Below are 144,179 nucleotides of genomic sequence, written 5' to 3'. Positions count from 1 at the left end.
CAAATATTTCAAAGGCATGGGAGTCCACTGCTTCTTTGCCAAAATTGAGCAAGAGGTTTTTTGTGAAATCTCAGGTCCAGCATCCCTAGATGTACAATGCAGGCTCCTTCCGCCCAGTTCCTTCACCTTCTTGTGGAAGGTAAAATGCTAAATAGGCCTCTTGCCAGTCTCACTCAGAGTTTAGGGATGTTTCTTCAAGGACCTGAAAGCCGTCTTCCTGAAATGTAATTATCAAAGAAGGTTACAACCTATCTCCCAGTCTCCTGGGAGATTATGAACCTAACTTCAGCTGTCACTTGACTCCAGATTGCAAACTCTACTTCTAGTCATAGAGATAGAAGCAAGTTAGCAATTTTGTCTTGAAAACATGAAGGTCATGGGTGGCATCCACTTAGCTATATGAAAGACTAAGATTGTTTTCTATCTCTGTAACCTTTTTAATGGATTGCCTGTGATGAGCATCACATGTAGGTTAAAGCTTATTTAATAATAAAATTATTTTCTTTCTTTTCTATCCTTGTGGAAAGGTTTTCTGGGTTGGGAAGAGATTTTGTTTTTAATTATATTTCTCCAACACTTGGAGCACTCTGTGGCTTCTGGTTCCAACTACATGTCTCTGAGTAAATGAGTATATTATCCTCTCCCTATTGGCAGCTGCCAACTGCTGAGCTTTGCCAGGCAGCATAAAGACCCCAAGGCCAACAAACGTTGCAAAGATTTGAATGGGAAGTGATGAAGACATGTGACTTTAGAACAAAATTTAGATTTATATGACAGTAAGAAGACACTGGAAAAAATTGGAGTGTTGAGAATTACTCTTTTAAGGACAAATAAAATAAAAAATAATAAGCATAATTCTATTGAAAATAGGGAAAGAAACATCTCCTTCCTATTTTTTCTTAGAGCACTTACTTTAAAAAATTGTAATTGTACAATAAGCTAGGACGTTTAAATCCTTTTTCCTCTCTTTGAAATGTATGTATATCCTTTGAAGACTATATAGGCCTTTTCTCAGCTATGACCCAAGAATGATTTTGTCAGGGCTCTAAGAGTCATCTCTCTTTAAAATGTAAACATCAAGGGAGATAGCTCCTCCCCAGCCTCTGTGAGAGGGTAGGAGTCCAACTTCAATGGGCATCTTGCTTCAAGTTGCAAAACTATCTCCTGATATAAAGATATGAGAAGCTTGTTTCTTTTCCAGATAGTGTTTTCTTTCTCTACTACCTTTGTAGAGAGGACTTCTGGGTTGGAGATTTGCTTTTTATTATATTTCCCCAACACTCTCAAACATAGCCTAGTAACTCACATATGATGGACCTTGAGTAAATATTTTGGTTTTTATTTTTGTAATTGTCAACTATATTCAACCTTCTAAACATCCTCACTGGTCATTTCTACATGTTTTGGACATCTGAGTCACCTGCTTTCTAAAAAATTATTTGTCTTATTCTGTAAAGTAATTATGTTACTGCTAATAATCAACCCAAGACCAGATGGTGATAGAAAATTCTTCTATTATTGAAGCCATTAAAAAAAAAAATCAATGGTTTTATTTACTCCAGAGATGTTGTAGATGTGTGAATTCAAATGGAATTTTGAGAAGTAGGACAGTGGCAATAGTGAGAATTTAAATGACTCTTTATTGCTTAGAAATTATGTCAGTTGCAGGGTTAAAAATGGATCTTGGCTTGTTTACATCTATTTAAAAAAACAAATTAACTGAGTACACTTTACAGATCTTATTGGCTTTATTCAATCATTCATGAATTGAGCAGCATCCCATCTAGCATATAGAAAGGAGCTCTGAGGTGCTGTAGTAAGTGAAAGACTTTTATAGGCAGAAGAACGGGAACAAGGAAATTATACTAGCAAAAAGTGGATCAGTTGTGGCAAGACCACCTTCCTTTAAAGGATGGCGGGGGTCTATTAGGCAGATTATCTCAGTAGTACTGGTCAGGTAATTCCTGATTGGTTTAAGTTTCCATTTGTAGAAGAGGGCAAAAGTATAATTAAGTCTGGGTTTAGTCACATGGGCTTAGCATAAGTGACTCCATTTTGGGTTTGGTGTCTTGCTTTTAACACATCTAATTAAGACTAGTACCCAGCATACTGTTTGCTATCAGAATGAAATTCAAATATTTTATAAGTAGTTGAGCATTAAAAATACAATAGGAGTTAATTAGCACAATTAATTACATCATTCAACTCCCCTCTCCCCAATTCAAGATATATTATTGAGAAACTGAGTTTGTTGCAGGAGAAGGGAGGATCCCTGTGATGATAATGCTAGTTAATATTGATGCCTAATTCATTATCTTCCCTAGTTAGTAGCAGTGGTCAGAAGCGGCAGCAACCTTTTTCTAGAAGCTCTTCTATTTGTTTTTAGAAAGCCAACTTTGACTAAGCATAGTTCATATGTCATCTATGCTTTTCCTAAGCTTTCTAAGATATAGAAAGCTGCTGCTGATACTGGGAAAATGTGGAAACAAAGAAGAAATATCTGAGTAAATCAGAGATTCACTTAACAACTTTTTCCTTTCCTCATGTGAGACTCAGTGGTTTCAGAATGCCTCAGTAGCGCCCCGCCGGTGTGGCTCAGCTTGTTGAGCGTCACCCTGTGCACCAAAGGGTCGCCAGTTCGACTCCTGGTCAGGGCACATGCCTGGGTTGGGGTTTGAACCCTGGGGCGCGTAGCGAAAGCAACTGATCAATGTTTCCCTCCCCCCTCCCCCGCTCCCTTCCTCTCTAAGCATGTCCTTGGGTGAGGATTTTTTAAAAAGGCCTCAGAAGCTTTCAAAGATCAGCAGGAAGACACTAAGTCTTATTAATTCACAGCACAGAATGAGAGCACACTAGAGCCTGGTGTGTGCACACTCCTTCCTGTTTCGTGTTATTTCGATTCCAAATCATGTACTTTTCTGTTTTGTGTTATTTTGATTCCTAATTATGTTTAGCTTTGAAAGGATATTGAAAGAGATTGTATTTTCCTCTTTTGGATGACGGAAATGTTGCCACACCCTCTGCCACAAACCCTAACTGACTGTTCTCATTTGAGGACCTGTGTGACCTGAGACATTTTATGTATAAGTGGGCTCTAAGACACCTTTATTATTGTTGCCATCAAACACTCTAAGCTTCCAAGTGAATAACAGTCACTAGAACAGTAAGTAACCACTAAGGAAATGTACGAGTTTGAACCTAGAATGAACTGTGTTCCTGCTATAAGGTTCAGAATGTAATAAGGTGATGGCCAATAGAATTCCAATTATCTCAGAATATTTCATCCATATTTCTTACTCATAGAAAAGCATCACTGCACTTTTTAGACAAATGAGGAGGGAACAGAAGGCAGAAATAAAAACAAAGTCTGGTCTGATAGATGAGGGTTATAAGGGGAATGTATTTATGATTTCTATCTTTTCTCCCCTCCAGGACCTTGAATAATAGAGTCACTGTCATTTTAAACTGATTTAGGTTGTTGCTAATATTAGTTTTGTAAAACTACAACCATTTCCCATTGTTTTCATTAAGATTGGAACTAAAGATGGACTTTGATTAGGGCTTCCTGACAGGAGTCAACATAATATTTGAACATATTCTGTTATAAAAGAGGTGTGTTGTAAATGTCTTCAAATAAAGCTTACAGGAATGGCTCTTCATCACTTTATTCACAGAATCCATCTGAGGAGCTCATGTCTTGGCCTGCTGATATTGTGCACGGTTGTGCACATGAAATGCAACCAGGCAACCAAGAGCACAGGTTCTTAGAAAGCTGCTTAGCTTTAGTCACCTCTTTCTTTACAGGTGCTTTTATTTCTGAACACAACTCTGAAGAAATAAGTCCAGGAAAATTTGAAATGTCTACCAGCCTTATTTAAATCATAATCCACTGATTAATGCCTGTGACCATCATTTAAAATCAAAGACACCGAGCTCTTGTATTTCTAATAAAAGCAAAATGTTCCATCAATGACTCAGACTGAATGAGTAAAATATTTTTCAACTGTATAAAAGGAGGAGTATGATTAAGAAATAATAATAGTAATAATAATAACAGTTGTCACTGTTGGAAATAGTGTTTTTCCAGGCAGGTCATCAGAATTTTGCTATTTTACCCATCAGTGAAGGGATGGGCACTTCTTCTTGGCCCAAGGTTCCTCATTATTAAAATTGGCTTCTAGAGCCTCCTGATTATCCCATTTTTCCTAAAATATCTTTGTTTCATTTTTATTCACCTTTATTTGCCTTCTCCCATCCCTCCATGTTTGTTTTTTTTAACATAAATAACACCTCTTCTAATAATTCAGTTCCCTTTTCTCATCATTAAAATAAAACAAAACAGCAAAATAAATAAAGTAAACACAAGCAAAAAACCTTCATTGCAATTTCTGCTTTGTCTCTCATTCATTTAAGTTCAGCTCCTCAGAGGAAGGGTTCTCTGCTCTGAAAGTTAACTAATGTAAGGAGCAGGACGTATTCATAACACTTTGATTCTCAGTGGTTTGGGGGACACTTCTGGTCAAAAGGAGTCTTCACAGAAATATGTTTTACTTCCCATCTATTAGTGGCGATATGAAGCATTTTTTCACTTTTAACATAAATGAAGAGATTTTTTTTATGGCAGTTTCAGTAGGAGCTACACCATTCTCTCTCCCTAATCTCAGTGAGGATTTTTGTTTGGCTGGTTTGATGTTTTTGATGCGGATGAGGTAGAAAAATGGTGTAGGTATTAGCTGAGGTATCAAATGAAAAGACATGGGACCCTCAAAAAATATTAAGAGAAGCTGGTGGTCTGGCTGCTATTGTAAGTCCCTTTTCATGAGTATATCTTTGCTGAACTTATCAGAAAGTGGCCTTCAGCCTTGAAGGATTAGAAACCTGATTTGTCAGTACCCCTAGAACAGGTCAGTTTTTCAGGTTTGAGTGTGTAAGTAACCAAGCCCAGAAGAGTGATATATAACCAATAATTCTTATTCACTGAGTTGTAAAATTAATTCTAAGGGTCACATATTCTAGAATATTTTTGCCAGCATGGCTTCTCCCACGCAGTCAAGGCACCTGACAGGCAGGTACTAAGTGTCCAACAGGAATATGGTCAACAGGAGAGAGCTGTTCTGTCCTTTGTTTTTGAACTCACCATGGCCTATCTTTAGCTCTCGGGAGTAGGTGGAAGGTGCGTTAGTAGGGGAAAGTGGGAGCCTTAGCTAGTCCCTGCAGCAGGACGGGATTGGGAGCAGGGAAGGAAGATGAGGACATCGTCAGTACACGCTCATGCCAAACTGGATAAAAGTCAGGGCTAGGCTCCCCTTTACATTCTATCTCAGGTTTAAAAGATTCAGTAGTGAGGATTTGGCGATTTCAGCTCTTGTTTATTTCTTGAGTCACACCGTGGCAACTGGTCACAGCTGAAATCCTAGGGTCTTCCTTTACTTTCTCCTGTGTTATATCTCCTGCTTCTCACATCCCATGTCTTCTTCTCTCTTGGCTTTCCTCTCCATTGTGGTAAATTCTTAAGGGACTTCTTAAGATAGGGTCATGGGTGAGAAATTTTTGATACCAAACATGCACTGAAAATGTTTAAATTCTGCCCCCATATTTGATTGAGAGCTTGATTTGATAGAATATTCTAGGTTGGAAATTATTTGCCTTCAAAAATTTGAAGGCGGTGATCTGTCGCTCCTGGTGTTGCTGTTGAGAGCTTCAAAGCCACTCGATTCCTCATCTTTTGTAGGCAATGCTTTGTTTCCCACACTTTGTCCCTGAAAGCTTCTAGAATCTTCTTTTTCTTCATTCCGAATTCAGAAATTTTACATTAATATTTCTTAGTGTGACTTTATTTCCACATCTTGGTGGTCCTTTGAGTGTGATAAGTTATATTATTTAATTATGAGAAGATAAATTATATCCTACCATTTTTTCTCACCTTTTTTTCCTTCATGGAAAGACTAGTGCTTCATTTTTCTTATCTTGTTCTTTCTGATTTTTCATTATTTTGTCTTTTTGCCATTTTGCCTTGCTTTTGCCATCTCTTCCACAAGAAAGCCTACATTAAAACTAGAGTGACAGCATTTAATTATAACATTTAAAGAGAATCATGGTTATTTGGTACAACATCCTAATTTTACAGATCAGGTAACTGAAGTGCAGAAACCTTATGATCTGGGTAAGGAGTAACCCAGACTCAGAGAGAATTCTAGGATACGTTTTATCTTATTGAATGGCAAATAGGGATGTGGCAAAGAGGGAATATGAAGTGCAGAAATAAAATGATAAATAATATGAGTATAAAGAACACTGAACTCCAGGTAAAAAGTTATCTTACTTCATAGGTCCATGCTATTGAGTTGATTTTGTGTTTCTGGGTTTATACTCAGAAGAAAAAGTGTGGCAATAAAAAGGAGTGTAAGGAAAATTGGCAACGTACAGCTTTTGTGGGTTGTTGTATTTTAAAACAGATGGAAAACTAAATATTTAAAATCATCCAATGGTAAATAAATTTAAGAATAAGCCAATTACATTTTGAAAATTATGATAAAAACATTCTAAAGATTTGAATGGCTCCTCAGATAAGTCTGGTTTTTGAAAACGCTATGAAAAAAATGTTCTGCAACACAGGACATTTTGTCATTTTGGTATTTCAATTATAGCCTCCCTGAAAGACAGCTCTTTGTGCTTTTCTAAATATATAAACATTTTGCTGACACACACATCAGGTTCAAGGCTATGGACATCATCCACAATAAATAAATATTGTCTGACTGACAGAGAAAATGAGAGAGGTGATGTAAAGTTTGAAAGGAATTTTTTAAATAGCAAGCTATTGACAGAGAAATTAACATACAGAGTTCCCAAGTAAAAGTAGAAATCATAATATAGTTATGCAAAGATATTTTTTGTTTTGCTGCTTTTCTATGTTAATTGTATCACATCTATGGGCACACCTACACCAAACATATTTAGGGAGTTTTTCCTCTCAATTCTAAGATAGCTTAAAGCCTGCCGTCACAGCTCAGCAATTATAGTAAGAAGACATTTATTCACAATATGTCTGTGCAAATTACTGCCAGCAGTCTCAGTGACCGAGGGTACATGTGCTCAGAATGGACTAAGCAAGGAAATGGGTTCTCTGTGGGTAAATTTGAGCCTTAGCCAAGTTCACTTAAAACCTTTTACTATTACCAGGTTGCAGGCCGACAGTGCTATTTTCTGTTTCATCTAGCATTCATTTAAAAAATGTCTGACTTATTATGGCACAAAAATGGAAGCCTTCTTAAAACTCTCTAGATATACATGAAAGGATTTCAGAGCTGGCACAGAGCAGAGTCAGAGGTGCTTATATCTGTAGGAGGACATTCAACACAATTCGTGACCCTTCAGCTGGATGTGGGCTTTCATTCACCCTGTTCCAAGCTTTCCTTTGGTCTTCCTGACACCTCATCTGGCTTTCCCAGTGTGTGATTTCTCTGAAAAGGAATATCTAACTCTAATAATAATTTCTCTACTTTGTTCCAAGCTGTTTTCCATGGATAGTACATGTGTCCAGAAAGATGTTAATAGGTATTCTGGGAAGGAAGGAGTCTTAGCTAAAACTCCATCAGTTTGGGTATGCCACTGGCTGAGTTCCAGCTTGGAGGGTCATGATATGAGGACCTCTTGGCCCTGCTGCAGCAGCTTTGCACAGGCATCACCCTCTCTCCTGACACTTTCACATGCAATAGGAAAAGCCAGGGGCTTAGCCCCTTACAGGGCCACACGGGGCCAACGGGCCACAGGACCCAGAGGACAAAGGCTTCCCTCTTCTACCTCACAGGGGGGGTGGGCACTGCTGAGGCACAGTCTATGTGGCCCATCCGAGGCTTCCAGGGAGGCTTCCCAGTTTCCCCTGTGATTGCCGGCCTGGTAACACATCCTTGTACTGAGTTCCTCCATTTCTGTGTTACTATTCCCATCCCCATCTCAGGCTCTCTGGGATCATTTCCCCAAATCAAAACCCTTGTCTCCCAGATTCTGATTTTGAAGGAGGGAGAGGCAGGCTAAAGCGGTGACAATGAACGTTAGCTTACTGAAGTCTCTCGAGAGTTCCTGCATTTAAAAAAATAAACAAACAAACACACAAAAAGCAAAACCAAAGACTTGTTCAGCACTGTTTCCCAATTTATCTCTGTGAAGTTTTTGTAAAAATATTGTTTTTACTAACATATTGACCTTGAATACAGAATATCTTCAAAATCCAGGCCAGGGCCAGCTTCATGGTTGTGTGTTCTGTACAGTAACATCAGACCTTGCACTTAGAAGGGCCCTGGGCTTGATTTAAATTTTGATGCCAACTTATCAAAGTTCTTAGTAATTTATGAAAAGGAGGCTTCACATTTTTATTTTGCACTGGACCCTGCAAAGCACATGACCCAAACTGAATGGAAAGAAATGCTTTGCAATCCTATAGTCCTTGTACTTGAAAGAACCCTGCACTAAAAAAATCCTTTCTTTGCTGCTTTTCACTTTACACAGTTGGGTTAGGGATTGAACCTATCTGAGCTTCAATTTAACTGCGAATGACTGGTGGATGCAATCAGCAGCTCTCAACACTGGCTGCACATTGAAATGATCTGAGGAGCTTGAGAAGTACCAAGTTGTGATGGGACTATGTTGGCAGTATTTTAAAGCTCAGTCCAGCGGCTGGGATGTTGAACTAGGGCTGAGGACCCAGGATAAGATGAAGCTTCCATCCAGCTCTGATTCTGTGTGTAATGACATGAGTTAGAGGCTTTGACAACACAAGCTTCCACAGGTCTCATTTTATAACTCAGAATAAATTATCAAGAGAACATTGAAAACCATTTGTAGCACAGTAATGTTTAGGGAGAAAAATTTAAACTTCCATAGGATGTTATTGTTGGAAAGTAACCTGGAAGTTTATAGCCCATTCTCACACCTAATATAAGCAGTATTTATAGTACTTCAACTGTACACACAGAGACACAAGAGAGACTTGCAGGAACAGGAAGCAGAGGTCAGAAGAAAGGGGAAATCTAGACGGCTTTACTATGAAGAATTATTCCCTCATGTTATAAACACAAACAAACAAGCAAGCTGACAAAACCAATTGTTGGACCTCTCTTTATTTCAAGGGCAAAACATAGTTTCACATACAAGCATCATTGGACCCATCTGGGGGTTTGCAGAGCTTTGGGATACTAGAATGTTCTTATTTGGGAGAGAATAACTCTGAAGAGAAATGGAAAACAATCTCGTAAAAATATTAATCAACTAGCTGCCTCCATCCAGAATGTGGTAGAGCTGTAACTGATACGCAAAGTAGACTCATGAATATGGTTTGATGGATAGAAAACGTGCATCTGAATTCTTTCCCAGAGTTTTGGCTGATAATACAGAAGGAAATCATTCATAATTTGCTGTCTAATGGAAGTTGGAGTCTTTTGAAAACCTAGCTTTTACATCATTAATATGTGATTTCTTGTGTTTTCCCCACATACCAGTTATATTTTGGGGAAGGAGAAAGTTAGTTGCCCGCTATTTTTCTAACAAAATATGTTGCTGATTTCTCCCCTGGACACTTGATGAAAGGAAAACCACTTTTATTTATTATCAACCATGAATGTTTATTTACTCAAGTTCTGAGGACATCAGTTTGAAGTCAATAAAAATAAATTTCTATTTTCTTTTCTTTTAAAGAATCGTAATGTGATATCAAAACTGTGGCTTCACTTGATAGTTCCTGCGCGAAGTGTTGCAGTGCAGGACGTGTGTGTCACTATGCAGAAGACATTTACTCAGAGCCCTCATCAGCTGTCATGGGCGCCTGCCTGTCTTGTTGAATATATTTTTATGATAAAATCGTTAACTGAAAAAGTACAATTATTAGTGAATCCAATTCCTTGAGTATCTACTAAAATGAGTTTTAGATACCTGTGGTAAATAATCTACCTTCTCATTAGTTCACTTTGAGGTTGATACAATGGTTTTTTATAGCATAGGTCTTCATTTGAACTCCAAAATGGACATCTGTTCCTTACTTAAAACTTAGCAGTTCTTGAGACAACAAAAAGGTGGTTTTTTATATTTATCAGGCTCACTAAAACAATAAACTCTTCTAGCTGGAATTTTATAGTAGTGACTAAGACAATCATCTTCTCAGATCAGTAATTTTGCTGTGTTTTAAATGAAGAATTATGTAACTAACATGCACAGAAAACAGTGAGAATGAATTTTACACACATGAAAAGAAAATACTTTAGGAGGGTTGCCATATACCAGTTTGGATATTAGGGATAAATATAAAATTAATAATGACTAATATATATGTATATAAGAATAACAAAAATAAATATCATATATGTATATATATCCCCTCCCAAGTATCCATTCTGGTTTGTTCAGATTTTTGTCACAAAAATAGATTAAGAAAGCAATAGTCTACTGTGAAGTCCTTAATAGGATGACCTGTGTAGCCTAATCCAAATTCTACCCCTAACCCACTCCTGTCAAATGTTAATAGTTACCTTGCATTTACCAGACCCTAGAGCCCCATTTGGGTATCCATTTAGGTAACCTGAGAGAACCTACATGACTCTCAGAGAAGTCCAAATGGAAAATCACTGTGCCCATCATGATGTAGGAGAGGTTGACTAACAAAGGTAAAGGCAGGTGACACAGGCAGTTAGGCTTGATGATAACTTCATTGGATTTAGCACACAGAATGATTCTTGGAAACAGTGAAGACATCCAACATCTCTAAGAGGTGGGGAACATAGAAGTTCTGGGAGGAATATAAGAGGCCTTTGTTAGAGATGAGATGGCTGTACCACTTAACAGCTGGAGGCCCTGGCACCTGCAACAGTGCCAGAGTGATGCTCAAATGGCCACATGGGACAGTCAATTCAGCAAAGACCAGTAAGTGTAGGACACCCAGGGACCCGGTGGGCCAAGGCATAGTTCAGAAGACATAGCAAGACCCAGAGGATGGTGTAAAGACTGGGCAATCTTCCCCATCAAATCCACAAGGATATATGTGCTTTCTGGAATCGAGATGCAAAATTGGAAAGAGGAAGAAGGGAGATCATGAGAGAGAGAGACAGAGAGAGAGAGAGAGAAATCTGCTGTACAAGTAAATACTTGTCCCAAAGAGGCTGCTTTAAAGTGTCTACAATACATTTCATTGGCAAGATCAGATATTTTCCCCATCAACAGTGTGCTGTGTTTGGATCCTTGGGTAATGATAAAAGGACTGTATTCCTACTGTCATGTAGTTCACAATTACTTGGCAATATTTCCAAGCCATCTTTCTCTCTATAATGGTGCACCTTCTACTGACTAATGGATATGACCTCAGTATGCTAAACTCATTGCATGCAACACTTAACTCATCATTTTCCTTAGCACTTACTTTTCTACCCAAATTCTATATTCTCTCAATCATACCTCTCACACTCATATCCCCTTTGAATTTTCCTTCCTTTTTCTGAGTTTCTCAGAGACAACATCCAAGCATTTCCCTTTGGTTCCTTTCTCATTGCTACCACAATAGTTCAGAAAGCCTTGAATAAATGTAACAATTAATCTTTATAATATGAATTTATTTTCATTCCAAGTCCAGAAATATTCAATGCATTTAGGGAAGATTCCTAATTATTTAGTGTGACCCTTAAGTTTCCTGGTGCACTGATACCCTATCAAGGTAACAAATTACCACAACGCTTGTGGCATAAGACAACACAAATTTAATCTCTTGCAGTTCTGGATGTCGGAAGTCTAAAATCAAGGTGTTGGTAGGGCTGTGGTTCTTCCAGGGGGAATCCATTTCCTTGTTTTTACAGCTCCTACAGGCCACCTGCATTCCTTGGCTCATGGCCTCTTCCTCATACCATTCCAACCTCTTGCTTCTGTATAACAGCTTCTTCTTTTTTGTTTTAATATATCTTTTTATTGATTTCAGAGAGAGGAAGGGAGAGGGGGAGAGAGGGAAACATCAATGGTGAGAGAGTCGTCATTGATTGGCTGCCTCCTGCACACCCCCAACTGGGGATTGAGCCTACAACCCAGGCATGTGCCCTGACCAGGAATTGAACCTCGATCTCCTGTATCCTAGGTTGATGCTCAACCACTGAGCCTTGCCTGGCTGGCCTAACAGCTTCTTCTTATACTCATTTAGATCTGACATCCTTTTATTAGAACCCCTTGTGATTACATTGTGCTCACCTGGATAATCCAGGATAATCTCCTCCTTCCAAAACCTTTAACTTAATCACCTTTGCAAAGTCCCTTTTGCCATACAAGGTAACACTCAGAGGTTTCAGGAATTGGACATGGATGTGGGAGACCATTATTGTCTATTGCACTATAGTCTGGACTATCTTCCACTATATCAATCTCTGCTGTAGTTGGACTCTTCTGATTGCTGCCTCATGAATGGACCTGGTACATTCTCATCTCAATGCCTTTGCTCTTGACTTTTTCCATATTTGGGAAGCTTTTATCTATGGACACCACAACTTAAATTTTACTTACAGTTTAGTTTTCAGCTTCCTTTCCTCACTACAATATCCCACTATGATTTTCTTCTTTGTGACCTCTTCTAATTTTTATTTTATATACCATGTGAGAAGGGAGGTATTTACTGTATTTCATCTTGTATTATCATAATTGCCATGAAAAAAATTTTAATTAGCCTTTTATGGGAAAAACATTAATTTTAGATGTTAAGGGAAATACACACATATATAAAGATGGTTCTTGACTTAACAGAATTCATAGTGTAATGAGAAATTTTAAAACTTATTAGGTCAATGTGATAAGTTTGAAAGAAAATAGATTTTAAAATTATAATGTCCTGAATTGAATTATATTTCTAACTTGGGGTAGCTTATTTATCTCCACTGAAATTCAAGCCTTCTCATCTATAAAATGGAAATATTTTCATTATAAATTATTTCAAAATGCAAAATAAATTATAGTTTATAAGGTACCTGGTTCATAATGTAAACTCAGTCATGTTTCTTACATGATTTTTTACCTTAAAAAAGTCTACGGGTGTTCAGAGGACTGAGAGAACATCCAGTCATGGAAGACTTAATCAAGAATGTGGGATTGAATCAGGCCTTGAAATCTGGAAAAAATGTATGTATTAGATATAGAAAACAGGATCTTGGCCATAGGAATCTGGTCCCTAATGATGTATACAGACAACCAATTTGGGGTAAGCATGATAGATTACCACAAGGAAGGCTTAAAACACAGGCTGAAGAATTTGAAGGCCAGGCTAAAGGTTCATCCTGTTGTCAAAAGAGAGTGATTCATTCACAAGCCTTTGTCTAGGCTTTCACCATTTCTTTGCTGTGCTGTGGAAAGCTCTGTAAAGATCGGAACTGTGTCTCTTTTGTTCTTTTCTGTCCCCTAGCATCAGAGCAGGGCTTGGCACATATTAAGAAGTCAGGAAATGTTCATTGAATAAACAAACAGAAGCGCAGGAAGATAAATATTACCACATAATTCCATTTTGTTTTTTCTTTCTCATACAGAATAAAATATCTGAAGATGCAGGTATCTTGTACACAGTTCCCAAGGTTTATGTTTTTTCAAAAAGCCTTCAGTGAGGACTATAAATGCGTGAATATAATTATCTCCTGTGTTGGAATCTGGAGACACCTACAAACATTTGAGTGCTTTTAAAATACAATCATCAAAAGGATCTTGCATTAGAGGCCTCGAAGTCATTTCTGTGAAAAACTGTTACCTCTCAGTCTTATTGCTCTGACTCGAACACTTGGATTGCCTTTGTAATTTGTGGTGATATTTTTGTGTGTACACTCAGAAGGATAGGTCTATTAAACAACTGAAATGAATAAACATTCAATTTGCTGGTACTTTGGGGGTTTTAAACAAATTTATATTTTTGCATAATTCATACTATCTCTCACCAAGTTTCTCTCTCCCCAGGAAGTTATAATGACCCTGTGATGCATAAAGTGCTTGTCCCTTTGAGGGCTGATTGCTGTAGTTAATGAAGAAAAATATAAACAAAAACAACCAAATGAAAAACCATTCTATGAACACAAGAGAAGAACCTGTTAAACATCAGAATCTGAAATGATTTTTAATATCCAAACTTTTGTTTGAGAACTTGGCCCTACAATCTGCTAATAAACTGAAACCTCTTTCTATTTTCGAAATATACATTCTAATGAGCATAAGGAAGCAAGTTTAATCACTAACAGGTAGATAACCATGGCAACACCATAGTTACCCTGCTATAACCAGCCTCCTTTCTATCTGAGCTAAGAATAGCGTATGGTGTTGGGAGTTTTACTTTAAATATGATTTCTAAGACTGGAGGTGGGTAGATAAGAAGAATTAAATGCAAGTTTTTTTCATTAATAATTTTTCTACTAGTTTTTAGGGAAATAGCCACTCCGAAAATGGCAAAGAAATGAAAAAAGGTCACAGAATTGGGGGAAAATAAAAACCTATTTTTTGATGTATGTGGCAGAGCCTGTATCTAGGTGGGACCATGAGAGACTAATTCTAGACCAGTGGAATATGATAAATGATAAGTGCTGAAATGGTCCAACCAGGTGTCCCCTTCTTTCTCTTATCACTTGCCAGCTGTGAGGATGGAGAGGATCTAACAAAAGAAAGATCGGGAGCCACTAGATAGAAGGAAGGATCTGCAGTCCTGGGACCACTGCATAAAGCAGAGCCCACCACCCACCCTCATTGCACTATTACATGAGCAAGAAATACTGGGTTCAGCTGCTGCAATTTAGGTGTTGTTTGTTTCAGGGATCATCCTGCTTAATATGGATGAGAACTTTGAAAGTCAAGGACATCTCACCTTTTGCTTACTCATGGTCAGGACATGATGTGCCAATGATGTGAGTTTGCAGGAACTCACTACTTTTTCCTTTGTCCAGTGAGCCTTGGCACAGCTGTGGATGACATGCCCCTCCCTGCCTCTTCACCTCTGCTTCTGAGGTGCCTGTCCTCAACAAGTAGAGGCCACCCCACACGCCCTGCCTTGAACGCATACCCCAGAGCTGACCTTGGTTGAAGTGCGTTTTCAAAACCATTACATGATGACAAAGTAATTAAGTTTAGTTAAGCTGCTATTTAAAAAAACATTAGCTCTGTATTTTTTGCTAGTAAATAAAATGCCAGTAGCTTTAGTTCTTATTTATGACTGTTTAGGTCCCTGTATTTACTTTCTTTTTTATATGGTGCAGAAATGTTAACTCCTTTATGAAACATGGATTATTTTTATGTAACTTCTTGAATAGTACACCTAATATTCAAGAAGGAAAGCAATCAACAACTTTTAATTTAGAGTGCAAATTTTTCGACATCTGGTAGTTCTAAGTAAATCTTAGGAATATTTATCCTCAGTGTTTTATTAGCCAAATGATCTTTGTTTTACTTTTAAATGATATTTTAAGAAATATAATGTGGAAAAGGAAAGTCATATAATCATCTTAGTTCTGGATCACTTATTTTGGGTTTAGATTTAAAAAGAAAAGATGCTTTCAGCTTTCTCTTAAAAATTCATCGATGAACATGTTAGTGAGAATGTTTGTAAGAAAGTGACCCACAGGAGGAGGACATATAGGATGATTTAAAGTAACCTTTCTACAGAAAAGCTATTTCCCATCTAGTTTTTGGATTTGTTTCCACCATCTGCTTGGTTCATAGTAAGAAGGATCTGCATCAGGCATCAGACGTGGGCACATCTTGCCTCTTGCAGAGCTAAGAGTGACATGATCTTTGGCCAGGCCACTGAAGGCCAGAGAAGAGCAGGGCAAAGGTGACAGAGTGTGCGGGTGCCCTCCCCCAGTTAAAGTTGTCCCCATAGATTTAGTTATGGACATTAGGACAAAAAGGATCTCTCCCCCTTTTGAACCATGAGCTATGAAGGGTGTAGGTTCCCAAAGGCGCTCTTACCTGTCATGTGTTGAGAGGTTGCTTGTGGTAGAACAATGAGGCCAAACACAAAAAGAAACAGAGACCAAGCAAAGCTGAGACAGAGCCCGCATAACACTGTTTGGAGCTCTTAGATCCAACTCACATTTACACAACCTTACCCTCTAATTGGGCTATTTTAGGAGAACCTTTTCTTTGCAACTAAATCATCCTTACTAGGATACTTTGTGCTCCTTTAATTCAATTTTCTCCTTTCACAGATGAGAAAGTAAAGGCTCAGAGAGGTTAGGTGACTTTCCCATGACACTCTGGCACTATGAGTAATGGCCTCCCAGCCACAAGATGCTAGTATTGGGAAGAAGGGGCTTTGGGAGATGATAAGGTCATAAGGGTGGAGACCTCATGGTTGAAATTAGTGCCCTTATGAATGAGATGCCATGGTGCCCCCGAGATCCTTCTACCAAGTGAGGATGGATACAAGGAAAAGTCTGAGACCCAAAAGAGGGCTCTCCTTCAACCATGCTGGCACCCTAACCTTGGACTTCCAGCCTCCAGAAGTTCGGGCAACAAACTCCTGTTGTTGATAAGCCATGCAGTGTGTGGTATTTGGTTATGGCAGTCTAAATGGGCTAAGACAGAGGGACAAGAGTGGGAAGGTTCATTCCTCTACTTATAATTCAAACAGGAAAACATTAACAATAGTACCAATTAGGCAAACAACAACAGAAAATAGAAAATTCTGTATAGGAAATTAGCCAAAAGACATAGACAACAGAATAAATTCAAAGTATAAGTAAATAGCTTAAAAATGGTTCAATTACACTTGTAGTAAAATAATTCAAATTTAAAATAGTGAGAGAAAAAAAAGATACAGAATTTCCAAAAAGTATTTCAATCAAGATCTTAATGTGTTTTGATACAAAAATGTCAGATCTCAAAATATAGCCTAAGTAAATAATAATATGAACAAATACATAAGCACAAAAATGTTTCTTACAGTATAATTTATACAAGCCCCAAACGGGGTCATAATCTCAATAATCAGCTGTGGAGATTGGTGAATTAATTAAGCATGATAGAATATTATGTAGCCATTAACCTTAATTTTGAATAAAAGTTTAACACTTGGAGAAATGTTCACGATTAAAGTTCATACCACCCATTTTGTTTCTGATGTGACCAACAACAGCTGTGGAGGCTTTGCTCTGCCTCCCACAGCAGGAGTGTGACTTTCTGCTGGAGAACTTCAAAACTGATGTTGGGGAAGCCATCAAAACTGATCAAATGTGAGTGTGGGTGGGGTAGCGAGAAAAGTGGAGAAGGTAGGGAAACCAGTGTGTGACTCTGTTCTACCTGGATGACCCGAGGCGATTACTTAACCTACCAGCTTCCTTCCTATGGCATAATATTATCTACTTCATGCTTGAGGATTAAATTAGATGATGTAGGTAGGACATCTAGCACAGCACTAGGCACATAGAGCTCAAGCAAATATTTACTGATTTCATTATTTAGAGGAACATCCCCCCAGGAATATTTGCCTGAGGAACTGGTGTGGTAGGCAAAACAATTCTCCCATCCCACTCGAGAGTCCATGTCCCCAGAACCTATGAATATGTTCCCTTACATGGCACTAAAGTGTGTATCTGCAATCTGAACTCTGCACTCACCAAAGCACATTTTGGCACTAATGGCCTCAGAGGATTCATTCTAAGCTCTCCTATAAATGACTCACTGCATATGGGCACTTTGCAGAAACAGAACAGGAAAACACTGACTTGACTATTTCTCTGAAACAGCCTTGCACATAAGCTTTAGTCCATTTTTCTTTATGTATCCCTTACCCCAAATGTCCCCAAAGTTCTTACTTTCAAGGATACACTTGAAAACCAATCAAAATTAAAGATCTCCTTTCTTTGCCCCTTGTCTGACACATATTTTCCTCACGTCAGATTCTGCTTACCTGATAGCTTCCCAGGGCAGTGCCACCAAATGGGGATGAGAGGACAGCTTCCCAGGGCAGTGCCACCAAATGGGGATGAGAGGACAGTTGCAAGCCCTGCAGAGTGAGAGGATGTGGAGTGTGGCAAGCCCATCCCCAGAGGAGTCTTTTGGCACCTACTGCAGTGTCCTGTGAGATCCAGGCTCACATTTAGGCAACTCAGACATTTCTATTTTCATTCTTTTGCCATTCCCTAGTGAAACTTGCAGAGCCACAGTTACACGCACACTAGAGATACAGGCCCAGTAAATGAGCTTCCAGACTAAAGGCAGAAAGCGTGAAACAATCTTGTGTTGAAACAGCTGTGATGGACCTCATATTTGAGATATCCTGAGCTCTTCTCTAGAGCAAGAGTGCTATTCTGCTCTGGCCCAGTCTATGAAAGCTATAAATATAGATACCAGTCACTAGAAATATTTGGAAAGAAGAACTTAGTTAATTAATAGTGCTTGGGGTGTAAATTTGCAGAGCCTGCAGCAACCGGGCATTCTCCAACCAAGCCTGTGAAATTCTTCATCCAGTCTTTCCCTGGATCTCACATCCTCATAACCAACACCTCTTTCTGGAGACACACCTTCAATGCACAGCAAGGTGTGACAGCACAGGAAGGTTGAGGGGAGGTACGTGGCAGGGAATAAGCAAGAGGGTCTGATGAAAACAGAAAAAATTCAAGACCCCATCCTGGTCATATTCTGACATCTGTGACTTCAAGCATTTAGATTCTGCTATGGGTATTTCTGAAATGAATGCTCTTCACTGTAGCACAGATTATAGTTACCACAATTTTGATTCCTCTCACTCCTAGAGAGAAATTTTTTAGGAGCTGAGGATAGAGAGGGTGGGATGAAGGCTGCAGTTCATTAAAAACTATTATATTTCTATCAGGTCAAATTTAGGATATAGCTGATGGATTGCATGTGTTGTGTATAATTTAGGGGCTATCAGGATTCTCTGCATATATACAGTACATTAATACCCACTTTATTCATTACGCATCGGTTCAGTACTTATCCAATTTTAAATAATAGGTGTTCAATAATTTAGTGAATGCATGCTCTTTGTTAGGTTTGTCATTTATGTGATGCTGAGTGGTTGATCATGAATATAACCTCAGTTATGTTGCTGAAAAAGATGGTGTGATGTTGTTAACCTGAAAACAGAAGGTCTTTCAAAGTGAGAGGCAACAAGCATTTACTGAGATCAGTAAGAATAGCTATTCGGGATCCTTAACTGATGCCGAAGCCAGATAATGTTCTGACTAGAAGACAAAAGCAGTGGATATATATGAGGAAGGGAAGGGAAACAATAACATCAACAGAAGGAAGGCATTTCTATTGGCACATATAACATAACAGTGATTTTAATTCTAAACAATGCTTTTAATTTTTCGTCCAGTAGTTATCAGTCCAGTAGTCATAATAACTGCTTTCTTGTTACCTTTGCAAACAGTTCTTTTGAGGCACAGTGCCATCCTAGGCCCAGCCCAAAGGTTATTTTGCCCTGATTTAATCCTTCAAAGATTTGAGACATAAGATGTGCAGGCAGTTCCTCTGGCATGGCAGCTTCGGCTCCATTTAAAATTTGCTCCGTTTATATTATTGTTTACAGTATAATGGAACTTGGTTATCTATGAAAGTTATCTATAAAAACTTTGTAGATAGAGGATTGTAGTTAAGATGAAACAAGAGAGCCTTTGTATCTATCTAGCACAGTGCTGGGTGCATAATCAGTGGAAAATAAAGTTTGGGTTCCTTTAGCCTAGTCAAGAAAAATCATGATTCCCATTATAACGTATGTTTCTAAAAAGCATCTCATAGAAAGCAGAGAGTTTAGACAGACTGTGAGGAGTCAGTTACAACTTCTAAGGATAATAAGACTGTGCTACTGGATGTAGAGGCTCACGAGGCACAAGGCCTTTATCAACAAGTGCAAAAGGAAGTCAGACCACCCCAAAGAGCACTTTCCACCTCTCTTGAGTACACAGCGATAAGAAAAAGAATGAACCACATAAATATCATGCAAAGGATTTGCATTTTAGAAACTGTCAATGTAGATAACTTTCCTTTTAACTGTTCACTTTGGATAGCCTTTTTCCACTGATTCTTGGAAAAAACCCAAAGTGTAAAAACCTAGGAGCAAAGTTATACAGGCAAACTGATAACTAGCACCTAAAAATAACCTCAAAGTAAAAACAATTTAGTAAGAGAAAGAGAAATATTTCCCTTCTGTCTGACCCTAGATAATTTACTCAGCTTCCTTTTAAGCCTTAGTTTACACATGTGTAAAAATGAGAATAATAGTACCCAATGGGATTATGTAACCATTAAGTAAAAAAAGTATGTAAAGTGCTTAACAGAAAATGAATGCTCAATAAAGAGGAGTTATTTATGTTAAAAGGAATAATATGGAATGACTAATAGTAATCAGAAAAGTTATTAAAATATGGCCCTGAAAATAAGAATTGGAGGATGGGCTGTTGAGTGTAAAACTGAATTTATTTTGACAACACTCTTGTGTAGATATTTGTACTCCAGTATGTGCTGCTGTCAATCACCCTTTCCTCTTGCTGACACACAATATTTTAAATGCTGAAGTAGATTTTAAAAATGGTTCAAGGATGGCTGCTTAGGCATCTTTCTGAAGTTACTACAATAATGTCCATGAACCCCTCAAGCCAGCAATGTTCTTTTATCTGAGGAAATTGCTTTAGTGAGTCATGTGCAAATTCTCAGCAGTAAGGTGCACAGAAATTTTGATCCATATAGTTTATATAATTTATAGTTTATATGGAAAAAATTACATTTTTGGATAATGAATTTTTCCCCTCATAGGTACACAATTTGCAATCAAATTTCAGATCATGGTTAGAATTATACAATTGCTGTGGATCAATTAAACTAACAGAGTTGGAGAAATAAGCAGGGATTTTTTTCTTTTTTTGTTGTTTCCTTGTTTTCTTTCATTTCCTTTTCTTAAAATCTTGTTGCTTTTTCAAATAAATTCATAAGTGAAATATGGGAGTTAGAAAAAATATTTTAAGGTTTTAGAAATTATTATATATTCTTTTATATTATGGTTTGGAAAGGCTTACTGTGATTAAATGAGCCAGTGTGTTTGCTGCATTGGTTAAGATAAGAATAAAACCTAACTCCAACTCTCAAGGAGCTTATATAAAGAAATGGAAGTGATACAATTAATATTTTTATTAAAAAGAAAATGAGATGCACAAGGTGCTATGTTAAAGTACACAGGTATATCTGACCTGAGCTTTGGCTGCTCAGAGGGGTTTGTATTCTAGAAATTGGCATCCCACTACTCAGAAAAGGCATAGGCAAAGTCAAGAGAGAAAAAAATACATGGTAGATTAAGGGAACAAAAAAGTAGCCCATTTTGGATAGAGCAAGGGATATGGGGAATTATATGTAATAAGTGATAACAGGAGGCTAAGGTCACATATGAGCATCATAACTTCAGAAGTTATAAGCAAAAGCATCATTGTATTGAGAGGTAATCCTGATGGAAAATTTGTTCATCTGAATAGTGGAACAGAGAAAACAAAAAACTTATTGAATATTTAAAATGTGATAGAAGAAATGAAAGGAAAAACCCTCTAAGAATGATTGGAAGTAAAAGTTAAAATCTCCCAGAATACAGTGGAAAAGAGGACCATTCCAGGCAGTTCAAAATCCAAATATTAGGAAATTCAGAAAGGGAAAACAGGGAACATAGAGGGGAATGATTTTCAATTATTTTCAATGATATATATATATATATGTGTGTGTGTGTGTGTGTGTGTGTGTATAATTGAATATATAGACTATATTCCAATTATAGTTTAATATATATATAATCTATATAATATATACACATGTTATATATAATACATAGTATGCACATATATACACACATATATATGAATCTCACTATTAAAAGATGTAAGTTTCCACACAGAAAGTGCTCACTGAGTTGAGTGCTCAGAAAAATGGATAGAACTAGATCCACACTAAAGCACATCACTGAAATTTTAGAATGCTGGTGACAAAGGAAACATCCTGCAAGCTTCCAGAGAGAGAGAAAAATAAATAAAACGAAGAAGAAGAGAAGAAAGTTCATTAAAAAGTTAAAGAACAAAAATGTTACAGGCAATAGCAACACTGGAGATTAAACGATATTGTTGTTGGTTTTTTATCCTAGAATTCTACACTCCTGCAAACTCTCAATCAAATGTGAGGGTAGAATTTTAAAAGTCTCAAAAATTTACCTAATATGCACCTTTTCTCATGACGTTATGTCAGGAAAATGAGAAGTTATACCTGGAAAGAAGACATGGGGTCCAGAAAACAGAGAACCAACCCAGGGGTTGGAAGAAAGAACTTTCCAGAATGATGGTGAATGGCTTCTAAACATGGCAGCAATGCAGCTGGCTTGGGTGGGGCTGGGAGGTGGTACTACAGTCTTCATGGAACAGGTCCAAAGTTCTGGTGAGAGATGTCACTGAGATAAAGTTGAAAGGACAGCTGAGCTCTTTGAACGTATTGAAAAGATACTGACACAATAGGGGAGAATTTATGGTTGAATTTGTGACAGAAAAATTAAGCAAATGAAACTTCCAAGGAAACAAACTGTTCAGCAGAAAAGGGAAAGACATCATATTACACTACATAAATCAATAAAAACATTTACTTGGTCATAACAATGTAATCACTGATCCAATCAGAATTCCAATATATTTATAGTTGAAGGTAAAGATCGCAAAGTGTGTGGTGAAAGCTGGGAAGAAAGAGCTAAATTTTCACCATCTACTATAAGAAATCAATAGTCAGTGCCTAACATTAAAAACTCAAGCAGCAGTGATATGCACATGTTATTTAAAAGTAAGGATGTACATATGCCAAAAAAATCATTTAGAAGATCTGAAAATAGTTAGCTCTGGGGATCAGGAAAAGGAAGTGGGAGGGAGCCTAAAATTAGCTGAGAATGTGAGTTGAGGCAGGAGCAGTGAAGAAAGGAGATTTAGGACTAAGATGAGAGAGTTGTCAAGTTAAATCTATAGGACTGGGCAACTAGTTGCATAAGGAAAGAGGAGGAAAAAGATGACAGGGGTTTCAGCCAGGGTAACTGAGAGCACAACAAAGTCACTAACAGAACCAGGAAATCCAGAGGAGATGGGTTATAATGGAATACAGCAGAAATATAATGACTTGAAAGTGTACAGATCCCGATTCAACCCTTTGTATATGTGGCCTTGAGCAGGCCACCTAACCTTCATGAGTCGCAGTGTCCTTACCTCTAAAGTGGGAGAAGCAGAAGAGCACAGTGGTGCAAAACCCAGACTCTGGAGCTGTGTTACCCAGGTGCAAATACCAGCAAACTCCATTCTCCCAACCCATTTACTAGCCCTGCAGAGAGTGGCTGCCCAAAAGGAGGAAAAGCAAGAGTTCAAAGCATGTTTTGCTTTGTAGAACACCCAGTCTCTCTGCAATCCAAAGCATCTGTCTGTGTGCTTAAGGAAAGCAGAAAAAAAATGTTTGGTTTTTTTAAATGCCAAAAAAGAAAACAAATACAACAGAGTCCTTGGGATAGACTGACACAGTGATAACAAACAAGAAGTTAGAATCTGACAGTATAGACTTACATTAGTTTTATGGCATATTCATGGGCCCATCCTAATCAGCATCTTAGCCATTCCTTCCTTTTGGAGCGTTTCATGCTTTTTTGAAATGTTATATATACTATTCCATCATTAAAAAATTTATATGCAAAAAATTGAGTACAACTCACAACATATCTATTGCACCCTCCAAAATGTCTAGGAAATCATAATTCTGGGCTTTGACATTGTGCCTTTGCAGAAGTAGAAAGAAAAGAACAGAAAATCCTTCATGTGCTACAAATGTGTCACATTAAATGGGCCAATCTTAGAGCAAGAGAGAGGTGCAGACAAAGAGAAGCATTTAAAGTTTCATTGCCCACCAAAAAAGTATGTTCTGCACATTTCTGTTTCCAGTGAACCATGGTGTAATACCAAGGTGTGGAATTTATGCTCTACTTATGCTCTAGATTTACTGCTCCTGGCAAGGATTCATCTGGTTCTAGGTAAACTTTTGAACCAAGACTCTGCACTAATGATTCCTAATCATTAAATGTGCCATAGAGATATAGCCCACTCTAAGCTGGTCAATAGGATCAGAGTGGCCTCCAGTGATAGAAAATACTTTGGTTATCATGCAAAGTTTTTTTATAGCAGATAATGAGTCTTAGGTCCAGTAAGACACATGCAGCATGGTGGGGTGGGGGGTGGGGTGTTGGCTTTGCAGGTAGAGAATTTCTGTGATTCCTGTGTAATATGTGTCTTCGGCCAATACTTAAATCATTGGTTCTTTCATCTGTAAAATTAAGATAATAATACTTTTCAGGATTATTGTGAAGGCTAAATGATTACACACAAGAAAATGGGCCCAATTTAGGGTCTGTCATATATTTAGAACATGATAATTTTTAGTTATTTTGTTTATTTCTCTGGGAATGAAAAAGAGAAATGACGATCCAGAGACATAGAAGCATGGAACAGACTGACAAATCTCAGAGGGAAGGTGGGTGTGGAGGAGTAGGTGGGGAGAGATTAACCCAAGAACGAATATGCATATATGCATAGCCCATGGACACGGACAATAGTGTGGTGAAGGCTTGGGGGGTGCAGAGTGGAGGGGGTCAATGGGGGAAAAATAGGGGACATCTGTAATACTTTCAACAATAAAGATAAATTAAAAGAGAGAGAGAGAGAGAGAGAGAAATGGTCCTGGATAAATAACTACAAAATTGATCTTTTGTCTCCTGAAAGTGGAGAGGAGCTCACCCTTGTAATCACATCAGCTCTTTTTCATTATATTATGCCAGAGAGGTGATGGTCTATTGGCCCTGCTAACTTTAATCTCCATAATCATTTTCAGTGGGGCAGGACTGAGAAACGCAGTCTTGGTAAAATGCCAGACACTCTTGGCTGTTCAATTGATATTAATTAATCCTCAGTAGCAGCATTTTGGCAACAGACTGACTCGTGTGACCTTTCCTGCTGGATTAGGAATTATTCTCTGATGATTCCTTTTCTCAGCCAAGCCCTTTAAAACCTTCTTAGGCTGTTGGCAGAATTCCATGAGCACTACAGTTTCCTGAGAAGTCTGAAGTTGGCACCTTAAATGTGTTATTGCTAAATAAGTGAAATGTGAGACATTACTTATCCAATTCTGGTGATGGAAGATACCCAAATAATCATTGTAAATATGCAAAAATTCCCACTCTGAGCTCTTCGTGCCTGCGGAGGCTCAGGAGGAGGGATTCAGGAAATAGGCTCCTACCTGCTGCCTCCAATCGTTCAGAAGGCCTGTGGTTGCTCAGCATGGTCACTCACCATGATAAGGGTTATTGCTGGCAAAACAACTGTTTCTCTCAGAGGATAAGCAGCTTAAATTTAGTGCCTTGGGTAGCATTGGCTTTACATTAGTTTTTAGTCCCCCCCTCATTTTTTCTCCTGCTGCTTATGAAAGGTTTCTTATTATGTGATTTTATTCTGTATTTGAAATGAAGACAGCAGGAGTCACAAAGCTGAAACAAAGAGATGGCACATCTGACCTTACCTGGGCCTATTTCTGTCTGAGATGATAGTGCCCATGCACCAACAAGGGCACAGAATGTACTAATCATCTTTTGTATCCCTGCGACTGCATTTTCTCATATAAGATGTTTAATGCAACTTAAAAATCTACTGTGAGGATGATTCTCAAGAACTTGATAATAATAGTTATTGTTATGTAATTGGAGATGCTGTTGCTACTATTGATTCCATTCTTTTCCTGGAATTATGCAGCACTTATTACAATGTGTTGAAATGGTCAGTTTACTTTTCTGTCTCCTTCACCATATTTTAAGGTTTTCATTTTATCCCTAGCACCTGGAACTATGACCCTGTCACTGCCACATCACTGATTCTCCGAGCTGGAGAAGAGTGGGATTGAGGTGTGAGTTTTGGAAGTGAGTGGGAGTATGGGGGGGTGGGGGGGTGGGGGGGGTGGATAGGTAGGTAATGGCAGATAAGGGTAAATTCTGCTTGGGAGGAGCAGCGATTGGCTGCTGGAATGAGGGGGCAGTGCTTGGTGAGACTATCCAGCCATCGCAGAAAGAAATCAGAGGTCTATCCTTGAAGTCGTGGGAATTCTCTCAGCCAGGCTATCTTGCTAGAAATCGAATGTGCTCAAAATCTGAGATGACGTTCATGGCCTATAAACTTTTTTGCTCTTTTGAGTACGGTAGCTTACCTTCCAAACACCAGCTACTGTTTCTTGAGACTTTAAGATGGGGAAGTGCACATTTCATTCACTGGGAACTATAAGTGTACTGTTGGCTTACAAAATCAACTATCCAGATAGTTTTTTCTTCTCAGAGAAAATTATGAAATTAATAGAATTTATTAACTTTATGATGAATATAAAAGATATAATATTGAACCATGAAAAACTCCAAGTAACTGTTTACTAGTGTAGCTACCATTAATGAGAAAAATTTCAATATTATGATGTTTTTAATTACCAAATATTTAAAAATCTATGGAGTAGATTCAACAAAATGTATAACCAATGTATATAACAGATCAAATTATTTTTGTGTTTTTTTATTGATAGTCTCTGAAAAGTTGTTTATTAATGAACTTGGGTTTAATGGATTATTGATATTAGACATATGTAGGAGTGCGTCGGAAATATGACACACACCCCATTATACAGCTAAGGTTCTTGTGGTATATGGCATTATTTTTTCCATTTTTCACCCCTTTTTATTTCCAGGCCCTTTGCCATGTTGATATTGGATGGGAGGTGATGAAGAATGTGGCAGACTTTTGACTATGAAAATCAGGATCTCTTTATAGATCAAGCAATAATCTGACTGGCTGCCAATATATTTCATTATTGGGGACACACTGATCTGGACATCACCAAACATCCCTATGGGTCAAAATATTCTTACCATCACTAGGTTTCTGAGCTTTTTAGATTTAAAGCATCTACCGTGTCATTGGAAGTAAAATGCTGACATTTGATCTCTGCTATTTTGGAGTCTCCCACATCACGAGGGAACCCATCTCAATGGCATTATTCCAAAATCATTACTGGCCTAGAAATGAGAGCAAACACAGATGTTTTCAATGATATCCTCACTAATATATGTCTAAGCCTTGGTGAAGGGAGTTTCTCCTGGGCCCCTCATGGAATATAATTGGTATGTGTGGGTATGAAGCTTATACAGGATAGATCCATTTCCACACTCCTGTATTCTTATCTTTGTATTCCTTTCTCTATGTTATGCAGGGAAAACACTGGCATCTCAACTTCATTAAACACAGGCAGTCACTGAGTCCCAAGTTTCAGTCAACTAATTAAACTGTTAGAGCACAATCTAGCACATTGAATCCAATATCTCTAGTAAGTGTACTCTGGTCAAGGAATTCAGCCTGATCTAGCATTATAATTTTTTCTCCTTGGTATAACAACCAAAAAATTGTCCACAGACATATTCTCCAGTATTCTCCAATATACACTAACAAAATATTGCAGTTATTTTGGTGTAAAACTATTTTCTCTTTGGTCATACTTATATCTGACCCCCTGGAGTCTGTAAGTTCATACTTGACCCTAGGATCTTGTGGCAAAGGGGTGGTTTGGGTGCATCTTGAGCGAATGGGCATCCCTAGTAAAACACCTCTCTCAGGTGAGGTTATCATAGGGTTCAAAGTAAAGGAAGGTATTCTCCTTCCATGGGAGAGCAAGCTCCTTCTCCTGCTAAGGGAGGATGATTGACTCAGGATTTGAAGATTCTCAGTTTTGTCTGAATTGAGCCAGATATTCCCATTAACAGGTTCAAGGACCTATTCCTCACCAAACAGTGCCCTAAATTTTACATGAGGAAGTTGGCAAGGCTTCAAATTCCACTGTCCTTATAATTTTGCAACCCACATATTAAATTTTGTATTTAATTTTAATTATTTAAATTAAATTTTTCCAGTTCAAATGATTACTGGTGTGTTCTCTGTCTCCTGACCAGGTTCTGACTAATACAGAACATAAATAACAAAACCATTTACTAAAACACTGACTGAAAGTTAATGTCAGAGTGCTGGTAGAAGGACGTGGTGGTGGTAATGACGACAACATTGACTGAGGTGTGTGACAGATTCTATTGAGTCCACTTGAGGTTTTGCATAAAGAAAATGATAAGCTCAATTCTAGTCACAGTCTGAGGACCAAGAGTGCCATAGCATTCCTAAAATAACCTTTAATTTCTTGAAGCTATGTGGCAGATATTCCTGGGGGCAAAAAGTTTCCTTCTCCTTCTAGTCTTATCTCTTCCCTCTAACACCCGCTATTGGCAGAGCCTAACATGAAGTTAACTGGCAAAAAAGAAAAGAAGTTTGCAGAGTTCACATCCAGCATTATAAAGTAGGGAAGAGACAGGTGGGTTTGTCTCTGAGAGGCAACAAGATAAGGGCTTCTAAGGCAAACCTATAACGGGCACAGATAAGCAGCTTGAAATGGAAATAAGTAAATCCATTTCTAACTGAGAAAAGCAGAGATTGCTCTGTGATTCATAAAGAGAGCTTGAACACTTGTGTGGAAAGAGATAAAAAAGAAATTCATGATTTAACCACTCATTTTATAATCATTTTTCCTAGTATAAAATTGTACCCTTAAAGTAGCAACACAGATAGGTCGCCTCTCTGGGATTTCAGAAACGGAAACTATTTTTTAGTTTTCTAGTCCATCTTCTTGTCTTTGGCATGTCTGGATTGCAGAGTATTGCTATTAGTCCACTGCATTCAAGCCCCATCAATTTGGTGTTTTGAGACAATATGCCCACGTGAAAGTGGAATAAAGACACCTAATAAGCGGTTAATGACATCGAGTCAGTTTTTGTTAATGGTTAGCCACCTGCTTTGTATTGGGCAAGTATGTTGGCTCCTTTGGGGCTTGGTTTCTCTCTCTGTGAGATGAAATGTTTGCGGTCTGGTGCCTTTATGACTCCACACCGATGAAAGCATCGCAGGGCGGTCCTCACTTCCCATTGGGCCTAGAGGAGGCGTCTGTAACCATGGTAAACCAGCACCCCACTTCCAGTGGCCTGGTGTACCGGTGAGGTGTAAAGGGGGCGAGCGAGGTGATTGGGCAGGTGCTGAGCGAGGATGTGCAGGGCCACCGGCGCTGCTGGCTTTATGGGAACAAGTCAGGCTCCACGGGCTGGGGATTTTCAGCTGTCATTTTTTAAATGTTACTATAGTGGAATTGGAGAGTATTTAGCTCGTTAAAAGAAAGAAGCAGCAAAATACTGAAGTTCGTTTTTTAGGTCTGAGGTTTAACTGTAACACTCGTGGAACTCTAGGGTTTCAAACTTGAGTGCCCGTACGTCCGTGTTCATGACACTGCTTTACCTGTAAGTGCGACCCGCTAGGTTTATTTCGATGACCTTGTGAACACCCTGACAACCAGGGAACCGCTCGTCTTTAGGACTCAGAAATGTGGAAGGAAAGATTTGGCGAGGGAGGAGGGGCGAGAAAAGGGGGGAGCGGGATAGAAGGCCTTCTATTAATGTTCAAACACTAACATGAAAAGATTTCAGTGGTCAGAAACGAGTGAAATTTGGGGAGAAAAATGTAAAAAATGCTATAGCAATTGGAGTATAGAATATTTGATTCATTGTATTAAATTATTTAGTTATTTTAGAGTGGCAAATATTTTTTCAATTACATTAGAGATGTGTTTCTCAAAGATTGTTTAGGTATCTTAAGAGCTGCATTGACCATTTCAAAAGCAATAAATCTGAGATCACTGAAGGAACAATTATTACCCTTTTGACCAAGGACTTTACTTTTGGTTAGGTTATTTTCCACTGTTCTTGTAAAAAGAAAAATATTTTAATATGATGATGAAAAGATAATAACAGAAACTAGGTTTTGGTGACTTTTAAGGTAATCTCTTCAGAAATTCGCAATAATACCAAGAGGACTTGCAGCAAAGTTACTACACTTATTAATTTAATTGCCATTTCTGATGTCTTGTCATCTTTCTTTCTTTTTCCTTTCAAAATGCTGGAGTTGCCCTGGCAGGTGTGGCTCAGTTGGTTGGGCATCGTTCTGTGCCCAAAGGGTTGCAGGTTCGATTCCCGGTTAGGGCACTTTCCCTGGTGGGGGATGTATGGGAGGCAGACGATTAATGTTTGGCTCTCACATCAGTGTTTCTCTCTCTCCCTCCCTCTGCTTTCCTCTTTCTTTAAAAATCAATTACAAAAATGCTGGAGTCTGGGGTAGATGTGTGTGTTGGTGTAAGGAAGAGGTGAAAAAGAAAACCCATTTTAAAATATGATCGTATCTATAAAATAATTAGTTTCTTTTTGCAATTCAGTAATATTAGTAACATGCTTTTAAAAAAATACATTAAAATGTATCTAATAATAAAAAGCCAGTTAAGGATAATGTCATCCCATTGCTCATTACATTGAGAAATAAGGAGTTTGGATCACTCTTCCACTCTACATCATGTTTGACAGAATGGGTGGCATGTGGACATTGTCTCTCTATGTTCAGTTTGAAGAGTGTTCAGGACCTGCTTGGCTGGACATACTACTGAGCACTTCTGGTTTCATTTTGAGAGTGAAATTGTAGAGCTCTTGAGGCAATAAATGAGTCAAAACTTGGTGTAGAGACTTCTCCTTTCAATATTTGTCATTCAAAGCATCCCTCATTATTCTTACCAATGTAAAATAAGAAAACCGTACCCCCATTTATTTGGCTAATTATTGTCTCCACTGAGCCAAAAGAACCTCTCAGAAATGAAAGTTTTATGGTAGCCTCCAGACATACGGAAGTGACAATGACATCTGTATCCTAAATAAGGACGTCTGTTACTGGCAAAAGGAATCACTCTGACGAAACCTCAAATGGATCTTATTTCTACCTCCTCACTACCTTCAGAGAACTTACCTCATTTCCAGGGAAGGGTCTATGTACACAGGAGAGAGTGGGAGGTGGAGGAGAGGCAGGACCACGCGTGGTGAAGACCTGTCTCTGGGGCTGCCCTCCGAGGCTGTCACTCCATGGTTGACTCTGGAGAGTTCTGTAATGATGCTGTTCTTCCCATTCCCCATTTGTAAAACAGGTGTAATAATAGTACTTCTTTTTAAGAGTTGTATTGAACATTACAAGCAAGAGAATATAATGGAAAACTTAGCCATCTTCCTAGCGCTGACTAAGTAATGAAGGGACAGAAGCTTTGATGATCGCTCTAGGTTGATCACTCCTTGATGATCACATTCACAGACAGGAGGAAGCTCAGGGGAAATCTCAGAGCAGGGAGTGGGAAGATCTTACATTCTGCTCTGGAATATGGAGTTTGAGCTACCAGATATCCCAGTGATTTGTCCAATAAAGAGGGTTTGCAAGAGAGAAATTGGGCTGCAAATAGGAGTCATTGATATCCAGGTGGAATTTGAAGCTGTGGGAGTGAATTTGTTCTACAGCTAAGATTAGTGTATTGGGTCAGGAGAGGGGAATCAAAGCAGGAACACCAATATTTATGGAAAAGGGCAGCTTTAAAAGCATTAAGAATGAGAAATCAGAAATTCAGAGGAAAACTAGTGGGGAACATAAGGAAGTATTCATTTCGAGGAGCTATCCAGCATGCTCACGCAGGACAAGGCTGTTAGATGTGTCCATTGGCTTTAGCACCTGAGGGATTGATGCCAACCTTGGTGGCCCAAGGAGCAGAGGAGCCAAAGGGCAAAAAGCAGAGGGACTACAACATGAGGAAAGCAAACTGGGCCCCTGGGTGTGGGCCACTGATTCTAAATGCTTGTTTGGGAATAAGAGATTTGGGAATGTTTACACATACAAATGAATAAGATTTTAGAGAGGAAGGGAGATAAAATATAGGAGAAAGAATAAAAATGAGAGAGTTGGTGTCTGAGATCTGTTCCGCTCTGATTTTTCTATTTTGACTTCTCAGATAAGTAGGATTGTAAATCTAAAAAGATGAATTATTATTCTTGGCACTTTCTTACATAGATCTGTTTTCAAGCCTTCATTGGTGTGTGTGTGTGTGTGTGTGTGTGTGTGTGTGTTGTCCTGTTATATATACCTGCTATATATGTTTTCTTAAAATAAATAAGGACATATGCAAGGGAACACTGAGAGAGAAATCAATCTGAAATGACATCACATGTCTAGGGATTATTCTCTACGCCCAAACAGAAATAGCTCTTTTTGATACCTTTTCCTATTAACATGCCGCCTCTAGGAAGAACAGGAAAGTGCTGTGCCTCACAGTCAGAAAACTGCTTTCTATTTTAATGTCTCCAAAAAGAAGGTGATTGAGTGATTTCATCTGTCTGTAAAGTTAGCAGCTCTCTCTCTCTCCCTCTGTGTGTGTGTGTGTTTAAAGATTCTTAGGGGTTGAAATAAAACATATAATTAAAGATACGCTTTTAAAACTTTCAGTGAAAACAATCACAAATAGACTAAGATATAGTATTTGATCTCAGGATGTGACCCAGGCATTTCTTGTAACCAGCAGTAAATGCAGGCAACCCCTGGAAAGCAGTTCCTCTGCTGAGCTCAGCTCCCACAGTCCTGTTTCATGGCCTGCTCTATAAATAGGGACAGCTCTCTTGGGACAACCAGTATGCTTTTCAGCTTCTGCATCTGATTGATCCTAGGAAACAAACTGGGGACAAGCTGAGGACAAGAACTAGATGGTTATTTTTTAATTATTTTGAATAAGTTTTCAATGTTGCTTGACATGTAAGGAGAAGATTATTTACATCGATCACTTTGAGACAGCTGATGGACAGCTCAATGAAAAATGGCCTTCATGATTACCAAGCACATGTCCTTCTAGATAAAATCACTGGGATTTGTGCTCCTCATGTGAATTCTTTTTTTTTTTAAATGTCTTATTGACTTCAGAGAGAGGAAGGGAGAGGGAGAGAGAGATAGAAACATCAATGATGAGAGAGTCATCAATCAGCTCCTCCTGTACTCTCCCCACTGGGGATCGAGCCCGCAACCCGGGCGTGTGCTCTGACCGGGAATCGAACTCCGATCTCCTGGGTCATAGGTCGATGCTCAATCGCTGAGCCATGCTGGCCAGGCCTCGTGAATTCTGATTATCACTCAGGCATTGTACTACTTACTTAAAAAGCATCAAAAAGGTTTAATAATTACAATCCCATGCTATAGACACTAGTTTCACCCCATTTAGCAGAGCAATAATTTGAGTCTCTACTAAGTGACTATCCTACATTTTAGATTTGGTGTATAGGATTTAAAGCTACAAGTGGGGAGATTAGTCTTCCTAGTAGTTTGAAAATTATGTGATATTCTGGGGCAACTAAGATATCAAGAAATTATCCTCATTTAGGGGAGTCTGTCTATGTTTAAGAAATTTTCATCTTATTTGAAAAACTCAGCAAAGTACTGTTATTCTGATTGGTATTTTTAGTCATATGTTTTTTATACATTATATGACTGAAATCAATCATTACATTACAGGGTCTTTCATTTTAAGAAATTGGTGCATTCCTCAAAAGTTGTGGATTATATTTGGCTAAATATCTGCAGCTCTATTTGAAAGAGCCCTGTTGTGATTAAAGTGTTCTATAATCAAAGAGTGTGAGTATAATAAATATATTTTTATTATATTTTTATAGATACAAACTTCTATCTAACTAGCTGCACAAATGGGGACCTGAGTGGTTCAAACCATGTCCAATCCAGGATCATGCTTTGTATTTAGTTATAGTGTCTCTTTAATCTCTTTATTCCTCAATCTTTCTTTGTTGTTCATGATTTCGGCAGTTTAACAAAGCACAGGCTAGTTATTTGACAGAATGTTCTGCAGTTTGAATGTGTTTGATGTTAACTCATCATTAGAACATATGTTGTTACCAAGAATACTAAAGAAATGATGTTGTATCCTTTTTGGTACTTCATAGCAGGTAGCATAAGATTTTTTAGTCCTAGTATTAAGTAAATTGCTAATGATCGTAATTTTTGCCACTCAGTTAAGGTGGTATCTACCAAGTTCTCCTCTGTGAATTTACTGTTTTTCTCTTTGTAATTAATCATTTTTGGGGCATTCATTGACAATTATTGCCTGAGTCAATTACTATGATGTTGTGAAATGGTGATTTTTGTCTTTCCTTCTACAGCAGAGAACTTTTTCACTTCCATTATGTATTTATTTACTTATTTATATCAGTTTGGACTCATGGATTTTTTTTAACTTAGTGGGATGCAATATTTTATTATCATTATATGAGGTGATGGATGTATTAAATAATTTAATTGGGAGGAAGTTCTTCACAATGTATACCTGTATCAAAGCATCGTGATGTGCATTTTAAGAATCTCACAATTTACTTGTCAATGATACTTCAATAAAATAAAAAATACATCCTTAAAACATGGAATTTGATTATTTAATACATACAAGTCAATTATGACTAATCAATGGCTTTGAAGATTGGTAGCTCTTTGTTGTAATTAGTGTACAACTTCTCAAACAATTTACTAATATCAATCAACCAATATATTGCTTTAAAGCTAGTCTAGTATAAAGTTCACCACTATCGGTAGGATGATTTTCTCTTTTCGATTTTAGGTTCTGGTACATTCACATTAGTCACACCTTTTGTAAGATTTTTCTGTTTTTTTCTATTCAGGTACCCTCTTAACCTGGAACAGAATGAGAGGACAGGAATAGATTAAAAAATATGTTGATAATAAATAGTTGCTCTTAATTATTAATTATTTACTCATTTCTTTTGTATAGTTTAGTCCATTAAGTATTACTCATTTGGACTCTTAATAGCTCTGCTTTATTTGGGATACCTTCTGGTTGTTCTCTCTTTGAAAACCCTACATCGTAGTATTTTCAAATTGGATCTTACTTCATGTGTAGAAATCAACAAACCTAGACCCCAAAGGAGAACTGTGGGCATGAGCTAAAGTGTGAACCTATTGATTACCACTGCTTCTCATATCGTCATTGAACAAGGGGGCATGGAAAGGTTTCATTGACATTGCACCCAGAAAACTCTATGTACACTTGTTCAGAGGCTAAAGAATAGTTGTGAAACTTCCTAGAGAAAAATTACCTGGAGGAAAAGTAGAGTCTGGAAGGACTTCAAATTTAGATCAGAACTATGGAAAATATATATGTATGCCTTTTTGATGAGGCCTTTTCTTGAGCTTAAGAAAATAGATGAAATTATTAGGAGTGAAGGAAGGAGTCTATGGGGTGAGAGGCATTGAACTAGGACTAGTTATCCTTTCAACAGGTCATTTAGGACTTGGGTTAGTTTTGTGCCTACCCCAAGTAAGAAATTCTGTTGCTTGGAGAAGCATTTTCTCTAGAAACTCTAAGTCCTTATTTTGTTCTGTGACAATCTTAGAGAACAGCCTTGACTCTCTATTTGAGGGAGGTTTACTTGAACATGCAAGTTGTTATTTTAGGTGGTCGCACTGATGTAGAACTTCACCTTAAATATGGTGGTAAGGGGCACCTAGTCTTAATCATATGTAAATCCTTCTAATGGAAAAAAAAAGTTTTTGTTTGTTTGTTTTTAATTTTAGAGGAATCTATTTGAAATGATGTTGGTGTTGAAAACACAGCACTCTATAGTAGGTTCCCATTTATTTGCCAGAATAACTGGTACAAAAGGTTAAATATCTATATGCTGCCTACAGAAGTGTATAGGAAATGAGTTCAGATGACCTCTATCTATCTCCAGACGCTACACTTCTATTCTTCCCACACTGAGACAACCACCTGAAAAATAAGTCCAGTTGCAGTAAGCAGAAGCTGCCACTCTGGGCTGAGGGTGTGTAATGGGTTTCCTGTTCAGCCCTGCAAGGCTGGCTGCGGATCAGTGATTTCACATCAGCTCTGCAGCAGCAGGCTTCAACTTGACGATGATAGCTCCACCCCAATTCAACGGCACATTGCTCACACCCATTTTAATGAGAGGGCCTTTGCCTGCATACCTTTGCTGTCATGCTTTTTCCCTTACAAGAATATAAGTATTTACTCACAATTGTTTAGTCAGGAACAAAGCATCAGGGAAGCAGGGGATTGTTTTTATATTATAGACTGTGAGTCAATTATTTCCTCATTTTTATGACCAATTGATGACTAGTCTCAAATTAGAAGCAAGTATTGATTGATGGTAATAGCTATTAAACACTTGCAAATGCTAAATATGATATGAAACATATGAAAGCCTCGTTTCCTGTCATCTAACAGCTCATACTCTAAGACAATAAGAGTCATTCATGCTGTTCAGACCCAGAGGACAGTGACAGTTAGGCTGTGAGTAAAACAACACCTTTTCTGGTCATGCTTAAGTAAGATTTTTGTTAAGTAGATGATATTTGAGAATGATTTGAAGAGCAGTTGATTACAAATGGGCCCTGAGGGAACTTTTTGAGTGATGGAAATGTCCTATATGTTGATTGTGCTGGTGGCTACATGAGTGAATATATTTGTCCGAACACATCAAACTACAAATTCAAAACAGATGAATTGTTAATATATTTAAATCATACCTTGCCCCCAATTTATAAAGAAATTGATGTAAAGCCCAGCTGATAGAATGTTCTTTAAAGGATATGAGCAATGAATTCACAGAAAAGGAAATATAAATGGCACTGAAAAAATATACCAATGCTAGACTCCTTTCAAAATAAAGGAAAGGCAAATTAATATAACATGACATCATTTTTTCACCTATAAATCTGGGCAAAATAATTGAAAACAAACACATTGTGTAGGAAACAGGTACTCTTATACTTAACTGGTTGAAGTATAAGTTGGTACCATTGTTATGGAGGGTAGTTTGGAAATAACTAACAAAATTATAAATGCCTATACCTTTTAAACTAATAATTCCACTTCAGGGGAACTTGTACAACAGATATTTGTTGTATGCACACAAAATAACACATGTATAATTTATTACTTGTATAATTGTTAATGATTGTAGATGATTGTTAAAATGTTCAAAAATCAGGGGCTGAGTGAATTCTGGTACATACTTGCAAAGGAACAGTGTGTAGCAATAAAAATGAGAAAGTCTTTATGCACTGGGATAGATATACCTTGATATTTAAATTAGAAGAAAGGTACACTTTCCAGGAAGATAGAATAGATGTAATTTTTCCTGTTCTTCTCTTAATACAAATAAAAATCCTGGGTATTTTGTATGTAAAGAAACAAAAACACAGGAAGACTCTTAAGGGTGGACAGCAGACCATCTAGGAATTTATGACCCAAGAAATACAGTGTGGTGAGTGTACTATGTTTTCTTTCTGCCTTATATTCCAGCCTTGTGGCTGAAAAAGCTGGCATACTTAGAAAGAAAAGTATAGTGCCAGAACAAAGATTAAGAAAACCAGACCAGACTGATGAATCTCAGAGGGAAGGGGGGGTGGTAGAGAGAGATTAATCAAAGAACTTAAATGCATATATGCATAACCCATGGACACAGAAAATAGTGTGGTGAAGGCCTGGGGTGGGTACAAGGTGGAAAGGGTCAATGGGGAAAAAAGGGGACATCTGTAATACTTTCAACAACAAAGATTAAAAAAAAACCAACCAACAAACCAACTCCCATGTTAGACAAAAAGCAGAGCAAAGAGAGTTGACTGTGAATCCGTTTGATGATAGACCTATAGATCTGAAAGGTCTTTGAATGAAAATATCAGATGTGTTTTGTGTATCTGTTTATAAAGAAGATTTCACTGTGCTTGCTGAATTATATTAGTGCATAATTTTCCGTTAATTTTAGGCTGATAGAAATATCACTTTCATGTAGCTGGCTCTATTTCACTTCTCATATTTGCATTTCTGCTGCTGAGAATGCACTCCAGGGACCAGAGTATAACAAGGCCAAGTCCCATTCTAACTGTAGAATAACTGTCATGGCCCTTCGGGAACCTCAAAGGTAGAGAGTTTTCAATTGTAAATGGTCTCCTTTCCTTCCTGCACCTCTTCACTTAATGAGGCCAGAATTTAAGCTCCCCCAGGTAAGGGTGGGTGGCTGCCAGTCTGAGCCAAGACGATGGGTTAGAAAAAGCCTCTCTCTCATTGACTTCAGAAGTTTGCCCATATCATGGGAGAAATACTCCCTCCTGTGACCCCCTCAAGGACTTGAGGACCAGTGACTGCACATAAGGAAGCTCTGTCTGGGGAAACACCTCCATGTTAACCCAATTGTCTTTGAGGGAGAAAGTCTGAGCCCAGAGTGCTGTTGTGAAGATCACCTCCTTGTTGAGAGAGCTTCCTGCAAAGTCAGCCCCCCCTTGATTGCACTGTCTGGTAGCAATAGAAGTCTCTCCACAGCTTAAAAATTATCACCCAATCCTCAGTTTTTGGGACATACAGTAGACTTCTGTGGTTTGTTAAATCACCGTATTCCAGTATTTCACACAACTTCTACTACTGGTATGTAACCCAAAGAAACAATTTTTTCAAGGTAACTCCTTACTCCTTTCCACCGTGGCTGCATGGACTTAACCTCAAAAAATTAAAAATGGAACTGCGTTATGACCCTGCGATTCCATTTCTGGAAATTTATCCAAAGAAACCCAAAACACTAATTTGAAAGAGTATATGCACCCCTATGTTCATTGCAGTGTTATTTACAATAGCCAAGATTTGGAAACAGTCCAGTGTCCATCACTATATGAGTGGATAAAACAGCTATAATAGATTTACGCAATGGAATACTACTCAGCCATAAAAAGGAAGAAAATTTTACGCTTTGCAAGAGCATGGATGGACATAAAGGGTTTTATGGTAGGTGAAAGGAGCTAGCTAGTCAGAGAAAGACAAGTACCATATAATTTCACTCATATATTCAACTCAATGAACAAATAGAACTAACAACAAAATAGATACAGACTCATGGATAGAGAGCAGGCTGGCAGCTCTGTTAGGGGAGCGGTTTGGTGTGTGTGTGAAGGGATTGAGCCAAAAAGAAAAAAATAGAAAAAACTCATGGACATGGACAACAGTGTGGTGATTGCAGGGGGTGGGCGTAGAAGAGGGTATAGGGGGAGTAAATGATGACAGGAAAAAAAGAAAAGAAAAGAAACAATTTTTTCTAAAGTAAATGGTTACTAAGGACATTACAACTATTTGAGAAGAGCCAAACCTTGTCTAAACTAAAGTCTGGACAAAGTGCTAGGGGAAACTACGGTAATCTTTGGTGCAGTATTGAGGCCCTTAATGCTTTTTTTAGTTAAAATTTGCCTGATATACTGCTTCCTGGAAATAAAAATTTAATTCCCCAATACTAACCCACTCTCCTCAGGGCCAGGACATTCTATAATGAATGGGATCTAGATAAGGGGATTCTAAAAATGTAATTATTACTTTAAATATTATATAATGGTCGTTTTCTTTAAAAAGCCTCCTTTTTTAGAGATTCATGCTAAATATTTAAAGATGAAGTAATATGGTGTCTGGGATTTGTTTCAAAATAATCCATGTGTGAGGGGAAAGGACTAGATAGATGCATAGATAAAAGGTTGGCTGGGAGTTAATAATTCTTGAATTTGAATGATGGGTATATGAGTATTTATTATCCTCTACTTTTGCATATGTTTTTCATCATAAGAAGTTAAAAAATAATATATAATGATCGCCCTTAGAGGGACTGGGTTCTTGTGAACATGATTACTGACCTCAGAGACAAATCATCCAAAAGTTCATTGCAACTGTCCTTCATGTTCACACTGTGCTCTGCCCCCTAGGTCTTTATTCAGCAAACAATGCTGATAAAAAGTATTAATGACTTTTTCTTTCTTTCTTTTAAATTTATCTTTATTGCCCTAGCTGGCTTGGCTCAGTGGCTAGAGCAGTGGCCTGCTGACTGAAGTGTCCTGGGTTCGATTCCAGCCAAGGGCACTTACGTCGGTTGCAGGATCGATCCCCAGTCCCGGTCCAGGAGGCAACCAATAGATGTGTCTCTCTCACATCAATGTTTCCCTCTCTCTCTCCTCCTTTCACTCTCTCTGAAAAGCAATGGAAAAAATATCTGCAGTGAGGATTAAAAATTATCTTTATTGTTGAAGGTATTACAGATGTCCCCTTTTTCTCCCCAATGACCCCCTCCACTCTGCAACCGGTCCCACCCAAGGTCTTCACCTCGCTATTTTCTGTGGCCATGGGCTATGCATATAGGCATATAAGTTCTTTGATTAATCTCTCCCCACCCACCCACCCCTGCCTTTCCTCTGAGATCCTTCAGTCTGTTCCATGCTTCTATGTCTCTGGATTTACTTTGTTCATCAGTTTATTCTGTTCATTAGATTCCACATATGAGTGAGATCATGCGATACTTGTCTTTCTCTGATTGGCTTATTTCGCTTAGCACATACTGACTTTTCAAAGAGAAGGTCCAGGAAATTCTGCTTGGTCTGTCCTGTGTGGAAGCATCTATACCACATCTGCTTGTTTCTAAGGAAGCCCTCCCTGCTGGGTCAGGAGACCTACATGTTCAGATGCGAGAAAAAAAAAATAAAAAGAAATGAAGTTCTCAAAAGAGAGAACAAAGTGTGGACGGAATTCAGTTTTTATTAGTCTCTATGAGCCCTGGAGTCAAACCCATGTCAATTGATGTTTATAGGATTTACTCAATTAGAGTTTTCCTGAAAATTCTAATAAGCGCATTTCAAATGCTCTTCTTTTGCAAAATTACTGAATTCAATTACAATTTCGTCCAGAAAAACAGCAGCACTCCCAAATATACTGACTTTTTATTTAAGTATTGGCCTTTGCCATAGCTCAGTTCTCAGAATATGCTATGCTAATGTTCCAACCAGGCTGGCAGCAATGGCTTAAATAACAATGTAGAAACCATTAGTGTTAGTGCAGGAAAAATTTTAGACATAGGTAGAAAATTAGACAAGGAGATAGATGGATGTAGTTCTTTCATTAATCAATTATTAATGAGGGAATTATGGCATAATGTGATATGCTCAGACTCTGGAGCCAGACTGCTGGATTGAGTCTCATCTTTTCCTCTTACTGTGTGGCCTTGGGGAAATTGGGAAACCTTTCTGTGTCTCACTTTCCCCTAGCTCTGTCATAGTGTTATGGATTAACTAAGTTAATACCCATAAAGGATCTAGAGCAGAATTAACTCTTTCACTCATGAAGATAATAGTAACAGATTAGCTGTTTGACTTCAATCCTAGAACATTAGCGCTGGACAAAAGACTAGAGTGTCTAGTCTATCCCTTTATTTTATAGTGGAGTAGGCTTGAAGAAATATTAATGTCTAGGTTCTACCACCAGAGAACTGGGGTTTCAGGGAAGGCCCCCAGGTGCAGCCAGGGATGAGAATTGTGGCTTGAAAGTTACTGAAATCTGCCCTCTAATATCTGACATCTGGATGAAACATTCTCCTTTCTCGACCCTTCTCCCAAAATGTCTGTACATCTGTTCTTACTATGTTAAAGCAGAGCAACACAAGCATATAATTAGCATGCTCATACCTAATATTTATTCCTGTGAAAACCTCTGATTTTTCTTTCCCAGCTTAAAAATAGTCATTTGCTTTAAAATGCCATGTGTGAAAAGGCCAGCATTGCTAGAGTTTGATGTGAAAGCAATTTGCATAAATCTGAAGCTTAGAAAAGAACCTGGACTAAGCCAGTAAGGTTACTTCGGACAGTAACAATTTTCTGCCATCTAGTGGAGAACTCAGAGAATAAACCATGTCTTTATTTTTAGAAAATCAATGTTATCACAAAGCTGTTGACTTCTAAGCCTCCTGCTACTGAAAGAAAATGTTTTCGTGTTATTAAGACACCTAGTTTTCCACAAACCATGTCTCAAATGTACGCTTCCATTTTTATTGATTTGTTGACTTATTTTTAATGTAAAAAAGTTCATTATGTTCTGTCATGTCTTTTAATGTGGTCAAGAAAATTGTGAACCCACAAGATGTAAATGCAATTGCACTCAATTCCTAAAAGTTTGCATACTTATAGGCCTGTGACATAGATACATGTGTTTATATTTGGCTCCTTTTGAAATTTCTCCTTTGAAATGTTGGAGGCAGTAGTGCCCAAGGTTAAGAGCATGAGCTGCAAAGCCAAACCTCCTGATTTCACATTTGGGCTCTTCCTTGTACTACTCGTGGGAACTTGAAGAAAGTAACGTATTCCCCCACTTGATAATGCTAAAACCTGCCTCACGGGGGGCTGGAGGGATTACATCCATGCAAAGCACTTAGTGTTCAATGTCATTACTATTTTTACCATTGTGGTTGTTTACACGTGTATCAGTGTTTACTCATTATGAGGAAGGAGTTCAGAAGTGGCTTGTACTGAGACTCAGTCCCATTTAAAACATCAACAAGCATTTACTTAGGTCTACTTTATATTCAGCATTATGGGAAATACAAAGCTGAACAAGACACTGCCCCGTTTTTGAGTCAATGTCTTCATAAACTAATGGGGGAGAATGAACTATAATTCAAAGCAGATCTAATGTGGGAGACCAGGGTGATCATGAACAAGGCCCAGAGAAGGGGGATGGAGTTTCCAGCTGGAGTAATTGACTTACGAGTTGTAACTGAAATAATGGAAACATTTTCATGGAAATTAAATTGCGTAAGTGGGGATAGTAGGGAGGACTCCACCGGTATGTATTTTAAACAAAGGAATCGAGTTGGAAAAAATCTAAGATGTTGCGAAAGCATAAGCTTTCGTCGTTCTTTCGCCCAACACCTATCTAAGCATCTGCTCTGTGCCAGGCTGTGCCCTAGGTACACACATGATTGTGAGCAGAACAGACAGACTCCACTCTCCAGGATGCCTGTTCCAGGTTGAGAGGAACATGGAGAGACATGACCAGGAAGAGAGGGAGGGCTAGAGTTTTGGAAGGGACCTACTGGAGAACCAACAAAGGCTGCTGAGTAAGATGGAGCCCTGATCAGGCACTACTTGAGAAATATCCATCTGGTGGAGGAAGTCTGAAGGGCAGGTAAAAGGATCCGAGGCCTTGGAGGCATAGAAAACATTTCAATAGGAGGCAATCTAAAGAGTCCGGGTGAGAGGTAATGAAGCCTTAAACTGTGAGAGGGGGGAAAAAGAAAACAGACTTAAAACACATCCACTAGGTGTAGAGCAGGGCTGGGTAGCAGCAGGAACGGGCGTGTGGGAAGTGGTGGGAAATGATGACCCTAAGCTTGCTGCTCAGGCCTGAAGCACAGTGTATCCCGGGTACTGTCAGCAGGGCCTGCAGCAGACTGGAGTCAGACCCACCAGTATGGTAATGACGCAAAGCAATCATTTGATCTCTTTAAATCTCAACTTCCTCATTAGTACAATGGGAAAAATTAAAAGTGCCACTTTATTAGATTGGTGTGGAAAACAGGGACAAATACGGCTTCTGACGTTCCTGCTGTAGGGAAACCTGAGGAGGGTAAGGCAGAGTCACCTCCACCACCTGCACTTAGAGTCAGATGTATTTGGAGGAGAGGTTGCTCCCCCCTTAAGGTTGACAATTGTTCCCAAATAAGATAATTAGCTGAGGATTTTTCAGCAGTTATTTCACATTAGAAAATGAACCACAAACTACTAGTTATAAAAATGGTCATGGGGATGTAAAGTACAGCATAGGGAATATAGTCAATAATGTTGTAATAACTATGTGTGGTGGCAGATGGATACTAGACCTAGTGAAATCATCACTTTGTAAGGTATATAAATGTGTGATCACCGGGGTGTATACCTGAAACTAATATAACATTGTATGATAGCTGTAATTGAAAAATAAATTTAAAACTGTTTTAAAAATGTAAAAAGAAAATAGGCCACAAATTGAAAGGCCATATTTTGCGTTTGGGAATCAAAGTGGTTGTAAATTTTGCTATCATTTCCCTCACAAGCTGGCCATGGCTTCATTTCAGCAGCTAGGTGTATACTTCTTATGAGGGATTTCATGAAAAACCTAAAAATATGAATTAGACTAAAGCTTCAGTACCCAGAGTGTTTCCTTTCCCCTAGTCTCAGGACCTGTCCCTGAACACATGCTAGCTGGAGACTTTTATCATCCCGTCTTAGAAGCCGCACACAGGCTTCAGTACAGACGCACCAGGCAGCGCAGCTGTGGTAGCCGGGTAAGGACCAGGCAATACAGGGAGAGAAAAAAATGTACCTAGATGTTTACTTTCTGGAATTCATCTAAGGTAATTATGTGAATAGTCTGAATTTATGTCCAGAGGGAATTAATGCAAATTAAGAGATGCGGAACACTGAAATAGGGGAGGTGAAATTGCCAAGAATGGGGGAAGCTTAATCAGAAGGAACAGAGAAGCGCTGTACCCGGGGAGGGTCGAGGCCGCCCATGGATGCTGTTGCGGTAAGATAAGAGAATTTAAGGCGCCCAAAGCTACACATACTCAGCAATAGGTTAAAGGGAAACTGTCTGCATTTCTGAAAGACAGGGAGGATGCATTTTGCAGTTTATGCAAAGTAAGTATAATTACATTTCTAACTGTAAGTACAGGATACAAAACTTGGACAGGTTGACTCCACATTTGGCAGGCATATTTGAGATGGCCTGGCCGAACCTAAGAGCTATGAGTGCATGCAAAAATCTACTTTGGGAGCCCAAGAGGAGAAACTTCAATATAGGCAGTTATTCCCCAAAGAACTTGAAAATTAAGTGTTTCAGGATACCCCTGTGAATGCTGGTTGAGAGAAGAAGCACACTGTACAGACCACTACGTAGCCTCTGGACGGACGAAACAGTGATATAAAATTCAAAACTTCAAAGCAGATGCTTGAAATTGTAGGTGTTGATTTGCAATCTAGCTGCTTCTTACCTGACTAATTCCTTATAACATGGTCAAGGTGAGTAACAAAGGGATTTACATATTTATCTTGGTTATTGACAATCTACATAGGGAGAGTATTATTATAGCAATAATACTTTCACAACTAGAATTTAATTCTGCAAGTATTTATTGGTTGTCTACCAAATGCCAGGCAACTTTTGGTAGGAGTTGAATTTATAAAAGATGAATAAATGCATGGTCTAGGGGTTGACTGGGGGTAAGAAAAAAGGTGAAGGTAATGGACATTTAATAACTTTTTAATAAGTTAGATATGTTCTAGGTGGATGTGAGGCAAAATGCTTTTATTTCATAGACTATTCAGAGCAGCTTTTTGAAATTTATATTATAGACCCCAATTAAAGTTTGGAAAACTAAGGCTCAGATAGTTTAGTAATTACCAAATGTCAGTGGCACACCTTGGAACTGAACCGAGTTCTTCTGGCTCCAAATATCACTATCTTTTAATTAGATTGCCTCCCACTCCTAACTGTAATGTAAATCAAGTTGTTTCAGCTGCTCACAGAATTGTAAAAGAGGCTGAAGAAAATGACAAACTTTTTTTCTATGGGATATTAGTAAAGATTTCACACAGAAGGTAACTTTGATCTGGGCTTTAAAGGTTGATTAAGATTTTGACAGGCAAGTAAGAGGAAATCCTCACTTCAGAAAAATAAAAAGGAATGGTATTTTTAGGAAAAAAAAAAGCTTGCAAGGCAAAATTTTAAAAGTATGGCTTTTATTTTTTTCCCTTTTTTATAACACTATTTTATTTTATTGTATTTTGTTTTTGACAGTATTACAGCTGTCTCCCATTTTCTCCCTTGGTGCCCTCCTCCACCCAACCCCCGCCTCACCCCAGGCCTTCACCACACTATGTGTCCATGGGTTATGCATATATGCATATGTGTTCTTTGGTTAATCTCTTCCTGTCCCCTCCTCTTCTTCTCCCTCTCCCCCTACTGAGATCTGTTATTCTTTTCAATGAGTCCATGCCTCTGGACCTATTTTGTTCGTCCATTTATTTTGTTCTTTAGATTCCACATGGAAGTGAGATCATGTGATATTTGTCTTTAACTGGCTTATTTCATTTAGCATAATACTCTTCAGGTCCATCCATGTTGTCCCAAAGGGTAAGAGATCCTTCTTTTTTACAGCTACATAATATTCCATTGGGAAAAAATTATTGGTTTTAGAATAGGATTTAGATATAAGGGATTGGGGAGAGGAAGGAGCCAAGACAAATTAAAAAAACAAAACACAAACCCAACTTTATTAAGATTTACTTTACATATTATATGATTCACTAATTTCAACTTATTCAATTCAATGATTTTTAGTAATTTTACCTTATCGTTCACCTATCACCACCAATTAGTTGTAGAATATTTTCATCCCCTCCATAAAGGTCCTTCATGGCCATTTACAATGAATCCATTTCCACTCTCAGCCCCAGGAAGCCACAAATCTTTCTATCTCTATAAATCTGCCTCTTTTGAACATTCCATATAAATGGAATTATGCAGGATGTGATCTTTTTTGTCTGGCTTTTTTCACTTAGCATGTTGTTAGAGTGCATCCATGTTGTGGTCATAGCAGTGCTTCACTCTTATGATCGAGTCACATTCCATTGTATGGCTATAATATGTTTAGTTTATATATTCATCAATTACATACTTGGGTTGTTTACTTTTTGGTGATTATGAATATCGCTGACATGAATATGTATGTGGGCATATGTGTTCATTTCACTTGGGTAGGTACCTAGGAATAGAAATGCTGGGTTACATGGTAGTTTTATATTTAACTTTTTGAGAAACTGCCAAACTGTTTTCTAAAGTGGGTGCCCTATGCCAGCAGTTTATGAGGGTCACTGTTTCTCTACATCTTAACAACACTTGTTATTATTGCTTGCCTTGTATATTATAGCCATTATAGTTGGTGTAAAACGCTATCTTGTGGTTTAATTTGCATTTTCCTAATAACTAATGGTGTTGAGCATCTTTTTATGTGCCTAGGACATAAATTCTAAAGGCTTTGTTTGGATAATGCACTAACTAAGATGGGGAACATAAGAAGATAAGTGAAATTCATAGGAAAAATAATAAAGTTGTTGTGAGCTGTCCAAATTATACTGAGTTGCAATTGTCCAGAGGGCAGAGAGAAACCTGAGTGTGGAACTCAGAATTTAAGGCAAAACACATAGGTTTGGGCTCAGTTACGCAGGAAAGGCAGTTGAAATCATGAAACTAGATGAGTTCACTGGCAGAGAAACTGTAGAGCAAAAAACTCAAGTAGAGAATATTTAAAAATATCTATTTCAGAAAAAACAGATGAAGGATGGTGTACCCAGTGGGCTTTAGGAGACATAAGAGAGACTGGTGTTATGGATGCCATTGGGAGAAAAATTTTTGTTTAATTAATGTCAATATTTTATTGTACTTTTTTGCATGTTGTTTTTTTTTTTCCACACACCGATTACTGTAATAAATTTAGCCACATTAGATAATACCATACATGTTGTTCTATAACACTGTATTTCCACTCAACCTTACATCATTTACATTTTTTTCATGTCACTAATTCGTCTTAAAAATTTTTAAGGGTCTGAACCCACAACCTTGGTGTATCAGGACAATGCTCTAACCAACTGAGCTACCCAGACGGTTTACCATCCCCCCTTTTCCCCATTTTTTCTTTATGCATCCACCCTCAATTATTTCCTGTTTGAAAGCTTGGGTTGGGCTTCTTAAACAGATTCATAAATGATGCTACAGAGACAAATCAGGGATAGGCTGTCATTTGTATAAAGAATAAGCCTTTGGGATACAGTGTGTGGACTTCTGTAAACATCAAACTTGATTTTTGTTTTTGCGTGTGGTGGGAACAGCATTTAATGTCACTGCTTGAGTCATTGAATGGATGTCTGTTGAGCTCATTAATGTTTCTTATTCAGAAAACCCTTTATGGACATCTACTTCATAAGTTTATTACCATTCGTGGGAAAAAATTTGACCCAAATACTCTCTGTTCCTCTGTGACATGAGTCATAATTCTACCACAGTGCACTGTTCCCTTTCTCAACCACAGAGATATATAATCCAGTCATTCCAAATACACATAAATCCTGTTATTTCTTTTATAGACTCAAACTTGAGCACGAATCTTGTTTCCCTCTCTTCCTTTTTGATTTCCCATTTGAGAAATATTTTTCCCACCTCATTTTTTAACAAAATATCTGGTCCTAAAGCTAGTCATCTGGGAAAATTCAGACTTTTTAGAATTCTGAAGAACTTCTCTGATTCTCTTGGGTTGCATTTTTAGGAACATCTAGGAAGCCACCTGGGTGATGGAATGGATGGACTCATTTCTTATGTTCTCTTGAATTGGATGACTCAAGTGAGGACTCTTGGTATCCTTGCTTTTTGGTGTCCTTTATTATGCTGGGATAACAAAATCCACATACATTAACTTTGCGGAAGTTGTAAGGCCAATCTATCTTATGACATTTCCCCCAAGCCTTGCTAGATCTCCTTTATCTCCTCCTGGAAAGAGGATCTCAAAGTTCCTCCAACATTTCTTTCTTTCTTTTTCAATCCTCACCTGAGGATATTTTTTACATTGCTTTTCAGAGGGAGTGGAAGGTTGAGAGAGAGAGGGAGAGGCAGAAACAACCATGTGAGAGAGACACATTGACTGGTTGCCTCCTCCCGGTGCCCTGACCAGGGCCGGGGATCCAGCCCGCATCCGAAGGACAAGCCCTTGGCCCGAATCAAGTCCCGGACCCTTCAGTCCACAGGCTGACGCTCCAGCCACTGAGCCAAACCGGCCAGGGCTCCTCCAACATTTCTTTACAGTGATCCCAGGTCACTCTTGAAATGTTTCTGGTAGAACAATGATCTAAAGGTCTGATGCTTCTGGGGAAAGAGGTTCAGAACAAAAATAATATCTTAGCAAGTATAATTTCTATTGATTTTCTGACTCATTGAAGAAACATAACTCCAAGGCATAAAGTTTACCTTTTGGGTACCCATTAGAATTTTATTATATTTCAAAGCCATGTGATTTTTAAAAAATGAACTAGAAATGTTTGGTGAGATATGTTCTTCCAAATATTTCTTCATGAAACATGTTCTGACATTCAGTTAATTCATAATCTAATACAACTCTGGAGAGAACCTAACTAGTGTGAATTAGCTAAAGTTTCACAAAGACTTGTGTTGAAGACACAAATTTTACTTCAGATAAAATACTAGTTTTAACAATTCCTCCAATGTAGAAATAAGAAATTAGCAAAGGCTATCTCAGTCAAAACAGGAAAATTCAATTGGAGTGAGCTGCTTGTGATATATTTAAAGTCATAGAAGTGATAATTAGAGATAAAATAACTTTAGTTTAGAATATTTAAAAAGTTGATCTTTGTAAGAAAGAGCACAGATGTGGTTCACAGGACAGGCATTACTGTTTGTTCAGACAGAATTCAGTTGTGTCATTTTTTTATTAAACCCTGAAATGATACCTGAACAGATAGTTAATGTGGGTGTTGTAAAAATGGATGGGACAAGAAGATAAAAGTTGTTATGCTTCCTTATGTAATAGAGCTAAAAACACAACAAAGTTATTCCATATCTATTCTGTTTCTACAGTTAATGTAAAAAATAAAAATCTAAAACCTACTTGAGAAATACATACGATGAAATTTTATTTAGCATAAAAAAGCTTGAAAGCCACAATTTGTAAAATTGTGTATTATTGCAATAATAAACATCTATCTATAAGTGTATTTGAGAATAATTTATATATTCAATTAAATATATCAAAAACATACTTTATTATTTTCTTATTTAAAATACAAATTATTAGTAATATGTCAGGGAGATTAAAAAAGTATTTTTTCTTTAAATTAAAAATTGGCATCACTAACATCAGATATATTTTTGGATTGACTGTTCATTCAGGGCACTATAAATTTTGCAGTGATTTTTAACCAAGCTCACAAAATTTACTCCAACATTCAACAGAATTTTTTTTTTTTCAGTTATGGTAACTATGTAAGTCTTGAACTCATGATGGTAGCATTATCACACTTCATTTAACCAGCGGACCTGGATTGTTCCAATGCCCATTGGTTAAGGGAAATTGAACCCTTGGGCACCCTACCTGTTTATCATGGAAGCAGAAATTCTTTTCTGTATTTTTTGTCATCTTTAATTTCAACATGACTGCGTGAAATATTTTGATTTGTTGTCTTGCATACTCATTTATATCGACAGATACAGCTCTTGACCTGCATTACTTACTGCTTTTCTCTTTTCACTTCTGTTGCCGCTAACCACGCATGTTACTGCATTGAGGCCTAGCCTCTGGACCTTGCCCTCTTCATTTCTAGGCCACACAGAATCAGTAGCACGGTCTGTCTCAAACACTGCTGTGATACTTTTCCTCCTCTACTGAAGAATAGTTAGTAACTTTCTGTTGGATGCTATATCAGATATAAACCTTTTATCCTGAGTTAACATTCCCCTTTTACATGACCCTTTCTCTTTTAGCAATCTCATGTCTTGTTCTTTGGCACTCTCTCTCTGTTACTTCCAAACCATCTGGTTGTTTTTAGCAGGGGATTTGCTTCTGAAAGCTGCTTCCTGCCTGTGCAGATGTCACTCTTTGAATCACTGGGAACCCACTGCTTCCTGAGGCAGTCAATTCCATCTTTAAATGGGCCTGTTAGAGAGTTTTCCCTTTACTGTCTGTAAATCAATTGTAGTATAAGGTTTTTACTTTGATCACTGTATACAAGCCAGTCTAATGGCACCTTCTTTCTTAGTTGTTTTGCATATATGTGTTGTATCTACAGTGGCACTTTTAATAAGCTGTAGGGAAGGATCTCCATATCTGACATCCCCATATCTCCATAACCTGACCCCTTCCCTCATCCCAGAGCCACAACAGCTCAAGCTCTAACTCTGTGCACAAACATGCTTAATACAGATTTGGTGACTAAGGTACATTCTAAATATGGAATTCTTTATATACAGAAGTATATAGACCTGAGTATATATATCAAAGAATAATAACATCTCTGCTTCAGCAATAATTCTGTGAGTTTTAATCATATAGATAGAATGCAAACCTGATCATGTGCACTCACCACCCCCATACACACACAGCAAAATACCTCAATACTGGCAACTGTTTAACTAAGAAAATATTACAGTTTGCATGTTTGTATATAATTGGTTAACTGAGACAATGTTATATGTTGTGTATCTCTCCAGACTTAGAATGGCTTGGTTTTCTAGATATGTAAGGCACTATTATTTTCTAGATCATAGAAAAATTGGCATATTTAGTTCCCTACCTGCTATGTGAAATTTCAGACAAACCAGGAAAAAATATCGATAGCTTTTTTCAAAATTTTATAAAGTGAATGAAAGAAAATATCTTGGCATTTTTAATACAAAAGAAGATAATTATTACTTGCAAATAGCCTATGCAGTCTGACCTTTTATTAGTATCTCTAAATTGTTAACATCTCCAAATGTCCTTGCATTTTAAACTATTTCAAAAATTGTGTTTCCATAACAGTTTTAATTGAATCTCCTGTGATGCTATTTTAATCATGGTAATCAGCCACAGTATATAATTAGATTTCAATCAGAAACTTTAGTGCTATGTAATAATCTGAGAGTAGATACATAAAAATGTTATATCTGTGTGGGTTTCTTCTCCTGACCTCCTCCTATCTCACTTAAGTGCATTTAAAAAGGGTTATAATTGACCTAGAGAGCAGAGGTTGCTTTCCATTTGTCCCACACAATGTGGATAATGTTGTCCAGGGCAGCTAGGCTTTTCACTAAGGCTGTTACTTCCCTTATGACCAATGAAATCTGACTGACTTCTTTGTAGAATGGCTGCTTAAGGTTGAGAGTGCACCTCTGGGTCATGCAGGAGACTGAAGCCCTAGGGCATGGTTGGCGTGGGAAGGGAGGGTGGCACAGGCGTGTAGGAACAGTGAGAGGGCTCACCTATAGCCTGCGTTATTGCTTTACAGCTTCCGAATTACCAGCAAATATTCTTTTTCAGTTTTTGTTGTTACTAGATTTCTTTAAAGCCCACTTTTATGTCTTTCCATTAATCATCTATGTAATTTTAGAAGCCGAAATGCATGAGGCTCAGAGCTAATTATGCATTCTATTGTGCCTTTAGATATCTGGATGAAAGTCATGTTCCAACACTCAATCCTTTCCCTGAAACTCATCTCCACAAGTGATGATTTAATGATCTATTTACTTTAAAGGTTTGCCCTTGGGGACAATGATTATCCTGGTTAGCTCTTTTGAAAGAATAGACATTTTCTTTCATGAAATCTCTAAGTCTTTAGAAAAATCCTGTGGGCTTTGAAAATATATTTAATACAAACTGTGTTGAAACCTATGTTTTGACTATCCCCAGGTAGAGAGGCCCCATTATATCTACACAGCGTAGGAGCCATGGCACCTGCAATTCTCAAGTTCCGTCGATTAAACACGGGGCCAAGTGGCTGTGGAAGCAGCATGAATGAGAGCTAATTGCAGTTTTGTTTTTCAGAGTCAGAGTGTGTGAGTAATAAGAGTGACAGAACGACCGGGTCCTTAAATGGGATGACTGCCGATCAGTTTCCCGACCACTGTTCCACTGCGATTCCCATCACCTTACGTACACCTAGCTTGCTAGGAAGGCAAACATTTGTCTTACCTATGCCTTTTAATCTGACCTCTAACTGTCCTTTTTACTCTGCGGTGTTGAACACCTGTCTTCAGTAATAACATCAACGACTTCTACGTGTCGATCACACACTTGGTTACAGTAAAGAGATATTTTCCTGTGTTTCTAACAGCAGAGTGCAGCATTTTGCAAGGAGAGGTGCTGTTGTGATTTAGTATGTGTTCACTCCTGTTAGACTGTGCTTTTTGGAGCTCTGATAATACAGTTCAATCAAAATGTGTGCCCAAAAAAGCCCTTCTGCTATGAACTCTACGTTAATATTTTCTAAAACTAAAGTCAGAAATACGACTTCAACCAAGTTCTGGATTTAGTGAGAACTAAAGCGAGGTGGATTTTAGGTAGGGAAGGACTGTCTCCTTCTAGATGTCAGCCTCCACCGCGGAGCCACATTTGCGGCACAGGATTTCCTTGTTCTGGGTCAGGAAGCCTTGGCCCACCAAGGAGACGGAGCACTTCCCACAGTTGAAGCATTCGCTGTGCCACTGGCGGTCTTGGAAGCAGATAAACTTGGCACCTCTGAGCCCTGCAAAGGAATTGGAGAAAAAGAATAAACTGTTATTTCAATGAATAAACTGAGCATACGATCAGGGACTCACCCGGGAGACACAGGGAGACTATGCTGAGGCAAGTCACCTAGAAAACGGTGCTGCCCCCGGGGCTGTGTGTCCATCTGGGAATGTCACCCAGAGGTGAGTTCCTCCAGTGAGATCAGGTCTGCTTCCCAGTGAAACTTTTTCCTCATTTACACAAGTAGGTAGAATTTGGATATAAAAAGTATGTCATTTTAGAAACAAAAACACATTGTAGTGCGCTGGGAGTAGATAGCTAAGCATAACTGTCTTTCTCCTCTCTCTGTTTGTGCCCTTGTTTTCTTAGAAGCAGCATTAGGATAAAATTAAAAGTGTACCTCCTCGCCTGATGTTTGATGTTCTGATGACTTTCAGTTCTCTTCTCTTCTTTTTCACTGTTTAAGTTTTATTTAGGAGAAGGCCCCATGGTCATATCGTGGTGTGGGACACAGTTTCCAAAAGCCCCCCAGCAGAGAATTTTATCCAGATTGTGATGTCATTAGTCTAACATTACCTTGCCCAGAGACAACTCCAGCCTGGGCTGGCGGCAAAGATCTGTGAACCCGATCACTCTGAGACCGTGCGACCCAGTGAGTAGTTTCTCAGAAGTGCCTTGCTGGCCTCCACCCCCTGGGCCGCTCTCAGCCACAGCGTTTTAGGAAAGGTACAGCCTGAGTCCTCAGTGGACACGATCTCTCTTTGCCTAACACGGATCCCGGGTGCAGTTCAAGGAGCTGATTGCGAGGGATCGTAGAAAAGAAGAGAGGTCTGGGAATTGGGGAGGACTTGGGATGTCCTAAGCTTGTGTCTTTATTTGCCAAGTTTTCTCCTAGTGACCTTAGTACTGTGAAGTTCCTGTGATTTACTATAATAATTCATGTGCTGACTCACGTATAATTTCCAAACATTCCGTTTTTGGGAGGGGAAGCAAAAAGAGTGAATAAGCATTCTATTTCAGATAAACTCTCCTTAATTATTGTAACCAACTTTTATTTCCATCCTAGAAACATTATTTGGTGTCTTTATGTATAATTTACTAGTTCATAGATACATTTACATCAGACTTCTCTTGATTAAATTTATAGCTTGCTATTTATGATGCTATCATCACTTTCTAGTACGAGTAAATCAACAATGAACCAATTAATTATTTTAATGTTATTCAGAACATTAATAAACTGACTATGATGTGCAAACTGAAGAATAATGTTCTCTGTATATGTAAATCATCTCTGTTCATAAAACTAATTTTTACACATCTAGCATTTTGATGCTCAGGAGTTTTTCTTGAGTTTATTAGTAAGCCTGTACAAATGGCAAATGTAAAAACAATTCTAGAATTTTACAAAGAAGGAAATAATAGAAGCACCTGGTAGGGAATTAAAGAAAGGCCTGGCTGAACTGTAATGTTTATACATCGTTTCCATTTTAGATAGGCTTCCTCCCGCAGGTCATGAGGGTCATTTGCGGTAAGAAAGTCACCCAGGAAACGGGTCTCCAGTCCCTGTTTCTATCAGCTTCATTTACTCCTGAAAATTCCGTAGAATAAGAGCTAACATTTGTTGAGCACTTAAAGATGAGCCCATCAGTATTCTCAGCCTTTACATACATTGTTTCATACAACTCTCACCTCACCTTCATGGGGTAGATATTATCACCAACCCTACTTTGCATATAAAAATTGACAGAGAGTTTCAACCACTTGCCCAAATCACTTTAATATTTTTGATCTAATTCTTAAACTTATATATATATAAGTCCTACAGAAGTGCTTTTTTAAAGTTGGGCTATTTGCCCAGATGGTAAGAGGTAGATCTGGATTTAATCCTAGGCCATCTGGTTTTAGAGACTATGCTCTTAATGCCACCAAATTAAGCCTGAATTTACCTTTTGTAAAAAAACATAACCCAAAACATTAGCATTCCTTTCTGAAGAAATCATAATATTGAAACCCCTTTTAGTTAAAATAAACAGAAATGAAAGAAAGCAAAGATATAATCCTGTTCAACTCCTTATTTTGAAAATAAGGCCAGTGGGGACCTCAGAAGTGAATTATTTAACCACTTTCATGCAATAGTCAGGGGCAGAGGCCAGAACAAGGTAATTTACTCCCTAATCCATAGTACTTTTCACTGCGTCAAGGTGCTTCATTTATCCTGGAAGGTTTGAAAGTTTGGTCCTATTTTAGAGGAAAAAAAAAGTTTTACCTTGAGTTTGTTCAAATGACTCAAATTCATTGTGATGAAATTTTAAAAATTATACCTGGTGACTTAAAGATTTAGTTAATATACAATAGTATTTTGAAATCATTCTAGCATAGTTCCTTAGGGTAACATATTGTTTGCATGAATGTGCTTCTTTTAGAAGATAAATATATGACAGTATAAGAATTGGTCCATTAGTTCAAATAGCTCAACTTTAAAGACACACTTCTATAGGAGATATATATATATATATATATATATATATATATATATATATGTTTAAGAATTAGATAAAAAATATTAAAGTGAGTTGCAAGTTTTTGCTGGCAATTTAGTCTCTGGTATCTGTCAGTCACAGGGACAAAAGAAGATTAAGATAATTATCAAAAGACAGATTATTTGAAATTAAATACATAATCCTGCACTTGGATTACTTTGGGGTCAAATCTTTGGTTCCTGATCACCCTTATGTTACATGCAGAACAATGTGGTTTTGCTGTTTGAACCTTAAAGAGCTGGGCTCAAGTGACTGACCTGCAACAATCCAACAGAAAAAAAATTCCTAGACACATGAATCTATCATAGATCAGAGCTGAAACTCATCAAGTCCAGGGTTCATGTAGGCTCTTTGCAAACTAGTATTAGCCAGTTGGGTCCCCAGAAAGTTTTCAAGCTCATTTTGAGCCCATTAACTTTCTCATTTCCTCATGGGAGTCCCCCTTTTTTCTGACTAATGCAAGAAAAGTGTCCTAGAATAAGTCAACTGAATCTGTTGGGTTGTGATTGCAGGAGATTTTGGAGCTCCAGGTACTACTGCAGATCTGTAAGTCCCATTTTCTAGATAAAATCAGTGAAGACAATGACTTATTTTGACTGCAGGAGATGCCAGATGTGTAAAAGGCAGGAGAGCAAAGTGGTTAAGAGTCCAAGCTTTGGAGCCTGATTGTATGGAATTGCCAAAACGAGGTCTTCAAAGGGCTGCAAGGTTGTAGGTCAGTGATGGAAGCAAGGTGTGTGGAACAGAGGGACATGCCCTGCACAATGGGGCAGCCACTTGGTTCTGTATGACAGTGACCTGGCTCTGGAATGTAAGGGCCGTCTGCTCACTCTGGGCAGGATTTTACATTACATTACATTACATTACATTACATTACATTACATTACATTACATTACATTAGTTTCCAAACATGTGCATGCCAGACCAAACATGGCTGCTGGCCAGATGTAGCCCGCGGGCCAGTGTGAGATTCTGAAAAGCATGGTGCCCCCTATAGACAAACAGGACCATGCTTTGTGTACCCAGGTAACTCTCTTGGTTGCAAGTCAGGGAAAGCCTGCCATGCTGGGTTTGCAGCAAAACTGTTTCCTTTCTTTTAAACATTCATGAAGATTCAACTTTTATTTTGTGATCTATTTGAAGGTGGAGGAGAAGGAGAGGGGTACAATAATCTTTAATTCCGTGCTACATAAACTGAACTAAAATATAAACTATTATCTGAGAATACTAAGAACACATTATTCAGTGACTATAAGTTGCCTAAAGAATGACCGCTGGGTTTCTCAAGGGACACATTAGCTTCAGTTCTTATACTGTAGGGTGAGCATTCAGAAGGGTCCCTGAGGGAAAGATAATGCATTTTTTCGATTTGTTTTGCTTTTTTGCCTTGAAAATCTGTTTAACACAGATTGATTTACCATTCATGTTATTTTCAAATCATGCCACGTGTACTTTGTTTCTTCTGCAGAATGCTATCTTGTTTTACTTATCTGTTCATAATTAAAACTTATTGCAAGGGAATAAAGAGAAAAGAGAATAATACATTCCTTAGAAGCATCTTAAAATGAAGTTTAATGAATTCCTAACCTATGGTACCTTAATTAGTACAGCTTTGGATTTTGATACAATCCTTACATTTAATGAAAACTTCTTCTATGTTAAAGGCCCTTCACCCTTGTTTGGAATTAAGTGGGATTTTGATTTTTAAGTATTCCTTCCTCCTGCTCAAATCCTTAAAGGTCCAGCTCAGATCAGGCCTCCTCATGAAGATCTCTGATGTCTCGGCTGATCCTGCTCTCCTCTTTCGCTGAACTATGACTTTATTGAGAGTCAGTACCATTAGGTTTAACATTAATAACCCTCTATAGAGCATAACTACTCTAATTATACTGTATACTTGCCTTGAAGCATCTGTGTAATATTTATATTTATACATTTTTGTGTTTATCTCAAAAAGAAACATAAGGAAAAGATTACCCATTTTTTTACTTACATTTTCAAAATGAACTATATATATAGCATTTACATAGGCATGGCTATCTTTTGGCAGGACTGTATCAAACTAAAGAACTCACCAGTAATGGGTTTGGTGCAGGCTACACACTTTTTGGCATAAAGATGGTTGTAGCAGTCCAAGCAGAATGGATAATCATCTCTGGACATAAACTCTTCGTCATAGAGCTCTTTCCTGCAGCCACTACACAGAAAACACTCTTTATGCCATGGCTGGTCATGAAATGTTATCCAACCTGAAGTTATCGCCTGCCAAAGGATCACACAAAAGGTAATAAGCGTGGGAGCTGTTAGAATTCAGACCCTTTGTGATTCTCTACTCCGTCCATAAGTGGTTCTTTGGGCTACTTGATCACCCTGTGTCAGGATGTCTTTTTTCTATGATTTTTTTGAATCAATATGGGAAGCAAAAGGCTATAGGGATTAAACTGAACTGGTGATAAATATCCTATTTTTTCTCCCATAATGGAACATAAAAGAAGCAGGGCCATAATGGATCCAGAAAGAAAAAAAAGAAGTTGGCTGTTGATTCTTTCGCTCATCTCTCTATGGCTTTCTTGTTGGTCTTCAAAGATCTGTCATTAGAGCTAAGATATTTTCTATACATTATGTTCTTATATCTATGTTTACATTTAGGGATGCTGAATCAAAAGCTTTTTTTTTTTGAAGGCTTTACTCCAGGCTCAAAAATAAGCAGCAGTAACAACCCTGAATGGGATGGATAAGTACTGTCATCTGCTAACGAAGACTAAGACTTCTTACGTGTGTTTTCTGCCCTGTGCTAAGGCATGACCTCTTCTTACTATTTTCAGCATCTCTGTGCAGGAGGGACTATTATCTTCCCCCCTTAAGAGATGAGCAAGTACTTGAGTTAGAGTGTTTGTCTCTTGCCAGGGCCACACAGACCTAGCATTCAAACCCACACAATCTGGCTCCAGACCCTATGCACATAAACATTAATACAAATACTGAGGCAAGATAACTTAGCCATGGTAAACAGTTGATAAGGCCTTATTGAGTAAATGAATAAACACCAAGGGGAAAAGTGTTCATAAAGCAATTCCAGTATGGTATTTAGCACAAATGGGGTACTGTGGGCAACAGTGTGAGTTTTCAGCCTTAGGACTCTCAGTCATGAGCACTGGTTGTCCATTGAGCCTTAATGTATGAGGTGCTAGGGTTTTGTCAGAGGTGGTTATTATTCCTCCGTAATATAATGTATTTTTCTAAACCAGTTTAATCCATGGATTCTACTTTTTAAAAGGCAGAGACATCTTTCTTTGGAATCAGATGGGTAAATACTGGACAACTCTTCTTGTGTAACAGTTATTAAGTCATAGCATCTTTCAGAGCCATGGCTATTGACCTGAAGTAGCTGTGGAACTTAGAATGTGTTCATGTAAATGTCTTATGACTAAAGCAGTGTTGTGTCTGAGATGGTTTTTATAATCTTTGTATTTAAATTAACTAGACAAGCCACCATATTCTTGACAAACTAAAAAATGCTATTGTTTGTGATACAGGGTTTTTAAATGATTATTCTAAAAATATTTTAAAATCTAACAATAAATATCTGAAAATTAAAGGTATTAGGAAGAAATGCTATTTTTTCTAAAGGAAAAAAACCACACTATTCTAAATAAGTAAATGGGAAACATAATGGTGTGTGTGAACACAAGCAATTTAAAATACTCCCTACTGGCTTTAAATGCCTTAGAGCGGGCACAGCAGAATTCAAGATTCCTTTTGTTTGTTTGGTCAAATGATTAGCAGGCAGTGCTTAAAAGATTCAAACTTGAAAAATATATTCACAGAAAAATAAAACTTGATATGTACAGCAAAGACTGTTTAATTAGGGAGAAGATACTCTGGGAGACATTAAAAATAGTTTGCTTGTGATTATATTCCTTTTGAAGAGGCAGGTGGGCCAAGTTGAAGTGTAATATCTAAGCTTAGTTTTTGCCACTGATTGATCCAAGGATTTAGATCAAGTTTCTTCTCTGACAAAGTGGAGGCAATAATGATTTTACATTCAGTGGATGGCAGCCGATAAATTGCAGAATACTCTATTTGAACCTTGAGACATTTGAATTCAAAGCACTTGCAGTTGGAGGTTACTTGCTATTTGGTAGACAATAAAAAAAAAAATAGTTTCACAAAATAATATCTATGAAAAAAATTTCCAAGATCCTGATTGTCAAGTAGTTTTTGCCTATTGTTATTTTATCATATTTGATCTTTGGTTTAGGTTGAAACTAATTGTTTTTCTTCAGCTTGGACCATTTTGATGAGAAACATTTATATCCAGGTTTCCTTAAAGGTCTTGTGGCTTAAAAAATTAAATAGAAAATAATCTGGCATGTCATGATCAGTCTATTACCCAAGATAGACATTTCATAAATTTTTGGTGACTTCAAATCATGTCCTCAATATAGGACAAACTCGTTAGATAATGTGGGAAATACTAGAGCTTTGGCCCAGACAGTGCTAAGCAGCTGATGTACTTAGAGAAGTTCCCCTTTTGAATCTTTACACTGTGTGCCCAAAAAATGACTTTAAGATAATTCCCATAAGTATCATTAATATTTTAGAGTAAATCTTTAAGAAACAGCTTAAAAATGGCCAACTTAGTTGTCCCTCAAAATAGTGAGATAAATCTATCCATTTTTATTTCCAGCATCTGTTTCTAAATGTATGCCTTTGACTCTGGTATTTCTTTGGAGCTTCACATGTCACAGGTTCCTAGGGTCTGACTGTTGCTTTTGAAGTCATTTTTCTAAGTCAGTGTTCCTGGTAGTGTAATGGAAGTCTCTGGGTGTAAGATGTCATGTTACTATCATTTGTAATTTTCAGCCATCATTATAATGTAATTTAAGAATTATACCTTAGGGGTATAATTCCAATACAGTAGTAGTATTTTAAATATACCTAGAAAATTACTGTGTGTGTGTTTGTGTGTGTATATGCTTTTGTAGAAAGTGGTAATGAGACTTCTGGCTTTCCAGATGCAAGTATACAAAAGCTCTTTAGAGATCTGCCAAAGTAGCCCATATATCAGAAGGGTTTAGAAATTCCTGTACTAATCCAATATATTTTCATGATTCAGCTTTCTCGTAACGATTTATAGCCTATTGTAAACTTATGATGCCTCAGAGGTCAAGGATTTCTTCGAGAACATCGATATATATTTTATGGACTACAGACAGGTTTTATAAAGGTGACAGATGAGTGACTTTTCCCCAAAAATGCTTAGAGAATAAAAAAGAATTGTACAAAGTTTACTTGAAAAAAATGACTTTTTTTTCTACTGTAAAATTTGTTTGGAATGGGTATCTAAGTCAAAGGGCCTTGCATGACACTCTGGTACTGGAAGTGAAGGAAGGCACTCAAAGTTCTTAGTCTTCTTTGTCTTTATGTCTAATGAAGTTCCCTAATGATCTCATCACTGTCTTGAGCCTGCCTATCTACTCTTTAGAAACATGAAAGCTTCAAGCCAAAAAGACATTTGCATTGCTGAGATATAATGTGAGGAGTTAAGCATCGTGTCTGAATTGGTTTGTGTCATCAGTCTGTGAGACAAGTCCATATTTCTCTGAAACTAACTGGATCAAAAATTATTTTCTTTGCAATATTTTGTTCAAGAGAGGTGTGTGCTCTCTACTAGAATACATGAAATCTAGTGTAAAGCAGTGAGGTGTTGGAATACTAAATTCATGTTCTGGGTGGAATTTTATAGTGATAAAAACAGAAGCCATCCTCACTGTGAGAGGTAGTACTTTTGGACATGTTGGAATTCACACTAAACGCAGATATATCATGATCGTAGCATCAGTTCACCTCAAATATATAGTGTGGCTAAAAAGTAATGGTCTGGAAGATTACACAAGCTTCATTCTCTTCAGATAGTTACCTTCTTACAAAAGCTGCAGTAGTGAGCAAACTCCTTCTGAAAACACCGCACGCAGTAATTACCACTCTCTTTGGAAATCAAAGGTTTAGTTCCTATTGGCTGTCGGCAATGCTCACACACAAAGCAGGTTTCATGCCAGTAGTTTCCCTTAAATTCCATTTTGCGGGAACCTGTACCCCCAAAGTAAGAACCCATTAGTACAAATCAAGCATAACTTTATTTTCCTTTAAGCAAAGATATGTCAAATTACTTAGAATATGTATTTTAAAATTAAGATGATAAACTAATTGTCCTTATAAAAAAACAATGTTTTGTTGGTTTCCAAAACATTTATCTGGGGGGGGAAAAAAGTAAACAGAGTTCAGCCACGATGACGGTTAATCACCCTTTCACTGAAAACTCTTGTGCCCTGTAAGCTACAGTTTTGAGATATGAAAGTGTTATAAGCAGAGACTCTGAAAGGCTGCGTGTGGTTTAGATAAACTGGGCCAGAATCATCATTACAGGAATATTAGGAATGCCAGGGGCACAGACTCTTGAGACGGATGTCACATAGTCATGATCTCCCAGAAAACCTTTGAATCCGTAATAAAATACGAGAGAATCGTGTTCTTATCCTGCTGTCTATGAGGGTTGAGAAGAGGGTCGAAATCATAGAGAATTAGTGCTTGCCTAAAAGTGTAGCGATTACATGGATCCTTGTCTTCCCTAAGAGAACCAACTGCTCTTGGTTATATCTAGGACCGGGTGTGTAACGCAAATTTAGCACTATCGGTATAGACTTCATCTTTAATCTATGGCTCACATTCTAGTTCAAAATGTTTCTACGGCCCAGGTTTACGAATATACACAGAACACCTTAATTCACCTATTCAAGACAGAAATAATGATTTCTACAGTACACTAAATGAGATCAAGAGATAGCAAGAAAAGTGCTTCTCAGAGGCAGGGATTTGTTGTTAGCTGCTATCCTCTTCTGTGCTTGGGCTTAATTCAAAGCACCACAGCTTCGTTAGTCACCAGAGCTCCCTTTTGATCTTACCAGGCATGATGGTCTTCTTGCAGTGGAAGCACTTGGAGGAGCACTCATTAGAATAACACTCCGAGCACAGCAGGCGCTCATCCTTGGCAGCGAAAGGCTTTTCCACCAAAGAGTGATTGCATTTGGCACAGTTGAAGCATCGTTCGTGCCAGTGCCGGCCTTTGTAGCAAAGATCCTCCGAGACAGTGAATAAAAGTTAATTAAATGTGTTTGTGACAAAACAGGCCATTTTATAAGACAAAACTAAACACTCCTGGGACTCTGGTGCCAGTAGGTTCTGCTGGTAGCTTGAGGGAGAGTCGTTATTGATACTGTTACTCATAGAGAGGAGACTGGGGCAATGAAGAGCTAGAGCCCGGGGCCTTCTTGGTTGATCACTGAAGACAGAAGGAAAATTTCCTCTGTCTTCCTTTCATAAACAAGAGAGGTTTTTCATGGAATGGTCTTTACTTTTAGATTGCCATATCTTATCATTATTTGAGATTTAACTAAACAAAATCTCAACATCACCTAACTAAAACAAAGGCAAAAGGTGAAGGAGAAAAAGAAAAAAAATACAATAATTTGTTTTGTAGGAGGAATGAGCTATACTTGTGAAAGGTCTCAGGATACAATTGGTGTGGAGATGAGGTTGATCTGAAGTCAGAAAATACAGATTCTCAATTTTTACAAGTCCCATTATCTATGTATTTATTCATTTATACTCTTGTGATTTCAGATACAACTCAACATTTTTATCAGTGTAACTTTGGACAAATAACCCCCTTTAATATTTAGCATCCTAAACTATCTCTTAAAATCATTGTGAGGATTAGAATATGTTATATTTTATAGTGCTAAGCATAGTGCCTGGAACTTACTTGATTGAGGGTAACTTTGAAGATCCTTACACCCAGTAGCAGAGCAATAGCATATTAACAGTTAATAGGCATTCCAAAGCTCATAAGCAATAATTCTGTGAACTAAAGTAAAGCCTACCTTGGAACCTGATTCAATTGCTTCTTTACACTCCTCACAATAGTTATGAAAGATGCGATCGTAACATTTGAGGCAGTATGGGTTGCCATCCTTGAGCATAAACTTCTTGCCAAGAAGTGACTCTGTGCAGTATTGACAGTCAAATTGAGAAGCTGTCATTTTGGTTCAATCCTGTGAAGAAGAAAATGATTCATGTATAGAAAAGAAAATTTTGTTGATAAGAGAAATTATAGAGCCTCAATACAATGTGAGTCAAGCAAGGGAATGAATTTATATTTCCTTAAGAGAAAATTCACCAATTTAGGAAAATATGCTGTAGCCATGGTGACACTCGGAGTGATTTAGGAAAGGCCACGCTCCCATCCTGGCAGTTCCTGTGTATTTTGTTAACAAAATGCATCAAGCTAGCAGCCAGATTGTGGAAAACCTTCTGCATTCATCCTTCACTAAATGTGGAATTATTCAATGAGAATGTGGTATGTGTTGAAATAGGATGGTTTGGCCTCAGGGATATAAATATGAACTGTTGATAGGGCTTTCACTAACTGTCACCACTTTCTATCTTGCTGGAGAGTTCTGGAGGCAGAATTCCATGGAAATAAGAAGAGTGTCTTTTTTACTCTAACTGAAATAGAAATTATTAATCAAGTACAGTGCATTTTCTAGGCCATCCTTTTAGTTCTTAAATCTTTAGTGGGTACCTAAGGATTTGGACACATAAGTCCTAAGATCTTCCTGTACTATATGCTCTCCCTTGGGACATGCTTCCTACCTGTGGATTCAAATATTCTGTTGACTCCAAAATCTCTAGCTTTAGCCTGTTTATGACTTGCTTCCTGGGCATCTCATTTAAATATCCCACACCAAGCTGGTTGAATAAAACTCCTCAGCTGGTAGGATGCAGTCCAAGTGCCGGGTCTTTGTGACTGCAGCTGAGCAATTGCCCAGATGTAGAAGTGCAGATAAAACCATCAATGGTAGAAAGAGCGATAGCCTTCCCAAGGCTTTAGGGCTAAACTAGCATGTATCTAGAACGAAGAATAGCAGCAGCATCTTACAGAATGAAAAACTGACATGAAATATAAAGCCAAGGCCAGGAAAATAATTCTAGTTATTTTGTAATTTAGGAATACCATTAAAAACAAAACAAAGATTTCAAAAGGTTAATTAAGCATTGAACATGAGCTTTTCATTGTCATTAAAAGCGGTAGCACTGATTTTCTTTGAAAGTGAGATTTGTCATTTCTGGATTTACTGGGATATATGAGGAACTATGAATATTTTCTAACTTTCCATCTCAGATTTTTTTTTTTAATTTTAGCAAAATCACATAATCAATTAATTATTATGGTGCTTTTTACAGCATTATAAATGCTAATTTTGATTTGCTACATATGAATTGTACTCCCACATATTTTGCCTTCTTTCATTTTAATGACACTACCAGCAGTGTCTTGCTGAATATACATTGTCTTTGATTCTGTGTATAGCAGTTTTGCTATACTGTACTTCACTGATAGAGAAAAGACTGAGGATTTGGAACATGTCTTTTCTCAGGAGATATGAAAATTCAGACTAGAAAGTCCTCAATGAAACATCCCCAAATTATCTATCTGCAAGGAACATTGAATTCCTTATTTGATTATTTCCAGAGAAATGTGTCCTCCTAGTGAGTACAAACACACTCAATGTGTTACTGAGAGATTGGAAACAGGAGGGAAATAGATCTGATTCCCTTGAAAGATTTCAAAATGCAAGTTTTATTCTCATTTACAGTGATCAAGTGTTTCTCTCTTAATAATGAAATAAGGCATATACCTTTAACTTTTATCACTTAAAATGGAAAATGCCATTTTCATCATGATATTTACTTAGTCCTAGATGAATATAATAGCACCATGAAGCATGGCCTCTCAGGACTTGGGAACTCCCAGGATACTTTCATTTTGTAAGGCTTTTAGTATATTATAAAATTAAGAAACAACAAAAAGGATTACAAAATTGGTAGAGGGTTTCAAATATATAGGAAATATTTAATTTCTTAAGTCAAATTGTTATTTCTTATAGTTTGCATATATTGGAGATATTCTTTTCTACATATGTCATGTTTTGATTTCTAAAGATTTTAAAAAGTAAGTGGACGATAAATAAGTAGAAGTAAAGAAGTAATATGTCCTTTCGTTATGTTTGTTAACAGAGAAATAATCCAGGTGGGAGTAGCATATCCAGAAAAGGGTTTTGGGTGCTGATGGTGATCATGGAAGTTGCCCAGACAAGGGAGATCTGGGATGCTGTGGACTGATGCAAAGGCTTGGCTGCTGAGGGGAATCGTTTGAGATGCAAGAGAGGGGAGAGGGACAATAAAGTCCTCCCTCTCTGTCTCTCAATACTCAGTTACCATGGAAATGTGCAAAGCAAGGACAGGATTCCAACATACACAAGCCTTGTGCATGAGCATCGCTTTAAGACAACCTGTATGCGTCCCATTACTGTCCTGCTGTGGATTACAAGTTTCAAAAATGAGGGCACTCTTCCATCTTATGGTGGAGTTGAAATGTACTGGATTATAATGTGTGCATTCTGGTTTCCAATGTGTCTCTGTGGACGTGTTTCTGAGTTTTATTTACTTGAGGGAATTGAATTACCATATATCCTTTATTGTAAATGTCAATGATAAGTTACTACATTGGTTTGATTACAGCTTCTTGTTTCCCACGGAGGCAGATAATACTATGTAAAATCATCACATTGGTTACATGTCTTAAAATAGAGGACATACAGTAAATGGTATCTAAGACTACCTCTATCTCTAAAACACGATCTGTAAGTTTCGCTAAATGGATGCAAGTGATGCCATAACCACCATTTTTGCACACATGTCCAAGTGCACTGCTCTCTGCAGTGCTTTCTGGTTTAACGTCCGCCCGGTTATTCGCAGTAGCCTCAGTCTCCCTGCACGAACGCAGCTACGCTCATCTGAAAGTGCCACACGGCCCTTTCAATTGCCCATTCAGGTCTTTCGCTGATTCTGTAAAGCACATTTGATTCTGCTTTTCTTCAGGGAAGAACTTGAAAGAATCTAAATCTAAATGGCATAAGGAATATTAAATTGCTCTTGGGAGATGCTACTACAAAACGTTGAAGTCTTTGAAACATATCTGATTGATGTACCAAACTTGGATGGAGACAGAAACTGGATGCAGAATCTTAATTTGAACTATGCTTAACTGAATTTACCTGTGGCAGTTCTCCCATTTGGGATTTTAATTTGGATTGCTGCTCTGAGGGTAGACAGGGGGCTGATGGCCAGTCAAGAGCACTTTGGAAGCCTCATTGAACAAGGTATATTGCTCGATGCTTTATAAAGAGTTACAGAAACCATCTAGTGCATAGTTATATAAGCCGCCCGGCCTCCTAAGGCAGCGTTTCAATCACTCTCTTCTCCCCCTTCCCTGCCTGGGCCCCTGCACATGTTTACCCGGCGCCACACATCCCATTGGCTCCGCTCCAGAAGCATCTCTCACATCTTAATTTAGGCTCTCCCCATGTCTCCCACGGACCACAGTGGCTTACATCAAACTGAGGATATTATTAAAGATTTCTTACTCTGTTGATTGGAACCAAACACATTTCTACTACATGACTTTTGTTCTCTGGTGATAAGCTCAGTATCCCCAGGGAGTTCCAGACCATCCTCCCTAGTGCTCAAGAAAAACGCTTTCCAGACTCATTCAGTCCTCTCCCTTCCCTGGCGGAAAACCTCCCAGCAGCCCCTCCCTGACTGGGAAATGGTTTGAACTCCATTGCTTAGCACAGAAACCCTGGGCGAGGTTTTCTGCTTTTCCTCTGTCTCTGTCCCTTTCCCCGCAGCACACTGGGCGCCACGCTCACACCCCACCCGCGCTCTAGCCACTTCTCTGACCTCTTACTCTTCAAATACGCTCTGTCTTTTTATGCCATTGAGCCTTGGCAGGTGGCTTTTCTTTGGTCTCTAGCGCCCCCCCTCCTTGTCCTCCGCTGAGGGTCCACCTGGGGACTCTCCTCATTAATCAAAGCCCAGTTAAAAACCCTTCTCTCAGTAACTGTCTCATCTCTCTCAGGACAGAGCGGCCGCGCTCTTCAGTTCGTACAGATGTCCCTTTCTCTTGTGCCGTGTTTGTGTCGGTTGTTCTGCCCTGTGTGCGCCTCCCTCACGTGCTAGCTCCTCCAGAGTAAGGATGTTGCTTATGTCATCTGTGTGTCTCGGGTCTGAGCACAGCGGGACCTCAGAACAGGCTTTAGGACTGAAGAAACAAAAGAATGGGAAATGTCCTGTTCTCTAAGGGCGTGGGGTCCAGCACAAGTACTAATGACAACACACGCAAAGGGGATTCAGTCAACAGAATAAAGCTCGAGTATAAGAGAGTTAAGAATTTGCAAGCGACAACGTTTACTTGAGTTGTGAGTTGCTTTATATCTATTACATCTGCGGCAGATATGTCAAAGGACTGAGAGTAAAGGCTAGAGAGGAGGGTAAAGCCCTAAGGGCCTGTCCACTGCAAGGGGAATTCCCTTCCTTCCCTGTGAGGGCAGCTGGAGAAGACAGCTAGAGTGTCTTTGGTTTTTTGTGTTTTTTTAAAATATATCTTTATTGATTTCAGGGAGAGGGAGACAGAAACATCAATGATGAGAGAGTCATTGATTGGCTGCAGCCCGCAACCCGCGCATGTGCCCTGACCGGGAATCGAACCCTGATCGCCTGGATCCTAGGTCGACGCTCAACCGCTGAGCCACCCCGGCCGGGCTAGAGTGTCTTTGAATACCAGCTGCGGAGGATACCAAAGAAATAGCAGAAGTCGGTGCTCAATCTGTTGACATTATTAACGGGTTTTTGTCTAAACTAGTGGCACCAATAAGCTTTCACAAACAGTTTTCCAACTGTTTCATCACAGAATTCAATTCTCTGTTGGAAGCTATAGCAGCCTTTCTGGGTCTGTGCTCATGACATTTTGAGACAAACCATTTCCTTACCAAAAGTGCAAGACCTTTGTCTTCTGAGGCCTATAATATTAGCTGAAGTTTTGTTTCATTGACTGAATTTGACAAAATTTAGGGGAGTTAAGATTTATGAAAATATAAGTCGTTCAAGTCTGTGTAAACTATGCCAGATGGGATAAATGTATGTTCTACAGCAGAAACATTTAGAATTCACATATTTTAAAAATCTAAAGGAATCAGAATAACTAGTAAAGAAGTTCTACTTTTAAGCTTTTCTTTAATTCCCTGGCTCTCAGAGTGGAGTTGAGCAGACCTGTGTGTGCTTCCTTATCTGTGTTTGCTTATAACCCAAGACCTAACACACCAAGGAGAGTGTTGGGTTAGAAGTCAGAAGCTGTAGATTGTTGCACTGGTTGATTTAGCACTGTTTAGTATCTAATTTAGCCACTATTATGGAAACCATTTTACCTTCCTGGCCCTTACTTTCTTTAACTGTGAAATGAGAACAATATCAGCCTCTTATGATCCAATTCTAGGATCAAGTGAGATACAAGAATGGAAAAGTCATGGGTAAGTTGGCTGTCGGTGTACTTGACTTGATGGGACAGGCGATTATAACTGTAGTTCCCATTTTAAAGAGGGAGGCTATTTTCTTCCCCCCTCAAACATGACATTTGAAAAACTCAACAAACAATGTTAAAAATAACTAAAGCCATAACTTCAGGCCATCCATCAAAAATAACCTAAAATGAGCACTATAGAATTGTGGTGGAATGCTTGGTATTAGTCTCTAGGGACACATTTGCAAGCTCTGTTCCTTGGAAGCTGAATGCCTTGGGTGGAGAGGTCAAATATGAATCCTCCTGAGAGCTGATGAACTATTCTCCCATGAAACAAAAACAGCTGACTAGAGCTTTCCATGCGGTTAATTTGTTCTGTAGATACCAGCAAAGAAAAAAGTGCTTTGTATGGTTTTCTTGGAGGGATTACACTCCGAATCATGCAATTTTCGCAGCTAGTACTGAAATAGATATAGTTCATGGTAATGTGTAAGTATAACCATATTTTATCAAACATTGTATTCTTTATAAAATTTTAAAAAATCCCAACTCTTAAAATATACATAGGTTTATTGTCATTCTTGATTTTTTCCCCCCTCACTGGGATATAAGAAAATTTGCAAGACAAAAGAACATTGCCTTTTAAGATAAAACTGGATTGCTCAGTTCTGTCTACCCAGATCCCAACTCTCTGCTTTTAAACCCATCTTTAGGCTTGCCTCTCAATTTTGATCCCAAAGGAACCACAATCATTTCAGTAGGTATAAGTCGAGTCTTCCCTTCAACTCCTTGAAAACTTGCTGTTATTTACTGTTCCAGAGGAGCAAATCTAGTTCCTAGGTTGGCTCTGGGTCTCCTCAAGGTCTTGTTTGAGGTTCTGATTTAATACTAGGGTTTGGTCTATACAAGGACTGAACTAAAAGATATAATTTATCTAAAACTATTTAGCATAGGATCAGCTCATGGTAGGCAGGGGCAGGATAAGTGTTTCTTATATATGAATCCTCCAAATCAACCCCATTTCCTAGAGCTGGAGCCTTTGAGGTCACTGCAGATCTAATATATATATATATCAAAGTATTTCCCCTGCCTCTGGATTCTTAGAAAATTTAACAAGTGCTGTACGGAATTTCTCAAGGGTACTGATTGTGTGAGTGTTTGTTTTTGGTCTTCCTTTCTATTTGAATATCACCTAATTCATCATGCTCATTTACTGTCAGTATCTGAACTCTAGTAGTTGTTTTTTAACAATGGAGAGGGAGTTCCATGGATCCATTTGCATAACAGTGTTTCTACCTGCTTTCCCTTGTTTCTAGTAACAAATTCAAACTTATTTAGCAAAAAGCATGACCTGTCATTGTAAAAACTAAGTCTAAACCTGCAACCTGGGCCACGCCTACAGCACATGCCAATCAGCTGACTGACTCCCAAAGTCCTGGCATTTGAGTGCACACTGTCACATGAAAAATATGCTGTCTGGGGGAATATTCTAGAGGACCACACTTGATCACAGAGGAAAGACAGTGTCTTTTGCAACTTTTTTTTTTTTTTTTCATTTTTGAGTTCAATATCCTGTGATATGAGGAGGTTATAAATTGATCACTGTCATCACCGTATTTTCTTGTCCAATTTCCTTCCATAGAGAGTGATGAGAAAACTCAGTCCTTAATTAATTTACTTTAAAAGGATGACAAACATATTCAAACAGTGGCTTGAGAGCAGGTTAGGTTAATAACCATGGATCCAGGGATTTAGAGGAGCTGTGTTCCAGTCACCATCGTACAGTTGGTTTATCTTTAACCCTATGTAATCTTGAAAAACTAAAAGTACATGCTCTTTATAATATAACAGAATCAAGCAAAAATTACTGTCTATAGTTTTCTTTTAAACAAGCGCATTTTCAAATATAAGAAACAAATAAATTTTGTTCTGAAAATACAGATTGTATTAGAAACTGTCCGATAAATGAAGAGCATGCTTTATTTGGAAGGTGGCCAATATGAAAGGTTAGATGTATTCTTTATCTAATGGAACCTATATAGTGGGTTTTAAATCCACAACTTACCTAATGACAACTCCAGTTGAACAAATTAGTTAGACCTTTCAACCATTTGACTAAGAGCAATAAATAAGATTCCACAATCAATCACCTAATCCTTTCCTGAGAATAAGCCAAGTCTAACTGTGTAATATATTGGCTCTCGTGTGTTCTGGCATTAATGGGTATTACAGATTCTGTTGGTTTGTGATCCTCAAATTCATAAAACACAATAATAAAAGAAGAGCTCATTTCTGGGCTTTCTGAAATAAGGCGAGTCTGTCAAGTACTATTTCACCTCTATTTCACCTCTGACTTAAAGCTTCAAACGTTTTTGAATTTTAAGGGAACATTTGCAAGCTGTATTATGAAGTGTTTATGAAAAAGCCCTTTGAGTTCCGCTTAGATATTTTTTATATTCTACCTTGTATTATAAATGCTTAGGGAGTTCGTTGTATTCTTTATAATCATAATGTAAGCTCCCTGAGAGCCACCTTTGTGTCTTCCTTATTTCTGTTCTCCAATTGAGGCCTAAAAGTACCCAACATTTACTGGACGATCTTGAAAAATGTCTCAGATAAAACTGATGATAGTTTTCAAAGGATTTCTATTCCATTGAAAGTGATAATGGCCCAAGACCAGGAAAATAAGCGGAAACACCGCCAAGTCTTGGGATTTCCTGTTGGGAGGCTTCATTGAATGACTTCCTAAGGGACCAGAAGCCCTCCAGGTAAGCTTTCTGTCCTTGATTTCTGGGGAGGATGCTCCAGCTTCCCCTTCTTTGGCTCTGAACTGGTAGGCCAAGCCAAAGGATAACAAGCTTGTTATTCTTTGCAAGTTTGCCAGTGGTGTGAAGATGGATGCGGGCATTTGCTACCTATCTCTTTGGACCGGTCTACTCTGTTTTCAAAAACCGTGGTCATTGCAGCTTTTAGACACCTGCTGAGCCTGTAGAGGGCTGGGGAGGGGAGGGCTAGACCTTTGATAGAAGGAGCCCTCCCTGGCTCTTCACAGGCCTGGTGGGGAGGGGGGATCCCAAGCATTTCTGTGAAGCCCAGCAGCTTGTCACTAAGGGCTGGTCATAATGCCTACGCACCCCTTGTCATATGCATGCAATTTCTAATCAGTCTCCAAATTCTGAAATCTCAGCTGATCACTTTCGTGCTTTTTTGGGACAGGTTACAGTAATGCTTTATAAAACCACTCCATTATCAACATCCCATCAGGCATTTTGGCAGCATCTGAATACATATATTGTAAAAAAACAAAACCCCACAAACCATGACATTTATATTCTGCCTTGCAAGGTGGAATGTTGTAAATTATCTCCCTAAGTGGTGCTTTAGAGCAAACGAGATAACGCATATCACAATACCTTAAAAACCATGAGTTACTTAAATATAAACATTGCCGAGGAGGAAAGTATACAGGAATTAAAGTAATAGCAGATGGAGAATGACAACATTTTAAAAATATATATAACTTTTTATCCTAACAGTGCTGTAACATTTGGTACTGATCAAAACTCAACACGGCTTCTCATTAACCGACATTGCACTTAAAATCTCCCGGAGTCCCTCTTGCAGAGTGTGTGATGAAGGGACAGGGAAGGGAGTGGGGTTTACTTTTCACCGTGTCGCCTTTTGTACCTTTTGGATTTTGCACAAAATGAATGAGTGACCTATGTTTAAAATTAAATGAAATCAACACAAATCAAAAGGCTAAATTTATGTCTCCTGAACCTCTTGTTCTTGATCATAGCACATAAGAACTAGAGGGGATATATCAGTTTCAACTCCTCATTTTATAACAGTGGAAACTAATATTCCTTTCCTAAAAAATTCAAGAAAGTAGAATATATCTTCTAAATAAAATTTTGTAAATACTTAATAGAAAATACCCACATTGCTAGTCAAAATAAACTTTAGCAAGCTTAGTTGTACTAGTTTGTAATGAGTGACCTGTTTAGGACCAGATTGTCAAATAAAAGTGAGATTTTCTTTATGATAAGCCAAAATTGGATGCCAGTTTGGTGATCCATTTAAAGAATCTTACATTTGCCATAATTTTGAATAATTTGTTTCTCAGTTTTGCTCTGTGTGACCTCATTTTCTCAAGGAGAAAGAAAGAATTGATTTCTTCAGTATATTGGTGGCACAGCCAGCCTTTTCTGTCATAAGTTACTAAAAAAATTAAATCTCAACTATGAGGGTAAGAAGATGGGAGGAAGGAGGAGGGAGGGGGAAGCACAGAAGAGGAGACTTGCAGGGAAAATCAGGGAAAAGAATCTCCTATGAATACAGGAAGATATTTAGAGACAAAGCCTCCTGGTTCCCCGTCATTTTGATAGCTTTCCTTTGCTATGATACCATGCTTCTGATCCAGGCTCATTTTCACAAAATCGCTAAATCTAGGAGATGGGAGGGATTTTAAAAATTCTCCTGTTTGTATCTATCATCTAACAAGTGAGGGAAACTGAAGTTTAGATAAGCAAATTGAGGTTTTTTTGTTGTTGTGTTAAGTTGATGAAGTGGTTAGTGAGAAAGCTTCACCCAGAATTCAGATTTCCAGGCTCCTAATGGGGGCCTTTTGTTGATGTTGTTTTCATATATAAATGGGCAGAAAGCTTGTATGGGATGACAGCTTAGGTTTCTGCTGTGTTTTTCAAAAAAAGGAAAAGATGAAAACCCTTTTTTTTTTATTTGTATCTGGCACTCCAGGTTTTAATTGCTGGACAAGTAGCAGCCTCACATGCATAAACAGAGAGGTTCCTTCTGTGCCTGAGGCCAGGCTGCCACTAGCTGTAAAAAATGAACCAATTATCCTCAAAAGCAAGTACATGTCCCCTGCGACATTCAAGGCCACTCAATTTCTATTGGTTTTTGTTTATATAGTTATTCTTGGTTTACTGTGGATCGGGGAAGAAAAGCCCCAAACCACATTTGGCTTTATTTTCTGGATCCCTACCTAAAAAGGAGGTAGTGATTTGTGTGCATATGTGGTGTGTGTGTTCGTGTGTATGTGAGTACGTGTGCCGAGTGGTGTGTGTGTCGGGAGGAGGTGTTTAGGTTGGGGTTGAAAGTGGGTGGAAGTTCATGTTAACTAATTTTCTCAGTATTTATGCCTAAAGCAAAATAATCATTTTCTTACCAGAATGTGATTTAAAGAGATTCAAGGCAGAACTATATCCTGTATTTTGGTGATAACACTTATCAATAATTACAAGCTACTTTCTTGATAGTTTAAAATTTGTTGGTGATGGAATGACCATTTAAACGGTCATATGGTGATATTTAAAACCAGCCTTAATTTGATTTTTATCAGTTCCCAGTCTGAGAGATTCAGACATAGTTAGTTCTCAGCATCCATCAAAGGAAAATGATTGTAGCCAGAGTGCTCAGAGCCTTCACTCAGTGGTTGTGGGTTTATAGCTTGGGAAACACTGAGTGTTGATCTTGGGTTGTTTATGCTAGTTCGGTGTATAAAGGAAAGGGAAAAATCAGTTATCATTCTCTTGGAAAACGAATGTTCCCAGTGTAAATTGACAAATATTGGTTATGTTTTAGTGTTATTTTCTTTTTCACCCTAAGCATCACTAGGTGTGTGAATTTTTAAGGCATCCGAACATGTCACACAAACAGGAGCCCAAACCTTTCCTGCCTTGTTCAGGGCTGTGTCGCTGGTGCCTAAAACAGAGCCTGGCACAAGTATATATTGAGTGAATGCAGGAAGAAAAAAGTCAGATGTTTTTGGTGATAGAATATTAAAGGTTTAGAGCCAGTCGCTTCCTTTCCATTTTATAAATAGAGGCCAACCAGCCTTTGCATGACTTGTCTTTGAATCGCACCACTTTCTGTGACTCTCATGCTCCAAGCTCTTTAGCTAGCATTTCAGACCTTTCACAATCTGGCATTGGCCCTGGTCTGGTTCTGTTTTACTTTTAAACCCAACAATATCAAGCAGCTAGCTCTCTGAACACAGTGTACTCTAGTTCTGTAGGTTTCACAAAGAGCTCGTGAATGCCAGCTCCGGGCCATTCACGGGGCTGGGCAGGTAAGACCAGTTCTCTACCCATGAAAAGCTTCCATGCTGGCATGGGGGAGAGACTCACAAATAATTTCTTTACTCCATCACTCTTCCGCCGTATTAGGGAGCCGAGCTGTAAATTCTCATGGCCCTTGGTACTTGAGCACACGTCCTACACATTAGCCCTAATCATCTTTCCTGCTCAACAATAAGCTTCCAAGGGGCAGATGCTATGTTACCACCAGACAGCTGGTGTCCAGCGTATTCCTAGCATATGCTCAGCACTCAGTAAATATTGTGGATGGAAAGGAGTGAGGGAGGAAAGGGGAGAGGATTTGTGGAAATGCTTGAACATATGCACAGGGTGCTCTGGAAATTATAAGAAATTTCTAGAAAGCTTTAGGTCAAGCTTCTTTTGGAGCTATAACTTGAAGAAACGTTAGTCTCTAAGAAAAGGTGGGGGGAGGTTTCTAAGCAGTGGGGAGTCCACAGACTTGTGGAGATGGAGAAATAGCATCCCAAAGGGTGTGGACCACAGCAGAGAGCACTGCTGGTATGGTTTGAGGGGCCACACCTGGAGGGTAGAATTTCGCTCATACACGAATAATGGAAAGGGCACATGAAACAAAGTACTTTTACATGTCAGAACTTTAAAAACTCAACTATATACTGCTATGGATATATTTAGCTCACTGGTTTTTCTTCTTAGCCAACTGAAGAACATGCTGGAAAAGTAGGTCTGTGATGTACACTGTCAACCAAAAATTTCTCTTACTTGGCATTTCAACAATTTACGTCAATGACAAATTTATAAGAAACCAGGAATATTTTTGAATTAAAAATTATATGAAATACAAGGAGGAACACTTGGTAAAATATATGAATGTCTAACCACTATGCTGTACACTGGAAACTAATACAAAATAATATTGAATGTTAACTGTAATGGAAAAAATAATTAAAAAATTAAAAATAATTTAAAAATTTTTAAAGATTAATACCTAAAAAAAATTATAAGAAAGAATCTCTCATTTCCCCCAGATTTCTATATTTATCATTGGAAAGATTTCTCTCTTTTGAAAGTATTGGGGATAAAATGTCCTGCCCTTGGGCTCACTGATTCTACTCTACTTGAGGAGAGATAAGTAACTGGGCAAAGGGACCCTCTCGAGTATAACCCCCACTCCCCTTGCTCCCTTGGAAATTGTCTGTGCATAGGCCCAAGCTCTGCTCCCCTCCCTGCAGGGAGCTCCCAGCAGCTGCCCAGCCCATGGAGGAGCATGCAGGGCTCCAAGTTGTTTTACCCTCAACTGGGAATAAGCTGGATTCAGGCTGGGTGGGGCAGTCTTTAGAAAAGGCCTAGTTTTCCTATCCAGCTTTAATAATAATACAGTTGATGACAAACTGATCCAGATATGACACCTGTGTCTATTTTGCAATTGTCTTTGAACTCGAAAAGGAGGGGCACATGACTAAGTGGAACTTCCAAAACCAACATATGTTACAATAAAGGTGGCTTTATTCTTTAGTCTGTTGTACTGTGCATGCATGTGTAAGTGGAGGGAAGGGAGAAGAAAGAGAGAGAATTATATATATAAAAGCTTTTATTAACCGAGATGTTAAATTATGATTCTCTGATTATGCTAGTTTTGTAGTTTAAAACTTAACAAAAATAAAACGAAGGGATGAGCAGCATTATTTCTAAGCTCTTGGCTAATTAAAAAAACAAACAAAACAATAAATATTTTAGTTACCGTGATCAGAATAATCATTAATTCTTGTTTGAAATGCTTTTGGGAATTTAACTTATCTATTTTTTTCCTTTGGATTTTGAGTATCAGTTTTCCAGGTGGAATTTTGATAATGGCATACATTTATTTCTATTAATTAGTAGGCTGTGTGTGTGTGTTGTCTGGAGAAGAGTATAGAGGCTGAGTTACTCAGGATCCTGACTAGTAATAATAATAACTAGCACTTAACACTTATTCTGTTGCAAGTAATTTCAATATAACATGTTTATTTCTCATAACAAACCTAAGAAGAAGGCACATCATTACGATCACTTTATATACAAGGAAAAGCAGGCACAGAGGCTAGGGACTTCTCTAAGTTCCCAGACCTAGTGAGTGACACAACTGGGATTTGAGCTTCAGCCAATTTTGTAGGAAAAGTATGAGCCATGACCAGTATTATCAGCATCATCTGGGAGCTTATTAGAAATGTAAAAACTTAGGCACCAACCCTGACCTTCAGACCCAGAATCTGCATTTTAACAAACCAAGAGCGGGTTCCTGAGCACCTCTGAGTTTGAAAAGATCTGCTATAATTCACTATGCTACTTCTCTTTAACCTTGAGAAGGAATCTGGACATTATCCCAGGGCCAATGGAGAGTCAGGGAAATGTTTGAAGTAAGAGATTGGCAAAATCAAGTGCTTGTAAATCAATTGTTTTAGGTCAATCACTGGCTTCATTATTCGGGGTGCAGTAGAAGAGGCCAATTCTGGAGGCAGGGGAAGGCTACTCTTAGGCAAGCAAAGGGAGAGGGCAGCTTGAAGTAGGACGTGGCAGTGACAGAGGAGACAAGTAGGTGAACGTACAAAGGAGCGCTGACAGGGCTGAGCGATTCTTTGGGTATACGGTTGAGGGAGAAGAGTTAGTTCACCCCAAGTTTCTGGCTTGAACAATTGGTTGCTTAATGGTATAATTTACTGTACAAGAGTATATATACTTGAGGGAAGTCGGGTGGGGAATAGGAGAGAGAAATAGTGATTTTACTTTTAAATAAAAAATGATAAAATTTGAGAGGACTGTGGGACAGCCAAGTAGAGCTGTTCAGCTGGGGCTAAAGAGGTGAGGCAGGGAAACCATGTAAGTTACTTGGGCATTTTGGAAGGGGTCCTATGGCAAATTCTATGTCAAATTTTTTGCCTGGCTTGTCTCTGATTTTCCTTTCCCACCTTCCCCATTGTATTCACTGGGGCCCAAGCCTGTTCTGCCTGGGCACTCCTGTGCTCAGCACAGTTAGATATATAGGTCCGTAGCTTAAAAAAGATATCTTAGCTAGAGAGGAAGATTTTGGATTCATAAGCTTATAGAATAGGTGATGAGTGAAGCAATGACATTGCCCAGAAAGAGAAAAGGAGTCTAGAATATAGGGGGGAAGAAGGGGACTCTGCCAAACCGGCTGAGGATAGTGGTCTTAGAGGTGGGAGGAAAGCCAGGAGTTTGATGTCATGGAAGTCCTGGGGAAAGAGTGTTTCAAGTTGGGGAAAGTGGAGAAGAGGGTAAGCACTTTTGAGACACCAAGTAGGGAGAGAGTGAGAGATGTCTGCGGGCCTTAGCAGTGCGCTCATAACTGATAACCTCCGGGAGCACTGAGGAAACTGAGGACTGCAGCCAGAGCGCAACAGATGGAGACGTGCAGGCTGAGGAAGCGGGGGTTCTTCATCGAGTGTAGACAGGTCTTTCAGGAGATTCATCTGTGAAGCTGAGTAATGAGGGTAACTGGGGGAGCTCATTAACAGAGAAGTTTTTCAAGATGGGAAATTTGAACATGTTAAATGCTGATGGAAGGAGCCAATAAAGAAGGAGAGGTGAGAGACTGTAATCCTTGAAGTGGAGGGTATAAATAATGGGCATTGGTTTAGATCTTTCCTTTCGTCTTCCGATCTAGCAGTAGGTGGGTACAGGGATACGGGAGGACGGCCAGAGAAACGGGAAGACCCGCTGCAGTCATCCTTCCCACATTCCGGGGGCTTTGGAGGCCCAGCTCTCACCCTTCCATCCTAGCCTTGCTTCCACAAAAGGAACTGTTCTGCTACTTGAATCTTCCACTGTTCTTTCCATGACACTCTGCCCAGAACAACGTTGACCACGAATTAAACACCTGCTTTGAAACTTGACCCTTAAACTACATCTTCAGCTACAATCCTTGCCTAAACCTTACCTGTCCTCAGGTGAGGAAAGTTTAAAGAAACAGTGTAGGCTTCCTTCCTTCCTAAAGCTTTTCACCAGTTGGTGAACCCACTGGCCCCAGGATGTGTCTGAAGCTGAGGTGTATGGCTTCTTAGGGAATAGTGATTCAGGGTAAGGACCCCAGAGAATACTCAAGGACAGATTTCAGGAGTCTATCAACCCCATAAATGTCATTGAAATATCTATGTGCAATTGTTTGTTTTTTCTGAGAAGAGTGTTCATTGATTCTGTTAGATTAAGGGAATCTATAATCCCAAAGATGTGGAGATAAAATGCTCAAGTTGATCATTTTGGAGGGATTCAAGATGTTATGGATTCAAGATGTTATTCCCCTCCTCCTCCTCACAGTCTGTTCCAGGGTACCAAAAGGTAACGAAGAAAAATGATGACAATCAGACAGGAAAAAGACAATTACAAGAACATGGAAATACACAATTGTTTCACTGACATCTGACTCAGAGCTTCCCATGTGAACCCAAGTATTTGGTTTTCAATTCTAAAGAGATCTTGTTTCCTAGATTGGAAACATAAAAAACAAATCAAGGTTTCTCCAACATGTTCTAGAAAATCATTTATTTTCAATATTGTAGTAGAAAGTTACTAGGCTTGTCTAAGGAACCAAAATTAATCCAGCTTTACTCAGAATGTTGTTGGCAAGAATAATAAAAATAAGAGGTGAACTTGTCAGTGAGGTGATGTTGCATTAAAACACAAGTCTGCTGCTCTTGTTTGGGTAGGACAGTCCCAGAATTGGCAATTAATGATAACATGTGGGAATAAATAGAACAAGTGTAGAAAACAGACATCAGGGTTTACCTTCCCCATCAAGCAATTTGAATTATGGCTTTAGGCATATATCATAACAAATATGTTAAGAACTCTCTTGTATGATACATGTGTTTGCAACATTTGTGTTATATTTTAATCCATATGCTTTGCTAATAAAAATGCTAGAATTTCTAAATGACAGTATAATGGATGTGAAATGAAGGCTAAAATGACTTGAGGGTTTTCTTACATATTATTTATAAGAAGTGAACATTTTATTAATATATATATATATATCTCACATATTAGTTTTCACATTCCTGAAACCCAAATTGACAGCTGAGAAGTTGCCTTTGGTTTTCAAATAGATGACAGACGGAAAAGAGGGTCTGACTAGAATAGGGAGGAAAGAAGCATAAACATATGGGATACATGCGTTTGTTTAAGTAATGCTATCTCAGTTTCAAAAAGCAATGCTTCAGGTACATGCAGTATATTATATATCTGTGTGGGCCAGACACAAAGACATTTTATTTAATTTTAGGACACCTAAGATTAGGAATTGTCTCTATGCCTGCTTCTGGAAAGTAGGCAGACTTTTCTTGAAAATAGCAGGAATCTCACTTAAAATATGTGAATGACTTCAAATTGTGCTCTGGATCTATAAAACCATCCATAAGATATCACCAGTGATAAAGTTAGTCATTCAAATAAATTAAGTCAGATGAAACCCCAGAATCCTGCCACCCCTTTTTGACAGTGAAGCTATGCCCCCGTGACTAAAGACATTTTCAGAACTCAGGAGGCAGTTCCAAAGAATTACCAGTACACTATGTTGCTTCCACATGCATATCATCAAAATGAGAAATCTGCAACAGCTCAGCTTATAAAATTTGATAGCTGTTGGCTCAAATGGCTTTTAAAAAGTTTCTAAGAAACTTCAAAATCTATGCTTATCTTCCAATTATAAGTTTCATCTTGTGCAGTCACTATAAAGTTTGTAAGAGTTTCATGTATATAAGAAGCCAAAATACCACATAAAACACACATAGAAAACATTAAGGAAAAGAAAACAAAACTTACTTTTTCTTAAAGCTGCTTCTTCCTGTAGTTTGAACAGTATAAAAGGAGACTACGTGATGATTTTTTTTCCTCCAATACATTCATAGGTCAACTCCAAAAGGAACAGAATAAGCCTCCAGAGCTATCTGAGGGTCCCTCCCAATTGCAGCTTTTTCAACTTCGTAGAAGAAAATAGGAGGGTAAATGGGTTTCCTCCAAGTCTTATGACGTGCACATAGCTGACTCCTACTGGGCGGGAAAAGCATTCTTTGTCAATTTTTACTTAAAATTTATGAGCAACAATTTCTGTGCAGGGCATCCTTAAAGGGCAATCCTGCCAGGATTAGTATTTGAATTAGTATCTGGATAAGCTCCAAAAAGTTTAAAATACTAATTGTACATACACTCTAGAGAGATTCCCACTGCCTAGGCCTCATGAAGGGCACATTTAAATTTTAAAAATTTCTAAAAGGATAATGTATTTTCTATTCCTTTGATTAATCTGTTTTGTTGGTTTGTTTTCTGGTGACTCTCAGAATTCTTCTTTTAGGTTAGAAACAGCTGAAACACAGAGATTTCCTGTTCTTACCTGCAGTTGTTAGTAGCTTGAGAGGAGCCCTCGGTCGTGGCCACTGTCACTTGTCTTCTTGGGAAGTCTGGGGACTTGGAGCCTTGGATGTGATAGACCGACTCAAGGCTGTTGCCTGCCTCCCGCACCTGCACTGTGGACTGAGCTTCCCCTGTTTCTGCCCTTGTCCCTATGAGCTGGCAGCGATTGTTAGGTCACATGCACACTTTAGGGTCTCATTTAAACAGGCTCAGCTGGCTTTTTGAAATCTACAATTCAAAACATGAAAAGTGGCTAGAGATTTCAAGAGTTGACTCTAAAGAAATGCCTGAATATTGAACTAATCCACAGCAGGAATTCTTAGTGGGTCAAACTGATTCGCAAAGCAAGTGGCGTTCGCTCCTAGAATCTCCACTGGAGGCCCTTTGGTTTGCAAGGTGGGGTGAGAAAAGAAATGTTCTGTCTTAATTCCATTTATTCCCAGACCAGACTGTCCTTGTCCTAAGTGCTAAAGGAATGTTATGTTAATATTTTCTGAGGTCAAACTCAGGTATGTACAATAAAAAAAAAAAAATCTGAGTTAGGGAAAGGTAAAGCCAAGCAACTTTATGCTTCATTAGTCACCTCACGTTGATGCTTAGGATATTATGGAAATGAAAACATGGTGATTAGCCGCAATAGATTGATTCGGCGAAAGGACCTAAGAGCATTCAGTTGGTAACAGATTTTAACACTCCTGATACTGCTAGACAGACATTATTTTTTTCTCCTTTCAGAAGTGAGGAAGCGGAGCCTGGGAGATGAAAAATGCCCCAGCCCCCGCCTAGTTTGGGGCATGGCCCTCTGTCGCTGCGCTTCCTGAGAGGGTGGCCCACATTCACTCGCTCAGCGGAGCTGTCCCTCCTCAAGCTGCTGCAATCTGTCTTCCACTCTAACCGCTTCACCAAAAAATGCGCCATTAAGCTCATAAAAGATCTTAATTAGCACCCCAAAGAGCACTGTTTTTCATCTTACCAGAAAGTCCTCATCTCTGGCTGTTTATGTTTCTTTGAAACTCCCCTTGGCTGACTCAGTTGCACTCTTGATTGCCTCCCTGCTGGAGGTCTCACCTCCTCCCTTCATGCACCCCATCCTCCCCAGAGCTGCCTCCTCAGTTCACAGTGCTTCTTCCTACACCCCCATGGGGCGTGACAGTGAACCATTCCCAAGCTGCTGTTCCTCTTGGTTCTCAGCTCTTAGCACCCTCGAAGGTTCTAGGCCTGTATTCTGTTGTCTACTGGACATCTTTGTTTAGAGGTTCCCAGGCATCTCAAACTCAGTTCCAAAAACGCCTCGCCCCCTTCTCCCCACTCCTAGCCTGTGGTCTGCTGTATTTCCCATGACAATCACCCAACTGGTCATCTTAGACTCCTCCCTTTCCTCACTCACTCCCACCATCCGCATCATTCATCCCGACTTCTGTTGGTTCTACTTTAAGTACCTCAACCCTTTCATCACCCTGCATTCAGGTCCTCACATTTCTCACTTGGATCGCTGTATCAATCATAAAACAATTGGCCTCAGTCTGGTCTCCTGCTATCATTTCTCTGTACCACTGTAAAACAACATTTATTTAAAAGTACCAGTTTATCAAATTATAAATACATGCTTCTTGCAGAAAATCTGGAATAAGAATTGACAAAAAATTTAAGATGACTTGCAATTAGAGAGACAGCAACAGCCAAATCTTTACCCACATTGCTTTAGGATATTATGTATGCATGCGTACAACTATTCAAGAACATGTTTATGTAAATGTTCCTATGCAAATTTTATAGGTATATGTTTAATTAGAAAACCAAGACCACATTGTATACAACTCTATATCCTTTTTACTTAATACATTGTGAATGATTTTCCAAATCTTAATGTATTTTTGAAGTGGCTGTGAGAAATGGCTGCAATAAAATGAAATACATTATGGCATAGTTCTCTTTTACTTTTCTCTCTCAGATTTTTCTTTAACACCAAAAATTACCCTGAGCATCAATAATATAAGAATCACAAGGACTTAGATTTAAGTGGGAAAGAGGGAAAAAGAAAAATATACAACACTCATTTTAAGTTCTTTACATTTATTAGATACTAATTAAACAATGATATATAGTCTGCCTTCAAGCAATGATCCAACCTGTAAGCGAATGAAGACAAGCTCAGGAAAACAATTTGAAAAAGTGATTTTTCTTCTTTACATTGAATAAGAAGAAGCATAGGAGAAAGCTTTTGGGACTTCTGCCGTAGCTTGAGCATTCAGACAGAGGGTTTTTCTTGGTGGACTAGCATCTGAATAAACAAATTTTTTGAGCCAGGAAGACTGCCTCCTTTCTCTGCAGGACACACTGTCCATGTTTCTCTTCTATTAGAGGCTGGGGAAAGACCTGTACATATTTTTAACTCATTTTACTTCTCAGAAAGAGGAGATATTGATATCACAAATAATATATTTCAAAAGGTTTTAGTTAATTGTCAAACTGCCTTCCAGAATGAATGATCTTTCCAAAAGACAAATCTCGTCACCTTATTTCCCTGGCTAATTGAATGTTTTAAAGGCTCCCTTGTTTTCAGGATAATGGTTAAACTTTTTAGCTTAGTGTTTATGGAATTTCATGATCTTCCTCTGGTCTCTAGCTTCATCTTACGCCCTTCTCAGACTATTTATTTCTCTTACTTTAGGGTTTCTCAAATGTCTCATTTCATATTCATTGATGTTCTAATACTTCTGAATTTCCACTTCTCTGACCATAAATGTGTGCCGTCCCTTCCCCTATTTCACCGGGCTAGCCCTCCTTTTCCTTCAGGACTTGGTTCAGGTGGCCTCTTCTGCTCGATTCCCTTCTTTGCTGTGCAAGACATTTGGCTTTCTTCTCCCATAGCATCCCCCGATTACTTACCTCAAAACACGACATGTGTATTGAACTATCATTGTTGAATCTTGCCATCTCCTTGAAAGCAAGGCACATTTTTAAGATTTACCTTAGTATTCCTGGTACTTAGCTGTCAGGATCCAGATTCCTGAGCCGCGGTTTTCAATTCACCCAGTCCTCCCTTTGTCTGTCACACAACACAAACCCTTCCTTCCTGCTTTTCAAATACCCATCTGGGTAAATTTACTACTAATCAATGAAGAGAAACACAAGCCAAACAGAGCAAGCCTGGTAAAACACACCACCAGGAACTTACAAAAATTTACTACACGTTTGTTTAATTATTCAACTTTTGTGATGTAAATGGAAAACACTGTGATTCTGAAAGCCAGAAAGCCAGGGTTTTCTTCTTAGATGGCTTGGAAGAAGTGTTTCCTGGCTTCTATTCACTCTTTTGTTTGCGTAGGGTGACCTTCAAGGTGGAGGAATTTATGTGAATCTTAGGCCACTATTAACAGTGCTCCCAGATTTCTGTGGCAATGTACACCCCAGAGTTTATACATCTGTTTTTATTTCATCTCCACATACACTGGGGTGAAGGCATCACAGGTATTAGTCAAAGAAAGCAAACCTTGCATCGCTCCTGCCCACGTTAGTTCTCAACCTGCAGCTGCACTGTGCTTTAGGTCATTTTGTTCTGGACCTCACCTGAGTGTTTTATGGTCTGAATAAAGTTCACTCTCTAAAAGGTTCAAGATGGTTCTGCAATCAGGTTTGGCAACTTCTACATTTAACATCTTTTCTAAAAACACACTGATTTTGGTAAGATATGCCACTCTTCACTGAATCTTTCCGATGGTCCAAAGTGGGTTTCCCTTGATGCCTCCAAAACACATGGTCTAGAGATGGGACACATGACATGAATGCCTGAGCATGCTATTCACAGATTCTACTGTGTCTGCAATAGACGAAAGTAGCAGATGAGTATAAATGCACATTTGCTGAAATCTAGCTAAATGAAAAGGTTTACTACAGTGAAATGGTCCATCAACGGCAAACTTTCAAGGAATAAAGGACACTGGGGACTATGAAACTATTTTTGTGCAAGAAAAATATAGTAAACTACTTTTAAAATGTTCAGGATGAGAAAGAGTTAAAAATATAAATACATATAATACATGCATTAATTAACCTAGTAATGATTAAAATAATGGAAGCTTCAAAGTGCCATAATATTTAATAGAAACAACAGGCAACTTTATTTTAAATAACATTCTTAAATTTGCCCATGAAGATCACAGTAAACATTTAACAATTTTTATTTTATTAAATTATATTTTTACATAAAAAATCAGCCATATAATTTTATTTACAAAAATAAAAACTGTTCTTATTTACTATGAAAAAATAAGAACTATTTTTACAAATGAAAAATATTTAATGCAAACAAAATAAAAGTTTTCTTTTTTATTTGCTTCGTCTCTCTTTTATTATCACAAATTAAGATCTTTTATTTTTATTTTCACAAACTACTATCTAGTTTGACAAAAACAAAGATTACTTTGGTATCTGCTGAAACAAATGATAAAGTTCTTAAGCAAAGACTGAATAAAAAATTATGCCGGGTGTCCAATATTTTGAAAGCTGAATAAGCACATAAAGTGAACTGTAGTTTGTGGTCAGAGGATTTTCATCTTCCTTCCTTTGCCCATATGAAAATACAATAAAAAATTGCCAATGGAGTAACTTCTTAAAATTTCCGTTACATTCGTATCAACTTTAATAATAATTATTAGTCTGCAATTATATAATTCCTTTCACTCGGTATTAATACTTTGTCTAGAATTAGGGGCAGGTAGACTGATCTTTGTATTCAAACATTTTAAAACAAGTTTTTTTCTTTTTAATATATCTTTATTGATTTCAGAGAGAGGAAGGGAGAGGGAGATAGATAGAAACATCAATGATGAGAGAGTCATTGATCGGCTGCCTCCTGCACATCCCCTGCTGGGAACTGAGCCCAAAACCCGGGCATGTGCCCTGACCGGGAATTGAACCTCTATCTCCTGGGTCATAGGTCCATACTCAACCGCTGAGCCAAGCTGGCCAGGCAAAACATAAAAGTTTTAAATGCCACACAGGAATTATATAAAACAGTATTTTTTAATATTTGAGATTTAATTTACTATTATATTCAAAAGAAATTTCTTTTGATATGTAACAATTGCTTAGACTGAAATGATTCCTCCAAGGAACTATTTTAATTTTAATTAGTTTAATTAATTTAAATAGTTTTAACCACTAATAATCTTTAGAAAACAAGAATACCTATATATTTTTTATAAGTGTTTTTATTTTGGGGGAAAAAATAAAAGGTTGTAATGATGTAAATGCACTTAGAAAACCCCCCACAAGAAAGTATTAGGTGCTAGAGTGACTACCGATTAAATAAATGACATTTAGAAATGCAAAATGGGTTAAAGAAAAATATTTGCATAAAATTTTTAGTTATTCCATTGGTATAATGTGACATACCTATTAGTGGTAAATTTTAGTCTTTCTCTTACTCTTGTTAGCACCTTGTTTTAGAATAGAGCTCAGCAATGCATGGGCCCCTCAGGTATTGTTCTGCACCTGTAAAGGCATCCCTAAAAATCCCAACACATAATAGTTCACTCCTGTGGGGAATATGGGAGGCCCTCTATGTGCCAGAAATAACAGCAAGGGCTCAGCAATAAAAAAAATATTTTGCAAATTTCTGTATGTTAGGTTTGAAGCTTTTGATATTGATTTAAAAAAAATACACAATTTTCATTTTTGACAGCAAAGATATATTTTTCTTTCTTAAAAAACATGACCACATTTTAAGCTTCTGCCTAATATGTAAAAATATGATGATGTCACTCAAAATATAATAACACAACAATGAGCCCTTTCCTAGAAAGGAAAGATATCAGAAAATTTATTCTTCATTCAGTACATGGAAAGAAAATAAACGTATACTTTTTAGAATTATAATGTCTAAAAGAAATTTTCCATGGAGAACTTAATTTACAAAAATTCACATTTTTGTAAGATTCATATTGAATACAACACTACTGTTTTAACTAAATTATGTATGTGGGAAGGGCTTGGGCTGGGGGATTGGGGATTGTGAAATAAATATTTTTTATATCTCACCAATAACTTTGGGGAAAAATGTTTACTATATAGCAAAAGTAAATTCATTACTCTTCTGTCATAGATGATTTTCTGGATTTGAGAACAAGGTCTTTAATGGATGAAGAAAGTTCTAAAAGCTCTTTTCGAGCAGTACTGGTGCTATTTTCTTCTTCATTGTCTAATTCATCACTCAAGGGATCCTCTCCCTGCCCAGTCTTCTTATTTTGATTAACCAAATGTTTTACAACCAATCCTTGATACTTTACCAAAAGTGTATGCTGATCCTGTGAAAAGAGAAAGGAGAATAAAAGTTAACAAATATGATTTAATTTTTGTGGAACAAAGTAGGATTTGCTCAGCCAATACACACTGAAGGTCTTTGTCTTTACAAATTACTGGCCATGTAAGTAGAAAGCTGAACATAGCAAGGTCCTTGCTCTTAAGGAGCTTACATTTTAGGAGAGAGAAAACAGGAATTCAAGTTATTTTAATAGTTGATTTAGCTCAGTTCTATCACCAAAGATACAGTCAAAGTGACATGGACGTTCAAAGAAGCCAAAATTACTTTTAGTTGAGGAGTTTCTCAGAGGAATTTATGCAGGATGAGACTTTTTGAGGCGCCCTTGAAGGACAGGTTAAACCTGAATAAGCTGAAATAAAAGACTGGACATTATTACATCTTTTCCAAAAGCTTAATTTCCAAATTCAGAATATTCTTTACCATGGATCTGATAGGATCCTTTTGAGTTTTGAGCTATACTGAGTTTTTAAAACCAACCTAATTCACTGTTTGCATTTGCAGAAACAGGAAGATAATGTTACTATGTCTTGGTGTTCACAATGATTCACATCTATCCATTTAAAATACTTGCTGTCTAAAAGCTTAAAAGTTTCAAGTGCACTGAAAATATACCTCTGGAATTTTACTCTTAAGAAAAGCAATGATCTGCGGGACACATCTTCCAGGTGCGTGGAGCATGCTGTGGGTTGAGGACTGAAACAACATGACTGATGTGAGGTGCAGGATAAGAGCAGGGTCTTCTGTGACTTTTAGCTGTTCAGCCAGTGCTTGTCGATGCTGGAACAGGATCTGCCTAAACAAAAATCACACACAAATTCTCACCAATTTCGGTTCTTCCCTCCTGTATTCATTTTTAACTTCTCTAGTTCCATAAACATTTTAAGGGATCTTTTAAATATGGGATACAGACACACATAACCCTAAATGGCATGGAAAAACTAATATGCTAGAAAATGATAGAAAAAACAATATAACAAGGATCTTCAAAGTATGCTTTATGAGTTGTAAGGGATCAAACAGAAGAGCACTGATTTAAATAGGTTTCCTGTAAAGAAGGTTGCAAAGCTAATAAAAAGTTGTCAGGCTTGATCAACTATGGGATTAGACAACTCTGCTACCTTATCAAGACGAGTCAGAGAAGGACACTGAAGTACATTAAGGCCAAATATGCTTAAAGGTGTACAACCACTTAGACACAACAGTTCTCTATGCAAGGTTCAGATAGTCAAATTCCAATTTCAGATATAACACATCTAAGAATTTATTAATAATATAGATTAATTCAATGTTACCTTTCCCTTTTTTTGTCTCCCCTTTTCACCATAATATCGCAAGTTTCTGCTGCAAAATCCAGACAAGAAAGGAAGTCTTCTATGCTCTGAAAAGGTATTTAATACCATAGTTAACCTTTATAAAAAGGTTGTCTAAAAAAAAAATACAGCCATTTAATACTGTTTTATAATTTTACAGCCTAAAAGCAATTTTTAAAAAAGGTTCTTCTGTCATTAAAGGTGAAATTGTGACTTAGGACTTTAAAGAGGGTAAACTGCACCTAGCTTGGTCTCCCCCCTTTACCTCTCAAAAGGTATGAGTGCAGAATACTAGTTTTAGACTTAGCTTACAATTATTCTGATAAAAATCTACTCAAAGATCACAAATGCTAGCTCCAAATATACCTAAATAGAATCAAAACTTTACTTACCTTTTCATTCAGGGAGCTATGGAGTTTTGTGAGGACTACTTTAGTTTCTTCTGATAATTTACTCAGAATTTTTTTTCTTACCTATGGGGGAAAAATTCTTTAGGTATTATATTTTTGACAGGAAATGAATATAAGATCAAACAAAATAAAACAAAAAAAGTATATTTACTACTATAACAGAATGTTGAATGGGATTTATCTTTGTTCTTGAATTTTATATCTCAAACTAGGGATACTAATATGCTAAAAACATGCTCAAATCAGAGCTGGCCAATAGGCAATCAGCCAAAAAGAACAGATACAGTCCTACTCCTCCCATCTGTCAGCTATGTAAGAGGAAGATGAAAGAGAAAGAGGGGAGAGAGAGAGACAGAGAAAGGGGGGATAAGTGAGCACGAGCACTCTCTTTAGAGACTCTAATGTTCTTTTTAGAATTAGTGTAAATACTGAAATGAGTAGTGTCACTAAATGAAAATGACTGAGAAGTTATGGGATCTGGCATGAACATTTTATAACTCATCAGGAAAAGGGATGTGACATAACAATAACTAGGAAAAAATAAAACTGTTGGTTCCCAAGTAATTAAGCATCAATACTTTTCATAGACTGGTTATATTGCCAATCCTGCTAGCAACTGTATATTCACTGTGGTAAACTTGACCTAAAAATCCCACTGATTTTTTTCCTAAAAACCTTTTCCTATATTTTATTTTATTTTTAGACTATTTCAGATGTGAGAAAATAAAATATGTTCAGATTTCAAAAAACATATCAAGACTGGCAAGAAAATCACTAACATACTTCACTTGTAATGGCTGCAGGATCATCGACTGCCATCATTAAATCCGAAGCTAAGAAGTTGAAAATGAGATTGGTAACATCAGTACAGACTGTCTTTAGCAAGTGCTTGGTAAGAGCAGCCTGTGTATCATCTGAAAAATAAAGGTGCTTTATTAAAATCAATGTACAAGAAAAATTATGAGAATCAATGAATTAAAAAAATAGTATTAAGTATACCTGTAAAGAACTTTATGCCTTTTTCAAATAATCGAATATTATTGTATAGGTTGGAAACCTCTTCCTGCAAGTCCTTGATTGTGCGCTTTCTGCCAGTTCCAGAGGCAGAAGTTGTTGAAGACATGAATACTGAACGTACCACCTCGAGGTAAATTTTATTAAGAGGTCTGTGAACGAGATAAATTTGTTTAGTCTATTAAAATGTACTGGGTTTACATAGATAAAATTTTTTGATTCTATGGAAATAAAGTTCATGAAAACATCTCTATTATTTAAACAAATAAGATTAATTTGGAGATCACAAGAATCTGTCCTCTATCCCAGAAATTGTAACTTAAATGAATTATTTTTCTCAATTTTTAAAGTACTCAAGTTTATTGTGTTAAAGACAACAAAAACAACAAAAGCTTCAATTCAAATTAAATTCAGTGCAGCTTTTGAAAGTTAATTTGGAGAATAGTAGACTCTAAATTTGTTCCCCATCCTCAGGAGTAATAACTTAAATTCTCCATTTATAAAGTACAATAAAACATAGTGTATTAAAAAAATCTTTTTGTGTTCAGAAAAGGTTATTTAAAGAATGGCAAATAATTAGTAACTCAGCTTTTTATATATAAAAATATGATTATGTAATGAATTCATGAACAAAAACATTCACCTAAATTCTTAAAAAGTCTCATTAGAAAAGCCAAATTTCTAAATTCAGTAAGTTAGATGCACTGGGCTCCTGGATTGTATTTATGCAAGCTTACACACTGGGGCTACTAATTTGAGGAAAGACCACATTAGTTAGTAATGGTCAAGTAAAAGACAATTTCTTTGACTTCTGTAAAGAAATAAATTTAGTCTGGTTCATTTTAAGTTAGTGCTATTTAAATTTATTCTTTCTTAAAAAAAAAAAAAAAAGTTTTTACTGGTTTTAGAGAGAGAGAGAAAGGGAAACACTGATGTGAGAGAGAAACATTAATTGGCTACTTGACCCTTTGGTGCCCAGATGACAATCAACTGAGCCACACTGGCCAGGGTTAAATTTATTCTTTGAACGCAGTTTGTTACTTTCTTTTCTCTCTAAAAGTGCACTGTGTACTTTCTGTCAAACGTAGATAGAAAATGATCCTTTCTTGCTTTTAGATGTTACTTTTCCCGTGACAGAAGAGACCAGCCAGTGACTTGTGCTGGTGGTTTTCTCCCAAATGGACTGTAAGATCAGTGAACAGGGACGCCTCCACACTCTTGCCTATTATTTCCCACACTGCCACCAAAGCATTTAAATGATTACTGAACTGCCTCTGCAGGCACACAAAGTCTGGAATATGGTGACTAGATTAAATTCTAAGCTTTGGGAAGAAAGCCACCTAAAATATGTTTCCTATCATCTTGGTGAAAATTTAATTTAATAACTCAATTTCTATCTTCAAGTAGAAAAAAATATGTTTTTATACTTGCTTTATTAAGTACTCAGCAAGTTCAGAAATAAACTCCTCAGGGGCATCTTGTACACGTTTTCTTAAAAAATCTTCAATCTCATCCTGGAACATAAAAGTGATCTCTGGCTTCTTCTTTCCTATAAAGAAATGAGCAATGAGAAAAAACAACAAAACAAACAAATGAGCAACATAAATAAAATTATTTTCCATTAACTATTTAATAAGGTGTAATTCATTCACTGCCTACCACAAAGACTCTGATATTAATTTTTTGTCACCAAAATTGCCAACGTCTAGTAACAATAACTTACAAAAACAATTTTAAAAACAGGATATATAGTGGCATTTCTTTTGAGTTATATTTTTCTAACTTCATTTACTGTTTCCTACAAGTCAATCAGAAAATAATAAAGATAATTTCCCCCTGATCTAACAAATAGTTAGAAGTTCAGCCAATCGAGCGGATGGAAATCTTCTAGAAAAGGATAAATCTCTTTGTTAAGCAAAGGACTGAGCAGAATTTCCTTCTTTATAAAAAGGAACATTTACTAAAAGTCAAATCATCCTTATAATCTACCTAAGCTCTTCAGGAAAACTCTTTATAATCATGTGAACCACAGATGAAGTAGAATTAAAATAAAAATTGTCTTTTTGCAAAAGCAGAGATTAAAACAGAACCTCGTAATTTTACACTGGTAATTTATTTTTGCTCAAAAATAATTCTACACTGAGGAAAATTTGTATGTAGCTACTGTAATGGAAATAACTGCTAATTGTTACTTGTGAAAATGTCATGCCTACTCACTTACTTGGAAAAAAGTAGACTGTAGACAAAGAAAGCTAACAATATTTCCCTTATTGATTAAAAAAGTATAAAAGTGACTATTTTCAGCTAAATCAGGTACTAAAAATGAAACCTTAAAAATAAAACAGTTCAAAAATCTATTTTCACTGTGCATCAAGATATAAGTAGTTGAGATCACAGCTTTAGAATAGATGAGTACTCTCCTTTTTGATCTGCTGTTTGTTCTTCTTTTACATCAAATAGTTTCTGATTTCTCTGTTTGCTTCCTGCAGGCATTTAAAGTTATTAAATTATATTTCCTTCTAGTAATCTTTTACAGTGAGTTGACCTTATATTTATCTGAGAACCTAATCACATCCTGATTTCAGAGATTACAACACAACCCCTTTTCAAAAGCAATGAAATTACATTTTTTTAGGTAGAATGGTTTAACTTTACTTTTATAGGCCCTCTTCATAATCTATGTATAAAGGAGTAGTGCATGCCCCATTTAATAATTACTTCAGGCCACAGATATTAGAGAGATTTTTTCTTAAATGCACTTTCACTCCCACAGCTACTGCATCCAGGGAATAGGGAAATCTATTTACCAGTGAAAAATTAAAATCCACATAGGGGAGTCTCAATAATATTTAAAATAAGGGTAGAGCTAGTAGTTTCTATGAAGATACTTTTCCTCTAATTAATACCATTTTATGCACAAGAACAGTAGCTATCTTTACCTATCTTAGAATACTTTAAAGACAGAGCTTAAGCAGCTGTGTTATTACAAGTAGTAGCACAATAATAGCTGAAGCCATGTCATCTGATATCTCCATCTCCCAGCTCTAGCCCATACATAATGAACTCTGTGGAAGGGGTAAAATCAAAATCTCAAATTATCATTTCAATTTTTTTCTCTTTTTGCTGGGCAATAGGCGGGAGGTATAATAGTTTATTTTTTTAAAAAACAGAAAGTATCATAATTTTATTTATAAAAATAAAGTATGTCTCTTGCTAACTTAACCACACCAAACACTAACAAGTGTAGGAAAAGAAAGATACATATACTCAATTCTCTCCCTTAGATAGAAGCAACTAACCAATTAAGTGTTACCATAAAAATTAAATTTATATAAAATTAATGTTTCCTGCCCTGGCCAGTCTTGCTCAGTGGTTAGAGCTAAGCCAGTGCACTGAAGGGTGTCGTGGGTTCGATTCCCAGGCAAGGGCATGTATCTGGATTGCAGGTAGATCCTGCTCTGGTGGGCGAGCACGTGGGGGGCAACCAACCAGTGTCTCTGTGTCTCTGTCCCTGTCTTTCTCTCTCTCTTTCCATCCCTTCCTCACTCCCTCCCTCCCCTTCCCTCCCTTCCACTCTCTCTAAAAATCAATGGAAAAATTACCTTGGGTGAGGAAAAAAAAGAAAATGAATGTTTCCTACTTAAATTTGCAGAAATACACTTTTCATAAAATATTGTAATTTGTTTTACAAAGCAGTGGGAGACCCTAAAAATGACTATGCAAGCTGAAACTATGCAAAGTGTTCTTAATAAACAATGGGAAAATTTACAATTGTTCTGTGACCTTTTAAAAATGTTTGTGAAAACATTAAAAGCTCTTACTGGCGGTTACAAATGTATAGGGAAGTGAAAAATAAAACTAGTATTTATAATTTAGCATACTATAATTTAGCTCATCACAAACACTGAGAATGAAAATTTTATTTCTCTGTACAAAACTAATCAAGAATAGTTTGAACAGTGCTTGCTTGCTCCTGACCCTGACATTTATAACACAAAGCAAACATCTTTCCGATGCCTTGGCAAGCTGTCCTACTCGATTTTTAACCCTACATGTTATCCTTTGCCCTTTCAACATTGTGAAACATCTGAGAATTCCTCTAATGTGAAGTTTTTTGCCAGCTCTTCATATCCTCTAAGATACTTTCATCCCTTTTGTCACAAGCACTTTCGTCATTTACGTCAGTAAGTGCACCTTTACGAAGTTCCTCTGGCTGCAGAGCTAGAGTCCCTTGACAGTGGCAATGTCAACAGTCCCACAGTCAGCTACTTTTCCTATGACTCCATTTATTCTTGATTCATATTTTATTCCCAGTGTTACCACTTTTCACTTATTTGCTGCACTTTCACCTTTGATGGCCAATTCTCTCTGCTGATTATCCATTTTTGTAATATGTCACATGGATTTATCACTGGGAAACAATGAGGCAGCACAACTACATATTTTGTGCATAAAGTGAACAAGAGATGCACAGTGATCAAACACTAACAAACTGGAAGAAGTGATGTGATTGTCACAGATCATGATACACATCTGCTATTTATGTGCTGATTTCTGGGCTCAGAGGCTAGGAGTGAAGTTGGTACTTTATGCAATTACTCACAGTTACTATACCTTGGCAACTGAAATAGGAACCATGGTATTGGGGGACTGTCATTTTACTGAACTGTGGTAACTGAAATTTATGCCCACTGAAACTGCAAAGCAAGGACTTCCTGTATAAGAATATGCACCTAACTGTACACATCTTAAAAAAATGTTAAAAAAAATTATCCATATACAAAGGAAGAGTAAAATAATGCTACAAACCAGTGTGAGATGACTCATCATCGCTATCATCATCTTTTCTTCCTTTCTTCTTGGTTTTCTTAATTTTGTACTCTCTGGCATTGCTACCACCTCCTCCTCTCACACTTCCACTGCCCTCTGGTGGAAAATGACATTAGTTAGTATTACCTAACTTAATTAGCATTTTTAGAAAACAATGACACTATATTGTCACAGCAGAGAAGTAAAAGCCAAATAATCTTTTAGTCACTGTTTAATGTTAAAGTTCACTAAAAGTTTTGTAAATTCAATAAATAAAAAAATTAATAAAATATGAAATCTCTTGAATTTGAACTCACTTAGACAGCCTACATGCTCTAAATGTAGTCTCTTCCTCCTCCTCTAATGTCACTCTTTTTCTGTGGCTTTGTCTGACTTTTTCTTGGCCAAACCCATTCATTTACCTCCTTTTCTATCTTCCCCAAAAGAAATGTGCCCTCATTTGCCCTTCTGTTACCACAGCCTCATGAATATCCCCTATTACACTATATCACAAATTTAATTATCCTTGGTTTTGTCTTCTTGGTTGAAAAATTATAACCCACGTTTATAGGAGACATTCTGACTTTTCCACCACCCTACAAAATAAACTTGAAGCATCTCTCACTATTTGTATCTTGGGGTTAAAGCAATACTTGACACATAACAAGCATTCAATAAATACCACTTATAGAGCACCTAAAAATGTGGACCATGAATATTAATTTGGTTTAGTACAAAAATATAGATATCAATCACCTACTGGTTAAATGAAGACTAAAAAAACCACACACATACAAGTTATGAAACAAACTAAAACACTATAAATAAAAGTAAAAAATGTTATTGAGGTAGTTCTTTATTTGATATTTACATTCAAAATATCTATTCAACAAAATAAATACTTATCTAATAATGGGATTGAAACATTGAGAACTACTGAAAATATATTTCCTTCCTAAAGTTCATTTTTTCAATAAAATAATTTATATATATATTTTAATTCTAAGTAAAATTACCTTAAATTTCATCATATCATATAATTCTTAAGTACTAATTTATTTTTCCTTACTTTTATGATAGGAAAATATAATTTTTAAAAGCACAAGTTTAAAGTGAATGTGCTTTTTATTGCCTTTGGTAATAAGTTTCTTATGGGGAAGACATTCATGTCTGGCATTATTCCATGCATTGTAATTCGACTATTATAATACAACAGTACTACCACTGAGACAAAACACCAAATGACCCTACATTTTTAGAAGGAAATAAAACAGACTACTTATACTGACATAAGTGCAACCAATTCATTAAGGTGAATTTATAACTGTGTCTTCAAATAATATCATAAAATGTGGACCATGAATATTATCCATGGCTGTGAATACTACCATGATTTATTGGAGTAATTTACTATATAGTTTTCCTAGAAGAACAGAAAGACATTTCAAAATATCATTGTTGAAAGATTATAGGAAAAGGCTTTCGAAGAGGAAAGAAAACGATCTCAAAGAAATAGGAGTGAATTTCCACAGCAAATAAAAGTTGTTCCTACAGTAAAAATTACAGAAAATACATGTTAGTTTCCAAATGCAAGTTACTAGTATAACAGTGCTACCTAATTTCCAGTGATTCTAAATTAAAAAGATATTTAAAAAAGTAGTATGTCCTTATAAAATTCATTCCTTCAATAAATATGTATAGAGCACCTAAAATATGTCAAAGAGGGCTCTAAGTACTAGGAAAACAGCAAAAAAAATGAGACGGACAAGATTCCCAAACAATAAAACACATCACAGTGATAAAGGTGATGAAAAGAATCGGCAAAATAACGGGATGGAGAGTGACTGTGTCCACTATTCTGGGAGATTAGGGAGACTTCTCTGAGGAACTGACATTTAAAGTTGATCTCTAAGGGAAAAAAAGGAACCAGTTACTTGAAGTTCAGGAGAGAACACTCCAGGTAGAAAGAATAGCTAGTGCAAAGGCCTGGAGGTAAACAGGAACTTGCCAACTGTGAGAATCAAAAAAAAAGGCTACTGGGCTGGAATATAAAGGGTGAAGGGAGAACAACAGGATACGGGCCAAGCATGAAATTAACTTAGCTCTCTCAAATAAAACACAGAATAAGTAATCACCAATATTCCCATTTTTATATTCAATATTTAATTCATTAGTAAAATATTTGGTTAATATTAGCAATCAAAGATGATCTGACCAAATAAATAAAAGGCATTTCCAAGGCCTAACAAATACAGAGTTCACTGCAACATATAAAATACTCATCCTTGATTCTTCTTGTTAATAATTTATTACCTGTTGCTTTCCTTCTTCGTTCATCTTTTCTGTCCTTTTTACTTGTAATAGTGCTTTCTAAAATGGAGACTTGTTTCAGATCTTCTTCAGTGATTAAATGAACAGGATTATTTTTCATTTCCTAAAATAAAATATGCTTTTTTTGGTAGGCAAAAATATATAGCATTACAAAAAGCATAAAATAAAAGTTGTTTATATACTCATATCCTCATTACTCTTGTTTGGTTTCACTGCTAAGAACTATAGAGATTCACTTCAAAGTTGCCACTGAGACTGTTTCTCTTTGCCAAAAATCAGTCTCTTTCTTTGCTATTCTTGGATTTTTTTTATCTATTATCAACTAATGAGAAATCCTATCTGGTCACAGAACAACAGATCACACAGTATTAACTGCACAGTATCCTCTTCAGCTGTTATTGGCTGGTTTACCACTGCTTGAAAGATGACCCTTACTCCCTTTCCTTTTGAGACTCCCAAATCCAGTGCCATACCTGGAGACATGAGATTATTAGAAAGATTTAAAAAAATCTACCCCCCAACCCACACAACTTCATCATAATGAGCATATATGAATTGTACATTTAGCATATAAACTTTATTCTCTCCTCTGGACTCATTCTTGATTTCTGCTTTTAAAAAATTTATGTTAAGAACAATGAGCCATTTCCCATTTTAGAAAGTGGTTCTTTATTAAGGAAAAGGATTCTAAATCTGTAGTGACAAAAGTCAATTTTCATGTTAAAAATATTTCCCTTTTGGTTTTCCAAAGAAAAATGTCTAGAATGCTGACAGTTCAAATGATAAAACCCTCTTTTTCTGAATTTTTGTGTTTGGAAGGCAGGAGCACAAGGTAAAAAGCAACAATGACCATGTTAAGTTCTTGTTTTAGCAAAAGGTCACAAATAAAAATAATAATACAGACATTTAGTAACTGGTAGCTAACATGTAGCGTTTTATATGCATCCTTCCTTTATGTACATTTATCTTTGTCTTTGGAAATCCTCACCCAAGGATATGATTTTATTGATTTGAAAGAGAGAGAGATTGATGTGAGAGAGAAACATGGATCAGCTGCCTGCCGTACGAGCCCAATGGGGAATCAAACCAGCAACCTTTGGTTCAAGGGAAGACTCTCTAACCGACTCAGCCACCTGGCCAAGGCTATTTGCATTTATCTTTTTGAGAGTAGGTATCACCATCCTGTCTTTGAAGATGAAGAAACTGGAGGTCTATTGTCCAAAGTTAAACAGAGAGTAAACAAGTTGAGAAAAGAATTCAGGTTTACTGATATCAATCCTGTGTACTTTTTACTCCTATCTGCTGCTTACAGGCCAAATGTAGAAAATTATCTCATTTGTTTAGACTATTAAAGAGCTTAAAGGAACGTGGGTAAATACAAATTATTTACATATTTAATAAGCTCTCATAAGTTTATTAACAGTCTAAGATAAATGGGTTTATTCTACTTACTTGTGAGTAGATTTTATAAGTAGATAGTGCTGCTAACTAGAAACATGAACTGAATAGTCCTTAAAACAGACTTGTTATGACCTGTACTTCTAAATACTTTTGACAGTAGTTGCTCTGAGGAACTAATCAACTTTGAAAATAACACTTTCTTTCCTCAGTAAGTTATCCAGTTTGTGCACCAAACAGGTAAAATTAATGAGGTTCTGAGATTTAGTAAGAGCTTATTTGCATATATGCATAACCCATGGACACAGAGAATAGTGTGGAGAAGGCCTAGGGGGTGGGGGCAGATGCCAGGTGGAGGGGATCAATGGAGGAAAAAAGGTGACATCTGTAATACTTTCAACAATAAAGATAAATTTTAAAAAAATAGAATTTTATATTAAATACATATATCTTTCTGGGGAAAAAAATTACTTCATCTCACAGGAAAAGGGGCTGTGGGGGGATGGGAAGAGATTAACTAAAGAACTTATATGCATATGTGCATAACCCATAGGCACAGACAATAGTGTGGTGAAGGCCTGGGGTGTGGTGGGGTGGGGGCTGGGTGCAGGTGGGCAAAGAGGGGGGAAAATGGAGGACATCTGTAATACTGTCAACAATAAAAAATAAATTAAAAAAATATATATATATATTGTAGTGACAGATAAATACACTGTATATTTATGGATTCTAATGTTGGACCGATACCCTCATGTAAATAAATTGTGAAGTGTATAATTTCATTTATATGATTTTAATTCATGAAATCAGCTCCCTAAGTTCAGACTTATATGTCCTGATGGGAATAAAGCAGACGAAAAACAAATCCAGGAGAGGAAATAAAAAGGAATGGTGCAGTAAAGGAAAATGATGTATAAAACAGTGTTCATTCTGGGGTATACAGCTTACCCCAATTTTAAAAAATGATTCTAATGTGAAAATACTGTTAAGATTGCTAGGTGAAAGGAAATCTGGCATACCTTTTCAGCTTTTTGGTGCATCAGTTCACTGAAGAGTTCTGTACAGTCATTTATAAATTTTTCACTGACTACAACAGTGTCACTAAAGACTACAGCTGAAGACTGTTTGCTAAATGCTCTCATAACTTGTTGAAGCAACATTGCAGCATCTTCAACTGATAAAGAACTGGGGAGCAGAGGCTAGAATTGCAAACAAAATGAACAATGTATCAATGCAATATAATACAGATAAACCATTTGTTTCATATGTGCTCTCCCTAGATGATCTTATTAAGTCCAATGGCTTTTGGAACCATCTATATGCTGATAACCTCCCAAATTACATTTCTGCTTTCATCATCCCTCTGAGTTCTGGAATCATATACCCTACTGCTTCCCTAACCTTCCCACTCCCATGCCTAGTAGGCATCAAAATTTAACATGTGCAGACAACACTGATTTGCAGCCACCTGCCCCAGACTCCCAGCTCCCATCTACTCTTCCCATCGTTTCCCCCATTTCAATTAATGGTACCACTCTCCACACAGCTTATCAGGTCCCAAACCTACAAGTCACACTCAGTTCCTCTCATAAACCTACAAACAATCCACCATCAAGTCTTGATAACTTTACTTCCAAACTATATTTCTTTTAAGCTCTTTCTAGTATCTGAAAATACCATTTTCATTAACTATTTACCCCCAATGAAAGTACCCCTTCCTGAGAACAGGAATCTTCTCTGGACATCACATTCCCAGCAAATAAAATGGTGCCTGGCATGCAGAAGGCACTTAATAAAATTTTTTCAATGAATAAACCCTTATATCTAGAATCTCTGGGAACTCATGTATCTAAAACAAGGAAATTTCTGCTGTGTAATGGATTGGCCTTCTCTTCACCTACACTCATCTTCTTGACATAATAAAGGCAGGTCAATACTGAAAACAGAAGTAAAAGACTATCAGTGCTAAAGCAGCCTGTGTTAACATATTAGCAGAGATTAACGGATAAGGGACAAACAAATGCGACATGATGCCTGATGCCAGTAAGTTGTAAATACTGGGATAAAAGTGTGAGAAGTCTCATTAGTTTCTGTCTGGCAGGACTTACGAGTGTTATACTGTCTCCTGTTTGATATTTATAAGAATTCTGGATGTTCACTATACATACACAAAATGCCACCTAACTTCAAAAGCTAGAAAATCTTTAAGCATAAAATAATTAAGATTAATTTTGTTGAAACAATGACTGCTAGAATTTGGCTCTAAAGCCAGACCTCTATGTATCCTAATTCTTAAAATGGCCATAAACTAATGAAATATCAGTTGTCATTGGTTTAAAGAAAAGTTAAGAAGAAAAAGAAAAAAAACCTACTGCAATATCAACCCATGTTCCAGAGCTGATGGCTTCCTCTACTGATGCTTCCACTTGATCCACAAGTCCTTGACCAACACAAGCTGCTTTCAAAAACAAAAGTTGTGTAGTCTTGTACCTTTTCTTTATGTAGCTCACAGCATCTGGGATTCCAAGTCTGGACAAAGCATCAAATTCTAGAAATACATCCCAAAGTTAGAAAAGAATTGTTAATCTCCACTTTCCAGGAATCTTAGAAAAAGTTCTACCAAACCCTATTCTTTGTGAATGAACTATATTCTAATATCTTTTCTTTTTTAAAGACTAAAGCATAGAAATGTACCATAGCCTATCCCCTGCTTATGTTACCTTCCCAAATTTTTATTAACATATTTGTAGAAAAATGTTCAAGTACTTTCTCAACCTCAGTTGCTTTACTCCCTCTCCAACTGAGGGGTCAAAGGGAAACATGAGAACTATAGAGAAATAAAAGTAGAAAGGGTGGGTAAAGGAGAATGTAATGATTTTAGTAAAGAACCAAAAACTGGAATTTATTTTGCTTATTATAGTTAAATAAAGGAATGGAATTTATTTTTCAAATGTTTCATTAGACAACTTAGGAAAAAGTAATTCTCCATTTTAATTTAAACTAGTAAGAGATTTAGCATATAAAACAAAAGTTAAAATTGAAGACAGATTTACAACCATTAAAATTACTGACGGTATCTACGGTCTTCTCTCCATCCCCAAATAATGTTTAAGAAAACTAATTGAAACAAAGTTCTAATCTAAACCCTGTATTCTAGCATGCCTTTAAGTATTTGAACACTAACAACTTACACACAGGTTTATTACTGAGAAAGCAAATGATCTCTTACATGGTTTGACTTGGATTATAAAATTAAAGTGAGATATATTTGCTAATTGCTTTAATGGCTAAATTCAATCAACCTACTTTATCAAAATGACAGAACCTCAGAATCTGAATTTAGAATAACTTCAATGTTTCTGAAGTATTAGATAACTAATAAAAATGAACATCATAAAGTTGATAGCCAATAAAAATATTTCTAATATTTTCAGGAATAATAACCTGAAAAACTGGGTAACTTCATAAAATGTAATAAATATAATTCCTTTTTATGTATTAAAAAATACTTGAAGTTGTTAATAGTATATAACTGGAAGGTTGATAACAAGTAATGCCAGCTTTTGGCCTTTCTACAACAGTTCAATAACTACAGAATTAAACTCAGTTTCCACGACCCACAAAAACCTGCAGTGTGACTACTTTTGCACTCAAAGAGAACTGTAATAATTTGCTGGGCAACAGTAAAGTATGTGTGTACTCCCAGGACCATACAAAAATTCCTAAGCATGTTGTTAGTATTAGAAAGAAGTTTTAGTTTCGAAGAAAAAAAAAAGTTACCTAGATAGCCATTCTGCCTGAGAAAGGAATCCACCCAAGTACTCTGTGTTCTGGAGTAAATGTCAGGTAGAAACACTGCCTTATCTTGTCTCCCACCAACCACAGTGCCTCTTAAGCGTCCACTATTAACAAGTTCCTCAAGGACAGCTTAAAACAAAACAAATAGAAATAAATCAGCAAGTATAAATCTCAATAAAACCCTGAAACTTTACTATTTTATAATTTAGTTATTCTCACCCTTTAAAAACACAATTTAAAATTTAAATTGCATAAATGAAGACATATTTTAGAAAAAAACTTTCCTGCCATTTATGAGAATACTCAGGTCATAAATTCAGAAAATCTGGCGACTAGCTAAAGATGCAGAAATTGTAAAAACTAGTTAATAACACTAAGTTTTTAGTTTGAGTAATTTTAGAAAAAAAACACCATGCCATTATTTAATCTCATGATTTGTTTAAAAGCAGATGACTAAATACTTTGGGAATATATGTTACCAAATGCAGTTTTCTCATATTTAGAGAAATCAAGATACCTAGATCATATCAGAATCAACAGTGTGAAATTAAGCCATAAAATTTTTATAAGTGCTCTGACTAGTGTGTCTTAGTTGGTTGGGCATTGTTCTGTGCACGGAAGGGTTGCTGATTTGATTCCCATTTGGGGTGCGTGCCGAGTTTCAGGCTCAATCCCTGGTGTGGGGTGAGTGGGAGGCAGCTGATTGGTGTTTTGCTGTCACATCAATGTTTCTCTCTCACTCTTCTCTCTTCTTCTCTCTCAAACCCCCGCCCCCCAAAAACAAAAAAATACAAAATTTTTTTTATAAGTTATTACATTTCCACTAATTTGGAGCAACACATTTTAACCCTACCTATAAAGAAAAGTATAATGTCATGATTAAGAGGATGGATCCAGATACAGACAGCCTAAGTCCAAATCTCTACTCTGCCATCTATTAGCTGACAAACACTAGGCAAGTAATTTTACTATGTCTTATTTTCTCATCTGTGAAATGGGAATAATAATAATACCTATTTTATAGGGTGGATGTATTCAAGTAAAATGCTTAGAACCACAGCTAGTATATCATAAGCACCCATTATATGTAAACTGTATATCATTACCATTACCATTACCACCACCACCACAATCATCAACATCAAAAGACTGGTGATGCCAATCTGAGAACTGGATAGTGCTGTGACTAAGACCAAATTTATTGTTTTTACTTAAACAATAACATTTAACTAAACTAAACATCAAAATCCCCTAAAAAAAGACAAAGCAGGTAGGAAGGAATTATTTCTAAGAGAATCAGCAAGCACATTCAAAAGATGCCTGGCACAAAGAAGGTTTAAGAAAATTAGCCTTTAATAGAAATACACATCAGTTTACATATGAATTCAGACTTTCATTACTGAATAAATTAGAATTCATCAGCAAAGTCTAGACTTCTCAATAGACTGCAATACATAATTTTAAATGCTAAATTCAGACCAAAGTTATCAAGTTACCAATAATTACTTGAAGAACTTTATACTATAATGAAATCCCACCAACCCCCATTTATGTAGATTCCAAAGTATATCATTTTAGTTTTAAATACATCTTTAAAATTTTAAATTTAACTCCATATTCTGAAAAATATAGGGAATAAAAATTAATTTGTTTTAAACTTGAATTTTTTCCATTCTTCATTTTAATTCTTATATTTGCACAGGAATCTGAATCAAAAGATCAAGTCACTGCTTTTGAAAATTATTCTAGCAAAGCTTTTTTTAAAAACCCCTCAAATCTTTAAAAAAGCTTCACAAACACACACAAAATAGGTAATGAACCAAGATGATTTTGCAGATATTCCTATTCTGTTTGAATGCTAAGAATATATTTTTTATTGGTATAAAGTCTTTGTAAAATTTTTTAAACAAACACTATTTACTTTGGTATTAGAAAATGTAGTAAAAATCTGTAAGAAACAAAGTAAAAATTATTCTTAATACAATTTTAAATCTCTCTCTGTATGTATATGCATAACAGAATATTTATACACACACACGCATTTTTAATTTTTATTCCACTCCTCTGGTGATAACCAACAACAACTGTTTTGTGGGTATAACAGACACATACATGGAAATTGGTACAGAAAAATTTTTCAACCAGAAATATTTGTTACATAAATTTTAAGATTAAGTTTTATATTAAGTCTATTCAGCAGCTAATTAAGCCACAAAATTTAAACCAACTCACAGTAAAGAAGCTGCTCCTGAAATCCATATTTTGATATCAAAGAATTCACTGCTGTTGGCCTTTATGGAAAGAAAACAAAACAAAAAATTCTTACTTGTTATACAGTTATACATATTTATGAATTAAAAATAATTAGGATAATTAGTTTATGAAAAACATCAATTAATTTAAAATAAATGAGGGCAAAAATTGCATCAAGTTGTACATCCTTAATGAGACTTATACTACTGAAATACCAGGAGAACGGATCTGCCTTCCCAATCCAGGATCAATTTACATTCCCACAAAAATTTTTACCTCAGATTTAGGGATACTTGACTATCTGCCTTGACCTTTATTGTATGTTTGACGCAAACCATGATCAAAGAAATATACAGACTTTAAAACATGCTTACCGGGTAATAGCACTGAATAGTCCACGGATGCGTGCTTTATGTCGAGCCACAAAAGCTTCAGTAAATATTACTCCTCTGTTATCAAGATCAATATGTCCATTAATAATTCTACCTAGTCGCTGAGTTAGTGCCTGGGGTAAAAATGCAAATTTTTATAAATTTGAAAGAAAAAAATTACACATATACATTTTTACAGTCTTACTTGAGTTGTGCTGTATGCTGATGTATTAATCATATAACTGAGAAATTCCAACAAGCATAAATAAGATATAAGTCAAAATCAAGATTTAGGATCTAGAAAATATCATAATCTCATGACAGAGCCAAGAACTGAATGAGTCAAACAAATGATATGTTAAAAGACTTAGTTACCTGCTAATAAGGGCTATTTCTAAAGTAAAATAAAAATGATTAACCACTTTCCTTGATATAGCCAATTTGAAACACAGATAGCCACGACATATACATGAGTCTTGGAGAAGACCCTCTCTGTAGCTTCTAACACTAACAGAGAGAGAAATATTATTCCAAGAATGTGCAACCTAGGGAGACACAAGACCTGAAAAGTTACCTCCTTTGATGCAAATATTAACAAGTTGTCTGTGCACAGAAATCTACACTAGCAGAAAAACTGACTTCTTAGTAACCTCCAGAGAGTATTTCTCCACAGCTACAGTATTACTGGAGTCAAGGACATCTGAAATAAGTGTGAACATATTTCACATCCCAAGATAAGTTAAATCTACTCAAGTCAGCCTAGCTGATACTTTTATGGTACAGAAAAATGCTGTTTAATCAACTTCTTAACAAGCTTCCATAATACTGTTTGTGATATTCAGAAAAATTAGAACTGAAAAACATTAAGATTCTTTGTTTATCTTTCTAAAAAGACACACTTTACTATTAAGAAAAAAATACCTGTGTCAGAAAGTTTCCAGGAAGATCATAGGTTTTACACAGTTCTGATATGGTTACCTGACCACTTTCTTGCAATTTATCATTTACCTCTTCTGCTAACCGATCCAAATAGTTTCTAATAGTAAAAATAAGCAAACAAAAAACCAACCAATTAGTAATAATGAAATGGTTTTCCCCTATCTTTTATGTTTAATTTCTGTTGCAATAGGTATGTTCCAAAACTATTCATTACTCACATTCTCAGAAAAAAATTTTTCTTATCAATGTAGCTAAATGTAAGGTTAATCAAATGATAAATGCTGGGATTTCTTTAAATAATGGAAATTCTGTAAAAAATGTTTTGTGTTGCTTTAAGATAATAGAAGAAATCAAAGTTTATATTATTTCTAAGTACTCCGCACTATTAAGCATTTACTTTTTAAAGTACAACGACCCTTATATTGAAAATTAGCATTAAGTGTTCTAAACAAAGTACTGAATTAACCACAATTGTTCTAAATTTAAATATAAACACTACTAAAAAACACACACAACAAAGTGCTCTTAAATATTTTACTTACTCGTCTATCAGCTGTCCCAACACTAGCTGAACATGTTTTTCTGATTTAATAATGTCACCAATTCTATTTTCAATATGAGTCAGATCCACATTAATTACCTGGAAAATATAAATTCTATTAGTGATAAGTTCATATGGTTAAGTTCAAAATTATATATTTAGAACTACCTTTTTAAAAACTTAGTCTTAGTTGGATTTCAAATTTACTGGAAATATTGTAAAAAGTCTTAGTCAAATAAAATGGAGAGGCTTATTGCTTATTTATTTTCACTTCTGAACAATTACACTTATACTTGCTAGGAAAGTTTGTATTAAGAAGTTACATTTTCATATAATAGGCACCATTTCACAACAGGATTCAAAAGCTTTCTATAAATGGTATACCTCAGTGATGACATGAGCACTTATATTTTCTAAAAGTATCTTCTACTTTTTCATATTTCTCTCTTATTTCCACATACTAAAAACAAGTGAACATGAAAATAATGATTCTTCCCCTCCCAAAATTACATAACCCTGTAATTATATAAAATGACAATTTTGAGTTTATTTGGTAAAGAGTAAAGAATAACTAGGACAACTGAGAAAGAAATTATTAAATCAATTCAATATATCAAGACTTATTAAACTGATTCAGTGTACTAGTGAGAAATATAATTACTTCTTCACAAACATTATACAAAATCTGATACCTGTACTGGTAAATATTTAAGACACTGAAAAACTTCATAGTATCAAATAATGGACAAATCATAGGAAAAAAAATTTATGAATTAAAAATTTACCTGCTGCAGATCAACAATATTTACCCGACCTTTAAAGAAAAGACATTCATTTATTTTAAATTATGTATAAGTACACACTAGCCAAACACAGTAAATTCTAACAGATTTTCATTTTGGACAGTAGAAGTTCTCCTTCTACAAAAGACATACAGTCACAATAATAATAAACCATTAGCTGCATAAGTCTTCATGGCTTATAATTTATTTTCAATGTATTATTTGTCACATCAGGCAAGTCAGGAGCATCAACTGATATACAAGTTGACCAGACCTATAGAGGTTATTTATCTCCCTTCACAATTATCTACTGTGACCAAAGAGACATTGACAACTAAATTGAGATGAATTTATTTTCAATTATTTAAAATTGGTAGACTTCCGCCTATGAGAAAAAGAAAATCTGTTAAGTATTCCAAATAATAGCTAATATTTTATTAGCACTATGTAGGAAAATAAAGAAAACAAACACCAAGGGTGTATCTGGTAACATCTGATGAATAGTTGTTTCTATTTTAATCAGTGTCCAAATTAGTTCTGCAGTTTGTTCAAATTTTTAAAAGACAAAAGAAAACAAAAACTTTCTGTGTGTGCTTGTAATAACATTTCCTACAATATGTGTAGCATCATATTGAATTGTTTCCTAATTTGTAACTTAAAGGTAAGTGGAAAAAAAAAGGGCATGGTAGCACAGCTTTGGTTTTCAACCATCTATAATCATTTAAAATCTGTTCCCTTTCATAATTACCACTCTAATAGGCAGTTAAGTACCCTCCCCTGAGCCATGCAATAAATTCATGAACTGTGAAAAGAACTGACTAAATCATACAGACATATAACTCAAAATATTAATGCTATTTTGTAAAGTGACATACTGTATCTGACTTCATTTAAATTATATAATCATGTTTACCCGAACCAGTTAAAAACATTAAGGGTGTTACCATATTGACAGTTGAGATGGGTGTCTTAAAACCTCCAACTGATTTATTATTCATGGTTTTAAGGTTTTTTCCCCTTCCAAAGAACAAGAAGGGAAAAAAAAATTACTTACCACCTCGGATATGTAGCTCATCTCTCATTTCTTTACTAATTTGGGCTGGAGTAACATATTCCTTCCCATCAAGTGTGTGAACTACTTCTAGCTGTTTCTGAGCAATCAATTTAGTCACAATCTCAATGCAGTTCCGCTCTGACAACCTGAGGGAAACAAGAAAAGTTTAGAAAATTCACTTGATACAGTTGGTGCTCAATAAAATATACTGTATGATGAGGGGCTTTTTTTAAAGTAAAAAAATAAAAGTTTTGGTAAAGAGTCACTAGGTTCTATATTACAATATCTATCTTTTATTACTATAACAATACTAATTCAGTGAGTTAAAAAGCACAAGCACACACCTGGGAGTAAGCAGGTTCACAAGCACATAAATCATGTATTTGATTCGTACATATCACTCTACCGTGGATTTCAAGTTTGCTCTCTCCTAGGCCTGCTTCTAATATTCAAATCTGAATAGAAAAGTGAGGACGTATAATTTAGGTAGAAAAAACCCTGGCCTTTGACACCTGGTCTGTAGGCAGCTCTGGCCTCTAGGAAAACCAGAGCTGCAATCGTTAGCTCCCCCAGCCCTTCAGCGCCGCATGTGCCCCAGTTTGCTCCGTGCTCCAAAACACAGCATCAGGCATTAAGGTCTCCAGCCCCAGAAGGAACAAAAACATCGAAGGCCAGAAACAGACAATGGGGTAAACGAGGGTTCTATTACCATTATATGCATTCTGTTAAAAAGCAGAGTGAGGGTGCCCTATGCATATCCCCCCAAGTGAGCGGCTTGACAGGGAATGTCAGGGTCCAGGCGTCCCTAGAAATTACAGAAGGGGCCGTGGGTCGGGCCTAGCACATCTGCTCTGGTGGACAAAGAGGCAAAAGTCAAAATAGTATTGCAAAGTACTGTATGAGGGGGGCGTTAGCACCTGGCTGGGGTACGTGTGGGGGATTTCGGGGCACAGGTTTCGGGTTTCCGGGCCGAGAACTATACTGGGGACCACAATCCCGGCTCGGAAAGAGGGGTGAGGCGGGGACGGTGACAGAGGCTGGCAAAGTCCCGGGTCAAGGGTCAGGGACCAGAGGCCTCAGATCTTGGGGTGGCCACCCAGGGGCTATTCGGGACGCCACAAAGGAGAGGGAGGGTCGGGCACCTCTGTGTGGCCTCGGCGAACTGCGCCCGCTGGAAGTCAGCCGCCAACCGCCTAATCTCCTCCCAGGCATCCGCCATCACGGCCCGACCAGTGCAGCGGCGGAGGAACGCAGACACGTCAGCCCTCGGCCAGCGGGAGCCGCGGCGGAACGGGCTGCGCAGAGGGACAAGAGGCTTCCCCGCCTAAGCAATTACCGAACGCGCGCACCCTGCGCGGGCGCGCCTGGCCGGAAGCGCCGCAGCCCCGCCCACCCCGCGCAGGAGGCGTGCCCTCCGGGTACCAGAGGGGCGTGGCTTGCTGGGAGCCGGGCCTGGAGGTCTCTGCGGGGCTGCGGGTGGGATGCTGGAGGGGCCAAAGTAGTCCAGTGTGACTTAAGTCCGTGCTTGCGTTATTCCTGATGTTTCTGCGCAGTGATAATGAAGTTAACCACTTTTATTTTTATTCTGCCCTCTATTTTGGGGTGGTGGTGGTTGGGAGGCAAGGAGGGGGCAGGGAGGAGATGTGCCTGTGCCTGTAATTAGCATTCCCTCAGTAGGGAATCATGTTTATTTTTACACGGGCTCAGAGAAGATACACTTTTTAGGAGACAGGTAGGCAACACTACTGAAGGTAATTACTTTGCACAAGGATGACTCATTCGGATGCCATAAAGGCTGCGAATTACTCTCATGTATTCAGGAGCCTTTCCTATTTCTCTTATGGGGTTGATTAGCCCCATCAAATAATGAAGAAATATAAACACAAGGTAATAAGTGTATATGGCTATGGGTGAAATAGACGAAGCAAGGGACACATTTATTGTGCTTTCCCCTACATTGAAATTAGAAAGAAGTAGATACTTATTCCACAGTACCTTTATCATTCTTTTATTTTTAGACCACACTCTTCACTTAAAAAAAATCCTTTTAACTGCATGCCCTATAGAGTTCATGAAGGGAGGTTTTTTTCAGGTCATGTTCCAACTCACTATCTTACTTTGGATGACTCAAATCCAATACCATAAATATACTTTTCTAGTAAAGTTCCCAGCTTTATTTAAAATGCAGAGGACACAGTCATAAAACCTGTCACTAAATACTGCCACCAAACAGCTGCACTGTCAGACAATGTGATTACCAACCAACGGGGAACACCAGAAGTCAAGTCAGAGAGGTAACTTGGATGATGGTAGGTGGTATGGTTCCAAAGGGCATCAAGCTTCAGAACAAGCAGAAACAAACGTTCATTCACATAACATACTTTCTGATTCTTTATCAGATGCCATGGAGTGCAGTGGATAAGGCAGACATGATCTTGCCATAAACAACTTACAACTCTAATGAAGCAGATTTTTAAAAGAGTACTTCACATAGAGTATAAAAATTATAACAATAGGGGAAATATAACATACTATGTGACAAATTGGCTTCCAAACTTCCTACTTATCATGTAAGACTCTCAGGGTCAGCCTGGAGTCTACTTTCCAGCAGCATCATCAGCTGCTGTACACCACATGTGGAATAGCTTGCTGAATCCTAGAAACACCAAGTCCTTTCAGGACACCTGCCATTTCTGAAATGCCTATACTCTTCCTCAACCCACCCAGCCCCCATTTGGTTTGTAACTTATTCTTCCATGATGTTCTGGCTTAAATAAAACTCTTCAATGAAATCTTTTAAAAGTCACACAGTTATTCTATATTCTTTGACTCCACAACACTATTCAGATGTCTCTAGTAGCAAGCAAAAATATATAGTAATTTTTACTTATTACATCTCTCAATAGTCTGAGGTCCTCAATAAGCTTCTAAATGCTCCTTAGCATTCAGTAAGACAACTAGTACAAAGTGCCTGATATATTCCATACATGTGAAATGAGTAAGTCAGGGTAATTGTTTTGGTGTAGCATTAAACTTTGGTACAGTAATAGCATTTACTTTTATTCCTTAAAAAGGAATAACTCATGATTGTATTTTCTATCGACTAGACTGTGCTGTATAAAATGGTGGCCATTAGCCAGAGGAAGCTCTTTAAATATAATTAAAATTAAATGAAATTGTACCAGCAATGAATAATTGAATTTGACATTGAAAGCACACTATCGCTTACATTAGCACCCCCCAAAATGAAACACTTAGGTATAAATCTAAAAAAAATTTTACAAAATCTATGAGAAAAATTGTAAACTCTGATAAACAAATCAAAGAACTAAATAAATGGAGAGGTATACTATGTTCATGAATAGAAAGGCTCAATATTATCAAGATGTCAGTTATTCTCAAAATCCCAACAAGTTATTTGTTGAATATCAACAAGCTGATGCTAAAGTTTATCTGGAGTGGCAAAAGACCCAGAGTAGCCAACACAATATTGAAGAAGAGGAACAAAGTTGAAAGACTGACGCTACCTGACTTTAAGACTTACTATAAAGCTTCAGTAATCATGACCGGGTGGTATTGGTGAAAGAATAGACAAATAGATCAATGGGAAAGAAGAGATAGCCCAGAAATAAACCTACATAGATACGGTTAACTAAAGTTTTACAAAGAAACAAAGACAATATAATGGAGCAAAGATAGGCTTTTCAACAAATGTTACTGGAAAACTGGATATTCATGTGCAAAAACAATGAATCTAGACACAGACCTTAACACACCTATTGAAATGAACTGAAAATGGATTACAGATCTAAACATAAAATGCAACTATAAAACTCCTTGAAGATAACAGAAGAAAATTTAGATGATGTCAGCCATAAAATACCAAAGCCACAACAAGTGAAATAAATGATAAGCAGGACTTCACTAAAATTAAGAACTGCTTTGCAAAAGTAAATGTCAAGAGAACAGAAGACAAGCCACAGACTAGGAGAAAATATTTGCAAAAGACACATCTGATAAAGGAGTTATCCAAAATGTACAGCAAGAATGAGCCCTAATATAAACTGTGAACTATGGGTAATTTTGATGAGTTAATGTAGGTTCAACAATTGTAGCAAATGTACTACCCTGGTGAGGGATGGTAATGGAAAGGCTGTACATGTGTGGAGGCAGAGAGTATATGGGAAATCTGTACTTTGCTCTCAATTTTGCTCTGAACATAAAACTGCTCTATAAAAAATAAACTTAAAAGTTGAATGAAATTTAAAAGTTAGTTCTTCAGTCACAATACCCACCTTTCAAGTGCTCAATAGTCACATGCACCTCATGGCTATCTTATGAAATAGTATAGAAAAACTATTTTCATTTTCATCGAAAGTCCTATTGGACAGCTCTGGTTCAGACCTTTGATAAGGGCACACATTTGTTCAGACGCTGAGATTGTGAGACTTATAGCAGCTATCTCTACCTAGCAACCTCAGCTTCTGTTTTCCATATTTTTAAATGGGGAATAAGAATCTGAATGGAGAAGGATTCAGTGTTGAACAACATCTGATACAGATTAAAGGAGCTTTAAGTAATATAATAAATGTATAGCATAATGGTAAACAGCACTATTGACCTTTGATTAAGAGCTAAGAGATTCTTTTTAAGAACAGCTTTGGATAGACTTGGAAAGTGGAGCTTCAATTCTATAGAAAATGTTCTACAGCTTGTGTCTATAAATTAAGATGAATTTTGACATGTACATTATGTGGTAAAGGCTCATGCTCTTTTCAGCTACACTAGGTTCGTGATTGTGACACCATCCTCAGATATATTTTAAATTCAAAGGCTACTATTCTAACATCAGTAATGTGGCTTGATGGTTTCACTCATAGAAAATGTAATCTTGTAAAGTTCCCCCAAAATAAACCTTTCTTTTAATAAAATATGAAGCATTTTCCTTTGTTTACCAGAAAGATGAAACAATAAAATTTGAAGTACTTATTCCAACTTAACTGGGAAAATAAAACTAAGTGACTAAAAGGGGTTTTGTGAAACAAGTCAATACAGTAGACCCCCTTATCTACAGTTTTGCTTTCTATGGTCTCAGTACAGAGGTCAACTGCAGACCAAAAATATTAAATGGGAAATTCCAGAAATAAACAATTCGTAAGTTTTAAATTGTGCACTGTTTGAGGAAGCAGAGTGATGAAATCTTGTGTTTGCCCTCTCCGTCATGAGATGGAGCTTGTGTCACTTAGTAGTCTTCCAGGTTATCTGATGGACTGCAGGGGAATCACAGTGCTTATGTTCAGGTAACCTTATTTTACTTAATAATAGTCCCAAAGCACAAGAATAGTTGTGCTATAATTTGGATATGTCAAAGAAAGCCATAAAGTTCTTTAAGTGAAAAGGTGAAAGTTCTTCACTTAATTTGGGGGAAAAAATTATGCTGAGGTTGCTAAGTTCTAAGGTAAGAAACAATCTTTTGTGAAAAAGGAAAATGAAATTCATGTTAGTCTTGTTGTCTTGCCTCAAACTGCAAAAGTAGTGCGTGATAAGTGCTTAGTTAAAATGGAAAAGGCATTGTATTTGTGGGTGGAAAAGAAGAACAGAAAACGTGCTCCAATTGATGGGCAATGTGATGGGCCAGAAAGCACTGAGCATAAACATGAAGACTTTGGCAAGGGATCCCCTGAAATGAGTGACACCAAACCATTTATTGCAAGTAAGGGGTGGTTTCACAGATTCTGGAATAGGTTTGAACTGAAAAATAGAAAAATTACTGGAGAAGCTGTATCTGCTAATGAAGAAGCTCGTGTCATATTTCTGGGAGAGTTGAAGTTGATTAAGGAGAAAGGACACCAACAAAGCAAGTCTTCTGTTGTGAAATCAGGCTCTTCTGGAAGAAGATGCCCAATAGAACCTACATTCATAAGGGCAAAGGAGGCACCAGGGCATAAAATATGGAAGGACAGGTTAATGCTGCAGGGCACATAATAAAGCCAAGTATAGTGCACAAAGTGAAGAACCCATGTGCTCTCAAAAACAAAAACAAAATTACCTGCCTGTTTTCTGAAAGCATAGTCAGAAAGCATGGATCATAGCCATCTTGTTTATGGAATGGTTCCACCGATACACCACAAGAAGAAAGGTGAGTACAGTACTATAAGGTATTTTTATTTATTTTTTATTTTATTTTATTTTTAAAAAATATATCTTTATTGATTTCAGAGAGAGGAAAGGAGAGGGAGAGAGAGATAGAAAAATCAATGATGAGAGAGTCATTGATCGGCTGCCTCCCGCACACCCCCGACTGGGGATCGAGCCTGCAACCCAGGCATGTGCCCTGACGGGGAATCAAACCCTGATCGCCTGGATCCTAGGTCGACGCTCAACTGCTGAGCCACGCCCGACCGGGCTATAAGGTATTTTTAAAGAGAACATATTCACATAACTTTTATTACAGTATATTGTTATTATTGTTCTATTTTATCATTTGTTATTGTTAATCTCTTACTGTGCATAATTTATAAACTTTGTCATAGGTATGTATGTATAGGAAAAAACATAGTATATATGAGGTTTGGTACTACCCACTGTTTCAGGCATGCATCCCAGACAAGGGGGGACTTTTTACTATTTGTCATTGTATTTACTATTTGTCACTGTAGAGAATTTACAAAGACAGTGACAAGGTAAATGACATTGCTCATATTATCTTATTGTGGTAAGAGATTTAACAATACCTTAGGCCACCATCAAAAAATGGCAGTAAATCCTATATGCAGTAAGCATCAATTCCTTAAGAAACCGTTATTGTGCATGGGTGGAAGAAGAGAAAAAAGTCAGTAAAGAAGATGATGAAATTGAAAAAAAAAAAAAGAAATAAGGGATGCAAGAAAGTATAGAGGATGAATAGTTAATAGTACCTCTATAGAGTCAAAAAGAATGAAAATAAATGCAAGCCCATTGGCTATTAGAGCAAAGATGTGATGTTTAAGAGGGGATTTTTTCCCCTCTATGTTTGCAAAGGAAATCAGGTTGTAAGACTACCTCAAGAGCAAATAAGAATAATGATAGAAGGAACAAAGAGAGACCTGATAAGGTATTAAATAAAATGAAGATAAGCCAGTGAAAAGAGAGATGATGATGTGGAAGAGGGAGGCAGCAAATCACCCGGAATATCAAGTCAAAAAAGCCTCTTCAGATCATTCATGCTAATATCCATCCATAGCAATAATTTTTCTGCAAGGTCCTGGTAGATTATACTTTTTGCTTGAACACTTAAAATGATGAAGTGTTCCCATCCTTGCAAGGTAGATTAATTTGTTTTTGGACAGGTCTGTTAGAAATTTCTTCCTTATACTAAAGCAAGATCTGTTTCCCTGTGGCTTTCACATTCTTTCCCTGGGTGATCCACAGAATGACTCTAATATATCTTTCTCATGACAACTTTCCAAAGAGCCAAAGCGTGCCCCTGCTGTTTTCCTTTTTCATGTTAAACATCTTTGATCCTTCATTTATATCTTCTGATAAGATTTCAAGACCTCTAAATGGCCTGGACACCCTCTCTCATTCATTGAACTCTAGTCTGCCAAGGTCAGCTTTAGAAAGTGATGCCCAGAAGGAATTTAGTATTTTACACATAGCCTGACTAGAGCAGATGACAGTGAGATTAATTTCCCTCGGTTTTATACTTTCGTTAATTGGACTCTTGGCTTAAATTGAGCTGGTAATGAACTGTATCTGACTGGTATTTATCTAAATTGCTATCAAACCAGGTTTAGGCTGTTCTGTACCTGAACAAATTAATTTTATTTGATAAATTTCACAGTGTTAGTTTGGCCCATTCATTCATTTATTCATTATTCTTTCAGCAAATAGTGTTTGAGGTCTACTATATGCTAGCCTTTGTGGTATGCCCTGATGATACCAAGAAGAACAAACTGCTCTAACCAGTTGGGATTACTTCAAAAATTAAATATGTCATTCAACAATGTTATTTCTGCCCTTATCTATCACCTATAAATTTGAAAATATATGATTAAGACTTTATTCAAGTTAATAACAAAACTGGTTCAGAGAAAATAAAAGATATATTCCTGTGATTAGCTGGTGACAATGATCCATTAGGATCCTAGATTTAAAATATTTTAGAGCTAGGGTGGACTGTAGGGATATCGAACAGCCTGATTCCTTTACTTTATTAAAGAGAGCTAGTATGTACCTTTGCATATGATTGTCTTAAATACCATATTTCTCCACTAGTTTAAGGGGAAGATCATGGAATGCTATCTTGTTTATGGAATTTCAGAATTCAAATTTATTGCTCTTAGGAGTAAATTTTTCAAGACTTACTCTTAAGGAACTCATACTGTTTCCTAATAATCACCATTTTCTTCATTTGAATCCTACAGATCCATCTATCTATCTACCTAATAATCTATTTTGGAATATTTCCTGCATATATATATATATATATATATATATATATATATATATATATATATATATATATATGAAATGAGGTTTCAAATTCCAAAATGAGGTTTCAAATTCCCTTTTGATATTATTTGTAGGTTTTATTGGGGGTTGAGGGAGCAAATTTCTACTCGTTGTGACCTTTCACCTTCATCAGTAAAGCAATAACTGGCATTGCTTCTCGTTTATATCACTTCATCTTTGGTACATAATCTTTGTAGTCTGACCTATAGAGTCAAATGCATATAATTGTAAATTATAAAATTCTGTATATGTTTAGGCCTCCAATTTATTTCTCACTACTGTTATTTGTGATTATATTGTCAAAATTTCATTTTAGAGCCTCATCTTTGGGAAAATTGTGCTGCAAATATATATTTATATATATATATCTTTATTTCTGAAGCAGTAAGTACTCTTTTGTTTCCAAGGGAACAAATTCTATATTAGTCTTTTCTGGTTTTGCTTCCCCCCCCCTCCAATTTCTTCACAATGCTGTGTTTAGAGACAGATTTATTAGCTCCAGGCTTCAGTTGCTTTCCTGTGTATACTTCTTCACAGTATAATCCCCAGACAAAATGACAAAAAGGCAAATTTGCAATGGAACAAGTTAGTGTTCTTGTCGGTGCTTGGGCCTTGTTCTCAAAGAAGCTGAAAATTCTTCTACTTTATCAGCAAAATGTGATTTAAAGAAACATATTGCCAGCTTGTATCACCGCTAAGGCAGTGGTGTGTAGAATTAATAGTCATAGGAACACATTCTGAAGAAATATATAGTTATCTGTGTTCTCTCCCAAGCAAGGAAAAAGTCAGACTGGCTCAAATCTCCAGCAACAACTTGTATCTTTCCTTTTCTTCTGTTGTTTTCTTTTTGTACCTTTTGACTGCCTTCACCCATTTTGCCCGTCCCCAACCCCTCACCTCTGGCCACCACCAACCTGTTCTCTGTATCTATGAGTTTTTTCCTCCACTTATTATTAATTACACCAACAAGACAATAAATTGTAAAGAAATTAAGAACTTGTAGCAGATGTCACACTATAGTAGCAGCAGTAACAACATCTAGCAGTTGTCAAGAGCCACAGCTGACATCTCTAAAATTCATCTTAGGAAATTTCATAGAGGAGATTGTTTCCGAATGTAAGTTCTGGCCAAAGTTGTAAAAGTGCCAAATTCAAGGGTAGTTGGCATCTATACTAATTAATGTGAAAGGTAAAAAAATCTTCAGATATATAGATACATAAGATATTTTATTGCAAACCTTTAAGGTGATTCTTATGTTCATTTATTTATTTATTATTTATTTATTTAATTTTTTTTCTCCCCATTGACCCCCTCTACCTTGTCCCCCCTCCCCCATCCTAGACCTTTACCACACTATTGTCAGTGTCCTTGGGTTATGCATATATGCATATAAATTCTTTGGTTAATCTCTCCCCCAACTGCCCACCCACCGACCCCCCACCTTCCCTCTGAGATTCATCAGTCTGTTCCATGCTTCTGTGTCTCTGGATCTATTTTGTTCATCAGTTTATTTTGTTCTTTAGATTCCACATTCTTATGTTCTTTTAAAGTAATTTATTTCCTTGAATCTTAAAATTTATGCTTATATTTTAAGTGGATTGAGTTTGTGTATGAGAGTGATAGTATTGTTGATACCTAGTCATAGTAACTATATTTCTGTGTGATTTTCACATGGATTAAAAATTGTCTCGCTCTACATCTGTTTGACCATAGCAATTCCAACTGATTTCATATGGTAAGCAAATACACTGCACATAAGTTGACATTCTTTCTTCTAGCACCAGGGTAGACCACTAATCAATTATGGCATTTGTCTTGCTAAGCCTGGAAATGCCTCAGAATCCTTCTCAAACAATGTTCCAGCCAACCGCTAACAATACATCAGAGTTGGCGCTTGCTATAAAGTATATTTACCATTCCAGAGAAAGACCCTACCACTGAGAGATAACCTATATAAATAGATTTCTGGGTAGTGGCATCAAAAATATAAGGGTCACAAAGGAGTATGTCAGAAATCTTTTTCAGTAGGAAATTGTACCAGGAGAATCAGATAAAGATTTTGATTTCTCAGGAATTGAAAGAAGATAATTCTGGTTTAAATTTGGAGTAAATGTAGGGTGGAGTGAAAATCGAAAACATACCGTGGAGCTGTACCTACAGATCTATATATTGTCTATTTGTGTAGCTCTCACTCAGATTCCTCTCGTTACAAGATGTTGCCTTTTTGTGGTGTCACATAGAGACTTCAAAGCTAAAAGTTGTAGAAGCTTGGCTTTCAGCAGTTACAGCTTAGTTTATATGAATGAAAATGTACATTGTTTTCTGTTGTGATTGGCTACAGCAGCAGCACTGTATAAGCTGACTTGTTTGTAAATACACTTACTTGATTGGCAAGGAAGCTATAAAGCCATCCTAAGATGAAGAAAGCTTAAGTTTTGTTTAAGGACAACGTCAGCATTTCATAGAAATCAGGACAGTTTTAAAATTTGGTGATGCGTCCATAAGTGTTTGATCTAGGGGTGCATTCAAATTGTGTGCTCCATCTTGGTGTCTTTTTTTACAGGCTTAATAGAAGATAATTGCCTTCTTAATTCAATTTATTATGATATCACACATAATGTAGTCTCTGGAAAACTTCACTATACACTCAGGAGAAAATAAGTGTGAAAAAGGAAAATAATGTCTTAATCCTATTTTGAAAATAGTTTTGACCTCACAGTTCCCCTTTAAAGATTTTGGGGACAGCAGAGATTCCTGACTGACACCTTCATAACTGCCTCCTTAACCCATTGTAGGGTGACTGCTGACTTGATGTAAAATGAATGCAGAAGGCCTCTTGCTAGGACTACCCTCAGCAGTGCATCATTCAAAAAGTATCTGGTCTGTGGAAACAATATATATCAAGCTAGATAATTTATTCAATCAAATGTTTATTAAAGATATTTTTATAACATTTGCAATATGTACATTCACAATTTAAAGAAAGTACATGCCAGAATTATTGATACAGAAATAATTATTGTATCAAGGATAAACAGAAAATAATTATGTGCAGAGAACTACAAATAAGAATAGAAAGTACAGATCTGGGAACAAAATACCAATGCAGATATTTAGGCCATATAGTCTTATAAAGTTGGCTCATTCATTTATTTATTTAATAAATGTTTATTGAGCATCCGTACTGGGCATAGGGGATTCATGAATGACTAAGACAGCCTACTTGTTAACCCCATTGAGCTTACATTCTAGCTATATAACCGGCATCCCAAATATGGCTTTTAAGGAAAACAGAAACAAACAAACATGCAAACAAAAAGCAAACAAATGTGTCATTTACAAGACTATCATTGACCAAAATATGAAAAGAGGGCCTCAGGGGAAGCAAAGCGAAGAGTTTCAAAGATGTGCTAAATAGTTTTCTTATAGGAAATGTCATAATGGGTTTTATAAAGCTGTTTATTATAGCCTCCATTGATAAAAGCTGAGGACAGAAGAGCAAAATGCACCTGAGAATCTCACAGAAACTGCTTTTTGTGAAGCAAACATTATAATCCATTTGTTGCCAGTCTTATAAGACTGTGACTCTAAAATGAAATTACTTTTCTTTTTTATATCCACATTTTCATAGTACAAGCCCCTACTGGTCCATTAGAACTGTAGTACTGCCTCCTGAAAATTAGTCCCAAGGCTCCTCCTTCTAGCAGGAGGAACAGGGAAAGTGGAGGAGAATGGGCTATTTGATGGGAAGTAAATGTCTGGTACAGCTGGTACTTTGAGGGATTAGTTCTTTAGATGGAAGGTTTTTGGTTTTGCTTTTGTTTTTCTCATAATAAGGATAGTCTGTGTATGGGGTAAATTGTGTTCCCCCCAGATTTATATGTGGAAGTCCTAATCCCCCAGTAACTCAGAATGTGACTGTATTTGGAGGTAGGGTCTTTAAAGAGGTAATTAAGGTAAAATGAGGTCATTAGGGTGGACCTTAATGCAGTATAACTGGTGGCCTTATAAGAAAGGAAATTAGGACAAAAATGTACAGAGGGAAATTGGGACAATCCACGTGAGGGCAGAGAAAAGACAGCCTTCTACAAGCCAAGGGGAGAGGCCTCAAAAGAACCAAGCCTGCCAACAATTTGACCTCAGACTTTAGCTTCCAGAATTGTGAGAAAATAAATTTCTGTTGTTTAAACCACCCAGTCTTTGGTCTTTTGTTATGACAACTCTAGAAAACTAAAACAGTATAATTATACAATGAGAGGAAGGAAGCATTGCAGCGGGAGGAATAAAAGATAAGAGGGAAAGGGAGGAAGCAGGGGGAAGGATGGGCATCAGAGGGAGAAAAATCTCAGAAATGGCCTAAAGCATGAGATAAAAATCACAGATAGATGGTGTGTGATGGGCTGAAAATTAGCACCCAAAGATATCCCTGCCAATTCCCTAGAGCTTGAGACTATTACTTTACACTATAAAAGATGTGATAAAGAAAAAATATTTGAAAGGAAAAGTTTACCTTGGATTATCGGGGTGGGCCCTAACCACAGTCACATGTACCCTTATAAGGGAGAGGCAGAGAGAACTTTGGGACAAAGAAGTTAACGGGATGCGGCCTCAAGCCAAGGAATGCCTGGAGCCATGAGACCTTGGAAGAGGCATGGAGAAAATACACTGTTAATTCTGTAAGCCAAGACTTCGTTAAAGCACAGACACAGAAAATTAATAAAGATAGACTATACTTGGATATCAGAGGCGATATTCTTCCTTTCAGATGTGAGGTACAAAAGTAAGGATGTTTATACACTGATTATCTTGGGGTGTTGGGGATGCAGCATTTGAAGCAATTAGAGACTCTCCATTTAGTAAATAATGATGTGATAAGAACTTTCTGATTTTTATTGGGTAGAAAACACAGAATTCAGATCAAACCCCAAATATAATGGAAAGCATCGAGGTTTTTTCAAACCTATAATCTTTTACTCTGACAAACACAGTAAAGCTTATTTTGCTTCTTTAAGTATTTAGTTATAAATTTAAAAAAATCAGACAGTAAACAAAGGGTCAGAAAGGAAATATCCAACTCCTCAAGGTATGCATAATGTATCATATGTTAAGTTAGAGATTTCCTGTTGCTGTTCCTGAGGTCAAAACAACTTTCAGAATGAGGTTGCTTCTTTGAGATACTGTAACAGTACAATGTTCTAGATTGAAAGATACTGCAACATGTTAAGGTAATGGATTTTCCTCATAAAAATCTATAATATTGCTATGATTAAACACTGCTCCAGAACTTGGTAAATATATGTTTTTCTAAAATCTTATATTTGTTACCATATTTATTCTGGCACGTGGGGAGAAATTTGGATGAATGTTTGTTGCTCACAGAAGGATAAATTAGTTTTGCAGCATGCATTGGTATTCTGTAAAATCCATTCACAAAATAATTGCTTACTGGAGTTTTTCATCATTATATCTGAGAAGGAGAGGCACATCTGTGCTCCTTGCAATATGAGATATTTATCTTTTGTGCAAATGATGCGCACTAGAATAGATGGGGATATGGGAGAAAAAAGATTCAGTGGTTCTACTTGAGACCATGATTCCAACACTAAAGGCAGGAGTGAGATTCAACTCTATAGCTGTCCCATGAAAAGCCACAACAACCATATGGAGGCATCACACATTTAATTTCTGTCTATGATAGCTGTCTTTTGGATAATTTTGTAGAGAAAAAACAACATAAAATAAAACATGTTAAGAAGTCCACAAGGCATTACTAGTTATGTATGGGGCTTGGTTTCAGAAATTTGATATGTTGCCATCGTAAACAAATAAGAAATATTCTAAACACACAGTGTGATACCATGTTCTAAACCTATCAAGGAAAAGTGGCCCCAAATGCAGAGCTCTTCTCTTTTTTGTCATCCCCTAGATCTTAGTCTTTTAATTTATTCCTCTCTCATTAATCCTCAAATGAAACCAAACAGATCAAAAAAATATATTTTGCCAGCTTTAAAAATTATTTTTAGCATGAAGGTTGATCAGATGTACTTAGCTTAGAATTACTGGATGTGAAAATCAGAAGCAGTTGCTGGGCTTTTCATTTTCATAAGTTCTATTTTAATCTTTGAAAAATTTTCCTAAATTTAAAATTTTTTTACAGTCTTCTTTTTTTAGTGAGTCTTAAATTCCTTTTACATGTCTCTTATTTTCATTCTAAAGATGGTTGTTTTATAGTGTTTACTCATTTACTCAGTAACTGTATTATTAGAAGTTCTTGTGATATAATCTTGTTGTTTATTGGGGGGCTTTTAAAGGAGGAGATCTAGGTTGGCATGCTGGATTTATTCCTTAATTGTTGTGTGACCTGAGGCAGTTTGCTTAACTTTTTAAGGTTTGATTTTCTCCATCTATTTGAGGTGAAAATTATGTCAAATATAATTTCCATGGTTAGTAGTGCAATGTAGATTTTTATTTTTACCTGTCCTAGTAATATAAAGGTGAGGAACCTTGGACTAATTTTTTGCTTCTATCAGAAAATGTTATTATCTAAATGTTTTGCTTTGTAAGTATATCGAGTTTGGTATTTTAGAGCTTCCCATAACCACAATGATTCAGTCTGACATTACCTTGACAAACAGGACTCAAATCTTTACTGCTAGAGAAACGGGGGGGGGGGGGGGGGGGCACATTTGCTTCCAGCAATGTAGAGGCTAGATCACCACAACAAAAGGTGCCAGATATACTGCAACAACTTTGAAAAGTTCACAAGGGAATCCCTCATTTTCCAAAAGTAAAAGAAAAAGCAGAAATCTTGTCTAGTAAGCCAACACCAGATTTGTGGCTGTGTGAAGGTATTTTTTGAACAAGGAGAATTGTGTTTTCATGGCTCAGTAATACCTTGTTCCCGTGCAAAGTGATTCCTACTGCCAGTTTCTTCAATGGAATATTTTCTCAGAGAAAAGACAAGCTAGGGGAAAAGAAAGTCTTCCTAACCAGCAAAGATACATGACAAGGTCACTTGTTTGTCCTTGGTTTGGCCCTAGGTATAGCAAAAATAATGTACTTAAAAATTCCTAAATATAACCCTGACTTCATGTGGAATTGGTATCTGGATTTATATCATCGCAATTCTAGAGATTAAAATAACATGCTCATGGGTATCTGGCAGAAGCAAATAATATTACACTGGAAAAAATATACATTTAACTCAGTTCCCCTCATTATTTCCATAGATTTAGATGAATTGAGCTCAAAATTCAAAATTACAAAATAGTCAAGAAACAAGCCACCATGAGTGAGTCAGTATGAACAACAAACACTAGAATTTAACATGTGGTACATCAGTGGGAGTTTTTGTTTTGCTTTGTTTGGTGTTTTGATTTTCAAGATGGAAGAGACTTAAGTATGTTTCTAGGTCAAGAGGAAAAACAGATTTAAGTTGGAAGAGTCAGGGAACATAATTGATGGAGATCCGGGAGTACACAGGAAGGAGGTTGAGAGCAGAGGTTGAAGGGAGAGGGCCCATTTAGTCTTTGAGGAAGGGAAGCTGATGTTGAAATGCTCAATTAGAAATGGACAAGATCTGGATAGTTTTGTGGTTCAATTTTTGCATTATAATAGGACTGAAGGAGGAAAAGATAGGTTGTGGAATTGGAAGTTGAGGACATGGGTGAAACTTTAGATTCTGCATGGAAACGGAAAGAAGACCATCAGGATAGAAAGGACTGTTGATCAGTGTTGAGAGCCTGAGTATGGACGTGAGAATTGGGACAATATTCATTTTGTGAGACTGTGGTGGCATTTTCTGTTAGTATGGAAAGATGGAAAAACTGTAAAAAATCACAATTAAAACCAAAGGCACATTTAGAGCAAGGACAAATGAATAATTAGAATCTTGCATCAAGAAACTGATGAAATTATATTCAATATTAAAATCTGAAGAAAAAAAAGGAATTGTGTATAGGCATTTTGAAAGCTTTTATTGAAGTTGAAATGATTATAGATTTTAAAGTTTTTGTGCTAGAAAGAATAAACATTACCTATCCAGAAAATCTCCTTACAAGGACAAATACTGCACACAAAAACTTACCAAATGCCTTTACTTTTTACCTGATTAAATTAATTGCCAAAACATTTAAATAGCTTTTTCTCTTTCTCTAAATGTGTATAGCAACATGGGACACAAAAATCCACATTAAAACTTCAAACAATACATGCAGAAACTGGTTAGGTGGCACTGTGCATGTTAAATTTGAAATCTTGGCAGCCAAATAATAAGAGCATGTATACATTTTAGGTGGCTCCTGTATCATCATTTCAGTGCCGCCCCTGGGATCGCTCACTGTGTTAGGTGCTCTAATCATTTATTGATCTCTTGTAACTAGCATGGCAGCTGTGACAGAAGCCTGGCCGCGTTTCTGTGCGGAATTCTGCTGCAGCACAGCACCTGCTGGGAGGAAAATTAAACATGGATGAGAGAGCCTTGTTGATTTCACTCCCAGCAGGTTCCACATGGAAAGAAACAAGAAGCAAAAACAAAACTTTGGTTCAGGGGAACCTGAAATAAGAGAGAAAATAAGGAGACACGAGGGGGACTTGAAACAATAAAAGATAAAATGAGTTGAAAAAAGTGAACAAGATAAGACATCGTTTTTTTGAAAATGTGAAATTCAGAGACAATAAGGAGAAAGAGCCTCTGCACTAATGGTCTGGTGGGTAAGTCAGACTTAGGACGTGCCCAGGGATAAAGGAAGCCAGCAATTGGTCTGATACCAGTGGTCTTGGCAACTCACAGCTCTTGGCAAGCAAGTCTCCTGTGGAGGTGGCTAACTGCTTCGAGCCCCTCGGGGGGAATTTATGAAAATCATTAGGTAATATAATTAGCCTGTTTAAAGTAATAGCTACATTCAGTTTTGATACTAGGGATTTCATAGGTTGCCAATATTTTCTTTTTGTTATTTTAACACTGTGATGTTTATTTTGAGACAGTGAGAATCAGAATGAGCTATATTTTTGGCCTGACTAAAATATTTGCAGGATTAATAAACTTCTTAGCAAAAATCTCTGAAATTCATTTTGACTCAACTGAGGAAGCTCAAGGAAGGTGCTAATTCCGAACCCCCCAGCTGCTACATGCTAATCCCTCGGGAGTGCTGCTCTCCCTGGCTTCCGCTTCTGCCTTGGCAAAAGGGAGCACCTAATGCCAGGTGACAAATCAACAGAAACACGCTCACTGAAAATATGGCCACAGAGAGTTTTTAATTTATGAATGTGACCAATGTTACTGCCTCTTACAAAATGATAATGCTGTAAAATAAAAATAGAGAATCTGAAGTGAAAGGGAAGTGAACATCTCAGAGTTCCAACTTGACGTCATAAAGTTCATGTGCTTTATTTTATAGGAAATCCCTCAGGCTCTCATTCAGAAGCTACTTCCTGCATTTTATATAACATTCCTACATGCCTATATGCCTGGTTATCTACTTTTTCAGTTTACAAATGGCATTTGGAATAGGTAAATCTACATAACCCTGAGAAACCCACTGGGCTGCACCCTCCACGAGGACAGAGACCATATTGATCTAACTTAATTTTTGATTTCCAATGCCCAGCATATGCTCCCCTATGGGAGCAGCACAAGAAATATTTGTTGAATACATGAGTGAATGAAAATAATTAGGGTTCTCAGGAAACCCAGCTCTTTCCTATGAACCAGATGTGTGATATCCTGAGAGACCTGAAAATCCCAGTTGTGATACTAACAGTGTTGCCTTTTAGAGTTAATTGGAATAAAAATTATTTCACTTTTATTCTGAGGTCTGTTAGCTTTGTCTTGAATAACCTAAACTGTGAAATTTTTTACTGAGAAAACCGTCAACGACTTGGATTGAAAACAAACTCAGCCATATTAAAAATATGACCTCCAGGTAGAAAATTGATATCCTTTTATTAGTTTCTTAAGCCAGGCTTTTTTTTTTTTAAAAGCCAGGCTTATTTTTAGCATGTGCATATGTTTAAAACACACCCCTTATCAAACTTAACTCTAAATTAAAATACACATAATCTAAATATTGTTTCAACCAAGAACCTTTTGATCAAAGTAACAAACTACTTATTGGCTTAATTCAACATAAGGAAGCTGGTGTTCTGCAGCCCAGTGGCTAATTCCTTGTAGCAACAGTCCTTGAGTAGTGTCAATTCCTTTGCTTCCATTTCTGAAGAAAAATGAAAAAATATCAAGGCAACTGAAACAACAGAAACCTACTCCCTTAAAATGTGGTTTAAATGAATTTGAAAGCATGTCAGAATATTATCATTTGTATGTGTATAATCAAGGCTGTGCCAGGGAATAATCGATTCGACTAGCATGAGAGAGCTAAGCATAAAGGACACACACTCTGGAGTCCGACTAAGGCGCTTAGACCCTGGCTACCCTCCCTCGCAGCCCTGTGGCCTTGGTCATACTTAATCTTTCTGGACTTCAGATTCTCTATCTGTAAAATGGTGGTAATACTATTACCTATTTAATATGGTTGTTGGAAAGATCAAATGAGTTGATATAAAGTTCATAAAAAGTGTCTGGAATATAATTAGTGCTAGATAAGTGTTTGGTCTCCTCCTTTCTAATAAGTAACACAGAACTTTAATATGATTAACATGATGACATGATTAACATGTCATCATGTTAATCATATGATAACAATAGCAAAAGGGTAGGAGGTAGTTAAATGGAATTTTACTCTTGCAAGATTCTTAATTTTACATGAATGCATGCACCATTAAGTCTAACTACACTGTGGTAAATTAATCCCTAGGATGACTACCCAAAATAATACAAAAAGGTGTAGTTCCAAAATAAACATATGAATTAAAATAAAATTATAAAAATTATATGATTAACTTCTTTCCCCCAAAGAAAGACAGGGAAAGAGGAACCAATAATAATAATAATTAAGAAAAGCAGAACAGGTACAAACCAAGTAGCAAACTGGTGTATTTAAATCAACCCTATCAATAACCAAATCAATAACCAATAATTAAATGGCCTGGCAGACCAATCAAAAGGCAGAGTTGATGACTGTGGAGATGGATTTAAAATAATGAAACAGAGAGATGCAGTGATAGTAGATTCTGACTGTTACTCAGTAGAAGCTATATATTGTGAAAACTATGGGATATAATGTGACATTGCTACTTGGTATATTCTAAAACTTTCACAAATTTATCATGCTTAACTTTAGAATCTCAAATAGGACTCACTATCAATGGTTTACTTCATTTTCCCATCCATTGGAGTCCAAAGCACCCATACAGGTACTAAATTATTTCCTTTGGATGTTTACATGTCTGGAAGGTATTGAACTATCTAAAGGGTAATGAAACAAGAGAACTGGGGCTCATGCACCCCTGGTTATATTTTTTGAGTTATTACTTTCCTTTATATCATCCAGCACAATATAGTGTGTATCTATTTTTAATGACACTCAGGGGGTGAGAGTCTTCTTGGCAACTTAGAGCAATGTTTAGCAGGTTTCTCTGGAAAGGAATGTTTTTTATGCAGCAGTGAGTTGCTTTTGTTGCTTTTAGTGTTTATCCAAATAAATTCAGAATTTGTTGAGCACTTGCTATGAGCATGCAGTACACTGAGGGAGGCCAATTAAAGGCAAAAGCAATATTTAAAAAGTGTCTCTCCTTATTAAGTTTAAATGCATGGAGAGAGATCTATAACAATTCAAGTAATAATTAAAAACACAGGGAATAGACACATATTGATTAGTTAGAAAAGACAATAAATGCAATACAAGTCCCTAGAAGTATCCACAACTGTGAGATGGGCTGATTAGGAGCAACTCCAACGAGAACATGAGACTTTCCCTGACCCTGAAAACATGGGTAAGGTTCAGACGGCTGGAGATATGGATGAGGGCTCGTTCGAAGTGAAGAAAGTCGGGGAACATTGCTGTGCCATCATAAATCTATGACTGTGCTTGAAAACAAAGGGCTGGCAAGCCTAACTAGAGCAGAGGGTTTGGGTGGCCGTGCACCAGTGCCTAAGAGAGGACAAGCGGGGCAGGGCCAAGCTGCTGGAGCCAGTGCATGCAGGGTTGTTTCGACTCTCATCAGGAAGCCCTTGATGTGGCTGAGGAAAAAAGTAACATGGTGAGAACAGTTATAGAACTTATTCTGGCTGTGAAGCGTTCCCTGGATTGGAAGAGAGAAGATTGCTCTCATTTTGCCTTTAGTGTAGTCAGAGGAGGACAGTATATTTACTGTAGCTCACCTGTATGAAGCAGATAAAGAAATACTAATCTTATTAGGTGTGAAACTGTTTTAATGAAAACATTATACATTGTTGAGTATCTGTGAATTTTTGCTCAAGAATATTTATGTTACCCTAGTTGTGATATTTTAGTTATCCTATAGCTACATCTCCTAGTAGCCTAGAACTCAAATTGGATGGACAACTGTGGGTCCCCAGAAGAGGCAGCTCAGAATTTAAAAGTCTATATATTGGCATGACTTCATTAGCTCTCCTTTGTTCTTGGGGATAAAAGCTTTCTATAAAAACTTAATTTTTTTATTAATAAAAATGAATTAATAATGAATGCCTCCATAGAGGCTTTCAATCTGCATTTCATTTTAGCTTCAGGCTTATTTCAATCTTCTTTGTGATAAAATGGAAGCACATTTTTATCTTTAGTTTTTTGTCATGAAAGATGTATGTAACTCAGGTACCAAAATATCTAGAGCACCTGCATGAATCTGGAAACTCTACAGTACTAATTGGCAATGTGTTACACCACCAGATAAGCACATCAGATGGAACTCTCAAAACCAAGTATCAAAAGCTCTTTTCTTCTACTTTTCTTTATAACAACTTTATTTGTTATGAAATTCTGGGAATTGAGGTAGGGGATGAATTGGGAGGGAATTGGAGAAGATAGTTTAATGTGGAAAAACATTTAGAGAAAAATTTTTCCTTTTGAGCTTTTATGTGTTACTGGCATCTGCACCCATGATGCTGATGGGCATCATAGTCAATGAAATTTCCTATGAATTCTACTCTGCCTTACTTATGTCACCCTGGTATATCAAGGAAGCTATATTAAAGGAGGTCCTGGGATCAAGCTGGAATAGGACTTCTCAGTTTGATGACATAATGGCACTACATGTTAGGTTGTTTCATAAAAATTATGGTAATAATTAGAATGGGTATGATTTGTTGTACTATTAAGGGGGAAAATGCTAGGGAACCATTGGATTCTGATTTATTTTAATTTTTAGCATGTGTATATTGTTTTGAATCACATGTCATTAGGATTTGGTGAATGTGGAGATCATTTAATATTATCCAGAATTCTACAAACCCAATACAATTTGGATACATTGTAGATGATCAGAATTCCTGACTGTTAAATGAGTCATTGTTATGCTTCAAAGTACTTTTTTTTTTTTGAAGTCAACTGGCTATTCTTTTATTTTTATTTTTTAATTTATCTTTATTGTTGAGAGAATTACAGGTGTCCCATTTCCCACCCCCAATTGACTCCCTCCACTTTGCTCCTACCCCCTCCCCAGGCCTTCATCCCATTATTAACTGAGTCCATGGGTTATGCAGATAACTTCTTTGGTTAATCTCTTCCCACCCTCCAGCCCCCTGCCCTCTTTCCTCTGAATATGATCGTCTGTTGCATGCATCAGTATCTCTGGATCTATTTAGTTCACCAGATTCTTTTGTTCATAAGCTTCTTCTTCAAAAAGACCCTTCAGTTTTTCCTGTAGTGCTGGTCTGGTGGTGATGAACTCCTTTAGCTTTGCCTTGTCTGAGAAGCTCTGTATTTGACCTTCAATTCTAAATGGTAGCATCGCTGGGTAGAGCAATCTTGGTTGTAGTTCCATGTTTTTCATCACTTTGAATATTTCTTGCCACTCCCTTCTGGCCTGCAAAGTTTATGTTGAGAAATCAGCTCACAGTCGTATGGGTGCTCCCTTGTAGGTAACTAACTGCTTTTCTCTTGCTGCTTTTAAGATTCTTTCTTTGTCTTTAACCTTTGGCATTTTAATTGTGATGTGTCTTGCTGTGAGCCTCTTTGGATTCTTCTTGTTTGGGACCCTCTGTGCTTTCTGGGCTTGTAAGTATGTTTCTTTCCCCAGATAGGGGAAGTTTTCTGTAATTATTTTTTCAAATAGGTTTTCAATTTCTTGGTCTCTTTCTTCCCCTTCTGGCATCCCAATAATATGAATGTTGGGCCTCTTGAAGTTGTCCCAGAGGCTCCTTATACTATTTTCATATTTCTGGATTCTTTTTTCTTTTTGCTCTCCTGGTTGGATGCTTTTTGTTTCCTCATGTTCCAAATTGCTGATTTGATTCTCAGTGTCCTCTACTCTACTGTTGATTCCATGTAAATTATTCTTCATTTCAGTTCCTGTAGCCTTCATTTCAAATTGGTACTTTATTATGTTATCGATTTTCTCAGTTATTTCCCTAATAGTCTTCTTAAACATCCTTATAAACAAAATTCTGAATTCTGTATCTGTTAGCTTACTTGGATCTATTTCATTTAGTTTCTCTTCTAGAGATTTCTTCTATTCTTTCCTTTGTGACATGTTTCTTTGCCTCCACATTTTGGCTGCTTCCAGGTGTTTGTTTCTATGTATTAGGTAGAGCTGCTATGTCTTCTGGAATTTGTAGTGGCTTTGTGTAGTAGGCGACCTGTAGGGTCCAGTGGCTCAGCCTCCCCAGTCACCTGAGCTGGGCCTTCTAGGTGCTCCCCTGTGTGTGCTGTGTGCACTGTCCTGTTGTAGTTGAGCCTTGGTTGCTATTGGTGTCCCTGGGAGGAACTGACCCCCAGGCCAATCAGCTGTGAGGACCAGCTGCAGCTAGAACCAAAGAGCTGCTGTGCTGGAGACACCCCTATGGAGCAGGATTTACTTCAGTGGAGCTTTGGTGTTCACCAAGTGAGCCTCTTGAGTGTCACTCATGGATATGGTAGGGTTGTAATCCAGCGTGGTCGAGTCTGACCACCAGGTGCACTGTCTCTGGGGCTTCGGGGGAGGTGCAAAGTCAGCCTGTGCCAGTGCCTTTCCCAGGGCCACCGAGCATGAGCTACACAGCAAACCGTAGTTGGCTGGTACTTGTGCTGGGCTTGGAGGTGTCCAGGAGAGGCCAAGCTATGAGCCAATGCAGGCTGCCGCTAGTGCCAGGCCTGGGGCCACTTATCAAGCCATATGGGGCATGATGCTGCTTGTTTGAGAGATTTTAGGAAAGTCCTAAGCATGAGGTTCAAGAGGCCACTTGCAGAGAAAAGCCCCTGGAAATGGCCTGGATGAGCTGCAGGTGGGGAGGGGCGGGGCCTCCGGGAATCACGGGGCGGGGCCAAAGGTGAGAGTCAGGTGCTGGGGATTCAAATATGGCGCCTGCCTGCTGGCTGTGAGTGGAGAGGACTCGCCAAACGACCAAATGCCTCTGCAGCTCTTCTGCCTGGGAGGAAGCCGCCCCTCCAGCTCTCGACCGGATCTCAGGCAGGTTAGTTCCTCCCCGAGTGTCCCGGGTCCTTTCAGGCTGCTGCCCGGCGCTGGGCTCAGAGGGAGCGTCCGAGTGAGTCCGTGCGCGGGCCCTTAAGAGGAGCTGCTGGGGCTCCCGCAGCCTCCGCGACCCTCAGCCACAGTCCCCGCTGGTTTCACAGCCCGGAGTTGGGGGGACGTCTCTTCCTGGCCCCTGGAGCCCTGGGCTGGGGGTCTGCTGTGGGGCTGGGACCCCTCGCTCCTCCGGGAAACCTCCACCGCTGAGATTCCCTCCCGGGTTTCAACCGTGGCACCGGGTGGGGGCCAGTGGCTGTGTCTCCAGGATTCAGCCCCGATCCGCCCGCGTCTCCGCCCCTCCTCCTGCTCTCGGTGCTTCTTCAATTCCCTGATTGTGGGGCTTCTGTGCAGCCAGATCTCAGGAGGCTCTGAGTGATGGTGGTTCTGGATTTTAGTTGTGATTTTGATCTCAAATTACTTTTACATGCAGAACATTCACTAATTTTCAAGGCATGGCTTTTGAACTATTCTCCTGCTCTTAAGAACTAGCTTTAGAAGAACTGTTAAAAGAAATCAGAAAAAATTCCGTCGAAAGAATATCTTTCTTGTGAGAATATGGACAAATACTTGGCCAGGCCATTATCACCATTAACAAATTCTGGGATAATTATTTTCTACTAACCTTTAAAAAGTGTGGAGAGGAAAAAATTTTACTCTGTCATCCATACTCTTCTTGTTCTGAGATTTCACATCAACAGATTTTTAATTTCCATGAAACAGAAGCTTCTCACTTAGGAATATGAACAATGACTATGCAAGTATCATATGTTGAATTTTATCTGATTTCTCAATGATTTAGAGATGTCTTACTTTGTTATGCCTCTCTATTTCTGATTATTTTTACTTGCATTTGTGGGTGTGTGTGAGAAAGAATGTGAGAGAGAGGGAGAGAGAGGGAGGGAGGGAGACTGGGTTTCTGATCTCAGGAATGCTTTGCCGTGCTTCCATATTTTTTTTCTCTTTTTGTAAATTCACATGGCTTAAGAATTCTTTCCTCATATATTTTGTCTACATATTAGAAGTAGAATATTTACAAACGGCATTCAAAAGCATTACTTATAAAACATATCATAAAACAGCTTCAAGTACTCAATTCAGCTAGGAGTTTGCAAAGGAACTAGAACCTAATTTGTATTCTCTTCAAAAGAGTGCAGTAGTCCCAAGATTGACTGCAGCAGAGCAAAACCATAAGATAGGGAGAAAAATATTAGAGGACTTTTCATTCTATACATTTTTTTTTTTTTTATCCTTGATCTAGGATTCCAGAACAAATGTGATACAGCATTATCTCACTGTGATGCCTGTTTCTAACCTAAATCTATAATTTCATTGTGGTTGCATTTGGATGCATAATCAAATCTCATCCTGTTGTGAACAGTGAGATCTAAGTTCATATCTCATGTCAGAATGCATTAGGTATTGTATGAGATTTCAGCCACTAAACAGTGTGGTTGTAGTGATTATGCCACTCCTTGGGGGTAATTGGGAAATCGGGTCCCACCCGGCCAACTGTGTAATAAAAGACATGTAGGCTTTTATTCCTTTAGTATCTGCTAGACTATAGCTAGAACATTGCTTGGGAGTTAAAGTTCTTCATATGTTTTTCTAAATATGACACTTTTCTATTTAATGATCTCAAACTATCTCTGATATCTCCGTGATTCTGTTTTATTCCATTCTTATTAGAGGCTGCACAATTGTGGATGGTTGTGGAATGATTTAACTCCTGGAGTTTGTAGATGAATGCAAAGTGGACAAGAATAGAGGCAAAGGTTAATGGTGGAAATGATTTTAAAAAATGAAGTTTGCTTTACAACAACGAAAGACAGTAATACTTTACAAAAGAAACATATCAGCAAGAGAGATTTGAAGGCTGGAAAGGAGGCATTGGTGATATGGTAATGAAAATGTGGAAACTTTGGTGTATTTATGGTTGCACTTTTCCCCTTTGCATAAAGGATAGTATTAGAAAAACCTTCTTTTGGGATTGAAATAACAATTTTCTTCTGATCCTCATGAAATTTCTAATTGTAACCAAAGAACTTAACTAGCTACTCAGGTCCTGTCTTCCACTGTGTAATTTCAATCCCGGAAGACTAAAAAGGTGTGTGCGCACAGAGAGAGGCTTGTAGAGCAGTGCAGGAAGCCTGTAAATGAGGCTCTAGGAAACACCCCATGCACACACCATCTGGCTCCTGTTCTCCTGAGAAAGCATGTGCTTTAGCAGGGCACAGCAGGGGGGACTTCAACACCCAGGCGTGGGTGGTAGGCTGAAAGGCCAAATGTTCTAACTCCTATATGCTCCCATTCTGCTCTGACTGAGGGATTATTCCAGTCATAACAACAAAAGTAGTGTAATGCTGATAAGACAACTGGTTTAAAAATATTAATTATGAAGGATGCTATTTATTTCTACTTTAAATTGCTTTCACTTTTTTATTTGATCTCATTTATTTTTAAATTTTTAGTTCTAATTATAGTTTCTAATTATATTGTCTCAGTTTCAGGTGTACAACATTTTTATACCTTACAAAGTGATTACCACAATAGGTGTGGTAATCATCTGACTGGATCCTATTTATTTTATATAAAACAGGTAAATTACCAGTTTACATGATAGAATTTTAAAATGACATTTAGAAAGCATGTCCATGTTCTATTTTAGTGGTCTTTGACTGCCTTGTTGTTTTTTTTTTGAAATAGTTGTCTGTAGGTGGCAGCATTTCAAGTCTTTATAATACATACAAAAATACACAAAACAAGGTGTTCTTCTTGAATGTGGCTAGAGATGATTTGGGGGGAAGCTTGGTAAGACTCTCCAATATGCTGAGAAAAATCAAGGACTTGTTGAATTTTCAAGACATAGTTGGCATTAATTGCAACTGTACTGGAAGGAAAATAACTGTTCACGAAAAAAAATAAGACTGTTTTTGTTCACAGCTGGACTTTCCAAGGGTTGTCAGTGTGATTCTCCAACCATCACACTCTCTAGAGCTCTGGTGGAAATACAGTCCTCCCCTGCCATCCTTCTCAGAGTGTGTGAATGCAAAGAACATTCTTTGCTGCAGCATCTGTGTGACTCCCTAACCAGTTTAGCAAAGGGGAAGAATTTGGGTGTGCACCAGACAATAGCAGATTGGATGCCCATCATTACAACTAACATGTATTGACTGTTTACGTGCCAGTTTCAATATATTTACTTTACATACGCTTATGTATTTATTCCTCACAATAACCCTAACAGGTAGGCATTGCTATTCTACATTTTGCATATGAAGTACTAACTTGCAGAGAAGATAAGTGACGTGGTCCAAGGTACCACAGCTAGAAAAGTGGCAGAACTGAGATTTGAAATCATGCATCATGCTGCAGAGATTTTGCTATTACCTACTATGCTACACTGTATAGTCCTAGCCCTAGAAAAGCCCTGGAGAGAGTGAGGTAAGTCCAGCAGCAGGTATAGTGTAGCTTCACTGGGCTTAGGGGAGAAACATCACTTCTTCATGCTCAAGGTTTTATAGGGTATTCTTCTGAAGGTTTTGAGTCTACTTTTTGTCTTGTACTTGAATTCAGTTTAGCAACATTTACTGAGTATTTCTTATGATATAGAAATCATATAAGGTGCTAGGGAGAGAAAGACAGGTAAGATACAGTAAGACTCTACACTAAGTCTTAGAAAGATGCTCTTTATTTCATAAATGTCCTCAGAAAGCAAGTTCTTGCTGATATCCTTGAAGTAATGGAATGACACAGTGAGAATGCAAAGCTCCAAACACATGCTTGTTTCTTACTAGAGGTCAACCTCACTTTCTGTTCATGTCCCATGTCATTCAGTGAAGTTCAACAGAAGATGTCCATTTCAGATGAATTTGATTCATAGTGTCCTCTCTGTCTATCAGCAGCAAGCTCTTGGTTGCTTGAAGCTTCATATTTACCTGCTTGCTTACTGATGTGCTTCTCAGGTCATAAACATGTAATGGCTTTAATGAAGAAAAAGAATCAACTTTCTTCTTCCATCACTGTATTTTAGATTGACTCCTGACTTCACTTGTTCTCAAAAATAGCATAAATAGAGTGTAGAGAAACGTATCATCTGATAAAATAGTCATGCAAATAGTGACATGGCAATACTGCCTCTCTAGCAATGAAGGCATCATCTGAAATTATATTTACTACTATCTAATTCCATGAATTACATAAAATACATAAATGGAAACCTCATTATTTATCTGTTTAGCAACCATGGCAATTCTTGATTCCATGACTATTTTCTACAAGTGACTTTGAGCAATTAATTAGGAATTTGAAAATATGAAGATTCTTGAACTTCACAAATAATATGTTCACAAGAAGGACTTCAAAAGAATTATTATTTCCATGTCTCTAAAATCCAAGGGTTAAGTAGCAACTTTATTGGTAGAGATAATTTGGGGCCATGATATTGGTGGCACTCCAAGTATTTCAAGATATTAACAAAAATAACCAATGTTTATTGAGTCTGGCCCTGTGCTAAGTGTTTAGCATGCTTCATCTCATTTTACCCTCCCAAACACCCATTTTTTGTCCAAAGTCACATAGTTAATTGTGGTCAAGTGAGAATACCAACCTGAGAGATTTGTCTGATAAGCCCATGTTCATGGTTGCCTTCATGTACTAACAAAGTCATGTTACTTATTGACTCTAGTTGGTACCCACTCATTCAGCATATCATAGCTGTAAGCCCTTCCTGACTCCCTGAATTTTTTAAACGTGTGAGAAATCATATACTCTCACTATTCCAAATACATTTTCAGTTTACAACTTGTCATAGTCATCACTCTGTATTCATTTGTGCTGTGGTTTAATTAGTGTCAGTATTAGTTATCTATTGATGTAACAAATCATTTCAACACTTTGTGGCTTAAAGCAACAATCATTACTTATTATCTTTCATGGTTCTGTGGGTCAGGAATTAAGACAGGGAACAACAGAGATGAGTTGCTCCATGTCTGAAGCCTCAGCTGGGGCTGCAGTAATCTGAAGGCTTGCTCACTCTAGTGTCTGGCAGTTGATGCTGGCTGTCAGCTGGGGGGCTAGCTGGGGCTTTGGTTGGAACATCTATATGTAGACTCCCCATCAATCCTGGCTTTCTCACTACATGATGGCTGGTTCCAGGGGCACATATCCCAAAGAGAGAGCACCAGTGCAGAAGCTGCATTACCTTTGTGGAGGGGGGGAGGTGCAGCTTTATTAAGTTATAACTTACACACCATACAATTCACTCATTGCAAATGTGTTGGTTATTTTTCAAAGTCTGTATCTTTGGCACTCATGTGAATGGATGCATAGTTAAATAAATATATACTAATGTTCTGGTTAATGATACAGTAAAGGTAATTAGGTGTTCATGAGTTCATAAGTTATCTCAACATCTCTGACTATGGTGCCTTATTTAATAATGGGGTCCTTGGTTGGTGAAAAAGTATGTTGCGTGCCTGAGTATCACCCCACCATACATATATACTCTGTATTGTTTGTTGGGAACTTTCTGTATGTTTGTGACTACCCCAAGAGAATTCACACAAATTAACAGCTAATGTGGCTTCTATTGTGTTAGAGCAAGAAGTTCTAGCTATAGACACTACTGACTGGCTGTCCTTGTTTCCCACTTCATTGAAAACAAAACTCTGAGTTTGTTCATGTATATGACTGAAATGTGAGCAGGTAAAGTGAATTTTAATGATACCGCTAGCTTCAGGGGATAAATTATGATATGAAGCCCACAATCTTCTTTCATGCCTTAGGAGATATGGTGTGAGAGCAAGAAGCTTGGAGGTGCTGCAGCCATACTGTCACCATGAGTGAAGTGCCAACCCAGAGCCCTAACATATTTGAGCAGCTAAAGTAACCAACTTTGAAATTTCAAGGAGTCTTGGTAAGTGAGACACTAAAATGTCCTTAATGGATGAACCACATTAGTACACATATTTTCTTACCCGATGCAGAACTTTTCCTAAATGACAAATTCCTGTGAAAAGAAAAAAACATATTTATTCCTATTGGCAACAAAATAAAAGTATACAACTACTCATTAATAGTAGTGCTATAAACTAAATTAATCTTACGAATATTATAATTTATAATTTTTCTTTTGGAAAGATAGTGCCAGTAACAGTGTTTGGAAAGCCTTGTAGGCACTTGAGGCCATGAAGACTTTGTGTTAAATATTAAATTAAGATTAAACTAAAAGTGGTTTACCCAAGTTTTGAGCTTTATGTTTTAAGATATTAGATGAGTTAGGGAGAAAGCTCTGAAGATATGAGCAAATGATTTAGAAAATAAAAATGTAGGAATGGAAACTATAAAATATCTCTATGGGAGAGGCATAGACTGCTAAGTGAGGGATCATTTTATGTTACTGAATTGTGTGCAGGACTCCAATTGAAGTCAGAGTTATACCCAAAATTGATGTCAAGATCTTTCCCTGAAACCATAAATGAGGCAAGCTGAAAATCTGAATGATTTCTTGATAAATGGGAGTGCACGAGCCCTTCAGGGAGGTTAGGTGTTTGATGGGAGTGAATATGCTTGAATTTCTAATATTGTAGATAAATTAACAAGAAAGAGAGAGTTTCATTTACTGTTTTCCTTTAAACTTGATTTAAAAAAAAAATAGCCCTCAGAACTTCTTCAGTTATTATTTTTCCAGGTGGTTGAGTATTTTAATGAAATATACTCACTCCTTGAAAAAAATAGTATAAGATTGGATTCTTTTTCTTTCCAATAATCTTAGAAAAAAATGTCTCTCCTGTTAGGCTTACATTTAACCTGTGTGTCAGAGGTTAACTTCTGTGTACTCCTGTTTCTGGAGTATGAGGTATTAATTTAACAAGCACTGCACCAACCACTGTACTGAGTCTCCTTGACTCTTAGAAAGAGGGTGATGGAGGTAAAACATTTGGCAAGGTCAGGTCTTTGAAAACCATTTGCAAAGCATTTTTTTCATGAAGGGATAAGGAAATAATTTAAAAAAGTCTTCTAAGTCTTGATACAGTCATATAATTTAAGCAGAAGTTGTGATTTTAAAGAAATGCTTTAATTGATTGGGTATTTGAAGAGCCAGTACATGGAAACTTGCTTGAAGTCAGTGTTGATTTAGAAGCCTTTCTTATTAGTTATAATTACAAAGAGAATTAATTTAAAACTTTTTTTATCTTTAGTTATAAAAATTTTCATAGGCTTTATCAGTACAGTTCTATATAAGCTCATCATTCATGGGGATAAGTAGTTATTGTATTTTTGTTGCTGTCTCTTTTTTGTGGGACACATTTTATCACTTTTATTAGAATTTTATCACTATAGCATTTATTAAGTTGGTGTCATATATTTGCACTATGCATCACTTTAGGGTCTGCTATAGGAGTTCAAGGCAGTTTTAATAAAACAGTAATGGCACGGATCTATTGATTTAATGATGTAAGGTGTGTGTTTTTTTGTTTATGTGGAAATCATAAGAGGTTCTTAATGGATAAAACCAAAGGTGCAGACAGTCTAGTATTTCTCTACAGAGTCTTCAAAAAATTTTCAGAAGGGGTGATTTTCATAGTATTGTGTGGAATTTGGGCTTTACAGATCATGTATTCCTCCTTCTCTCTTACACTCGAGTGACTGGAGGGGCCCTAAGACATCCATTATCTTGCCGAGGACCATATATGGGTTAGCGGAATAGGAGGAGAACACACAACTTCTGATCTCTGTCCAGAGGCCTTTGGACTATATCATAATATCAATCCTAATAAACTACTGGGAGTCTATTATTTTATACTTATCTAAACCTTTATTTTTCAGAGGCATGTGCATGATTATGGCTTCAATTAAATTAATGTACCACTACAAAAATTTGCATTTTTATTTTTGTCTTAGGACAATCTCTTTAAAATTTCAAACTTACTTCTGGTTCCAGTGGTTTGGGATTTACTAAATTAATGTGCATTCTACTTATATTCTTCATAATATAACTTCTCTGAGTTTCAGTGGACTCATTATAAAATGAGGATATTTCTATAATTGATCTCTAAGGCCCCGCCCTAGAATTCTATTAACGTGCATACTGTTTCCACTTACTCTTCTGATAAACTCTTCCTGGTATTTGTATTTCATTGTGTTTCTCTCATTGAGGAATAAAGGCTTTTTTGTGTGTATGTAAAATATTTTTAGGCATGAATGGTTAGAAATATTTTTTGGCAAATGGCCTCTTTATCCTCAAATTAAATTGTGTTTAAGATTGACCCTGAAGGTAAAACCTCTGTCGTCTTTTAGAATGCCCTAGAAGTCTGGACTAGAAGTAAGCTTCCTGGGCTAGCTTCTGTCTTTCATGTTCTTTAATGCAAGTCTCTCTTTTCTGATCTCTCAGTCCTTAAATTCTCAGGCTCCAGAGATGCAGAGCCATTCCTCATTCTACCTTCCCCCACCACCTGCGCCTGCCTGTATTTATTGAACTGACACTCCAGATAAGCTATGGGCTCATTCTCCTAAGGGCCTTAAAGTCCTGTGTCAGGGGTGGTCCAGTTACTAGCTGCCCCAAGACTTCTCAGATTGAGGTGATGAGTCTGGAAGTGCACAGATGGATATGAACATACATAATATCAACGCTAGGGTTGAGGGGGGAGTCAGTGGTGCTGGAACTCCAGGTCCAGGCTTTTCCAATGTGTCATGTCAGTGCAGTGTGAGGGTAATTATACTAATGATGATGGTGAAGACAACTAAATAGTAAATGCCATTGGGGAAAACTGGAAATTTGTGCTCATAATAGAGACAACATAAGGAGGGAAATTTCAAATTTTGGTTTGGCTATGAAAAAAAATACTGATTACAGTATTTTTGTGATCTAATTTTAACTTAGGTTTATTTATTGAGCAGCAAAATAACAATTATGTAAATAGCTAAATATATCACATACATTCTAAGTTTTATTGATTCCTGTATTTAATTTTACTCATGTACTCATCAGTGTTCATATAATCTAGTCCTATAATCATGCAATGAGATTGTTGCTTCAGATCTTAAAAAAAATTTAGATTGCATTCTGACCAAGGTGATTTTGAGTTTTTTGTTTTTTTGTTTTTTTTTAACATATCTTGATTGATTTCAGAGAGAGGAAGGGAAAGGGAGAGAGAGAGATAGAAACATCAATGATGAGAGAGTCATTGATCGGCTGCCTCCTGCATGCCCCCAACTGGAGATTGAGCCCGCAACCCCAACATGTGCCCTGACTGGGACTCGAACCCCGATCACCTGGATCCTAGGTGGACAGTCAACCACTGAGCCACGCCCAACTGAGCCCAAGGTGATATTGATCTTAAAGGATTTGTGTGAATACTAATGAATGCCCACCTGAGAACTGTCAGGTATCTGCAGACATATCTTGAGAAGCATTTTGGATCAGAGGGCTTTTAATCACACATTAATTCTTTGAACAGATTTAAAAAAATAACTTATCTTGTTTGTTCTTACGTGTTCATTGTGAAAGTAATGGAAATAGAAGAAAATATATGAAATTATTATTTACCTATACTTACACCACAGATAAGTACTAGGAACATTTTTGGCATAAACTTTTATAATTCTTTTATTACACACAAATACTTTTTTCTTGGATTCAAAATTGCTCTCATCTATTTCTTTTTTTTTGTACTTTAAAATGTTAACTTTTCTGGGTTTCAGTAGATTCATCAGAAATGGAGGTGCTGCTATAATTGATCTCTGAAGTCTGGCTCCTATAATTCTTTGAATCTTTATTAAATTTTCAGTTTTTCTTTGGTTTAAGAATCGTGCATACCAGTATAAAAATTCTTTTGAAACCTCCATGTCATACCTAACAATGTTTTGTGAACATTTCTATGTCATTTGAATATTATTCAATAATATAATTTTTAATAGTTTATATTATTCAATTACATGATTACATAAAAGTTTTTCCAATTTTTTAAACATTAAGTCTGTTTTTTCTAATTTTCTGTTATACTTTATGCTCATTTATTGTCTTTGTAAATGGACCCTTATTCACGTTTGATGACACATGTAAAATAAATTCCGAAGTATATAATTTAAAGGTCAAATGAGTCCTCAAATTTAACTATTTTATAAATACAGTAAAAATTACCCTTAAACATGAGATGCCACTTTATAAACTCCTGAATTTTTTACTCAGCATTTTATTATTTAAAAATATTTATTAAGTTTAATATGATAGCACATTGTTTTAATTTGGTTTTTTGTTTACTAAATTTATCATATATTTATGAATCACCTTTATTCCTTTGCACATTTTTGCATGCATATCCATCTACTTTATTAGTTCCTTCTACATAATAACATTTTGCCACAAATATTGCACATATATTTTCCTGAGTTTATTGCTTTGCACTAGATGTGTGATCTTGGGCAAGATTTTTATCTTGCCTGTGTCTCGGTTTCTTTAAATTAAAGTCAAACTGACTCAGTCCATCTCTTTAGTTAATGTGTTCTGAATCTGAAAAATGGCTTACATTGGGGGACTGAGTGGGATTGTGACTTCTTATTGGAACGACCACGCTCACCTTCCTGCTTTTCTGTTCTTGAGTTTTTATCTGGTTGTAGAGATTAAGTAGCACTGTTGTTGGATGCATGTCTGTTTGAGCCCTAGAAGTGTGAAACTCTATTAACAACTCCTAGCAAGTTAAAGCCCCTGGGTTGCCCATCTAGCCTTGCCAATGGTTCAGGTAATTTTGGCTCTTGGCTTCTGGTGCTAAGCGCCACCAGCAGCACTCCCATCTCCACTGATATTAATAAACTCAACTCTGTGATCACCTCTCCCATGGTCAGCCCTGGCCTGCAGAGAGGACCACCGTAGACCTTCTTAGTGATGCCCGTGTTCCTCTCTTGTGACCATGCTGAATGGTACCTTAACTGGTGGAACATAATCTGATGGTTATTCCAGCTTAACTAATAAATTTATTCCAGCATGCCCCCTTCTCTCAGCCTTTATTCTTTACTACCTTTTGGGAAAACCAAACATTACCACCTCATTTGCCATGGGCCATCACTTTCCTCAGACTTCTGGGAACTGCTCTGGGAACAAACGTACCCACCGCCTGAGGTTC

General features: G+C 37.2%; 2 protein-coding genes across 3 annotated transcripts; both read right to left on the bottom strand.

Annotated features, from left to right (window-relative positions):
* Positions 1-49,913: 49,913 nt before the first annotated feature.
* FHL5 (four and a half LIM domains 5) lies at positions 49,914-81,232 on the bottom strand. The gene is made up of 6 exons (XM_081140061.1): positions 81,065-81,232; positions 63,637-63,807; positions 62,659-62,833; positions 61,617-61,786; positions 57,769-57,955; positions 49,914-53,165 (listed from the first exon to the last, which is right to left on the bottom strand). The coding sequence occupies exons 2-6, from the start codon at positions 63,793-63,795 to the stop codon at positions 53,002-53,004; spliced, it is 855 nt and encodes a 284-aa protein (XP_080996187.1). The 5' UTR covers positions 63,796-63,807; positions 81,065-81,232; the 3' UTR covers positions 49,914-53,001.
* A 5,174-nt stretch (positions 81,233-86,406) lies between these two features.
* On the bottom strand, positions 86,407-110,330 carry UFL1 (UFM1 specific ligase 1). Of its 2 annotated transcripts, none has more exons than XM_081139718.1 (19): positions 110,130-110,330; positions 108,988-109,133; positions 107,937-107,965; positions 107,153-107,250; positions 106,593-106,707; positions 105,675-105,805; positions 105,280-105,338; positions 103,030-103,176; positions 101,622-101,797; positions 100,269-100,448; positions 97,834-97,954; positions 95,521-95,637; positions 92,143-92,260; positions 90,697-90,863; positions 90,481-90,611; positions 89,680-89,760; positions 89,270-89,355; positions 88,590-88,770; positions 86,407-87,960 (listed from the first exon to the last, which is right to left on the bottom strand). In XM_081139718.1, the coding sequence occupies exons 1-19, from the start codon at positions 110,204-110,206 to the stop codon at positions 87,742-87,744; spliced, it is 2,379 nt and encodes a 792-aa protein (XP_080995844.1). In that variant the 5' UTR covers positions 110,207-110,330; the 3' UTR covers positions 86,407-87,741. The 2 variants fall into 2 exon arrangements, with proteins under 2 accessions (XP_080995844.1, XP_080995845.1); XM_081139719.1 differs by lacking the exon at positions 110,130-110,330 and adding an exon at positions 109,332-109,442.
* Positions 110,331-144,179: the final 33,849 nt, after the last annotated feature.

The sequence above is a fragment of the Miniopterus schreibersii genome (genome assembly GCF_964146895.1).
Source record: "Miniopterus schreibersii genome assembly, chromosome: 6".
Lineage (NCBI taxonomy): Eukaryota > Metazoa > Chordata > Mammalia > Chiroptera > Miniopteridae > Miniopterus > Miniopterus schreibersii.
The sequence above is the reverse complement of the archived record's forward strand: the minus strand, read 5'-3'. Positions and strand labels throughout refer to the sequence as shown.

What these genes read in the sequence shown, in the direction of transcription:
- UFL1 (XM_081139718.1), bottom strand. Translation starts at nt 110,206, where the DNA reads ATGGCGGATGCCTGGGAGGAGATTAGGCGGTTGGCGGCTGACTTCCAG. An exon ending in TCAGGAGCAGCTTCTTTACT is followed by an intron (nt 103,177 to 105,279) that starts GTGAGTTGGTTT and finishes TTTTGTTTTAAG; the next exon opens with CTGTCCTTGAGGAACTTGTT. An exon ending in TGCACCAAAAAGCTGAAAAG is followed by an intron (nt 97,955 to 100,268) that starts GTATGCCAGATT and finishes ATTTTATTTTAG; the next exon opens with GAAATGAAAAATAATCCTGT.
- FHL5 (XM_081140061.1), bottom strand. Translation starts at nt 63,795, where the DNA reads ATGACAGCTTCTCAATTTGACTGTCAATACTGCACAGAGTCACTTCTT. An exon ending in CAATTGAATCAGGTTCCAAG is followed by an intron (nt 62,834 to 63,636) that starts GTAGGCTTTACT and finishes ACTGTCTCGGAG; the next exon opens with GATCTTTGCTACAAAGGCCG. An exon ending in ACTGCAGCTTTTGTAAGAAG is followed by an intron (nt 57,956 to 61,616) that starts GTAACTATCTGA and finishes ATCCTTTGGCAG; the next exon opens with GCGATAACTTCAGGTTGGAT.